This window comes from Sceloporus occidentalis, unplaced genomic scaffold (assembly GCF_023333645.1).
Source record: "Sceloporus occidentalis isolate IW3139 unplaced genomic scaffold, rSceOcc1.0.p SCAF_86, whole genome shotgun sequence".
Taxonomy (NCBI): Eukaryota; Metazoa; Chordata; class Lepidosauria; order Squamata; family Phrynosomatidae; genus Sceloporus; species Sceloporus occidentalis.
Window position 1 is genome coordinate 3,317,553 of NW_028317066.1, and position 121,896 is coordinate 3,439,448.

General features: G+C 44.9%; 4 protein-coding genes and 1 long non-coding RNA gene across 5 annotated transcripts in view; 2 read left to right on the forward strand and 3 right to left on the reverse strand.

Moving 5' to 3' along the window:
- LOC149285022 (uncharacterized) overlaps positions 1–5,153 on the forward strand; it is a 5,394-nt gene extending 241 nt beyond the window's left edge. The window contains exon 2 of the mRNA XM_089495943.1: positions 3,917–5,153. Coding sequence (XP_089352069.1) covers positions 3,917–4,803 — 887 coding nt within the window. The 3' untranslated portion in view covers positions 4,804–5,153. The remainder of the gene's footprint in view (positions 1–3,916) is intronic.
- Positions 5,154–36,347: 31,194 nt separating this feature from the next.
- Positions 36,348–40,002, reverse strand: LOC149285023 (uncharacterized). Its single transcript, XM_089495928.1, has 2 exons — positions 39,954–40,002; positions 36,348–37,861 (listed from the first exon to the last, which is right to left on the reverse strand). The coding sequence occupies exons 1-2, from the start codon at positions 40,000–40,002 to the stop codon at positions 36,708–36,710; spliced, it is 1,203 nt and encodes a 400-aa protein (XP_089352054.1). The 3' UTR covers positions 36,348–36,707.
- An 11,685-nt stretch (positions 40,003–51,687) lies between these two features.
- On the reverse strand, positions 51,688–54,614 carry LOC149285024 (uncharacterized). Its single transcript, XR_016277807.1, has 3 exons — positions 54,542–54,614; positions 52,600–52,766; positions 51,688–51,777 (listed from the first exon to the last, which is right to left on the reverse strand). It is a non-coding gene; the product is annotated as an uncharacterized LOC149285024 (long non-coding RNA).
- A 4,352-nt stretch (positions 54,615–58,966) lies between these two features.
- LOC149285025 (uncharacterized) lies at positions 58,967–91,492 on the reverse strand. Its single transcript, XM_089495947.1, has 6 exons — positions 91,471–91,492; positions 90,525–90,693; positions 81,315–81,435; positions 79,842–80,666; positions 69,221–69,235; positions 58,967–60,039 (listed from the first exon to the last, which is right to left on the reverse strand). The coding sequence occupies exons 2-6, from the start codon at positions 90,597–90,599 to the stop codon at positions 59,474–59,476; spliced, it is 1,602 nt and encodes a 533-aa protein (XP_089352073.1). The 5' UTR covers positions 90,600–90,693; positions 91,471–91,492; the 3' UTR covers positions 58,967–59,473.
- Positions 91,493–110,957: 19,465 nt separating this feature from the next.
- LOC149285026 (uncharacterized) lies at positions 110,958–121,696 on the forward strand. The gene is made up of 4 exons (XM_089495929.1): positions 110,958–110,962; positions 111,280–111,341; positions 117,182–118,081; positions 121,677–121,696. The coding sequence occupies exons 1-4, from the start codon at positions 110,958–110,960 to the stop codon at positions 121,694–121,696; spliced, it is 987 nt and encodes a 328-aa protein (XP_089352055.1).
- Positions 121,697–121,896: the final 200 nt, after the last annotated feature.

Below are 121,896 nucleotides of genomic sequence, written 5' to 3' on the forward strand. Positions count from 1 at the left end.
ATCCGGTTCAATATTCTGCCATGCAGGAATAGACATTCAAAGCACCCCCAAGAGATGGCCATCCAGCCTCTGTTTAAAGACCTCCAAAGAAAGAGACTCCACCAAACTCTGAGGGAGTATATTCCACTTTTGAAGAGCTCTTACTATCAGGAAGTTCCTCCTAAGGTTTAAGTGGAATCTCTTGTCCCTGTGGCTTGCATCCATTGTTCCATGTCCATTAATTTGAAATTAATAATAATAATAACAACCATAATGTGATGCCACCATGCTCTGATGGAGTATATTCCACTGTTGAATAGCTCTTATTGTCAGGAAGTTCCTCCTAATATTTTGGTGGAACCTTTTTTCCTGTGGCTTGTGTGATTGAGTTTGGATTTATATAAATTTTGGGTACCAAGCGATCAAAAATCATGACCCCTGACTGACCCCATCACAGCCGCCATTATCCCAAAAGCGAGCTGACCACGTAGCCAGACAAGCCTAGCAGGCCATGGCTAAAGCAGAAAGGTAGATTTAAACCTTTAAAACCAGTTCTGGGAGTTGCCATTGTCGCAGGCAACCTGAATGAGGACAAAGGAAGTTTGCCTCACCTATTGATGGGATTAAGTACCCAGCCATCTACATAGTAGTCTTCTCCCAAAGAAGTGGCAGACCCTTTTGTGTATCCATTGTTTAACTTTAGTCTTAGTCAATAGATAGCCATGAAGACCTTTGTTCCGCAGGTAGCTATAGCCTGAGGATAGGTTTCGCAGTATAAATAAGACCCAGATTCCAGCCCTCCTTTGGGCTTTGTGAGCTACAGTTCCAAACCTCAACTCTGTCGAGCAATCGCTCCGGAGCTCTCTTGGGCACTGTGCCCTGCTGAAATCACTTGGGCAAGCCAAAGCCCACTGTCTCTTTCGGGCCTCTTGTTAGCTTAGCCCGCTGGAACTTAGCTCCTAGCCATCGCGGTTGCCGCTTGCTTTCTGTTCCCCGCTGCCGTGTTCACTTACCAACATCCCTCACATCTGTCACTTGGAGAAGACTCCTAAGGTAAATATTTCAACGGTGCCTCTATCCTTTCTCCTTTACCCCCAACTCTTCCCCTCCCTTGCTTTAGCATTGAATGTGCGTGTGCGTGTGTCATCCCTTTTTGGTTGTGTGGCTTTAATAAATGTTTATATTTTATTTGCAACTCATTGACATTGCAGTCTCTGTTTCTTGGGGTTGGACTATATGACCTCTGGTATACACATAGGGACCCAATCTGCTGCGTGTGTTGTTAGGACACGCCTCTTGTAAAGTTGAGCTAATTAAATTCCTCTGATTCGATCCTTCCTAACACTTGCATCCATTGTTCTGTGTCCTTTGCTTTAGAGCAGCAGAAAGCAAGCTTGCTGCATACTCAGTATCTCTTCAAATACTTGAACAGGGCTGTCATATCCACTCTTAACCTTCTCTTCTCCAAGCTAAACATACCCAGCTCCCTAAGTCATTCCTCAGAGAGCATGGTTTCCAGACCATTCACCATTTTGGTTTCCTTCCTCTGGACATGCTCCAGTTTCTCAACATCTGTTTGAACTGTGGTGCCCAGAACTGGACACAGGATTATTGCAAATGAGCCCTGACCAAAACAGAATAGAGTGGAACTATTACTTCCCTTGATCTTGACACTATACTCCTATTGATACAGCCTAGGATCACATTGGCCTTTTTAGCTGCTGCATCACACTGTTGACACATGTTCAACTTGTGCTCTACTACCATTCCTAGTTCCCTTTCACACATAATTTAATTGTCATAACAACTTCCTGTGGAATCTTGGAATTTCTAGTTTTAGTGAGGCACTATTGTTCTCCACTTTGTAAGGATTCTCAGTATCCAATCCTAAACTGACAATTCTGGAATGTTGTGGGAAGGAGCCATGGAGATTAATGCTTTTTGCCCCTAAATGGTCATCAGCCCATTCCTGAGCAAGTTTCCTGGCTTTTGTGGCCCCTCTTCCAGCCTTTTGGGGCTCTGGAGAGGCTTCATGGGAAAAAGGCCTCCCTTGGCCCTGCAATGGATCAGAGAGGGCCCAACAGTGGCAAAATGGCCTCCACAAAGGGATGCTGTGTGATATTGAGGGGCAAAACATTATTCCATATTTTTAGGGAACACAATTTGGGGTTTTCCCTGAGATCCCCTGGGGTCCAATGTGACCACCCCACTTCCGAACAGTAGTCCATCTCTGTCTTAGAGATGCCTTAAGGTTGTTTTAAGGCTCATCCCTCACACTTGACCCTCACTAACATCAGAAACCAGGTCCCAGACTCCTTGTTCTGCCTTTCCTAATGCATTAGTTGTATATTGATTGTCTTGCCTTTCTCAAGAAATGAGCCTCAAAGTGTCCCTTTTGTGCATCACACTCTGTGGATGTGTGTCTGTGATAGAGAGATGGAGGCAATGTGAAAAACAGAAAGGCAGGGAAGAGATGCTGAAGATGAAATGGTAAAGCAGTGCAGATGGGCAATAGGGAAGGTTGGAGAGTGAAAGGAGAAAAGGAAGGGGATCAGGCCTCTGGGATCCAGGAGGGGAAGGCAGGAGCAAAGCCAGGATCGCCTAGCTTGAAAAACACACAAAGCATCACAAGAAGTAATTTGTATTGTAGCAATAAGGGTAAACATCAATCCATAAAATGAAATCCTAAACCTGGCAGGTAAAAATTGTCCCAAATAACTTTGAGAAATATAGACTTAAAATAGTGGCTTGGAACAGATGTAGAAACACCCATGAAATATCTTGAAATAATTATGACCAAGAGTCAGGTTATTACATTTTTATACAACTTCCATTTTGGAATTAATAGGATTGTATACGGTGTTTGCTGCACTATATCCATTTGACTGTTCTGTTTTATATGAATCATTTTAGAAGTTTGACGTTAATGAGTGGGTTGCCACTATAAACACTATAAACACGCCATGTGCAGCTTGTATTCTGCTTGAAATGTTATATAACTCAGCTTGGGAGATACTCGATTAGGATACAACTTTCTAAGCAACCGTGCCAATTTCATGGGTGTTTCTACATCTGTTCCAAAAAAAAATCTGCTACAAATAATTGCAGATGCACAATATCTGGCAACTTTAACAGTTACCTGCTCCTAATACAGTGGTACCTCGGGATACGAAATACCCAGGTTACGAAATTTTCAGGATACGAAAAAAACCCATAGGAAATTATTGTTCCGGGTTGCGAAAGTTTTTTCGGGTTACGAAAAAACTTTTGGTGCTTTTCTGCGCGATTTCACACGGAATCGCGGCTTTTCCCCATTAGCGCCTATGGGAATTCGGCTTGCGAAAGCCTTTCGGGTTACGAAATTGACAGCGGAACGAATTAATTTCGTAACCCGAGGCACCACTGTAATACAATTATTTGCAAGCTCTCCTCTCCGACTTCCATCAACTTCACCATCCCTTGTACACACAACTCTAATCCACACCAATCCACATGCGAGCTGTATACTGTATTGGTTGTGAGTCATCTCCTGGTGCCACACAGCATGAAGGGACCTCTGCAGTTAGCTTCCATCATGCCTTGGTCTCTGACTCAGGACTTTATGGCAGTCTCACAGGATATGATGCCACTTGCCAATCAAACTATTTCTCCATATGTTTAATAGAATATTTTTGCAACATTCCTTTTTCTCACTATCTTCTTCCAGTGATTCCCTTAAGTCCCCCTCCAATCTCTTCTTTGTTAACTCCTATAAATAAGGATACAATTGTTCCATGGATTTAGGGGCATAAGTAGTACAGTCATCCTTGGGTTACTAACAGAAACTCTCTTAATTTAATCTCTAATAAGGAGGGGTTAATGAGGGCTAAATCATGGGTAACACCCTCCTCCCTTAACGCTGATTTTCAGTCTTATCTGTCACTGTGCTTCTTTACAGAAAAATATTTGGGTCATGAGAGAATCCACACAGGAAAGAAGTCACATAAATGCCAGCATTGTGGGAGACATTTTGCTTACAAGTCAATCCTTGTCATGCATCGAAGGGTCCATACAGGAGAGAAGCCATACAAATGCCAGCATTGTGGGAAATGTTTTTCTCAGAAGTCAGACCTAGTGAAACATCAGAGAGTCCACACAGGAGAGAAGCCACACAAATGCCAGCATTGTGGGAAATGTTTTTATATGAAGTCAGTCCTAGTGAGACATCAGAGAGTCCACACTGGAGAGAAGCCATACAAATGCCAGGATTGTGGCAAATGTTTTTCTCAGAAGTCAATCCTCGTGACACATCAGAGAGTCCACACAAGAGAGAAGCCATACAAATGCCAGCATTGTGAGAAATGTTTTACTTCAAAGTCACACCAAGTGAGACATCAAAGAATCCACACAGGAGAGAAGCCATACAAATGCCAGCATTGTGGGAAATGTTTTTCTATGAAGTCAGTCCTAGTGACACATCAGAGAGTCCACACAGGAGAGAAGCCATACAAATGCCAGCATTGTGGGAAATGTTTTTCTATGAAGTCACACCTAGTGAGACATCAAAGAGTCCACACTGGAGAGAAGCCATACAAATGCCAGCATTGTGGCAAATGTTTTTCTCAGAAGTCAGTCCTAGTGACACATCAGAGAGTCCACACAGGAGAGAGGCCATACAAATGCCAGCATTGTGAGAAATGTTTTACTTCGAAGTCAGTCCTAGTGACACATCAGAGAGTCCACACAAGAGAGAAGCCATACAAATGCCAGCATTGTGAGAAATGTTTTACTTCAAAGTCACACCAAGTGAGACATCAAAGAATCCACACTGGAGAGAAGCCATAAAAATGCCAGCAGTGAACTAACATTATTTTTGTCAATAAGGAATACAAAAAATATATTTGCAATCCTGCTGTGCTAAGAAAAGGCCTTTCTGATTTTGTTTTTCTGTCCATATGTCTGTTTATGTTTTAAAATTGTATTTTGTTAGATTTAGGTTTTAATTGCTAATAGGATAGATAATTGTTTCGGGTTGTAACTTTGGCTGGGGATTGTGGTTCGTGGTATAAGTTAGCTAAATGGGGGGCTGGGATTTGTTGCAGTTGGTTAGAATAGTTTTGGGAATGATAGCGTTTGGAATTTGTGGGATGTTGGCTGAAGAAAGTGGAGGCTGATATTAACAGGAAGGTGGCTAGTTTCTGGGAATGGCAAAGGGGGGCTTGTTACCTGTGGGAATTGAAGGTGGGGGCTAGGTTTTAAGAGGGTGGAGTTTTAGGTTTGGGGGTTTTAATGTATTGTTTGGATTGGAGTGGGCAGTTCTGACGTAAAGGCTGAATTTCTGACTATGTGTTCTCAATAAAATTCTTTGTTGTTTCAACAGACTGGACTCATTGGTGTACAGAAGTTCTGCATTTGCCCAAAATTTACCCTTTCTTCTCTCCTCAGCCATCATCTCCATTCCCAGCTATAAGAACAGCAGAGGCAAACACACATACATTTATATATATATGTATATATTTGTGTTTGTGTGTGTGTGTATTATATCTACATACATACAGTATAGATAGACTTTATTTCCAATGCAGAGCCTTTCTTTCTTGCCTTTCCTGGCCTCCATTGTGGCCTCTTCGAAGTGTCCTCAAAATAAGGAAGGAAGGGGAGGTCGCTGAACCCCCGCCACACTCCTTCCCTTCCCTCAAAGGCCGCCAGTGGAATAAACAGCAGGAGCAGTAAAGCCCTGGTGATCCCTGCGCATGATCAGAAGGGGTCTTTGGATGTATGTGCGCATGCACAGTCTCAGCCCTAAAGCCATTGCTGCCCTCTCACTCTGTTCTGAGGGAAGGAAGGATGGAAATGGGGGGAAACCGTTGTTCGTTCAGAGGAATGGCTGGAATGTCTTCTGGGGGGGGGGCTTGGGGATTATAAGAAGAAGGAATCCCCTCTTCTCCCCCCAACCAAAACGCAGGGGGCCTGCCAGGTCTCCTCTCCCTCTTTCCTTCCCTGCCCCCTCCTCGGGGGATTCCTTGGGGCCCTGGTACTTATCATGAGAAGAGAGGACAGGGGGGACCATTAGAGAGAGGCATGACCATGGAGGGGGGTCCAAAGATAAAAAGGGCTTTGAGGAGCCCCCTCCATCCTGGAAAGTGGAGCAGAGGAGAGTCCCTCCCTTCTGATGCCTCATTTGGAGAAGATTTTTGTGCCAAATAAAGAGCACCACACAGCATAGGCTTCAATAGCATTGGAAACAATATTATTTGGGGGGGGGGGTTCTCTGGGGTCTTGGGGGGAGGAGGGGGGAATCTGGGACCTGACTCAGGCACTCCCCCCCCCAGAACCCATTATTAGAGCCTTCCACAGCTCACTGTGATGCTTTAAATGACCATTTTGCAAATAAAATCTCTCAGATAAGAGCCAACTTGGATGCTGACATTATTGCTGATGCTATAGGTGAGGTGTCCAGTGACTCTGTGAATGGGATCATCCTGGATGAATTTAAATCTGTGAGTACTGAAGACATGGACAAGCTCCTTGGAAGTGTGAAGAAGACAACTTGCCCTCTCAACCCTTGCCCTTCATGGCTAGTCATCCAAGGAGGAGATGCACTTAGGACTCACCTGAGATATATCATAGATGCATCTCTGAGGGAGGGCTATTTTCCATCTTCCATAAATGAAGCGGTGGTACAGCCGCTTCTGAAAAAGCCCTCCCTAAATCCCTTGGACATGAACAAATACAGACCGGTCTCCCATCTTCCATTTCTAAACAAGGTGATTGAGAAAGCTGTTGCTCTTCAACTCCACGTGGTCTTGGATGAAACAGATTATCTAGACCCATTTCAAATTGGCTTCAGGATGGGATACGGAGTCGAGACTGTTATGGTCGCCTTAGTAGATTATCTCCACTTGAGTATGGACAGGGGAAGTGCAACCCTGGTGGTGCTTTTGGATCTCTCAGGGTCCTTCGATACCATCAACCATGGCATCTTTCTTGAACGTCTGAAGGAATTGGGGACGAGGAGGCAATGCATTGCAGTGGTTCTGGTCCTATCTCTTGGGCAAATTCTAGATGGAGATTCTTGGGGATAGTTGGTCCTCTAAGAGGGAGCTTAAATCTGATGTTCCTTAGGACACCATCCTCTCCCCAATGCTGTTTAACATAAACATGAAGCTGCTGGGAGAGATCATCTGGAGACATGGCATTGGATGTTATCAGTATGCTGAGGAATCCCAGATATATCTCTCCATGTCCCGGACTTCAGCGTCAACTAAGAAAGGCATCTCCCCTCTGAATGAATGTCTTGAAGAATTAATGGGCTGGATGAGAAAAAAACGGAATGAAGCTGAATCCAGATAAGACAGAGCTGCGTAATGTTGGAGATCCTAATCCAGGTATGGAGGTTTGACACGTGTGATCCACTTGTATAAGGGGTCACACTTTCCTAAAAGGACTATGTTAGTAGTTTGGGGGATGCTCCTGGATCCATCACTCCAGATGTCAGCTCAGATACATGTGACGGCGAGGAGTGCCTATTATCTCCTTCAGTTGATATGCTAACTGCACCCAGTCCTGGAAGCTGAAGACCTAAACACTATACAGTGGTGCCTCGGGTTACGAAATTAATTCGTTCCGCTGTCAATTTCGTAACCCGAAAGGCTTTCGCAAGCCGAATTCCCATAGGCGCTAATGGGGAAAAGCCGCGATTCCGTGTGAAATCGTGCCGAAAAGCACCAAAAGTTTTTTCGTAACCCGAAAAAACTTTCGTAACCCGGAACAATGTTTTCCAATGGGATTTTTTCGTATCCCGAAAATTTCGTAACCTGGGTATTTCGTATCCCGAGGTACCACTGTAGTTCTGATCTTAATTTTATTTCATTATACACTGGTGCCTCGGGATACGAAATGATTGGGTTACGAAATTTCCGGGATACGAAAAAGTTGGATTGGCAAAAACTGTTGCGGGTTACGAAATATTTTTCGGGTTACGAAATTCATTTCGGCGCGAAATTCAGTGCTAACGGAAAGCCTTCTCTTAGCTAAGGGGGCTGGGTTAGGGGTTAGCTTTGGCGCGAATTTTGAATTTCGTTAGCAGTATTGATTGGCTTGAGAAATCAAGCTGATCATCTGGATTGGCTAACGAAATTGGGGGGGGGGGGTGGCCTGGCTTCAGAAACAAAAGCCGGCTTCCATTGATCTGCCCCCTTTGTCTGGCCTTGTGGACTGGTGAGGAAGAGTTGCTTCTGAACTCTAACTCGTGGTTCCAGTGGAGGTTTGGACTTTTTCTGGCTTTCTGCCTTTGGACTTGTTCTGGCTTTGTACTGTACGTGTACAGTGCCAGGTGTACACTTCGGATCAAGACCTGCCATCAGGAATTTCTGTACGTACAGGTAGGTGTATGGATTTCTACCTTCTTCTTGTGGGGTGAGACAGTGTGACCATGCTTTTGCTGTGGGGTGGTGGGGTGGTTTGGTCATGGCTGTGATGATTTGAGAGTGTGGGATGTGAGTTTTGCATGTTTGGCCTTGATTTGATGTGGGCCAGAGAGTGTGACCATGGGGTTGCATTTTTAGATTTGGGGTTTCTGGCCTTTGAGTTTGGGTTCTGGGGTGGTTTGGTCATGGCTGTGATGATTTGAGAGTGTGGGATGTGAGTTTTGCATGTTTGGCCTTGATTTGATGTGGGCCAGAGAGTGTGACCATGGGGTTGCATTTTTAGATTTGGGGTTTCTGGCCTTTGAGTTTGGGTTCTGGGGTGGTTTGGTCATGGCTGTGATGATTTGAGAGTGTGGGATGTGAGTTTTGCATGTTTGGCCTTGATTTGATGTGGGCCAGAGAGTGTGACCATGGGGTTGCATTTTTAGATTTGGGGTTTCTGGCCTTTGAGTTTGGGTTCTGGGGTGGTTTGGTCATGGCTGTGATGATTTGAGAGTGTGGGCATCGATTTTTGCAAGTTTGGCCTTGGTCCCATGTAGGCCAGAGAGTGTGACCATGGGGGTGGGGGTGGTTTCCAATTGTGGCTTTTGCTCAGTGTCTGTGCCTTTTGTCCTTTTTAGGCTTGAGCTATGGCTCCCAAGAAAGCCACAGATAAAAGCAGCGGTGACAAAAAGAAGAGGGCTCCCTTGTCCTTGGAGGACAAGAGGGAAATCATCGCCAAGCATGAGAGGGGCGTGCGCTTGGTGGACATTGCCAAGGAGTATGGAAGAAACCCTTCGACAATTGGCACTGTCCTCAAGCAGAAGGAGGCCATCAGAGCCGTTGTGGCTCCTGCGAAAGGCGTGACTACGATTGCCAAGCAGAGGACACCAAAGCACGAGGAGATGGAGCGCCTGCTGCTCCTCTGGATTAAAGAAAAGGAGCGAGCCGGGGACACTGTGACCACCTCGGTCATCTGTGAGAAGGCCACCACCATTTTTGAAGACCTGGCCAGCAAGGAGGCAGGCGAAGGAACTTCTTCCCAGGAGGAGCCAGCCACCCCGGAATTCAAAGCCTCACGTGGCTGGTTTGAAAGGTTCAAAAGGAGGACCGGGATCCACTCTGTCGTCCGTCACGGCGAGGCGTCCAGCGCAGACCACCAGGCTGCCGAAGCATTTGTCATCAAGTTCAAGGCCATGATGGAGGAGGAAGGCTACGTCCCGCAGCAAGTGTTCAATTGCGACGAGACGGGCCTCTTCTGGAAGAAGATGCCTCGCCGCACCTACATCACCCAGGAGGAGAGGAGATTGCCAGGCCACAAGCCTATGAAGGACCGCTTCACACTTGCGTTGTGTGCGAATGCCAGCGGGGACTGTAAGATCAAGCCCCTGTTGCTGTACCACTCTGAAAATCCAAGGGCCTTCAAGGCACACAACATTCAGAAGGACAGGTTGCCAGTGATGTGGCGTTCCAATGGCCGCGCATGGGTCACACGCCTCCTTTTCATGGAATGGATCAACAGTGTCTTCGCCCCGACTGTGAAGCGGTACCTGGAGGAAGAGGATTTGCCCTTGAAGTGCCTCCTCCTCTTGGACAATGCTCCTGCGCACCCGCCTGGCCTGGAAATGGACATCCTTGCTGAGTTCTCCTTCATCAAGGTCCAGTTTCTGCCGCCCAACACGACCTCCCTCTTGCAACCCATGGACCAGCAGGTGATTGCCAACTTCAAGAAGATCTACACCAAGCACCTGTTCAAGCGGTGTTTTGATGTAACGGAGAGCACACAGCTGACCCTGCGAGAGTTCTGGAAGCAGCATTTTGATATCGTCGTGTGCTTGAAGATGGTGGACTTGGCCTGGCAGGAGATCACCAGGCGCAACCTGATTGCTGCGTGGAGGAAGCTGTGGCCTGATGCTTCTTCCTTGGAAGGGTCACAGACCGAGGGTGCTGAGCCAGGTGAAGAAGAAGAGGTGACTGAGATTGTCTCCATCGCAAGGTCCCTGGGACTCGACGTGGACAACGAGGACGTGGAGGAACTCATCGAGGAGCACAGCGAGGACCTGACAACAGAGGACCTGAAGGCCTTGGCGGCCATGCAACACTCGGCCGTGGATGAAGACGTGCTCCATTTTGACAGGGGCCAGGAGGAGGAGGCTGCGGGGGCATCTTTGCCAACGGCAGAAATTAAAGACATTTTGCGGCAATTCCACAATGTGTCTTCTTATGTTGAGAAGCATCACCCTGAGAAGGTGCTCACCAGCCATGCCATTGCACATTATAATAATGTCTGCCTTAGCCATTTTAGGAACTTGCTTAAGGCCCGGCAAAAGCAGACATCCTTGGACCAGTTCTTCACAAAAGAGGGAGAACCGTCATCCAAGAAGGGCAAAGGTGCTCGGGACCCTTAAAAAAAACACCAAATTTTAAAAAAAAATTGTTGTTAAAATGGTTAACTTTGTTAAATTGGTTGAATTGGTTAAATTGTTTGAATTGGTTAAATTGGTTGAATTGGTTGTCTGGGTTTAAATTTGGGTGTTTTGGCTGCCCCCCCCCCTCCTCCTCCTCCTGCCTCACTCTGAGATGCCAGGACCAGCAAAGGTAAGAAAAAAACTTTTTTTCTTTATCCTTTAGAATGGACCTGCCAGTCATTGTTAAGCTCTTTAGTGCGTCAGGCAACTTTGTATTACATTGTATTGTAGGGTACTTAGCTTAATAGGCCTCTATTGTGACTTTGTTTTGACTTGCAGGTTCAGTCTGAGGTCATAGAACGCATTAGTTATTTTCAATGGAAAAAGTGTTTCGGGTTACGAAATTTTCGGCTTACGAAAGGAATGGCGGAACGAATTAATTTCGGAACCCGAGGCACCAGTGTATTTATCAATTATTTCTATTAACTGATTTTCTGAATATATCTGCTCACCTTTTTCCTCAAATAATTTTTCAAAATATGTAGTGAAAGTATTTTTAATTTTCCCTTGTTCCGTTATGATTGTGTTATTTTGTTTAATTTTAGTTATCATTTTCTTTTCTCTCTCATTCTTTAATCTATTAGCCATCCGTCAGCTTATTTTATTAGCATTCTCAAATTGATTTTGCTTTGATCTTCTTAAATTTATAGCTATTTCCTCTGTCATTTTTTTCTCTAATTGTTCTTTCAATAGTTTTATTTCATTCATTATTTTTATCCACTTTTGTTTGTTGTAGTTTTTGTTCTCTGATTTTAAATTCATTCCTAATTTTTTCCTCTTTCTGCTTTTCTCATTTTTTATTTCCATTGTTCTTTGTATAAATAGTCCCCTTACAAATGCCTTACTAGTATCCCATACAACCTTCATTTTTACCTCCTTTCCACTGTTTCCTTTAAAAACCATCTTTAACTCTCTCTTTACCTTATTTACAAATTCTTCGTCATCCTCTTTCATTCTCCATCCTATATTTTTGTCCCAATTTATATTTAATTCCAGCTCTATCATATTATGATCCTACATCTTCCTTGGCCAAATTTCCATTTATTTTTTTTCACTTTAGTAACCAGTTGCTTCGTCACGAAAAACATATCCAACCTTGAGAAGGATTTATGTGCATCTGAATAGAAGGTATACCCTCCTTTGTTCCCATTACAATGTGACCAAACATCTAACAAATTAAATTCCTCTTTTAAAACAAAAACCCTCTTGGTAATTTTCCTTGTGTTTTCTTAATTACTTTTTTCTGGGATTTCCTGTCCCAAATTGGATTTAGAACTCCATTGAAATCTCCTGTCAAGATTAATTTGTCATTATCAACTTCTCTCTTAACCTCCGCCAAATTTCTATAAAAGGTTTCCTTCTTCTCTAATGGCCCATAAACATTAATCAGTACAGATTTAACATTATCTATCAAAATCTCCACACACAAGAATCTACCGTCTTTATCTTTCTTCTTTATATATCCATCTTTTATTTTTGTTTCCTGTAAACACAATAAATCAAAATTATTCTTCCCTAGATACTGCATTACATGCCTTCTCTTTCTCTCTTGGCTTATTCCTTTTACATTCCACAAAACTATTTTAAGCCCCATTTTCCTTTTAGAGAGGTTCTTATGTCTTTTATGTAGACTTTCCTATCTCTCCTGAGTAACCCTCTTCTGAGCTTTTGTTTCCCAAATTGTCAGTATTTACCTCCTTAATCCCTAGATTATCTCTCCTTCCTTGCCCTTTTCTCTGGGTCTTTTCTTCTCTTTGTCTATTTACACTTTCTCCTTCCTTCTTGTCCCTTTCTTTATTTCTTTCTTCTTGCTCTCTGTTATCTCTGCTTAATCTCTCATAAAAGGCTTTTGCTTGTTCTATTGTACTTATCCTATATCTCCTCTGATGGTAATGAAAGATCACTCCTTCTATCATATCCCATCTGTACAGTATCTCATTCTTACTGCAAAAGAATATTGTTAGGAATTTATATTCCTGTCTCTTTCTAATTATTTGCAATGGTAAATCCTTATAAATTTCCACTATTCTATCTTCCACAATCAATTTTTTCTCATAATTTCGTTGCAATATTTGCTCTCTCATCCTTGATCTTGTAAAACATACCGTAATGTCTCTGTCCAATTTCCTTTCCTTTGCTATCTTTGAGCTAAGTCTAAATATCTTATCAATCTGTGCCTCCATCAAATCCTCCTCAATATCCACATATTTTGCCAGCATAGGTATAATTTTGTCATATATTTGTCTTGTTCTTTACTTTCCCTAATTTTAATTGCCCTTTCCCTATATCTGACCTGCTGCAGAAGATTACTCTGTTGTTCCCTTAATTGAGCCTTTTCCAATTCTTCTGTTTTTTTTCCAGACTTTCCGTTCTTTCTAATACTTCCTCCACCTCCACTTTCACTCCTGATATCTCTTTAGCTAAGTTGTCTATTTCCCCCCCTAATCCATCTAGAGGAAAGGAGATTAAATGATGGTCAGAAAGTGGAAAGTCAGGTGCCAGGTAGTCAGAAATGGCGCAGTTTGCAGCAAGAACCAGGTCAAGACAGTGACCAAGAGAATGAGTTGAAGAGTTGGAGTGTGGTTGGAGGCCAAAAGAAGCCAGGAGAGAGTTAAAGCGAGATGTTGTCGGGTTATTGGAATCATCAATGTGGATATTAAAGTCACCTAGGATCAAAGTGGGGACTGAATCTGAAAGAAAGAATGTCAGCCATGATTCAAAGTCTGAGAGGAACTGGGTGGCAGAACCAGGAGGGCGATAGATAACTGCAACACGGAGCTGTAGAGGAGAAAAGAGTCTAATAGGATGAAACTCAAACGAAGAGGAATGATAGCTGGTGGGGAAGATAGAACTTGAAACTGGCAGGAGTTAGATAGCAAGATACCAACCCCTCCTCCTCGACCCTCAGGGCGGCTGGAGTGGGTGAAGGAGAGACCACCAAAAGAAAGGGCAGCGGAGGTTGTAGTATCATGGGCTGGGAGTCAGGTTTCTGTGAGAGCGAGGAGGTTAAAGGATTTAGAGAGAAAAAGGTCATGAATTGCTGTTGCTTTAGGGGCAGCAGAGCGGCAGTTCCAGAGGGAACAGAGGAAGGGAAGCAGGGAGACAGGGAGAGGCCGAATGGGGATCAGGTTAGGAGAAATGTGGGGAGCCATGGGAAAGATAGGATTCACTGCCCAGTGATTGACGGGGAAAGGTGTGACACAACAGCAAGGATGACCCTAGCAAAAACAGCAAGGATGACCCTAGCAAAAACAGCAAGGATGACCCTAGCAAAAACAGCAAGGATGACCCTAGCAAAAGAATGGAGACAAAGGAAAGTTCTTGAGGTAGAGGAAGGCTGTTAGGACTATTTGATGCATTGGAAGCAGATAAACTCACAAGGATCTTACAGAAACAAAACAAAACTAAAATGTATAGATTGATAGAAGACTGGGATAAAGTGCTGGACTATATCAAAAAAGAAAGGAAGACTGAAGGGCATAAAACGGATAAAGAGAAAACAAAGACGCAGCAAAGAACATACACTTTGGAAGTCTTTTAGTTTGTTTGTTGTGGAATCTGAGGTTGGATGTATGGTGAGTTTGGATGTCATTTAGTATGTTTTACAAGTTTTGTCGCTTGTGAATATTTGTATTTGTCAAGTCTTTTAATTGTATCTGTGTTATTATTGTTGGTCCCATAGGTTTTTTTCCCCTTTTACCAATAAAGTTTATAAAAGTACAGAATCCTGAAATCTAGAAAGCATATCCAGGAGAAGGTTTTTTTGGCCACACTGCAAACAACAACCTCCAAAACCCACAAAACAGTGATACCTTTCTCCTGTTTGATGTTTAATGCTTTTTTCCCAATGAAGAAGCCAGTTGAGCTTCAAAAGCTTGTTTTATCTATTTTGTGCATTTTGGCTGGCCACTAAAGGTATCCCTGTTTTGTGGATTGTGGGTGTGATTGTGGTTTGCTGTATGGCCCAGCCAGCATGACAACCTCTGGATATGATCCCTAGAGTAGGAATCCCTCTTTGTCTCATGGCTGTTTGGGGCTTTTCTCCCTCCCTCCTCTCTGCCCCATAAAAGTCAAGGGGGGACTCGACTCACCTTTTGAAGGTCTCTTCCAAGGGGCTAGGATTCAGAGACATAGGTTCAATTTGCATTACAGAAATAGTGCACTTCAACACTGTTATAACTACCATGGGTCAATTCTATGGAAATCTGGGATCTGTAGGTTTGTGAGCCAATCTCAGTGAGCTCTGGTGTGAAAACAGACTACAAATCCCAGAATCCCATAGCACTGAGAAATGGCAGTTAAAGCGATGTTGAACTGCATGAATTCTGCAGTGCAGATTCAACCATAAGCCATGTTATTCAGGAATATCAGTATCCTAAGGGATCTTGTAGCACCTTTGAGACTGAGTGAAAAAAGTTGTAGCATATGCTTTTGTAGACTTGCGTCTGGAGTTTTGTGGATGAGAGTCATGGCAACCCTAGTAGCCAGAACCTTCTTTTGTCCTCCATTTTGGGACAGGAGAGAGGGAGGCCGAATGGAGAGCTCCCTGGGAAAGAAGCTGTGTCTCTCCAGGCTGAGAGGCCAGAGACCTAGGAGCAGGGCCTCTGCGGTTGGGGAAGAGTCGCTGTCTGAAGCATTGGACCTTCTGGGACCTTCCTTTTGTGCCCATGGAATACAACTGCTTGTTCCCACCAAGAACCCAAAATAGTCCTCTCCGAAATCCCTTTCTGGGAGCATTGGTGAACTGCCCTGGGCCCTACTACGTTGCAAGAAATAAAAATACACATTTGAAATGATGCAAAACAGCTCATGCTTAAGTAATACATGCCTTAAAAGTGACACCGGATTCTCCCCATCCCACCTGGGCTTCCCTTTCAGGTTAAAATGTGGTGGGCAAAGCATGACCCACGGCTCCATGCATCAGGCACTTCTCTGTAACCCAGAGCGGTCAAAAATGTCTGGGGTCTTTTTGTGATCTTGGGGTGTGAGGGGCATATGTTTTGTGGGACCCCTGGGTCAATATAACGCCATAAGATGAGGTGTCCTCCGCTCGCTTCCCAGAAGCATGGCGAAAACGTCACTCATGTTGATGTTGATGCTTATTTTAACCAATTCTATTTTATATTATTGTCTATTGTTTTATACATATTTTGTAGATTGGCAGGTTTTATTTTTATTGACTTGATCATTTGTATGTACAGCACTGTGTACATTTACAGCGCTATAGAAATAAACGATGATAATAATAATAATAATAGTAATAGTAATAATAAGTCACACTCTCTCAGCCTCAGAGGATGGCCATGGGAAACCCACTCTGAAGGAAGCTGCCAAGAAAACCCCTTCAGAGACTCCCATAAGGTCACCATAAGACCTGGAAACAACTGGAAGGCAGACACCAAGAACAACATTGGGAAATAGGTGCAAGTCTTGCCTTGGGAAAGTGTAATGACTGGGCTCCAGTCAATGGAGGTCTTCTTCAGGCAGAAAAGGGAGGTTTATGCAAATGCAGAATGACATCACTGCTATGGAAGGCTCTCTTGACCAATCAGAGAGCAAGATGAAGGTTCTTCTGGAAGCTTCCGTGAGAAGGAGGTATAAGGCCTGAGAGACCAAGAGACAGTTGGGGGAATTGTGTCGGTTGGAGATCCAGAGAGAGAGAGTTAAAGAGCGGATCTTGGAAGTTAGTCTCAGAATTGGACGCTTGGGTTTATTTATTTCTTTAATAGCTTTTATGAATTGAACATTATATACTTACAAATATTGTAACTGCAAGACCCTTAATACCTTGTATGGCTTATATTTCAGTTATATTTTGTTATTTATTATAATCATCTCCTTAGAGTATCTACTACTCAGGCAGACCCAGCCATTTTGTGTTCCGGAGGCCATTTTGTGCTGCTTGTGACTGTGGGGAATATTGTTCCAGAACCTTCTCTGAGTCTCAGTTGAACAGAGGCTTCTCTGTCTCTCCTGAGGCTCCAGAGTCAGAAGGAGGCCAGGCTCCTTGGGCCAAAAGGAAGGAAGTGTGTCTCTTTGTGTGTGTTTTGTGTCTCTTTTCTGAGAGGGTTTTCTTATTACACAGCTCTGCTGTTTCTGGGGAAGAAAGGTTTTAAAAGGGATCAGAAATGGAGATGATAGTTTTAATACAAGCCTTATTATTATTCTTCACAAACATTGGGCTTTGGCTTCTAACAGGAGGCTAGTCCCCCCAAAAAGGCCAAAAGTGGCTCCTTTGGGAGGTTTTAAAAGCCTCCCCAGTTTCCTTATTGAGAAATTTTCAGGGGAGAAGGAAGGTGCCAGACCAGAATAACTCATATGACCAAGACAAACATGCAAACAAACAACAACAAGAATAAGGATTAGTCAGAAAAACAACCTGCTTATATTTTTAAAAATCAAAACCATTTTTAAAAGGATAAAAATTCGACTTGGGTACTTTTATCCTTTTACAACTGACTTAGGCTTTATCTGCACTAGATAAATAATCCAATTCGAAACCACTTTGACTCTCCTGGTTCCATCCTGTGGAATCCTGGGATTTGTAGTTTCTTGTGGCATGAGAGCTCTCTGGCAGGGAAGGCTATGTGTCCCAAAGGTAAAATCCCAGAATTCCATAGCACTGAGCGGTTAAAGCGGTGTCAAAGTGCCTTATTTCTATAGTGCGGATGCAGCCTTCTTGGGAAAGGGGCTGATGATGGGGAAAAGAGGATGAATGCAGAAGGAAAGGAGGACAGACAGATGGAGGGCCATCTGCCGCTGGACTGGCCTCCCTGAGCGGTCAAGACTGGAGCTGGGTTGTGGACGATGGGCCCTCTTAATATCAATATTAATATCTCTCACTACTGATGGTAATTAAGGAGGGGATCAGATTCCTCCTTTCAATAGCATCAGGAAAATGTTTAGGTGTTGTTAAGGTTTGAAAATTCTGTTTGGGAACTTTTTGTGTTCTCACAGCCATCGGGTGCCATCATGAAAACATTTCTTTAGGATCAGAAATCCTGTTTGGGGTCCCTTCTGACTTTGGGGCCTTTTCATCCTCCATTTGGGTTCACTGAAGGTCTCAAACTGCCAACTGCCAAGCGCTGAGGCAGAGGCAGCCATTTTGTGTTCTGGCAGCCATTTTGTGCTGCTTGTGACTGTGGGGAATATTGTTCCGGAACCTTCTCTGAGGCCTCAGTTGAACAGAGGCATCTCTTTCTCTCCTGAGGCTCCAGAGTCAGAAGGAGGCCAGGCTCCTTGGGCCAAAAGGAAGGAAGTGTGTCCCTTTGTGCCTCTGGCCCTCCATTTCGGGAGAAAGGAAGGAAGGAAGGAAGGAAGGAAGGAAGGAAGTAAGGGATCTGTGGGGGTCTGAGGAAGAGGAGGCAGGGGACTCAGGGCCAGTGGGGAGGCTGGGCTTTGGGGGCTGGGAGAGAGGTGGGAAAAAGACCCTCCCTTTGGGCCCTAGCTGGGGAGGGTCCACCGGTCCTTGCCTCCCCCTTTGGGAAAGGAGACCCCCTCAGCCCCCTGGACTCACTCCTGCCACTCATTCCTAGAATGGCTGGGACTCAGAGGAGTTTCCTAGGCATTGTCACCTTCTGCCCTCCATGGCCATTGGCACTGACCTTTCCCCATTGCCTTCCCTCCCTCAGCCCTTGGACCTTCTCCTCCTTCGCACTCAGAGCAACCCTTCTCTACGGCTGAGGAGACGGCCTCTGACCCAGGGAAGCTCCAGCCATAAAGGAAAGCAGAAGAGCCCTTTCTGGGGCTGCAGGAATCAGGGTCTTTGTACTGAAGGTAGGCCTTTATTCCTGGAGCTGAAAGAGGACCTTTGTTTAAATGCTTCAGTCCAGGATTGTATGGAAGGGTTGCAGCTGAGAGAGTGAGCCCATGCTTTGCAGGCATAAAGCCCCAAATTCAATCTCTGGCAGCATTGTCTTTCCAAAAGGTGGAAGTGAAATTTCCAGACCCCGGAGACACAGTGCGCCAGCGAGTCCGTTTTATGCGGACTGTGTGTGTATGTGGTGTTTACTAGAGTTTTGTGAGGTATTTGTTTCACTGGGTTTATATAATAAATTTACTTATGTCTTCACTTCCCAAAATGAGCATAATCCAGGATGCAATCTTCACTCATAAACTTATACATTTATAGATTTTTGTTGTATAAGTGCAACATATTCAGCAGTGTGCATATTTTTTAAAAATATACAAGGAAAAGTGAAGAAATTGTGATATTGACAATAGATCCGTTCAGAAACAATGCACACAAATGTACACGCCTCAATTTCTGTGTGGCTTTAGCAAGCAGAGGGAGGAAGTGCATACTTCATACAACTGCTACGACTGACACACACAAACACACACATTTTGTAATTGTCAATTTTTAAACCGCTCAGATCTTTTGGAAAAGGTGGTAAATACATACATTTATTATTATTATTATTATTATTATTATTAACACAGCAGTTAAACTCAGAGATTTGTCTCATTTGGAAAAATGAAATGATTATTTTCACCAGTGTCTAAATGGGGAAGGAGTGTAATGAGGGGAAGTCGTGGATCAGATCCATAAAGTAATACAGGTCTTATCCAGCCCAGGGGCCAGAATTTCTCCACCTGGGATATAAATCATATAATCATAGAGGGCAACTAAAATGGTGAAGGGTCTGGAAACCATGCCTTATGAAGAATGGCTTAGGGAGGTGGGGATGTTTAGCCTGGAGAAGAGAAAGTTAAGAGGTGATATGATAGATCTGTTTAAATTTTTGAAGGGATGTCATATAAAGGAGGGAGCAAGCTTGTTTTCTGCTGCTCCAGAGACTAGAAACCGGAACAATGGATGCAAGCTCCAGGAAAAGAGATTCCACCTCAACATTAGGAGAAACTTCCAGACAGTAAGGGCTGTTCAACATTGAAACAGACTCCTTCCTTGGAGTCTAGTCAAATCTCCTTCCTTGGTCTTCAAGCAGAGCCTGGATAGCCATCTGTTGGGGATGCTTTGATTGAGAGTTCCTGCATGGCAGAATGGGGTTGGACTGGATGGCCCTTGGTGTCTCTTCCAACTCTACGATTCTATGATTCTATGTGGCAAGAACAGGACATTCCCAAGCCAACATGGCCAGGCAATAGTGTGGAAAATGGGCAATCTCTATGTGGGCAAAGACACTCTCAAAATTGTGACTTCTCTGCATGCAGAAGGCTGCCATGGGAATTGGGGAGGAGGGCTGGATCCCATGGAAGGGGGGCAACCAGAGAAGAGAGAGATCCTTTCCTGCCCTGCCTGACTGGGGGCCTCCCTGGGGGATGGACGGCAACTGGTTTGGCCACTGGGAGAATGAGGGGCCATCAGGCCAGACCGCCTGACCCAAGAGAACTCTCTATGCTCCAGTGTTGCTCCAGGTGGAATAGGCTACAACTGGCCATTAACTGACCCAGGTATTACCATCGAGTTGTGGAAGCCATAACGCATGACCATTCCATGCCTGGTGAGAGTGTTTGGTGTAAGGTATTGGAGATGCATCCAGCTGTGTTTCTGTAGCCAGAAGCAAAACAAAGACATTTTCTTCTGAGGGTCACTGGGGACCTTTGCAGGTTTCAGCAGATGATGCCCTCATTTCACATCTAGCTATGGGGACATAACCAGAGCCTTTTCCAATTTCCCATCCCCTGATCCCCAGCTAATCTAACAAGGTATGGAGTAACTGTTGTGTAGGGGAGCTGCTGTGAGTCTATGCAAGGTCCAAAGGGCTTTGTTTTGTGCAGAGGGAGGAAGAGATGCCCACCTCTCAATTGGCCCAAAGGAGGCATATGTCACCTGCATATGTCATCAGCAGGATGCCAATCTTTGTGACTTTGAGTGCTATAGGGTTTCTTTCCAAACCAAGCCTAACCCTGGTCTCTTTTCTCAGAACTTCATCTTGGCCCCCTTGTACACTGCTTTGCGGTATCTTTTGCTGGAAGTGACCAAAGTGCAGGCCCACCAGGAACCCCCTGCCTACCTGATGGCTGACACAGAGGCCAAGCGGAGGGAGTTGAGCTCCAAGAAGAAGAGGCTGCCGAGGTGCAACAACTCTTTGGTAAATTGCCATCGTATTAGTTTCATCTGGGTCACTGCTGGCCCGGCTCATGAAAGCAAGCGGAGAACAACTGTCCCAGTTTGCCAGAGGGAATCCTGCTTAAATCTCTGTCACCTTATTTTTTCAGGGGCTTTGAAAATGACCCATTTCTCTCTCCTGCTCCCACTTTCCCTCTTCTCCTTAGTTCACTTCAGTTACTGAAAAATGTATTCCAAGTTCAAAAAACATGTGCAGCGCATCAACTCAAAAGAGGGAGAGGGGAGGAGAGAAAGGGGCAGGGTCTTGCCAGGAGTTGGAAGCAAATGCAAACTGCTGTGCCCTTCCTCGCTTGTGCAATCTTCATCATTAACAACTTTGGCCATCTTGACCCCCTTCTGGTGTTGCTTGTCCATATGTGTCTTGCTTTCCCCATCTGTGAAATGCTGAGGGATATGGAAGAATTTCTCTGAACCTAAATTGGGGATGGGCCCAGTGGCCCTCGAGCCCAGAGTACTCCCCAGAACTGTTTTTGAAATTAGGAGAGAGATGGCTAAATTCACTATAATTCCTTGGTGACTAAATGTACTTTATATGTTGGGGTAATCAGTATCCCAATGAATCAGTAATATCTCAGAAATGGTCTAAATTATATTGTTTATTATATTGTATATTATATTGAAAGGATTCGAGACAAACTGGATCTCAAAGGCTGTAGCTTTTTACTTTCTTGGAGAATTTAAAGTGTATTTCCTGGACTGATTTCTGAACGTGTTGAAATAATATTTGCGATGCACCATGTGCTTTCCTCCCCTTTTGCTTACTTACTCTCTGGATAAGGCTATTTTCTATTGCAGGTGACCTTTGCGGATGTAGCAGTATATTTCACCGAGGAGGAATGGAAACTGTTGACAAAGAAGCAGAAACTTACATACAGTTCTGTGTTGATGGAGAATTATGAGAATGTGGCCTTTGTGGGTAAGGAACCTGAATCCATTGACCTTCCTGTGAAGACCGAGGGCCCTTTCATCATTCACTATCAGAGTGCTTTGTTCCACTTTAGAATTATCGAATCAAAGCAACTTTCTGACAGTAAGGGCTGTTTGATATTGGAACACAATCCTTCCTCGGAGTGTAGTGAAGTCTCCCTCCTTGGAGGTCTTTAAACAGAGACTGGATCACCATCTTTCGGGGATGTTTTGATTGAGAGTTCCTGCATGGCAGGGGTTGGACTGAATGGCCCTTGTGGTCTCTTCCAACTCTACAATTCTATGATTCTATGATCAGTTATGAGTAATATCTATGAAGGGAAGACAGGGGGACACAAAACCTGCTTTTTCTCTAATGTTTCTTTTCCATCCTGAGCTTGCTTAGCTCCATGGCTGATTCCAGAGGCCCTTTGTTACCCAAAATGCTGGAGTTTTGGAAGGACACCCACAGATGCGATGCTTTTAGGGGAGTTTGGTACTTAGCTGAAAAGAGAGCTATAGAATGGTTAGGGGCAAGAGTGACCTCGGGATTCAGCCCAACTGTGCCAGGCCCGGAAGCACACAGAATTCCAAAGGCATTTAAAATAGGTTTTCTGGTTTATTTACGGGAAAAGCAAAATACACACACACATACACACACACACACACACACCTAAGCTTTCACATACGTGTACAAGAACTAGATAACAATTGGGAGTGGTCAAGAGATGTAAGACTTTGATAATGGTAATACTTTACCTAGGCGGATCTTGATTCCAATTGCTGAGGGTTTGAAATTGGAAGAGAAGTCAGGAGCTCCTGTAACAAATGGGGTTGGCGACTGCATTGAGGTGCTTAGCCATGTAAACCCACAGACTGTCTGTCGGTAATTGGACTGACGTCAAAGAACAGCCAGTCTGAGCAGATATTTATACTGTAATTGTTGCTTGGAGGCAGAAACTGAGTGTTCAAAACGGTTTAAATCACTTTAGAATGTTTCCTGGGGGGAAGAATTGTCTGAAACCAAATTGAATGCAATGGGTGCTTGGTGCTAATATCTCAGACAAAAAGGGTTAGCACACTGGCTCTCAGGTCTTTCTTGGCTCTGAATTCTAATCGCGTTGAAAAGTCAATATATAGCACAATCTGAGGGTGACGCTCCCAGATGCAGCTCAACAATAACATAGCAGAGTATGGAAGCAAGTATCCAGATATAGATATTGGCAATGCACTGACCACTTTCCACACTTAAAAATAAGTCACAGACACAGTTGATTTCATCGAAATCATTGGAGGTTCTCTATCATGAGTTGCAAAATAATACAAATATTTGCATGATCTCCTCTCTGACTTCCATAAACTTCACCATCTCTTGTACACACAACTCCAATCCAATCTACACCAATCCACATATGAGCTATATAGCGTATTGGTTGTGAGTCATCTCCTGGTGCCAAACAGCATGAAGGGACCTCTGCAGTTACCTTGCATCATGCCTTGGGCTCTGACTCAGGACTCTATGGCCATCTCACAGCATATGATGCCACCTGCTTCCACTGGTTCCCTCAAGGCAGTCCCCATTCTTTGCTAGCTCCTATAAGTAAAGATACGATCGTTCTATAGATTTAGGGGCATAATCAGCAGGGTCATGCTTGGGTTACTCAAAGAAACTTTCTTAATTTAATCTCTAATAAGGAGGGCTAAATCATGTGGTAACATCCCTCCTCTCTTAAGTCTGATTTTCAGTCTCATCTGTCATTGTCCTTCTTTACAGAAAAACATTTGAGTCATGAGAGAGTCCACACAGGAAAGAAGTCACATAAATGCCAGCATTGTGGGAAATATTTTGCTTACAAGTCAATCCTTGTCATGCATCGAAGAGTCCACACAGGAGAGAAGCCACAAAAATGCCTGCATTGTGGGAAATGTTTTTCGTTGAAATCAAATCTAGTGATACATCAGAGAGTCCACACAGGAGAGAAGCCATACAAATGCCAGCATTGTGAGAAATGTTTTTCTACGAAGTCATATCTAGTGAGACATCAGAGAGTCCACACAGGAGAGAAGCCATTCAAATGCCAGCATTGTGGGAAAAGTTTTTCTTGGAAGTCAGACCTAGTGACACATCAGAGAGTCCACACAGGAGAGAAGCCATACAAATGCCAGCATTGTGGGAAATGTTTTTCTCGGAAGTCAGACCTAGTGACACATCAGAGAGTCCACACAGGAGAGAAGCCATACAAATGCCAGCATTGTGGGAAAGTTTTTTCTTCGAAGTCAGACCTAGCAAAACACCACAGAATCCACACAGGAGAGAAGCCATACAAATGCCAACATTGTGGGAAAGGTTTTTCGTTGAAATTCAACCTAGTGATACATCAGAGAGTCCACACAGGAGAGAAGCCATACAAATGCCAGCATTGTGGGAAATGTTTTTCTCAGATGTCAAGCCTAGTGAAACATCAGAGAGTCCACACAGGAGAGAAGCCACACAAGTCCCAGTAATGAACCAATATTATTTTTTTCAATAAGGAATACAAAAAATATATTTGCAATCCAGTGATGCTAAGAACAGGCCCTTGTGATTTTCCCACTGATGTTTGTCTCTCCATATGTCTCTTTATGTTTTAAGGTTGTATTCTGTGAAGTTTAGGTTTTCATTACTAATAGAATAGATAATTTCTTTGGGTTGTAAATTTGGCTGGGGATTGTGGGTCGTGGTATAGGTTAGGTAGCTGGGGGGCTGGGATTTTTTGCAGCTGGCTTTTGTTAGTTTTGGGAATGATAGCTTATGCAGTGTGTGGGATGTTGGCTGAAAAAAGCTGGAGGCCGGTATTAACAGAAAGGGGAGTAGATTCTGGGAATGGCCAAGGGGGCCTTGTTACCTGTGGGGCATAGACTGTGGGAATTGGAGGTGGGGGCTAGGATTGGGTGGAGTTTTATGTTTTGGGGTTTTAATGTATTGTTTGGGTTGGAGTGGGCAGTTCTGGCTTAAAAACTGAATTTCTATGTGTTCTCAATAAAGTTCTTTGCTATTTCAACACAATGGACTTTTTGATGCACAGAAGTTCTGAATTTGCCCAAAACTGACCCTTTCTTCTCTCCTCAGTCTTCAGCTGTATTCCCAGCCATAACAACAGCAGAGACAAACACATACACACACACACACCAATAGGGACAGCTATATTTCCAAATTAGATCCTTCCTTTCCTACCTTTCCCTCCTGAGTCTAGGAGACTCCTTTGAGGAGATCGCAATGAAACCCAAGGTTTCATTGCGATCTCCTCAAAGGAAGAAAGGAGGGAAGGAAGGGGAGACCGCTTAACCCCCGGCACATACCTTCCTTTTCTGCAAAGTCTGCCAGCGGAATCAGCAGCAGCATCTAGGCCCTGGCAATCCCTGCACATGCTGAGGAGGGGCCTTTGGGGGCATCTGTGTATGCACAGCCTCAGCCCCTGAAGCCATGGCTGCCCTCACAGTCTTTGCTGAGTGAGGAAGGGAAGTGGGGAGAGCCCTTATTCATTCAGAGGAATGGCTGAAAGGTCTTCTGGGGGGGGCCTTGGGAGGTTATAAGATGGAAAGAAGCCCCTCATCTTAGCCAAAAGAAAGGCAGGGGTACTGCCAGGCCTCCTCTCCCTTTTTCCTTCCCTGCCCCCTCCTCGGGGGATACCTTGGGGCCCAGGTACTTGGGGGGTTATTATGAGAAAAGAGGGCAGGGGGGACCCTTGGAGAGAGGCATGGCCATGGAGGGGAGGGGGATACAAAGGTAAAAAGGACTTTGAGGAGCCCCCTCCCTCCTGGAAAGTGGGCCAAATGAGAGACCCTCCCTTCTGATGCCTCATTTGGGGAAGAGTTTTGTGCCAAATAGAAAGCATCACACAGAATAGGGTTCAACAGCATTGGAAACAACACTTTTGGGGGGAGGGGTCTCTGGGGGGGAGAGAAGAGCCAAAATCTAGGCCAAAGCCAAGAGGAGGGAGACAGAGGGGCCTCAAAGCTCTGGCAATCCCCTGGCAACCTGGGAACTAGGCTTAGAGGCCCACAGGATCCGATTGGGCAGCCTCCCTCACATACTTACCTTTTCCTTCACAACAACCCTGCACAGGAGGACCAAGAGAGAGACCCACAGCCCCAGAAACATCCCCCTCACGTTTTGGGAGCATAGTGAAAGGCATTAGAGCCCCTTGAAGGGATGTTATTATTATTATTATTATTTTGTTATATTCCATCTTTTCTCAAAGGAATCAAAGTGGATTACAGTAATAAAATAACATACAATTTCAGAACTACAATTAAAATTCAAAAAACCCCAACCCTTCTCCCAATTATAAGAACATTAATCAACCCTTAAAAAGCTAATAAACAGTAAGAAAATGTAAAACATCCAAAACACAATACAGTAAAAAAGTTTTTTCGAGCAAGAAATGGGTCATTTTCTGAAGGCGAGAGGGGAGGGCAGGAACGATACATCGGCGGGATACAGACGGGCAAAAAGGGGTGTATTCATGACGTCATGAAGGTAGAGCCTTCAGACGGGCCTTACCTGAATGCCGCCATGAACACGCCCCCCGCACGCCCCAAGCGGGAAGAGGCGGCATTCAAAAGGTGCTGCTTTTCTCCGCTTCTTTTCCGTTTGATGCGCAGCTGCGCAGCTCTGTCTGTAAGCTGCTGCACCTGTACATCAGAATTGCTACGCCGCTAATTTAAGTTGCCCATTTAAAAGCTCCGTGTCTGCTGCGTCGCATAATGAGTCGGGGTCCTGGAACATGCGCAGTTTGCAGTCAGGCTTTAATTGCAGCGTCAGCTGCCATGCAGGTGTGGAAGCTGCAGCACAGCTGCAGCGCATTTTAAGACTCGTAACCCTAACCCTAACCCTAACCCTAACCCTAGAGCAACATGTACGCATGCGCTGCTTGGAAAGTTTGGACTTTAAAGTGAGCCCCTACACACATTCCTGTGCCATTTTCACCTAACAATAAAAACCCCTAAAACTTTAAATATTTACATATGTACAAGGGAGGTGATGGGGGATGGCAGGGGGACAGCGGTGGCAGCGGCGACAGCTGTGGCTGTGCATTGCAGATTCAGCAGGAGCGCGGGGACCAAAGGAAAGGAGGCATCCATGATGCTGGTGACACTGGCAAAGTGCAAGCGGGCAAGGATGCCAACACCAGCTGATCACCAGCTGGCAGGAGACCACCTTTGTTCTTGGGCAGAGCGGGGGAAAAAGTTTTCAAGGGGCTTGGGCGCTTTAAATGTGCCCATAGGCTTTCTGCCGCAGCTGCTTAGCGCTGCAGCTGCGCAGCTGCGCATCCGCCAGCCGGCAAAGGAAAAAAAAAAGCTCCGTTTTTGGCCGCCCGTGAGGAAGCTGCCTCTCTCTTTGCAGCGTCCTCCGAGGCGGCGGTTTGGAAACTGCGGGTCAGAAACGGCCCCAGGTGAGGCGTCTTCACTGCCCCCCATGTGGCAGCCCCATCTCCTGAGCCACGCCCCCGGGGTGGGCGGTCTGGAGGCTCCGTATTCAGCAGAATACACCTCCAAGATGTCTTCCCCTGCCCGTTTGTATCCCGCCATCAATAATAATTTCCATAACAGTAACAATGGCAAGGATAAGTGTCATGGGGAGTCAGAAACAACTCAATAGATCTAATCCAGTCTGGAGAGGCCTGCCTGAAGGGATCTTTCCTAAAGGCTTCCAAGGTGGAACTATGAGGGACCTCATCCGGAGGTCATTCCAGAGCCTGGGAGCGGCTGATGAGAAGGACCTCTGGGTCACTGCTGAAAGTCTGGTCTTCTTGAGTTGCAGCAGGTTCTTCCCAGAGGACCTGAGTCTGTGGGTGGATTGTATGGGAGGAGGCACTCCCTCAAGTAGTCAGGACCCAAGCCAAGTAGGGCTTTAAAGGTTAAAACCAACACCTTGTATCTTGCCCGCAAACTAATGGGCAGCCAGTGGAGGGATTTAAGAACCAGTGTAATGTGGGCAGTTCTAGAAGTGCCCGTAACCAACCTGGCTGCCATATTCTGTTCCAACTGAAGTCTCTGAACTTGGCACAAGGGTAGCCTCATGCAGAGTGCGTTACAGAAGTCAAGCTGAGGTGACCAGCGCATGTACTACTGTTTCAAGGTCTCCCTGCTCCAGGAAGCAGCGCAATTGGCCTATCAGCCGAAGCTGATAACAAGTGCTCCTGACCTTTGCATCCATCTGAGCCGTCAGATGAAGTGATGAATCCAGGAGACTCCCAAACTGCGGACAGAGTCTTTCAGGGGAAGTGTGACCCATCCAGAACTGGTTGACATAACTCCATTCCCAGATTAGGGGTCCTTCTTACAGTTATAGTTGTAGTTATAGTAGTAACTGGTTATAGAAAGCACATAATGGAAAATTATAGAAGGACAGTTGGAGTGGCTTTTAGATGAAGGAGGGTGTTTGGAGAGGGGATGAGGTTGCAGCTGGACTGTTTATCAAGGAGGAGTGAAGCTGGCTTGGGAACACCGTTCTTCAAGGTGAAGCTGTCTGGGAGAAGGAAAGGGAAGTATAGGCAACCTTGGTATCTATGCAACCTCCGCTTGTGTTGCTTTAGCTTGGGAATTGGGGGCTGGCTTAGGGAGGGGTTGAGCAAGTTCCTTTGGACTTCAGACTTTGCAAAAAGGTGTTAATGGATGTTTCTGCCTGGATTCATCAATAAAGCTTCTTTTGTTTCAAATGAGTTTGATTTTTTTGAGCACAGGATTGACTCTAGATCTCACAGTTTGCAACTTCAGGCTGATGCCGCTTGCCTGAGAGATTGAGACTGTCCCATTGTGACCTCAGTCTGCTGCTCCTTACCTGAAGGATTGATACTAGCCCATTGTAACTTCAGTTTGATGCTGCTTGCCTGATAGATTGAGATGGGACTATTGTGACTTAAGGCTGGTGCTCCTTTCCTGCAGGAATAAGATGAGACTATTGTCACTCCAGACCTGGAGGATTGATGCTGGTCCTTTACGACCTCAGGCTGACGCTCATTGCCTGAGAGATTGAGCCTGGCACAGTGTGACTTCAGGACTATCTCCTTTCCTGATGGATGGAGATAGGACTATTGTGACTTCAGGCTGATGCTTCTTTCCTGAAAGGCTGGGAATGGCTCATTGTGACCTCAGGCTGATTCTTGTTGCCTTAGAGATTAAGACGGGCCCATTGTGACTTCAGGCTGGTCCTCCTTACCTGAACGAATGAGACTGGCCCATTGCGATTGTAGTGATCCCTGGGAGCAATGCCCTGTGCGTGGCTCTTACTCCCAGGGAGTCCCTTTGAACACTTCCCTTCTAGGATCTGCTAGGTCTCCCTTCACACTCCCTGCTGGGTTGAATGGGACCTCTTGAGATCCTGTAGTCTGTGCTGCCACCACCCAGTGAATCTCAATGAACTACGTTTTCCCTAAGCATACACTGGGACTTGCTAGGGAGAGAGATCTAGTTTAAGCAATCAGTAATCAGCAACCGAGCTAAAAGGCATGTGTCCGGGAGCAGAGATTGACAACAGGTACTTTTAAAGAAAGATATTTATTTTAAAGAAATAGAATAGGATATGAAGATATCATTCATGCAAAGCCTCCTTGCCTTGCAGGTACAGAAAGCATATTTACAAAGTATTCATTTCAGGCAAGCTATTTGGATAAAACATAATAAAAGCCTAGACGCGCTATCTAACACATTTTCCTAACTACTCACGCAGTGATGGGATTTGTAGTCTGTGTTGAGTTTTCAGATACAAGGAGCTGGCCCTCATGGCCTAGCTCCACTGGCATCGCTCTTGCCTGCTTCCGTGCAAGCACACCGCTGGTTTCCCCAAACAAACACAAAGATGGAGAACAAAGGAAAGCATGGTTTCCCCCCAAGAGGAGAGAGGGAGAGACAAAGAACCGCATGGCTGCAAAGGGCCTTTTAAAGATTTCCCCTAGAAAGTTCTTGAATCTCGCGGTCCTACTCTCTGATTGGTCAGTTAGACCTTGCATCAGCTATGATGTCACAGCTCATTAGCATGTGATGTCAGCTCTCATTAGCATGTACCTCCCCCTAGAATAGATTAACCCTTGTGGTTCAGGAGAAGTCCCCCAAATGACTGGAGAGCCCAGTCATTACACACCTATAAAACATCTTTACATAATTCTCCTTGTAGTTTTGACAAGCAGTAAATTTTTAGTTACTCTCCAGGAGTTTTCCCAATCCTCCAATAGTATGGGACTCCCTATATCTTGTGCCCATCTTATCATTGTATGCTTGATAGTCTCATTCTCCAGATGTAGGGAAAGGGGGAAATTTTGAGGGGGATCTCTTCTCCTGGAGTTAGCACCCATTGCTCCGTCTCCCGGTCTCCTCTGCTGGGAGGAAGGGAGAGTGTGGAATTCTGGGAGAGGCTGGCAGTTGGCTTGGAGCCTGAATAGGGTTCTAGAAGGCTGGTGGGTTTGACCTTTGGCTGGTTAGGAAAAAGGGCTCCTTCTGGATTTCCTTGGCAGGAAGGTAAGGTAGGGGCCTCAATGGGGGACCCCCAAATTTGGTTCCTATGTGAGAATGATGACTGAGGGCAAACAGCTGCCATTTTGGAGTCAATGATGGGGGCAGGAGGGTCTTCTTTAGGGAGCTAGCCTTGGGGGCTGGAAGCAAAGAAGGCCTCCTTCTCCTCCTCTTTACTCCCCAAAAAGGTAGTAAGGCTCCTAGGGCTACCAGGCCTCCTTTCCCCCCTTGGGAGTCTCCATGGGACCATGAGATTTCAGAGGGGGGATTAAAGGGAGGGTGTGTGCGTGTGTGTATGTGCGTACGTGTGAATATAAATTTGCTTCTTTTCAGGAAAAAGAAGACTAGCTCTGGTGTTGAATCTCTTTGCACAGTGAAGGCTGGAACCTGAAGGAAGAGGGCTCTGACTCTGTTTCTTTCATTGCATACAGTTGGTTCTCTTTCAACTGGACATTCTGTAGCCCACCAGATATTGAGAGACTGCAGCTCTCATCAGCCCCTTGGACAGCATAACAAATAAAAGAAGCATGCTGGGAATTGTAGAACCCTGACACCTGAATTCCCACACCTACTTTTGGAATAAGCCTTGTGCGTAATCCCAGCTAGAGGGCTTTCGTTTTTCTGTTCAAGAAAGAAGGACCACAAGAGAAGAGCCTTTTCCTGTTCCTCTCTTCTGTTCAGTTGGTTTCAGTCTAGAGCAGGCCTGCTGTAAGGGTCAAAATTTTAAAGGTTTATTTGGGCTGCAGATAGGTTTTTAATGGCTCACTTTCCAACTTTTCACTTGAGGGGCGAATGTTGACCCTTCCTCTGCCACCACCTTCCAGCTCCTTTCCAAGGTCAATTGGTTTATAAAAAATATTTATACAGGTTCAGATTGGAGATTCTCCAGAAAATCCTGGAGGCCCTTCAGCTCCATGCTTTCATGTGTCCCTGCTCTTAGTTGTAGTTTGCTTCTGCATCCCAATTATCTACACATTGCTTACCAGGATAAGTTTTTTCCATACAAGGCTCTACCATTCAGTCTGTTGTTGTTTTCTTCAGTGACACTCACTACACTGATAGGGACACACTGAAAATAGTGGGACCTTCATTTATACCCATAACTTCACAATGTCCTGATCAGATCTGATTCTCTTTCACAGGATATAATAGATGTCGAGTTGTGCTTTTCTTCCTATCCAGACATGGTTTTCCGGTAACTCAGGAAAAGAACAACCTAGTTCCATTTCAGAAGCTACAACACTTTGGTTGTCGACACGTTGCTGACCAGAGTCTACCTGACCAAAGAAAGGGTAAGATCCATGAAGAACACCCTCAAACAGGTCGGTTGTCCTCAGTTTTCAGGCCTAGTGTTGCTGGCGCACCTACAGTGCCTGATCTGCTTCAGTTAACAGTTTGGCATGAACACGATTTCATGCCAGGAGCCTAGAGTGGTTCCTCTAGCTCTATCAAAAACAGATGGCACAAATAAATCACCTGTTCTGACATTTGCAAAATAGGTTCAAACCCCTTTGAATAGTGGTTGTTGTCACCAGTCGACAGGGATTGTCTGATTTGGACCCTGCTGTAGTTCCAAATAATGGTGGATGCCAGCTTAGGGTGACAGAAATCATTTTGTTACTCCCAATAAGCAAAATAAATAAATAAATAATAGGATCAACAATCTCCTCCACAATATAAACTGGCTTGAGCTATAATCAATAGTGCTTGTTTTCAACCACAACTACTAACAGCTCAATTCTGATTCAGATTCACAAGTTAACATTAAAGATTCATGTGAACCAAAGGACTGACCCAATCCAAGTCACTGATGACAAAACCAACATTTCTAATAACTTGGTTCAAGAAATGATTCAACTTCTTTTTCTCACAATCAAAACAAGGCTTTGATAAAATTGTGGCTTGTCTTGGATGCATTTTAACATGCTATAAGAAGATTAGAGTATCTCTGTTGGGATCAGTTGTTGATCACTCCATTTACAGTGCAGCTACTTCCTCTGCACTAGCAACCATCACATCCATCTAAGATAAATGTAGGACATGACATGACCTTCATCTTCCACATTTACATGCCACCACTGTTGGGTGGCCTTGAATCAAAGAGGCTTCGTTTGGAAGACACATCTTGTGGCTCTCACATATGTGACATGCCTCCGTTCACCCATCCGTTGGTCGGGGAGCTTTGGTAAGTCCCATGTTATAGGATGCTTCCACCTCCATCGCTGGAAAAAGGACACTGGGTCTTACCTGTGAGATGTTCATTTTCAGCGATGGAGGTGGGAATATCCTCCCCACCTAGAAATGAGGAGGCTGTTTCCCTTGGCTCTGCTGCAAGGCTGGTTGATAGCTTCTATTGATTATGCTTATATTTGCATTGAATGCTCTCTGAGTTTGTTTTCTATCCTATAATATTGACTGAGGGATGGAGAGGGTTGCTCCTTCTGGTGGCATTGGCTCCTTCAAGTCTGCTTTTCCTACTTATTTCGAAGCAAGAGAGGGAATCAACCCATATTATAGGATATTCCCACCTACATCGCTAAAAATGAACATCTCACATATAAGACCCAATGTTCCTATTTTAGGTTCACTTGCAACATTCTAGATATTATACAATGTGCTTTATGCCAATATTCTTTCACATTTACACAGAACCACCAGAGATGGGAAAATGCATCCTTTCCATTTCCGCAGATCCAGCATCTATCTGAACTATTCTAAGATATTTTATGTATTTTTTTCAGGTTTCAAATACCATCGGAAAAAGTACTTTGCAATTGTTTTCCCTTAGGGCTTGGGAAGCTGTGTATGTTATCTTCCTTTCCCAAGTTAACTCCCATTCATGCATCTCAATATTATGTCCTGGATTTCTTGGCCATTGAACCATGTTTTCTTTAACCACCTCAGATTCCATATCATGTTTTAACCAGATTGTATACAATCTCCCCACAAGAGAACCTTTCCCTATAGCAAGCAGAAGAGAAGGTACTCTGGGTAACTGAAGAGAACCTCATTTTTGCTGGCTGCAGTATGTTTTTACCAGAGGTCCTTAATGTTGGGGTGGATTGTATGGGAGGTGATCCTGTAAGTAAGCTGGGCCCAAGCCATGAAGGGCTTTAAAGGTTATAAGCAAGACCTTGTACTGCCCCCGGAAATTAATGGGCAGCCAATGAAAAGACTTTAGTATAGGTTTAATATGGTCACTTCTAGATCTTCCAGTGACCACTCTGGCTGCCATATTTTGGATTAGTTGAAGTTTCCAGACTTGGTACAAGGGAAGCCCTTTGTAGATCGCATTGCAGAAGTCAAGACGTGAGCTTACCAGCAAGTGCACCAGAGTTTTTAGATCTTCAGGTTCCAGGAAAAGGCACAGCTGGCATATCATAGTAAAAGAAAGGAATAGAGGTGACGTGTAATGGAAGGTTGGAAGAAACCACGACTTTGAAAAACCGAAGCTGATAACAGGCACAACTTGCCGTCGCATGTATCTGAGCTGACATCTGGAGCAAAGGATCCAGGAGCACCTCCAAATTGCAAACATAGTCCTTTAAGGGAAGTGTGACCCCATCCAGGACTGGTTTACAAATCTCCATACCTGGGTCAGGGGCTCCAACAACAAGTACTTCTGTCTTATCTGGATAAACTTTCAATTTATTTTTCCTCATCTTTCCGATTACTGCCTCACGACATTCATTCAGAGGGAAGATGCCTTCCTTACTTGACACTCAGGTCTGGGGCATGGAGAGATATCACTGGGCTTCATCAGCGTACTTATAGCACCCCACTCCATGCATCCGGATGATCTCTCCAGGCAGTTTCATGTAGATGTTGAATAGCATTGGTGACAGGATGGTGCCCTGAGGAATGCCAGATTTAAACTCCCTTTTAGAGGAACAACTGTCCCCAAACATCTCCATCTGTAATCTCCGTGAGAGAGAGGACCAGAATCACCACAACGCATTGCCTCCGATCCTCAGTTCCCTCAGGCTTTCCATAAGGATACCATGTTCGAAGGTAGTGAAAGCCACCGAGAGATCCAAAAGCATCAACAGAGTCACATTTCACCTGTCCATACTCAAGCAAAGATCATTTACTAAAGCAACCATAACAGTTTCTACTCTGTATCCCATCCTGAAGCCAGTTTGAAATGGGTCCAGATAATCTGTTTCATCCAAGACCGCTTGGAGATGAAGAGGAACTGTCCTCTCAATCATGTTGCTTAGAAATGGAAGATGGGAGACCGGACTGTAATTGTTCATGTCCAAGGGATCTAGGGAGGGCTTTTCCATAAACAGCTGTAACAGCGCTACTTTTAAGCAAGATGGATGAGATGCATTTATGATACATCTCAAGTGAGTCCTAAGTGCATCTCCTCCTTGAATGACCAGCCATGAAGAGCAAGGGTGGAGAGGGAAGTTGTCGTCTTCACACGTCCAAGGAGCTTGTCCATGTCCTCAGTATTCAGATTCAAATTGATCCAGTATGATCTTACTCATGGACACCTCACTTATAGCCTCTGCAATAATGCTGGCATCCAATTTGGCTCTTTTCAGAGATATATTATCTGTGAAATAGTCATTGAAAGCATCATAGTGAGCTGTGGAAGGCTCTAATAATGGGCTCCGGGAGAAAGTTGCCTGAATCAGGTCCCAGATCCCCCCCACCCCACCTCAGCAGTCCCTTTATGCTTCTCTTCCCTTGGTACTTTCACTCCTTTATTCCTTCCTTCTCCTCTTTTAATGTATATCCCTTCAAGGGCGCACAAGGCCCTTTCAGTATGATCCCAGAATTGGGAGGGAGGGATTCTTTCTGGAGCTGTGGGTCTATCTGCTGGTCCTCCTCTGTAAGGTTGTTGTGAAGGGAAAGATATGTATATGGGGTGTGCCTAATCCAGATCCTGTGGGCCTTTAAGCCTAGTTCCCAGATTGCCAGGGCGGTGTCAGTCTCCCCAGAAGGGGCTTTGGGGTCCCTCCATATCCCTCCTCTTGGCTTTGGCCTAAATTTTGGCTCTTCTCTGCCTCCCCCCAGACAGAGCCCCCTCCCCCCAGGATCCCAGAGAAAACTTCCTCCCCCGAATAATGTTGTTTCCAATGCTATTGCAGCCTATGCTGTGTGATGCTCTTTATTTGGCACAAAAATCCTCTCCTCTGCCCCACTTTCCAGGAGGAAGAGGATTTCTCAAAGACCGTTTTACTTTTTGATCCCCCTCCCCTCCATAGCCATGCCTCTCTCCAAGGGTCCCCCCTGCCCTCTTTTCTCATAAAAACCCTCAAGTACCTGCGCCCAAGGAATCCCCCAAGGAGGGGGCAGGGAAGGAAAAAGGGAGAGGAGGCCTGGCAGGCCCCTTGCCTTTCTTTGGGGGGGTGGGGAAGAGATCTGGGTTTCCTTCCTTCTTACAACAATCCAACCCCTCCAGAAGACCCCCCCCAAGCCATTCCCCCATATGAACGAGGGCTTTCCTCACTTCCCTCTCTCAGAGCAGGCTGCGAGCTTCAGGGCTGAGAGTGTGCATGCACAAATGCCCCAAAGGACTCTCCTGAGCATGTGCAGGGATCGTAAGGCCCTTGTTGCTGCTGCAGGTTATTCCACTGTTGGCCTTTGGAAGAAGGGAGGGACTACGGCCTTTTTTCCTTCCTTCCGGAATGGAGCCCAAGCTGCGGAGCTGAACTCAGGAGGGAAAGGCTGGGAAGGCTCTGCTTTGTACATATACCTCTGTCTCTCTGTGTGTGTGTGTGTGTGTGTGTGTTTGCCTCTATTTTTATGATTGGGAATGGAGCTGAGGGCTGAGGAGAGAAGAAAGGGTCAACTTTGTTCAAATGCAGAACTTCTGTACATCAATGAGTCCAGTGTGTTGAAACAACAAGGAACTTTATTAAGAAAACAATCAGAAATTCAGTGTTGTTCAGAACTTCCCACCCCAAGCCAAAGAATACATTAAAGCCCCAAAACCTAAAACTCCACCCTCTTCCAAACCATGTCCCCACCTCCAATTCCCACAGTCAATGGCCCACAAGTAACAAGGCCCTCTTTGCCATTCCCAGAAACTAACTCTTTCTGTTAATATCTGCCCCCAATTGTCTTCAGCCAACATCCCACACAGTAAAAAAGCTATCATTCCTATAACTATTCTAACTACCTGCAATAAATCACACCCCTCTCTCTAGCTAACCTATTCCACAACCCATAATCCCCAGTCAAATTTATAAACTAAAGTAATGGTCTATATAAATAGCAATTAAAACCTAAACGTAACAAAATATAACTTTAAAACATAAACAGACATATGGACAGACAAACCAAACACACAACATCACAAGGGCCTGTTCTTATCACCACAGGATTAAAACTATATTCTTTGTATTGCTACTTGACAAAAATAATGTTAGTTTATTTCTGGCATTTGTATGGCATCTCTCCTGTGTGGACTCTCTGATGTCTCACTAGGTGTGACTTCCAAGAAAAACATTTCCCACAATGCTGGCATTTGTATGGCTTCTCTCCTGTGTGGACTCTCTGATGTGCCACTAGGTTTGACTTCCAGGGAAAACATTTCCCACAATGCTGGCATTTGTATGGCTTCTCTCCTGTGTGGACTCTCTGATGTCTCACTAGGTGTGACTTCCAAGAAAAACATTTCCCACAATGCTGGCATTTGTATGGCTTCTCTCCTGTGTGGACTCTCTGATGTGCCACTAGGTTTGACTTCCGGGGAAAACATTTCCCACAATGCTGGCATTTGTATGGCTTCTCTCCTGTGTGGACTCTCTGATGCGTCACTAGGTTTGACTTCCGGGGAAAACATTTCCCACAATGCTTGCATTTGTATGGCTTCTCTCCTGTGTGGACTCTCTGATGCATCACCAGGACTGACTTCCGAGAAAAACATTTCCCACAATGATGGCATTTGTATGGCTTCTCTACTGTGTGGACTCTCTGATGTGTCACTAGGCTTGACTTCCAAGAAAAACATTTCCCACAATGCTGGCATTTCTGTGGCTTCTCTCCTGTGTGGACTCTCTGATGTCTCACTAGGACTGGCTTCCAAGAAAAACATTTCCCACAATGCTGGCATTTGTATGGCTTCTCTCCTGTGTGGATTCTGTGATGTTTCACTAGGTCTGACTTCCAAGAAAAACATTTCCCACAATGCTGGCATTTGTATGGCTTCTCTCCTGTGTGGATTCTGTGATGTTCCACAATGTGTGACTTCAAAGAAAAACATTTTCCACAATGCTGGCATTTGTATGGCTTCTCTCCTGTGTGGACTCTCTGATGGATCACTAGGTTTGATTTCGAAGAAAAACATTTCCCACAATGCTGGCATTTGTATGGCTTCTCTCCTGTGTGGACTCTCTGATGTGTCACTAGGCTTGACTTCCAAGAAAAACATTTCCCACAATGCTGGCATTTCTGTGGCTTCTCTCCTGTGTGGACTCTCTGATGTCTCACTAGGACTGGCTTCCAAGAAAAACATTTCCCACAATGCTGGCATTTGTGTGGCTTCTCTCCTATGTGGATTCTCTCATGACTCAAATGTTCTTCTGTAAAGAAGGATAATGACAGATAAGACTGAAAATCAGAGTTAAGAGAGGAAGGTGTTACCCCATGATTTATCCCTCATTAACCCCTCCTTATTTGATTTTAAATTAATAAAGTTGCTGTGAATAACCCAAGCATGATCCTGCTGCTTATGCCCCTTAAATCCATGGAACAAGTATATCCTTATTCATAGGAGCTAGCAAAGAAGAGACTGGATGGGGACTGCCTTGAGGGAATCCGTGGAAGCAGATAGTCAAAGGACTGTTGAAAAAATATTCCATTAAACATGTGCAAAAATACTTTGATTGACAGGTGGCATCATATCCTGTGGACTGCCATATTGCCGAGTCACATTTTCACATTCCCTCCATCTCTCTATCACAGACAGAAACACACCCAAAGAGTGATGCATAAAAGGAACACTTTGAGGCCCATTTGTTGAGAAAGGCAGGATAATCAATATACAAATAATAGCAAATAAGTCATTGGGAAAGACGGAGCAAGTGGTCTGGGACCTGGACTCCAATTTTGGGGAGGGTCAAGTGCCAGAGCCTTAACACATCTGGACTACTGTTGGGGATTGGGGGGGTTACATTGCCACCAGGGGATCTCAACGGCACCCCCCCACACACATTGTATTCTCTTCGGAGGTGTGTGAATAATATTTTGCCCCTCAACATTAGGAGGAACTTCCTGACAGCAAAGGCTGTTTGACAGTGGAACACAATCTTTCTTCGGAGTGCAGTGGAGTCTCCCTCCTTGGAGCTCTTTAAGTAGAGGCTGGATCGCTATCTGTCAGAGATGCTTTGACTGAGAGTTCCTGCATGGCAGGAGGTTGGACCGGATGACCCTTGTGGTCTCTTCCAACTCTACGATTCTATGATTCTATCCAACAGCATCCCTTTGGAGAAGTGGTGGCCATTTTGCCACTAGTCTCCAAGCCATTGCAGGGCCAAGGGAGGCATTTTACCCAAGAAGTCTCTCCAGAGTCTCAAAAGGCTGGAAGAGGGGCCAAAAAAGCCAGTAAACCTGGTCAGGGATGGGCTGAGGAGTATTTGGAGCCAAAAAGCATTTATCTCCATGATTCCTTCCCACAAAATCCTAGAATTGACAGTTTAAATTAGGATATTTAGAATCCTTAGAAAGTGGAGAGCAATAGTGCCTCGCTAAACTACAAATTCCAAGATTTCTCAGTAAGTTGCTATGACACTTAAACTACGTGTTAAAGGTATCTAGGAGTCCTGGTAGACCACAACTTTAACCTGGGTCAACAGTGTGATGGAGCAGCTAAAAAGGCCAGCGTGATCCTAGGACAAATCAATACTAGTATAGTGTTATGGCAGGGGGCTGGACTGGATGGCCCTTCTAGTTTCTTTCAACTCTATGATTCTATGTTATAGATGAAGGGAAGTAATAGTGCAACTCTATTCTGCTTTGGTCAGGCCCTCACATGGAATGCTGTGTCCACTTCTGGTCACTACAATTCAAAAAGGATGTTGAGAAGATGGAGTGAAGCCAAAGGAGAGCAATGAAAATGGTGAAGGGTTTGGAAACCATCAAGCTGTATGAGAAGTGGTTTAGAGAGCTGAGAATGTTTAGCCTGGAGAAGAGAAGGTTAAGAGTGGATATGATAGCCCTGTTGAAATATTTGAAGAGATACTGAGGATGGAGCAAGCCTGCTTTCTGCTGCTCTAGAACAAAGGACACGGAACAATGGACGCAAACCACAGGAAAAGAGGTTCCACCTAAAGATTAGGAGGAACTTCCTGACATTAAGAATTATTCAACAGTGGAATATACTCCTTCAGAGAATGGTGGCGTCTTATTATTATTATTATTATTAATTTCTAAAGCACTCCTTCTTTGAAGGTCTTTAAAGGTCTTTGAAGATCATTAAACAAAGGCTGGGTGGCCATCTGTCGGGGATGCTTTCAATGTGTTTCCTGCATGGCAAGGGGTTGAACCAGATGATCCTTATGGTCTATTCCAGCTCTATGATTCTATAATTCTAAAGTGGAATCATAGTGCCATGATAATGTAGAATGAAAGGGCCCTCAGTCTTCATAGTAAGGGCAATGAATTCAGCTTCCTTACCCACAGAGGCCACATTCTCGTAATTCTCCATCATCACATCCTTGTACATAAGTCTCTGCTCCTTCGTCAGCAGTTTCCATTCATCCTCAGTGAAATATACTGCCACATCCGCAAAGGTCACCTGCAATAGAAAATAGCCCTCATCCAGAGAATGACTAATAAAAGGGGAGGGAGAAGCACATGATGCTTCCCAAAAATTATTGGATCACCTTAGAATTTAGTCCAGGAAATAAACTTTAATTGCTGTTAGCAAGAAAAACCTACTACCTTTGAGATCCAGTTTGTCTCAAATTCTTCCAATACAATATACAATATAATAAACAATATAATTTAGGCCATGGCTGGGATATTGATGATGGATTAGGATACTGACTATACCAAAACGTATTATATATTTAGCCTCCAAAGATTATAGTGCATTTAGCCATGTGTTGCCAAATTTCAGAGGTGAATGTCATTTTAAAAAAGCAGTTCTGGGGAGCACTGTGGGCTTGAGGGCCATGGGGCCACCCCCAATTTAGATCCAGAGACATTCTCCCATATTCCCAACATTTTACAGATGGAAAAACAAGACACATGTGGACAAGCAATGCCAGAAAGTGGTGAAGATGGTCAAAGTTGTTTATTAGGAAGATGAGACAAGCGAGGAAGGGCACCGCAGTTTGTTTTTGCCTCAGACTCCTATCAAGGGCAAGTCCCTGCCCCCTTCTTTCTTCTCCCCTCCCCACTTTTGAGTTGATGGAGTGCAAACTCCTTGGCACTCATTAAGCAGAAAATGAAGTGAGCTGAAGAAGGGGGAAATTGGGAGGAGCAGAGAGAAACCAGGACATTTGAAAAGCCCCCGAAATAATGGGTGACAGAGGATTAACCAGGACTGTCTCTGCCAAACTCGGACAGTATTTTATATGCTTCCTTTCATAAATTGGCCCAGCAGTGACCCAGATAATAATAATAATAATAAAAATAAAACTTTTATTTGTATACCGCCCTTCCATCAATCAGGGCGGTGAACAACATAATAAAACAATACATACATTGTACAAATTAAAACAACTTAAAAAACCCCGGTCAGCCATCCATCTTGCCGTTAACATAGAGAGGGAGGCCTTTTAGGACTTCAGATGAAGCTCATAGGATAGTGACTCACCAAAGAGTAGTTGTACCTCGTCAGCCTCTTTCTCTTGGGACCCAACTCCATCTGCTTGGCTTCTGTGTTGGCCATCAGGTGGACAGGGGGATCCTGGTGGCCCTGCACTTGGGTCACTTCCAGCAAGAGAGGCCCCTAAAGCCGTGTCCAAGGAGGCCGAAATGAGGTTCCTGAGAAAAATGACCAAGGTTAGGAATGGCTTGGCAAGAAATCCTACAGTACTCAAAGACACAGAGAACAGCATCCTGCTGGTGAGATACGCAGGTGACATATGCCTCCTTTGGGCCGATGCAGAGGTGGGTATCCCCTTCCTCCCTCTGCACCAAACAAACCCCCTGGACCTAGCATAGATTCACTGCAGATCCCCTACACAACAGATACTCCATGCCTTATTAGAGTGGTGAAGGACGAGGGGATGGGGAATTGGAGAGGGCCCTGGTTATGCCCCCGTAGCTAGAAGTATCATAAATAAATAAATAAATGTGCATCATAAATAAATAAGTAAATAAATCAATCATCTGCTGAAGCCTCCAGAGGTCCCCAATACTTTCTCCCAGCATAATCCCCTTTCTCAAGAAGGCTGCATCCGCACTGCAGAAATAAGGCACTTTGACACCGCTTTAACCACTCATGTGCTATGGAATCCTGGGATTTTACGTTTGGTACATTTAGCCTTATCTGCCAGAGAGCTCTGGTGCCCCAACGAACTACAAATCCCAGGATTCCACAGGATGGAGCCAGGAGAGTTAAAGTGGTTTCAAACCGGATTCTTTCTGTAATGCAGATACAGCCTAAGTCAGTTGTAAAAGGATAGAAGCACCCAAGTCGAATTTTTATCCTGTTATAAATGGTTTTGCTTTTTTAAAATGTTAGCGGTTTGTTTTTCTGTCTAATCCTTATTTTTGTTGTTCTTGTTTGTTTCTATGTCTATTTGGTAATAATATGAGATGGTCTGGTCTGCCTCCTTCCTTCTTCCCTGAAAATCTCTCAATAAGAAAACTGGGGAGACTTTTAAAACCTCCCAAAGGAGCTACTTTTGGGCTAGTTTTGGGGGCAAGCCTCCTCTTAGAAGCCAAAAGCCCAATGTTTGCAGATAGTAACAAGGCTTCTATTAAAATTATCCATCCCATTTCTAATCTCTTTTAAAACCCATGCTCCCCAGTAGAAGCAGAGCTGTGTAAGAAAACCCTCTCAGAAAAGACACACAAAGGGACACACTTCCTTTTGGCCCAAGGAGCCTGGTGTCCTTCTCCTCAGGGAGAGAAAGAGGAGCCTCTCAGTTCAACTGAAGAGGCCTCAGAGAAGGTTCCGGAACATTATTCCCCACAGTCACAAGCAGCACTAAATGGCCACCGGAACACAAAATGGCTGCAAGAACACAAAATGGCCACTAGAACACAAAATGGCTGCCTCTCCCTCAGTGCTTGTCAGTTGGCAGTTGGAGGCCTTCAGGGACCCCAAAATGGAGGATGAAAGGTCTCCAAAGTCGGAAGGGACCCCAAACATGATTTCCAAACCTTAACAACACCTAAAAATTATTCTGATCCTTCTATTGAAAGTAGAAACCTGATCCCTCTACCTCAATACAATCAATAGTGGAAGATATTAATATTTTCTCCCCATCTAGGCAGCACAGAATCAATACAAAATGAGCAGATCAATATCTATGGGACTGACAGGAGTAGATTGGATCCCCTACTACAGCCCTACTACAGAGTCCTGACCATTGAGAAACAGCCTTGAGCAACTGGGGAACTGAGAAAAGCGGTTCCAGCTGCAGGACTGTTGGAGACTGCAATTCCCAGGATGAGCTGCATCCCTTTTGGTGCATTTTATGTACAGGGGCTGACTAAAGAGGAATACATTAAAGGCTCTATTGTTGACTGTTAAAATACACACTAAATGAAGTCATGGGAATATCAATAACGTACACGAAAATTTCCAGTCAAGTTTATAAATGTTGGGATACTATGGATAAAGTTGCTCTTTCTTTGCTCCCAGGGAGGCTGCCTTGTCCTGAGTCCTGGGGGATGCCAAGGCTCCCCTAGAGCAGGAGAGTGGGGCTCCATAGGGGTTTGAGGGATGCTCTGGTGGGGGATGCTGGGAACTGCAGTCCAACAATCTCTGGGGGGCCTTGCTTTGCCTTCTCCTCCTGAGCCAAAGCAAAAGAGGAAATCTTGCTGGAGGACTTTGTGGAGAAGGAAAGGTGTTTTCAGGGGGAAGCAGAAAAGTCAGTTTACATGCAGGCTGACCAGTTGTCCTCCTTTCCCAGGACATGTCCTACATTTCAGCCTTCTGTCCAGGAGGAGGCCCAAAAGGTCATCCGTTTTTAGCCTAAGAAGCATGAATGTACATTTCTCTGAAGGTTTTTAGCTTTTATTTGGTCATGCACTCCATTTTCCTTGAAGTCTTCCACTTTGCAGTGCCTTGTCCTCCTTTGTGGGGAGGACATCTGGTCACCCGGCTTGAGGGTCTCTCCTCCAATAGAGCCATGGGGTCCAGAGGGAGGGCCAGTCGTGGGTCTCCAGGGCTGGTGTTAGGGTCTGGAGAAGGGAGGGAGAGGCTGGGAAGCCAGAACCTCAGAGTTCCTCCATGCAAAGCAGCTGCTCCAACCACTGGGCTATATTCCCTTCCCAATGGGTTCAGGGTTACAAAGCGGCTGCTGGCCTTTTGTCTTCTGAATCCTGCCTGCATTGGTCACCTCTCCTGTGGCACAGTCCCACTTCTGCCCCACCACAGTCTTACGGAGAGGGCCCAGTTCGAGGGGGAGCTGAGGATTTCTGTTCAGACATTTAGTGAGAGATAATAGCCCTTATCAGATGAGTCTGGAACTGGGGGTCTTCAGCACTGGGCGGTTCGAATTCACGTTATTTCGCACAATACCATCATACCTGGGAGCCCCTCCGAATTGGCATGATTCAAATTGGCCAATACGCATTCGCGCGAAGTGCATTCAGTGCAGAATGTTTTGTCACACCGGTGCTCAACATGAGGATTGGCCGATTCGTCTCAGCCCCCTCGCACATGCTCAGTGGTGCCCTGCATGGGTTGCGACCTTAAACGCTTCCGGGGTGAAAGGGGAGGTCACGTCATGACAGCCCGGTAAACAGCTGGAGAGCCAGCTCATGCACATTAACAATCGCGATACAACGTGCCCTCTCTACATTCCTCTCTGTTTCCTCTCTACATTCCTGCTTGGTTTTAACGTTACCATGACCTTCCCTTGCAACAAATTAGCAATGCCCGGTTGTACGTGTGTGTGTGTGAGTGTGTGAATATGTATTCTGGGGGGGGGGGGGGGAGGACCAGTTCCAGCGGCTGTCAAAGAGGCTGGATGGCCATCTAAGTAAATGGGGATGCTTTTTTCCTCCTCCTCCTCCCGGCTTGGGAGCCAGCATAAGCTGCATCCCAAGAAGGGAACAGGCGCGGGGCCGCTAGAATCGCGGCGATCGCCGCCGTTCCAGCGGCCCCCGCGCCTCTTCCCTTCTTGGGATGCAGCCTATGCTGGCTCCCAAGCCGGGAGGAGGAGGAGGAGGCTGCCGGAACCACGATTCCAGCGGCCCCCCGCGCCTCTTCCCTTCTTGGGATGCAGCTTATGCTGGCTCCCAAGCCGGGAGGAGGAGGAGGAGGCCGCTGGAACCGCCCCCCCCCCCCCCCCCGCTTCCCTGGAACCGGCAAGAGGAAAGACCCACCGGAAGTTAAAATTGGAATCTGGGGGTCTTGCGATGGAATTCAGGATTGGGTAGTCACACCATAGCCATTCGCACTGAGATCGAACAGAGCCCCAATCCAGGATATTGCCAATCCCCTTATCAGCGCACTGGCCAACACGCTCCAAAAAGAGGAGCCAGTACGCATTCAGTTCGGCATCTCGCGCATTCACGTGAGTTCGGATTGGGCCATTCGAATGCTGGTATGATGGTATTGTGCGAAATAACGTGAATTCGAACCGCCCAGTGCTGAAGACCCCCAGTTCCAGACTCATCTGATAAGGGCTAATGTTTTAAGGAAAGCTTTTCCTCTGCTTCGGTTTTGTGGGAAAATACCTAATGTATAGCATTTCCCACCTTGGCAGGAGATGGGGCCAGATCTGTGGGGTCCCTAGGGATGGTGTCACCCGGTTTGACCGCCTCCTCCTCCCATTTCACTCCATACAGACTTCTTAGTAGTGCTTTTTTCCCACTAATGTTACTTGAAAATCATAATTCCCATATTCCACTGAATGTAATGCTAATAGTTGTGAAATAAACAACTAGCAAAATTAAAATGATACCTTCAAATAACAATATCATAGGCACAACCTAAATGTATTTACAGATACATAGTGAAGATTTAGTGAAAATGTGATGTTTTTAAAGAAAAATTAAAAAGGATTTTTTCAAAAAGTTCAATTTAAAACAAATCAAGATTAAAATGTTGAAGTTTTGTTCTTCCAGGCAGCAGAGCCCAGCTCCTCCATGACCTCCTTCTTGATCAGAGGAGAGGGATGAAGGGAAGACCGTGGCCACAATTACTTGGGGGGGGGGGGTCCCTTAATGCCACGGACCAAGACCCCTCCTGGGAAGAAAGCATCCTTTGAGGACATTTGTCCTTCCTCCCATGGCCCCCTTTTCCTCCTCCTCTCTCTCCTTCCTGACCCCCCACTAGGCCTGCCCCCCACAACTGCCATTCCTCTCCTTGAAATGGGAACTGTGGGCTCTTCTTCTCTCCCTCCAAACTCCCAGCCTTTCCCTGCCCCCTCTTGCCCTTTGGAGGACAGAGTGGAGGACTGGAGTCCTTTCAGGGGGGACCTTAATCATGCAGACCCCCTGCTCCTCCCCTCAGGCCCTTTCACTAAGAGCATCCATTAAAGAGCATTAAAGAACCATAGAGTCACAGGAGAGTTGGAATAGACCACATGGCAAATGGCCATGGAGGGCAGAAGGTGACAATGCCAAGGAAACTCCTCTGAGTCCCAGCCATAGTAACTCCTGGTAGTAAATAGTCCAGGGGGCTGAGGGGGTCTCCTCTCCCAAAGTGGGGTAGTAAAGACTAGTTCCCATGGGACTGTGGGCCCCATGACCTCTTAGCAAATCTATGGAATACGCTGCCTCCAAGAGCATTGGAGGAGTCTCTGGCTGGATGGCCATCTCTTTGGAGGACTTGGAGGGCAGATTGGGGCTGAATGTTTGGCCCTTGGGGCTCCCTTCCAGCCCTAGGAGCCTATGAAGCCTACCTTACAAAATGGCCGTTGGAGCAGAAAAAGGTTGCCAAAACACAAAATGGCCACTGGAACACAAAATAGCTGCCACAACACAAAATGGCCACTGGAACACAAAAAGTTGCCAAAACACAAAATGTCTACTGGAACACAAAATGGCTACCAAAACACAAAATGGCTACTGGAACACAAAATGGCTGCCTATTCCTCAGTGCTTGGCAGTTGTCAGTTTGAGGCCTTCAGGGAGAGAGAGAGAGAGAGAGAGAGACTGAGGGGAAGAGAGGAAGGAAGTCCTGGAGGAAGGGGGTCTTGGGAGATAGAGAGCCTTCCTGAGATATTCGGGATTCGCTTCCGAACAAAGGGGTTTCTGGCTTCATAAAGGATTTGGGGAAAACTGGATCTGAAAGACAGTAGTCTTTTATCTTGCCAATGGGATTTAAAGTGTATTTCCTGGACTTGATCTCCCAGCATCCACATGGCCAGAAAGAGGAGGGATACTTCCCTGCAGTTAAGGACACTCCAATCTCTCTGAACTTAGGACTACAACTCCCATGTCTTCTTGACCAGAAACATTGGCAATATCTTTCTTTCTTTCTTTCTTTCTTTCTTTCTTTCTTTCTTTCTTTCTTTCTCCCTATCTGTCTTGTGAGGTGTGATTAAGCCCTGTTAGTGGTGTTACTCCTCTTGTTGTCGTTGTGTGCCTCCAAGTTGTTTCTGATTTATGGCAACCCTAAGAGAAGTCTTTTGCATGCTTTTAATGACAATAACAATAATAATAATAATGTTTTTATACTCCTCTATTCAGCTAAAAGGTTTTCAAAGTGTCTTACAAATTGTTAATTAGACATTTAGACATTATAGCAACCTTAAGGGAAGCCCTTTGCAGGATTTTCTTGGCAAGATTTGTCCAGAAGTGGTTTTGCAAGTGCCTCCTTCTGAGGCTGAGAGAGTGTGACTTCTTGCCTAAGGTCACTTAGTGGGTTTCTGTGGCCAAGAGGGCATTCAAACCCTGGGCTCCAGTGTCATAGTCCAGTGCTCCAGCCACTAAACCATGCTGGCTCTTTCTTGAGGCTTTGTAGCTTTTTGTGGTGTGGCTCCAAGTCATTGCTGACTTCTGGGGAGCCTCTCCTGGGGTTTTCTTGGCAAGAGTTGTTCAGAGGAGGTTTGCCATTGCCTTCCCTGAGGCTGAGAGAGTGTGACTTCTTGCCCAAGGGCACCCAGCTGGTTTCATGGAGGAGTCGGGCACTAGACCCTGGCCTCCAGAGTTGTAACCGAACACTCAAACCACTGCACCACACTGCCTCCCATTCCCATGTACAACCTGTGAAATAACTGCAGACTTTTTTCTGTTCTTCATGGGTGTCTTCAAGTCTTTTCCAACTTATGGCGACCCTGAGGCAACCTTATCATGGGGTTTCCTTGGTATGTTTCTTCAGAGAGGGGTTGCCATTGCCATCCTCTGAGGCTGAGAGAGTGTGACTTGACAAGGTTCACCTAACTCCAAAACACACTGCAGCAATAATCCAATCTGATACCGCTTTAACTGCCCTGGCTCAGTGTTCGGGAATTCTGGGAAATGTAGTTTTGTGAGACATTGAGCTTTCTCTGTCAGAGGGCTATGGTGCCTCAATAAACTCCAATTCCCAGGATTCCCTAGCACTGGGCCAGGGCAGTTAAAGCGCTCTCAAAATGGACTATTGCTGCCATGTGTTTTGGACCTTTCTTGGCCGCAAACTGTCCATAGCCTGCAATGCATCTCCTAATTCTGTTGGCAGTCCCTCCCTCCCAACACTTTCTCATTTCCCCCCAAAACCAGCACAAAGCTGGCAGATGGAAAGAGGTTTTGAAGCAGCATTGAAATCTGCACTATTTGTTTTTAAAAGACTAAATGTCCCAAAAGCTATTATCAGTTTTGTAGCTATTATTACAGAAAGACGTAGAGTGCAAACTCCTCAAGTACCTTTATTTTCTGGAGTGAGATGGGCTTTTCCAACTGACTCACTGTGATGATCTCCGGTGGTCCAAGCAGCCAAACTGCGGCCCTGTAATAATAATAGTAATAATAATAATAATAATAATAATAATAATATATTTTTACCCCTCTCTTCAGCTAAAAGGCGATTAGTGTGGCTTACAAATTGTTAGACATTTAGACATTATGGCTCTTAGCCTATCAGACCCTTAAATTCCTGAAATCACGCTGCCTCCATCCAGTGAATTATAAAAGGGTTTCCCTTAACCTCCACTGGGACCGGTTAAGGAACCTTATTTCTACTTCTTTACTGATCTTCCCAAGCATCAACCGAGCCAAAACACGTGTAAAAGGAGCGTCGAGTAGTAGATACTCCAAGGAGGTATTCATTATAAATAACAAAATATAACTGAAATATAAGTCATACAAGATATTAAGAATCTTGCAGGTACAATATTTCTAAGTATATAATATTCAGTTCACACAAGCTATTAAAATAATAAATAGACCTAAACATCCAATTCTGAGACTAACTTCCAAGATCCGCTCTTTAACTCTCTCTCTCTCGATCTCCAACCGACACAATTCCCCCAACTGTCTCTTGGTCTCTCAGGCCTTATATCTCCTTCTCACGGAAGCTTCCAGAAGGACCTTTATCTTGCTCTCTGATTGGTCAAGAGAGCCTTCCGTAGCAGTGATGTCATTCTGCATTTGCATAAACCTCCCTTTTCTGCCTGAAGAAGACCTCCATTGACTGGAGCCCAGTCATTACACTTTCCCAAGGCAAGGCTTGCACCTATTTCCCAATGTTGTTCTTGGGGTCTGCCTTCCAGTTGTTTCCAGGTCTTATGGTGACCTTATGGGAGTCTCTGAAGGGGTTTTCTTGGCAGGTTCCTTCAGAGTGGGTTTCCCATGGCCATCCTCTGAGGCTGAGAGAGTGTGACTTGCCCAAGGCTTCAGTTCTTTTGAAAGCCTTTTTGCTTTATCTTCTAGAAGGCAGCTGAAGTGTTGCTTCTTGCACTGAAGAATAAGAGGAACCTTGTGACATCCAAAAGGCTAACATTCTCTGGAGTTATGTCTGATAATAGGTATATATAGGATTGAAATACTTGTTCATTTATTAAAAGGTTTATAGTGCACCCCATATCATAGAATCTCATAGCTATGTCCCTTAATAGCAGTTAACCAAATTAAACAGTATATAAAACAAAAACATGAAACAAGCTAGACAAGGAAACTGTTACATGGATTTGTAATTGGTTGACTGGCGAAACCCAAAGAGTGCTCAACAATGGCTTCTTTTCATCCCAGAGAGAAGTGACCAGTGGGGTGTCCAGTGGGGCTCTGTCCTGGGCCCAGGGCTATTCAACATCTTTATCAATGACTTGGTTGACAGAAATAGGGGCATACTTATAAAATTTGCTGATGGCACCAAATTGGAACGGGTAGCTAAAACCCCAGAGGACAGGATCAAAATTCAAAATGACCTGAACAGACTAGAAAACTGGGCCAAAGCTAACAAAATGAAATGTGACACAGAGAAATGTAAGGTACTACATTAAGGGTGGAAAAATGAAATGCACAGATACAGGATGGGGAACACCTGGCTGAATGAAACTATGTGTGAAAGGGATCTAGGAGTGTCAGTAGATCACAAGTTGAACATGAGTCAACAGTGTGATGCAGCAGCTACCAAGGCAAATGCAATTTTAGCCTGCATCAATAGAAGTATAGTGTCTAGATGAAGGGAAGTCATAGTCCCACTCTATTCTACTCTGGTCAGGTCCCACCTGGAATACTGTGTCCAGTTCTGGGCCCCACGATTCAAAAAGGATGTTGAGAAACTGGAGTGTGTCCAAAGGAGGGCAACTAAAATAGTGAAGGGTCTGGAAACCATATCCTATGAGGAACAACTTAGGGAACTGTGGATGTTTAGCCTGGAGAAGTAAAGGTTAAGAGGCGATATGACAGCCCTGTTTAAATATTTGAAGGGATGCCATATTGTGCAGGGAGCAAGCTTGTTTTCTGCTGCTCCAGAGAACAAGAACCGGAGAAATGGATGCAAGCTGCAGGAAAAGAGATTCCAGCTCAACATTAGGAGGGACATTGGAACACACTCCTTCCTCAGAGTGTATTGGAGTCTCCTTCCTTGGAGGTTTTTAAATAGGGGCTGGATGGCCATCTCTCACTATGCTTTGATTGAGAGTTCCTCCATGGCAGGGGGGACTGGGTGGCCCCAGTGGTCTCTTCCAACTCTATGAGTCTCTAATTCTCTGATTCTGAGATTACAATGGGACAGTCTCAATGCTTAAGGTAAGGAGCAGCAACCTGAAGTCACAATAGCGCCATCTGAGTACTTCAGGCTAGGTGCATCAGCCTGAAATCAAAATGGGCAGACTCAATGCATGAGGGTAGGAGCATCAGCCTTAGGTCACAACGGGCCATTCTCAATCCTTCAGAGAAGGTGCTTCAGGCTGAAGTCACAATGGGCCAGTCTCAATCCTTCAGGTAAAGAGCACCAGCCTCAACTCATAATAGACCTATCTAAATCTTTAAGGCAAGGAGCTTGAGTCTGAGATCACAATGGGCCAATCGCAATCTCTCAGGCAACGAGCATCAGCTTGAGGTAATGGGCCGGTCTCATTCCTTCAGGTATGGAGCACCAGTCTGAAGTGACCATAGTCCCATCTCAATCCTTCAGGAAAGGAGATAAGCCTGAGATCACAATGGGACACTATCAATGCTTCAGGTAAGGAGCATCAGACTGAGGTCACAAGGAGCCAATCTCAATCTCTCAGGCAACGAGCATCAGCCTGAGGTAATGGGCCGGTCTCATTCCTTCAGGTATGGAGCACCAGTCTGAAGTGACAATAGTCCCATGTAAATCCTTCAGGAAAGGAGGATAAGCCTGAGATCACAATAGGCCAGTCTCAGTTATTCAGGTAAGATGCATGAGCCTGAAGTCACAATGGGCCAGTCTCAGTCGTTCAGGCAAGGAGCATCAGCCTGATGTAATGGCCGGTCTCATTCCTTCAGGTATGGAGCACCATTCTGAAGTGACAATAGTCCCATGTAAATCCTTCAGGAAAGGAGGATAAGCCTGAGATCACAATAGGCCAGTCTCAGTTATTCAGGTAAGATGCATGAGCCTGAAGTCACAATGGGCCAGTCTCAGTCCTTCAGGCAAGGAGCATCAGCCTGAGATCACAGTGGGACACTATCAATGCTTCAGATAAGGAGCATCAGACTGAGGTCACAATTCCAGCTATTCAACTATTCCAGCTCTATGATTCTATAATTCTAAGTGCAATCATAGTGCCATGATAATGTAGTATGAAATGCCTTCAGTCTTCATAGTAAGGGCAATGAATTCAGCTTCCTTACCCACAGAGGCCACATTCTCTTAATTCTCCATCATCACATCCTTGTACATCAGTCTCTGCTTCTTTGTCAACAGTTTCCATTCATCCTCAGTGAAATATACCGCCACATCTGCAAAGGTCACCTGCAACAGAAAATAGCCCTCATTCAGAGAATGACTAATAAAAAGGGGGGAGCACATGATGCATCCGAAAAATTATTTGATAACCTCAGAATTTAGTCCACAAAATAAACTTTAAATTCTGTTAGCAAGAAAAAAGCTACTGCCTTTGAGGTCCAGTTTGTCTCAAATTCTTTCAATATAACATTCAATATAATAAACAATATAATTTAGGCCATGGCTGGGATATTGATAATGGTTTAGGATACTGACTATCCTGACACGTATAGCCCATTTAGCCATTTGTTGCCAAATTTCAGAGGCAAATGTCATTTTAAAAAAGCAGTTCTGGGGAGCACTGTGGGCTTGAGGGCCACGGGGCCACCCCCACTTTAGATCCAGAGACATTCTCCCATATCTCCCAACATTTCACAGATGGGAAAAACTAGACACATGTGGGCAAGCAACACCAGAAAGTGGTGAAGATGGTCAAAGTTGTTTATGAGGAAGATCACGCAAGCGGGAAAGGGCACAGCAGTTTGCTTTTGCCTCAGACTCCTAGCAAAGGAAAGTCCCTGCCCCCTTCTTTCTTCTCCTCTCCCCACCTTTGAGTTGATGGGGTGCAAAATCCTTGGCACTTCTTATGCAGAAATTGAAATGAGCTGGTGAAAGGGGAAAGTAGAAGGAGGAGGGAGAAACCAGGACATTTTAAAAGCCCCTGAAATAATGGGGTGACAGAGGATTAACCAGGACTGTCTCTGCCAAACCTGGACAGTATTTTCTTTGCTTCCTTTCATAAATTGGCTCAGCAGTGACACAGATGAAGCTATTAGGATAGTGACTTACCAAAGAGCTGTTGTACCTCGGCAGCCTCCTTCTGTTGGAGCCCAACTCCCTCTGCTTGGCCTCTGTGCTGGCCATCAGGTGGGCAGGGGGTCCTGGTGGTCCTGCACTTGAGTCCCTTCCAGCACAGAGACCCCAAAGCCGTGTACAAGGAGGCCGAGATGAGGTTCCTGAAAAAAGGGACCACAGTTAGCATTGGCTTGGCAAGGACCCCTGCAACACTCAAAGACGCAGAGAACAGCATCCTGCTGGTGACATACGCAGGTGACATATGCCTCCTTTGGGCCGATGCAGAGGTGGGCATCCCCTTCCTCCCTCTGCAACAAACAAAGCTCCCTACACCTAGCATAGATTCACTGCAGCTCCCCTACACAACAAATACTCCATGCCTTCTTAGAGTGGTGGGGGATTAGGGGATGGGGAATTGGAGAGGGCCCTGGTTATGTCCGTGTAGCTAGATGTGAAATGAGTGCATCATTTGTGGAAACCTCCTCGCTTCCCTTGTGACCCTCAGAGGAAGTTGTCTTCATTTTGCTTCTGGCTAAATAAAAACAGCTGGATGCTTCTCCAATACCTCACACCCAATACTCTCACCAGGCATGAAATGGCCATGCGGGATAGCTTCCACAACTCTATGGTAGGACCTGGGTCAATGAATAGCCAGTTGTAGCCTCATTACATTGGGAGCAACACTGGAGAATAGAGGGTTCTGCTGGGTCAGGCTGTCTGGCCTAGTGGCTTCTCATTTTCCCAGTGGCCAAATCAGTTGCCCTCCATCCCACAGGGAGGCCCCCAGTCAGGCAGGGCAGGAAAGGAGCTCTCTCTTCTCTGGTTGCCCTTCTTCCATGGTATCCAGCCCTCCCCGCAGGGTTGGGGGGCACCAGAGGATTGATTTGATGGGAAGGGAACAACCAATTCCCATGGCAGCCTTCTGCATGCAGAGAAGCCACAGTTCTTAGATTGTCTCTGCCCATGTGGAGAGTGCCTATTTTCTACACTGTTGCCTGGCCATCTTGGCTTGGGAATGTCCAGTTCTAGCCACATGCAGGATTAAATCTTACCCTGTATCCTATCCTATACTTAGTGCTGATCAGAGTAGACTCACTCAATCTCTTATGAATTGACTCACCAGTCAATGATGGGTTCAGTGGGTCTACGCTAAGGTTAACCAACAGGATTCAGGTCTCCTCAGACTTTAAATTCAGATAAGTTGCAACAGAATGTAGAAAATATATATACCGAATTATGCATTGTATAAAATTCAATAAAAATTATATTTAAAAAGAATTTAAATGCAGGAATGCTAATTTTTCCATGCTGTGTCATAATCACTGATGAGAATTTGATTTCTCTTCCATGCAGAGGAGGGGAGGCAAGGACCGGTGGGACCCTCCCCAGCTAAGGCCCAAAGGGAGGGTCTCTTTCCCCAGCCTCCCCATTGGCCCTGCGTCTCTGCCTCCCCTTCCTCAGACCCCCCCACAGGCCCCTTCCTTCCTTCCTTTGCCCCCAAATGGAGGGCCAGAGGCACAAAGGGACACACTGACTTCCTTTTGGCCCAAGGAGCCTGGCCTCCTTCTCTCTCTGGAGCCTCAGGAGAGAAAGAGAGACCTCTGTTCAACTGAGGCCTCAGAGAAGGTTCTGGAACATTATTTCCCACAGTCACAAGCAGCACAAAATGGCTGCCAGAACAAAAAATGGCTGCCTCTGCCTCAGTGTTTGGCAGTTGGAAATTTGAAGCCTTCAGGGAACAGAAAATGGAGGATGAAAGGGCCCCAAAGGGCCCCAAACAGCATTTCCAAACCTTAAAAACACCTAAAAGTTTTCCTGATGTGATGATATAGGGACTCCCTGAGATTATCTTTATAAATAAGTCTTTATAAGTCTAAATGAATAAATAAATAAATAAAATTTAATAATAATAATAATAATAATAATAAGCAACAACCAAAAAGTATTCTGTCCAGGAGTTGCTTCTTTTTCTCGTTGTTCTCCTTCCTCAATGCCCACCTCCTCCTCCTCCTCCTCCTCCTCCCCAGACCCTTCACTCCTCCTGTGCAACAGGCTGCAACCCACAGCCTCAGAGCCTGCCTGCCGTCCTCCCACCCCTGGCTGTGCTGCTGCTGCTTTTTCTGAGGGCGGAGGTGGCAACTACTCTCCAGTCCTCTCTCAGAGTGTGTGACTCCAAAGGATTGGTTGCTGTGTAGCCAGCCTCCCTCTCAGAGTCAGGGCTGGAGCTGAAATGTGCCAAAGTCTCTGAATCTCCACAGAAATCAAACGGAAAGCTCTTTAAAATCCCAATTTCCTTGTGAAAGTGACGAAATTGGCAACAGTGCAAACAGCCATGAGACGAAGAGGGATTCCTACTCTAGGGATCCTATCCAGAGGTTGCCATGCTGGCCGGACCATACAGCAAACCACAATCACACCCACAATCCACAAAACAGGGATACCTTTAGTGGCCAACCAAAATGCACAAAATAGATGAAACAAGCTTTTGAAGCTCAACTGCCTTCTTCATTGGGAAAAAGGGTTAAAAATGAAATAGCAGAAAGGTATCACTGTTTTCTGGATTTTGGACGCTCTTCCTTGCAATGTGACTGAAGCACCTTCTCCTGGATATGGTTTTTAGGTTTCAGGATACTGTATTTTTTTTTAACTTTATTGCTGAAATAAAAAAAACATATAGGAGCAACAACAATAACACAAATACAGTTAAAAGATTTGACAAATACAAATATTCACAAGCAAAAAAAACCTGTAAAACATACTAAATTACATCCAAACTCACAATACATCCAACCTTAGATTCCTCAACAAACAAACAAAAAGTCTTACCAAGTTTGTGCTCTTTTGCTGTGTCTCTGTTTTCTTTTCCACCTTTCGGTCTTCTCTTGATCACTTCTTTAGTTAAACATTTTCAATTAGCTTTTTGCATTCTTTAATCCATGTTTCTAACAATATACAAGAAAAAGAAAAGCAAAACAGGAGCGAAACCAGGAACAGATAATTTAATCCCATCCGTTGTCAGAGAATTATTATTTTTTCTTTCTCCCTCTTTAACTGATCCACTTTTTTGTTTTTTGATAAAAAGAGGTGCTTTTACTAGTTTAAAATTAATATCACTTATTTAAATAACATTGATGTAACTTCCTTTAATGTTGGGATATTTCATCCACTGTATTCCCTTCAATCTTCCATTCTTTTCCAATATAGTCCATCACTTGATCCCAGTCTTCTCTCAGTCTATCCATTTTTGGTTTTTGTAAGATCCTTGTGAGTTTATCTGCTTCCAATGCATCAAATAGTCTTAACAGACATTTTTCGGCTTCAGGAACTTTAGTTTGTCTCCTTTCTTTTGCTAGTGTCATTCTTGCTGTTGATAAAAGATAAAACAATACTCTACCATACAATTTTTCCACTCCATTTTAGCAAATATACTTCAGGACAGATTTTAGGTTCACTTGCAACATTTCAGATATTATGCAATGTACTTTATGCTAAATTTCTTTCACTTTTACACAGGGCCAGCAGAGATGGGAAAATGTGCCCTTTTCATTTCCGTACATCCAGTACCTATCCAAACTATTCTTAGATATTTTATGTATTTTTTCATTTTTTGAAATACCATCGGGAAAAAAATACTTTGTAGTAGTTTTCCCTTAGGACTTGGGAAGCTGTGTATTTTATCCTCCTTTTCCAAGTGAACTCCCGTTCTTCCATCTCAATATTTTGTCCTAGATTTCTTGGCCATTGAACCATGTTTTCTTTAACCACTTCAGATTCCATCTCATGTTTTAACAGGATTTTATACAATCTCCCCACAAGTGAACCTTTCCCGATAGCAAGCACATTTCCTAGTATTTCTGTACTAATTATTTCTATGCCATTTGTTTTCATAACCAACAGAAAATCTCTCTCTTATTTGCCTGAAAACAAGCCAATTACCTCATTTACCTTCTTCTTTTATTTTTCTCATATTTTTATTTTAATCATATTGCCTTGTTTATTTGTCAAATCATTGTAATAATAATAATAATAATAATAATTTTTATTTATATCCCGCTTCTCCAAACAGATCAAAGCGGCTAATAGTAAAAACATTAGTAATATACAATAACAGTTTACCATTGTTGCGTTCAAAAGCCTCCCAATTCCTCCCATCCACAATAAAATACAATTAAATTCTGAAAAAATTATTAAAACAATTATTAAAATTAGGGCAGAGGCAGTTAGAGCAGTTGTTGAACAATTAATAGGAGATTGTAGGAATGTTAATCTGGAAAGTTATGTGTCTTGATGGCCTTTTAAAAGCAATTAAGACTGGTGATATATTGGATCTCTTCCGGAGGCTATTCCATAATTTGGAGTGGCAGAAGAGAAGGTCCTCTGGGTAAATCAAGAGAGCCTAATTTTTGCTGGCTGCAGTAAGTTTTTACTAGAGGACCTCAATGTGTGGGGCAGATTATATGGGAGAAGGAGATCCTGTAAGTAAGCCAGACCCAAGGCAGGAGGGCTTTAAAGGTTATAACCAAGACCTTGTACTGTCACCGGCAATTAATGGGCAGCCAATGAAGAGATTTGAATATAGGTGTGATACAGTCACTTCTAGATCTCCCATTGACCACTCTGGCTGCCATATTTTGGATTAGTTGAAGTTTCCAGACCTTGTGCAAGAGTAGCCCTTTGTAGATCGCATTGCAGAAATCAAGATGTGAGCTTACCAGCAAGTACACCATAGTTTTTAGGTCTTCAGGTTCCAGGAAAGGGTGCAGCTGGCGATCAACCAAAGCTGATAAAAGGCACTCTTGGCTGTCACATCTGTCTGAGCTGACATCTGGAGCAAAGAAGCAGGAGCACCCCAAGACTGCGAACATAGACCTTTAGGGGAAGTGTGACCCCATCCAGGACCGGTTGACAAACTTCCATACCTGGGTCATGGGCTCCAACAACAAATACTTCTGTCTTACCCGGATTCACTTTCAATTTGTTTTTCATCTTGCCCATTACTACCTCAAGACATTCATTCAGAGGGGAAATGTCTTCCTTAGTTGACACTCAGGTCTGGGGCATGGAGAGATATCATTGGGCATCAACAGCGTACTGATAACACCCCACTCCATGCCTCCAGATGATCTCTCCAGGCAGTTTAATGTAAATGTTGAATAGCATTTTGGTCAGGTTTGCGCCCTGAGAAACGCCAGATTTAACTTCCCTTTTAGAGGAGGGAGGTCTGTGTGTGTGTGTGGGGGGGGGGGGAATGCCTAATCCAGATCCTGTGGCCCTTTAAGCCTAGTTGCCAGGTTGTTAGGAGGGGTGTTGTTCAACTCTGAAGGGGCTTTCAGTTCCCTCCATCTCCCGCCTCTTGGCTTTGGCCTAGATTTCGGCTCTTCTCTCTCCCCCCAGATAGAACCCCTCCCCCCAGAGAAATGCCTCCCTGAATAATGTTGTTTCAAATGCAATTGAAGCCTATGCTGTGTGATGCTCTTTATTTGGCAGAGAACTCTTCCCCAAATGAGGCATCAGAAGGGAGGGTCTCTTCTCTGCCCCAATTTCCAAGAGGGAGGTTTGCTCCTTAAAGCCCTTTTTGGCTTTGGATCCCCCTCCCCTCCATGGCCATGCATCTCTCCAAGTGTCGGCCTGCCCCCTTTTCTCATTATAACCCCCCAACCCTCCCAAGTACCTGGGGGTCAAGGAATCCGTAGAGGAGTGTGCAGGGAAGGCAAGAGGGAGAGGAGGCCTGGCAGGCCCCTTGCCTTTCTTTGGAGGAAGGAGATCAGGGTTTCTTTCCTTCTTACAACACCCCAACCCACCCCCCAGAAGACCCTCCAGCCATTCCTCTGAATGAATGAGGGCTCTCACCACTTCCCTCCCTCAGAGAAGGTTGTGAGGGCAGCAGCTTCACGGACTGAGAGTGTGCATGTGCAGCTGCCCCAAAGTACCCTCCTGACCATGCGCAGGGATCAAACAAAAACAAACAGCTTCATTTATACACTGCTTCATACTGAACTAACAGTGTCTAAGCGTAAGGCCCTTGGTGCTGCTGCTGCTTATTCCACTGTTCAGCCTTTGGAAGAAGGGAAGGACTACACCCTTCCTTCCTTCCTTCCTTCCTTCCTTCCTTCCTTCCTTCCAGAATGGAGCCAAAGATGCAGAGCTGGACTCAGGAGGGAAAGGCTGGGAAGGTTCTGCTTTGTACATATAGCTCTGTCTCTCTCTGTGTGTGTGTGTGTGTGTGTGTTTGCCTCTGTTTTTATGGCTGGGAATGGAGCTGAGGGCTGAGGAAAGAAGAAAGGGTCAATTTTGTGCAAATGCAGACCTTCTGAAAACCAATGAGTCGTCTGTTGAAATAACAAAGAACTTTATTGACAACACATAGAAATTCAGCGTTTAAGACAGAACTGCCCTCCCCAAGCCAAACAATACATCAAAAGCCCAAAACCTAAAACAAAACCCTTGTTCAAACCTAGCCCCCACCTCCAATTCCCACAGTCTATGCCCCACAGGTAAAAAGGCCCCCTTTGCCATTCCCAGAAACTAGCCCTTTCTGTTAATACCTGACCCCAACGGTGTTCAGCCATCGTCCCACACATTGCAAAAGCTATCATTCCTATAACTATTGTAACCAGCTGCAACAAATCCCACCCCTCTATCTAGGCAACCTATTTCACAACCCATAATCCCCAGTTAAATTTAGAAACTAAAGCAATGATCTATACTAATAGCAATTAAAACCTAAGTTTAACAAAATATAACTTTAAAACATAAACAGAAATATGGACAGACAAACCTAACACACATAATCACAAGGGGCTTTTCTTATCACCACAGGATTAAAAATATATTCTTTGTATTCCTTATTGACAAAAATAATGTTAGTTCATTTCTGGGATTTGTGTGGCTTCCCTCCTGTGTGGACACTCTGATGTTTCACTAGGTTTGACCTCTGAGGAAAACATCTCCCACAGTGCTGGCATTTGTATGGCTTCTCTCCTGTGTGGACTCTCTGATGTATCACTAGGTGTGCCTTCCGAGAAAAACATTTCGCACAATGCTGGCATTTGTATGGTTTCTCTCCTGTGTGGATTCTCTGGTGTGTCATTAGGCTTGACTGCCGAGAAAAACATTTCCCACAATGCTGGCATTTGTATGGCTTCTCTCCTGTGTGGACTCTCAGATGTTTCACTAGGTCTGATTTTGAAGAAAAACATCTCCCACAATGCTGGCATTTGTATGGCTTCTCTCCTGTGTGGATTCTCAGATGTGACACTAGGTTTGATTTCAATGAAAAACATTTCCCACAATGCTGGCATTTGTATGGCTTCTCTCCTGTGTGGACTCTCTGATGTCTCACTAGGTGTGCCTTCCAAGAAAAACATTTCCCACAATGCTGGCATTTGTATGGCTTCTCTCTAGTGTGGACTCTCTCATGACTGACAGGTTCTTCTGTAAAGGAGGACAATGACAGACAAAACTGAATCTCAGTGTTAAGAGAGCAAAGTGTTACCCCAATATTTAGCCCCACCTTCCCCACTCCCTATTTGAGATTAAATTAATTAAGTTGGTGTGAGTGACCTGAGCATGACTCTGTTCTGGATGCCCCCAAATCCATATAATGATAGTATCCTTACTCATAGAAGCTACCAATTATTATTATTATTATTATTATTATTATTATTATTATCATTAGAGTGCTAATCCTAGCTAAGCCACGTAAATCCAGAGGTGACCCTGGGTAAGTCATATTGTCTCAGCCTCAGTCAGGGACATTCTGAACAATCCTTGCCCAAAAGAATATATAAATAAATAAATGGTAACTTTATCATTTAAAGAGGCTTTGTTTAAAGAAAGAGCCATGACAAAGCAGTAGAATAAAAGGCACCCTCCCCCATGATGGATCACTTCACACCTCAGAATGTCCCAGCTCTAATAATAATAATAATAATAATAATAATGGCCCAGCTCTTCAGCCAAAAGGCTATCAGAGCAGCTTACAAATTGCTACACATTTCCCTGCCTTCAGGCTTCCAATCTAAAGGGACAAGAGACAAAAGGAGAAGCAAATGGCAGGGGGAAAGTTCAGCAGATCCTCATTCTCCCACATTCTCTTTTGTGAGGGTCACATTCTCTCAGCCTCAGAAGCAGGACATGACCAACTCTCTCTCTCTCTGCACCTCTCCCATGGTGATGCTAAGGTCATGCAATAATAATAATAATAATTGGCAAGGAGAGTGCAGAATTTCCAGCAATGAGAGAGTGTGACTTACCCAATGTCACCCTGTGGATTTACATGGCTGAGCAGGGATCCTCCCAGTTCACCCTAGAAATTCACTGGCTGACCTTGGGCAAGTCACATCCTCTCAGCATCAGCTCCAACTCCTAGGTATTCCTTCATGGTAGGTTTTATTCATGGCAGAATTCTTGCCATCGCACCCCACTCTGCTCCTTGTAGTCTGACCCCTGTTCAACATCAGGATGGCACTGGAAGATGGGACAAACCGAGGGTTTTCTTGGCATAAAGAGGAGTTTTGCCATGGAATGCCTCTGAGGCTGAGAGAGTGTAACCCTCACAAAAGAGAAGAAGGGGCAGGGTGGGGTGCAATGACAGGAATTCTGCCATGATGGATAAAACCTAGCATTCGAAGGGATTCCAAGAGGTCATCCAACCCCCCTTCTTCTACCATGAAGGAATACCTAGGAGTTGGAGTTGAAGCTGAGAGCAAGTGACTTGCCCAAGGTCAGCCAGAGAATTTCTAGGGTGAACTGGGAGGCTAGAGTCCTGATCCCAGCTCAGCCATGTAAATCCACAAGGTGACATTGGGTAAGTTACACTCTCTCACTCATGGATATTCTGCACTCTCCTTGCCAATTATTATTATTATTATTATTATTATTATTATTGCATGACCTTGGCATCACCATGGGAGAGGTGCAGAGTTGGATCCCATGTATTCCTTCATAGCAGAAGGGGGTTGGACTGGATGGTCCTTGAGGGTCCCCTCAACTCTAGCATTTCTTGTTGGGTCTTCACAGTTTCTTTGTTGAGACTGGGCTTTTTCCCCCTTTTGTGTGTGTGCCTTCAGCTTTTTTAAAGCATAGGAATGTTCTATAAATCTCTGCCAAACTTCCTTTTGACAAGGTAATTGAGTCTGAAATGCAAAGTAATTAGCGTAATTATTCGACTTGTCTTTTATTGTCATTCAGAGAAATCTGTGAAAAATATTTCGCTAGCTGCTGAAAGGGAGAGAAGAAATCACCCTTTGAAAGGGGCATTTGTGGAACAAATATTTTTTTTAAAAATTCTCCTCAAGTTCTCAATGAACAAGAAGAAAAACATGGGTTTCTCCAATCACTACCCAAAGGTCTTACCTCAGAGCATACACAGCCATGGCTCCCAAGTTATGGAACAACTTGCCGGAGGAGATCCATCTTATCACCACCTTGAATGCTTTCAAGAAAGCACTTAAGACGGATCCCTTCCAGCAGGCTTACCCACCCGACCTCTTGTAAAGAACTTAGGGAAAAATCTCACTTCTGATCACAATTGTGCATTTTAAACGATATTTTATTTGTCCCGAATTGAGTTTTTAGCAACTTGTTATTTTACTGTGTGAAAATTGGATGCTATTGTTGTTTTGTGGCTATTTTACGGTTATAATACGGCCTCGATCCGTTGGGAGAGGTGGGAAAATACAAATAAAACTTATTATTATTATTATTATTATTAAAATCTGTGAGGTTGGTGCCTGCCTCCCAATCCCCAAGGCCCCTCTCCTGGCCGTTCCCAGAGGTCCCTTTCTCTCCGCACAGAGCTAAGCGATCCTGGCTTTGCTCCTGCCTTCCCCTCCTGGCTCCAAGGCCTAGAATCATAGCGATGGAAGAGACCACAAGAGCCATCCAGTCCAACCCCATTCTAATCAAAGCATCCCTGATAGATGGCCATCCAGCCTCTGTTTAAAGACCTCTAAGGAAGGAGACTCCACCAAAATCTCTGAGGGAGTTTGTTCCACTGTCAAACAGCCCTTACTGTCAGGAAGTTCCTTCTAATGTTTAGGTGGAACCTCTTTTCCTGTGCCTTGCATCCATTGTTCTGTGTTCTAGTCTCTGGAGCAGCAGAAAACAAGCTTGCTCCCTCCTCAATATGACATCCGTTCAAATATTTAAACAGGTCTATCATATCACCTCTTAACCTTCTTTTCTCCAGGCTAAACATCCCTAGTTCCCTAAGCCATTCCTCATAGGGCATTGCTTCCAGACCCTTCACCATTTTAGTTGCCCTCCTTTGGACACGCTCCAGTTTCTCAACATCCTTTTTAAATTGTGGTGCCTAGAAGTGGACACAGTATTCAAGGTGAGGCCTGACCAAAGCAGAATAGAGTGGCACTGTTACTTCCCTTGATCTAGACACTATACTTCTAATGATGCAGCCTAAAATTGCATTGCCTTGTTAGCTGCCGCTTCGCACTGTTGACTCATGTTCAACTTCTGGTCTACTTGGACTCCTAGATCCCTTTCACACATAGTTTCATTTAGCCAGGTGTCCTCCATCCTATATCTGTGTATTTCATTTTTCCACCCTAAGCCTGATCCCCTTCCCTTTCTCCCTCTGCTCTCCAACCTTTCCTCTTGCCCATCTGCACTGCTTCAGCATTTCACCTTCACCATCTCTTTCCTGACTTTCTGTTTTTCACATTCGCTCCTTCTCTCTATCACAGACACACACTCATTTATGTGATGCATAAAAGGGATATTTTGAAGCTCATTTGTTGAGAAAGGCAGGATAATCAATATACAAATAACTCATTGGGAAAGGCAGAGCAAGCGGGCTGGGAGCTGGACTCCAATTTTGGTGAGGATCAAGCACCAGGGAGCAGCCTTAAAACAGCCTTAAGACATCTCTAAGACAGAGATAGGCTACTGTTGGGGATTGGGGGCATAATCTCCATGCTGTTTTCCCACCAAATCCTAGAAATGGTGTGATATCTGGGTGCGGAACTAAGTTTCAGAATTAACAAGTCATTTGCTTGCACCAAAAGGTTTAAGTGAGAAACTCAGGCAGAAGCGTCCATTAACACGTCTAAGCAGTCTCTGAAGAATCGAGACCTTTTCCCTCCGTCATTAACTACCTTCACACTCCTTCCTTTTCCTCCCCCTTCAGCCCTTAACCAGCCTGGCTGCCTAGGTACCTCTTGCCTTCTTCTTCCACTGTTCATATATGCGTCTCCCCCTGGGGGCATGTCTGCCAGTTTACGATGGGGTATTAGGAATCCTTATAAAGTGGAGAGCAATAGTGCCTCACTAAACGACAAATTCAAATATTCTACAGGATGTTGCTATCACAATTAAACTACGCTTGAAAGAGATCTAGGACTCCTAGTAGACCACAAGTTGAACATGGGCCAACAGTGTGATGCGGCAGCTAAAAAGGCCAATGTCATTCTAGGCTGCATCCATACGACTACAGTTTCTAGATCAAGGGAAGTAATAGTGCCACTCTATTCAGCTTCGGTCAGGCCTCACTTGAAATAATCCTGTGTCCAGTTCTGGGCTCCACAATTCAAATAGATGTTGACAAGTTGGAACATGTCCAGAGGAGGGCAATAAAAATATGGAATAATGATTTGCCCCTCAATATCCCACAGCATCCCTTCCCCTTTGGGGAAATGGAGGCCATTTTGTCACTGTTGGGCCCTCTCTGATCCATTGCAGGGCCAAGGGAGGCCCTTTTCCCACGAAGCCTCTCCAGAGCCTCAAAAGGCTGGAAGAGGGGCCACAAAAGCCAGGAAACTTGCTCAGGAATGGGCTCAGGACCATTTAAGGGCAAAAAGCATTAATCTCCACGGCTCCTTCCCACAAAATTTCAGAATTGGCAGTTTAGGATTGGATACTGAGAATCCTTACAAAGTGGAGACAATAGTGCCTCACTAAAACTAGAAATTCCAAGATTCCGCAGGAAGTTGTCATGACAATTGAATTATGTGTGAAAGGGAACTAGGAATGGTAGTCGGGCACAAGTTGAACATGTGTCAATAGTGTGATGCAGCAGCTAAAAAGGCCAGTGTGATTCTAGGCTGTATCAATAGGAGTATAGTGTCAAGATCAAGGGAAGTAATAGTGCCACTCTATTCTGTTTTGGTCAGGGCTCACTTGCAATAATCCTGTGTCCAGTTCTGGGCACCACAATTCAAACAGATGTTAAGAAGCTGGAGGATGTCCAGAGGAGGGAAACCAAAATGATGAATGGTATGGAAACTATGCTCTCTGAGGAATGACTTAGGGAGCTGGGTATGTTTAGCTTGGAGAAGAGAAGGATAAGAGTGGACATGACAGCCCTGTTCAAATATTTGAAGAGATGTCATATACTGGATGGAGCAGGCTTGCTTTCTGCTACTCAAAAGAAAAGGACATGGAAGAATGGATGCAAGCCACAGGGACAAGAGATTCCACTTAAACTTTAGGAGGAACTTCCTGACAGCAAGAGCTCTTCAACAGTGGAAAATAATTCCTCAGAGTTTGGTGGAGTCTCTTTCTTTGGTGGTCTTTAAACAGAGGCTGGATGGCCATCTCTTGGGGGTGCTTTGAATGTCTATTCCTGCATGGCAGAAGATTGAACCGGATGGTCCTTGTGGTCTATTTCAACTCTTTGATTCTATAATTCTAAAGTGGAATCATAGTGTCTGACAGTGAATTAATAAAGGGCCCTCAGTCTTCACAGGAAGGGTAATGGATTCAGGTTCCTTACCCAAAGAGGCTACATTGTCATAATTCTCCATCATTACAGAACTGTACATAAGTTTCTGCTTTTTAGTCAACAGTTTCCATTCCTCCTCGGTGAAATATACTGCCACATCCGCAAAGGTTACCTGCAACAGAAAATAGCCGTCATCCAGAGAGTGACTAAACAAAAGAGGAGGAAAGCACATGGTGCATTGCAAATATTATTTCAACACTTTAGAATTCAGTCCAAGAAATAAACTTTAAATTCTGCAAGCAAGCAAAAAGCTACAGCCTTTGAGATCCAGTTTGTCTTGAATCCTTTGAATATAATCTACAATATGATAATATAATTTAGGCTATTTCTGGAATATTATTGATTGATTAGGATACTGACTATCCCAATATGTATAGTACATTTAGTCACCAATGAATTATAGTGAATTTAGCCATATCTCACCTAATTTCAGAGGCAAATTTCATTTTTAAAAACAGTTCTGGGGAGTACTCTGGACTTGAGGGCCACTGGGCCCGCGTTCAATTTAGATCCAGAGATATTCTTCCAAATCCCCCAGCATTTCACAGATGGGGAAAGCAAGACACATGTGGACAAGCAACACCAGAAGGGGATCAAGATGCCCAAAGTTGTTAATGATAAAGATCACACAAGTGAGGAAGGATACAGAAGTTTGCATTTGCATCCAACTCCTGACAAGGGCAAGACCCTGCCCCCTTCTCTCCTCCCCTCTCCCCTCTTTTGAGTTGATGAGGTGCAAACCCCTTTGTAGTCCTTATGCAGAAAGTGAAGTGAGCTGAAGAAGGGGGAAAGTGGGAGGAGAGAGAAACCAGGACATTTTAAAAGCCCCTGAAATAACCTGGTGACAGAGGATTAACCAGTATTTTATTTTCTTCCTTCATAAATTGGCCCAGCAGTGACACAGATGAAGCGAATAGGATAGTGACTCACCGAAGAGTTGTTGTACCTCGGCAGCCTCTTTCTGTTGGAGCCCAACTTCCTCTGCTTGGCCTCTGTGTTGGCCATCAAGTGAGCAGGGTGTCCTGGTGGTCCTGCACTTGGTCACTTACAGCAAGAGAGGCCCCAAAGCCGTGTACAAGGAAGCCGAGATGAAGTTCCTGAGAAAAAGGAACCAGGGTTAGGATTGGCTTGGCAAGAAACCTTGCAGCACTCAAAGACACAGAGAACAGCATCCTGCTGTTGACATACGCAGGTGATAGATGCCTCCTTTGGGCCGATGCAGAGGTGGGCATCCCTTTCCTCCCTGTGCACTAAACAAAGCCCCCTGGACCTAGCATAGATTCACTGCAGCTCCCCTACACAACAGATACTCCATGCCTTCTTAGTGGTGGGGGATTAGTGGATGGGGAATTGGAGAGGGCCCTAGTTATGTCCCTGTAGCTAGATGTGAAATGAGGGCATCATAAATAAATAAATAAATAAATAAATAATCTGCTGAAACCTCCAGAGTTCCCCAGTGCTTTTCCCCATCAGCCCCTTTCCCAAGAAGGCTGCATCAGCAATTTGAAACCGCTTTAACTGCTCAGTGCTATGGAATCCTGGGGTTTTACCTTTGGGACACTTAGCCTTCTGTGCCAGAGAGCTCTGATTGCACAAAGAACTACAAATCCCAGGATTCCACAGGATGAAACCAGGAGAGTTAACACACTTTAGAACTCGATTATTTCTGTAGTGCAGATACAGCCTGAGTCGGTTGTAAAAGGGTAGAAGCACTGAAGTCGAATTTTTATCCTGTTAAAAATGGTTTTGCTTTTTTAAAATATAAGCAGTTTGTTTTTCTGTCTAATCCTTATTCTTCTTGTTGTTGGTTGTTTGTATGTTTGTATTATCATTCTTGGTCATATGAGATGGTCTGGTCTGGCACCTTCCTTCTTCCCTGAAAATCTATTAATAAGAAAACTGGGGAGACTTTTAAAACCTCCCAAAGGAGCTCCTTTTGGCCTTTTTTGGGGGACTAGCCTCCTCTTAGAAGCCCAATGTTTGTGAAGAATAAGAATAAGGCTTGTATTAAAACTGTCCTCCCATTTCTGATCCCTCTTAAAACCCATGTTCCCCAGAAGGAGCAGAGATGTGTAATAAGAAAACCCTCTCAGAAAAGAGACACAAAAGACACACAAAGAGACACACTGCCTCCCTTTTGGCCCAAGGAGCCTGGCCTCCTTCTGACTCTGGAGCCTCAGGAGAGAAAGAGGAGCCTCTGTTCAACTGAGACTCAGAGAAGGTTCCGGAACATTATTCCCCACAGTCACAAGCAGCACAAAATGGCCACCAGAACACAAAATGGCCGCTTCTGCCTCAGCACTTGGCAGTTGGAGGCCTTCAGGGAACCCAAAATGGAGGATGAAAGGGCCCCAAATTCAGAATGGATCCCAAACAGGATTTCCAAATCTTAACAACACCTAAAATGCCAAAACAAAAGTACATTCGCATAGTTCCATAACACTGAGCCATGACAATTGCAGTGGTGCAATACAGGAATGCCCAGTGATGGTGGGATCAATGATGATTAAGGCGTGGTGGCAGCCTGATAATATCATCATCATCACCACCATCATCACCACCACTACTACCATTGCTACTGCATGAGAGCCACCATTAAAAGCATTAAAATCCCATTTGGGGAGTCACATCTCCCTCCTTCAGAGAGAGTGGGCCATGCCTAGAAGGACTGCTGGGCCTCTTTCCTCCCCACCTTAATGGCAGTGGCCAAAGGAAAGCAGCAGCAGCAGGAGACCCAAGCCAGGCCCAGCCAAACCTCAGGGCAGCAGTGAAGCCTAGCGGTTCCAGGCCTTGTCTCTCTGCTGCCCCTCCACTCCGCCCTCTCTCTCTCACTCCTTCCTTCCTTCCCTCCTTCCTTGTCTCTCTCTTTCTTTCCTTCCTCCTTGCCTCTGTCTTTCTGTCTCTGTCCCCTTCCCACTCTCTGCTTCTCGCTCACTCTTCTGCACACCATGCTCCCCATTTCTGATCCCTTTCAAAACCCATGATCCCCAGAAGGAGCAGAGCTGTGTAAGAAAACCCTCTCAGAAAAGAGACACACTTCCTTCCTTTTGGCCCAAGGAGCCTGGCCTCCTTCTCTCTCTGGAGCCTCAGGAGAGAAAGAGAAGCCTCTGTTCAACTGAGGCCTCAGAGAAGGTTCCGGAACATTATTCCCCACAGTCACAAGCAGCACAAAATGGCCACCTGCACCTCAGCATTTGGCAGTTGGAGGCCTCAGCACAGCAGTGAAACCTACCACTTCCAGGCCTTGTCCCTCTGCTGTACTCCACTCCCCTCGCTCTCTCCTTCCTCCTTGTCTCTGTCTCTGCCTGCCTGCCTGCCTGCCTGCCTGCCTGCCTGCCTCTCTCTCTCTCTCTCTCTCTCTCTCTCTCTCTCTCTCTCTCTCTCTGTCCCCTTCCCACTCTCTGCTCCTTGTTCTCTCTTCCGCGCGCAGAGCTAAATAGAGGCAGAAGCTCCTCCCCTTCTTCATTCTGGCCAATGAGGGCAAAGGAGCTGGAAGACCCCGCCCCCTGCCCCACCCTCACAGGCTCCTGCTGCAGTTAATATGGAACAAGGCAGGAGGGACTGAGGGACCCTGGAGCCCCAGCCACACGGACACTGGCCAAAGGCACACATCCCCAAAGCCTAAGACCTATGAGATGGCAGCCCTATGCAGGGCAGGACCCTCCTCTCTCTGGCCATGTGGATGCTGGGAGATCCAGTCCAGGGAATGCACTGTAAACCCCATTGGCAAAAGGAAAGGCTACTTCTGCCTTTCAGATCCAGTTTGCCCCAAATCCTTTATAGGGCCAGAAACCCCTTTGTTAGGAAGCGAACACTGAATATCTCAGGAAGGCCCTATATCTCCCAAGACCTCCTCCCTCCAGGACCCCCTTCCACTCTTCCCCTGAAAGCCTCAAATGTCAACTGCCAAGCGTTCAGGCAGAGGAGGCCATTTTGTGTTCTGGTGACCATTTTGTGTTCTGGCGGCCATTTTGTGTGCTGTTTGTGACTATGGAGAATGTTCCAGAACCTTCTCTGAGGCCTCAGTTGAACATGCATAAACACACACAGATACACACACAGACACACAGACACACACACAGAGACATAGAGACACACATATACACACACATTATATACACACACACATACAGACATATATACACATACATATACTGTATATATACATACATGTCACAACAAACTACAATTCCCAGGATTCCCTGGTTTGAGAAGGGAATTGCCTCCACGCTTCCAGATCACAGCCCCAGAGAATGAGTCTACAGTATATCAGTGTTGCCAATTTAAGTCCACTTCTTCAGCTGCATTTGGATTTAATAATGATAATAATAATGGCGATGATGATAGAAAGATAGATCTTGTAGCACCTTTGAGACTCACTGAAAGAAAAGTTGGCAACATGAGCTTTCCTAGACTTAAGCGTACTTCCTCAGATGCATGGGAATTGTAGTTTATTGTGGCACCAGAGCTCTCTCTCACAAAACTACAATTCCCAGGGTTCCCTAGCACTGAGCCAGGGCAGGTAAAGCGGTCTTGAACTGGATTATTTCTGCAGTGTGTCTTGGACCCAACTCAGGCTGTATCTTCATTCCAGAGACAATCCAGTTTCATACCATTTTAACTGCCGTGGCCCAGTGCTATGAAATCCTGGGAATTGTAGTTTGTTATCACGCCAGAGTTTGCTGAGAGAGAAGGTTAAATGTCTCACAAAAATAGAATTCCCAGGAACCAGGGCAGCTAAAGGGGTGTCAAACTGGATTATTTCTGCAGTATGGTTGCAGCCAAACACGTTTCTATTTGGCACAAAGCTTCCTGGACCCCCTTCATGCCAAAATAAATATCTTATTGATTGGTCCAATGGTAATTTTGAGAGTTGAAATAAGTTACAATTATTTTTATTCAATTAGGGTTATATATATTTGCAAAAGATCCGCCATAATAATAAATATATAAATAAATCCTATTATTATTATTATTATTATTATTATTAACATTACGGGAACATTCCGGGGGTTTTGACTGAATATTCAGGGTAATATGGGGGGGGGGGATTCCGTGGATTTTGGTAAAACATGCCGGGAAATGTCTTCGAGGCTTGTTGGCAACACTGGTCCTGCCCTGCAGTAAGGTCACTCCAATCCCTCTGAACCGAGGACTACAACTCCCAAGTCTTTCTTTCTTTCTTTCTTTGGCCTGTTACAGACAGCCAAAATAAAGCTGCTTCGAGTCACAGTGGAGGTATGGTATTTCAATGATGCATGCATCCTAAGAGTCCAGAAGTCACACCAAAGTCACGCTCCAGACTTTCCTTCTTCCTTCCTTCCTTTTTCCCTAGCTGCCTTGTGTCATTGGTATTACTGCTCTTGTTGTCATTGTGTGCCTCCATTGTTTCTGACTTATGGCAACCGTAAGGGAAGCCTTTGGTGGGCTTTGTCCCGAAGTGGTTTTGCAAATGCCTCCCTCTGGGGCTGAGAGAGTGTGACTTGCCTAAGGTCACTCAGTGGGTTTCCATTGCCAAGAGGGCATTTAAACCCTGGTCTGCAGGGTCATGGTCCAATGCTCTAGCCACTGAACCACTCTTTCTTGAGTCTTTGTCGTTTCTTGTAGTGTGGCTCCAAGTCATTGCCGACATCTGGTGAGCCTCTCCTGAGGTTTTCTTGGCAAGAGTTGTTCAGAGGAGTTTTGCCATTGTCTTCCGTGAGGCTGAGAGAGTGTGACTTCTTGCCCAAGGCACCCAGCTGGTTTCAGACCACTGCACCACACTGCCTTCTGTTCCCATGTACAACCTGAGAAATAACTGCAGACCTTTTTTCTGTTCTTCATGTGTGTCTTCAAGTTATTTCCAACTTATGGCAACCCAAAGGCAACCTTATCATGGGGTTTCCTTGGCAAGATTCTTCAGAGAGGGGTTTCCATTGCCATCCTCTGTGGCTGAGAGAGTGTGACCTGCCAAGGGTCACCTAAGTCCAGAACACACTGCAGCAATAATCCAGTCTGAGACCCCTTTAACTGCCCTGGCTCAGTGCTAGGGAATTCTAGGAGATGTAATTTTGTGAGACTTTGAGCCTTCTCTGTCAGAGAGCTCTGGTGCCCCAATAAACTCCATTTCCCAGGATTCCCTAGCACTGGGCCAGGGCAGTTAAAGTGCTCTCAAAATGGACTATTGCTGCCATGTGTTTTGGGCCTTTCTTGGCCGCAAACTGTCCATAGCCCCTGCAATGCATCTCCTAATTCTGTTGGCAGTCCCTCCCTCCCAACACTTTCTCATTTCCCCCCAAAACCAGCGCAAAGCTGGCAGATGGAAAGAGGTTTTAAAGCAGCATTTAAATCTGCATTATTTGTTTTTAACAGACTAAATGTCCCAAATGCTATTATGCGTTTTGTAGCTATTATTACAGAAAGACGTAGAGTATAAACTCCTCAAGTACCTTTATTTTCTGGAGTGAGATGGGCTTTTCCAACTGACTCACTGTGATGATCTCCGGTGGTCCAAGCAGCCAAACCGCATGTAAAAAGGAGTGTCGAGTAGTAGATACTCCAAGGAGATATTTACTATAAATAACAAAATATAACTGAAATGTAAGTCACACAAGGTATTAAGAATCTTGCAGGTACAATATTTCTATGTATATAATATTCAGTTCATACAAGCCATTAAAGAAACAAATAAACCTAAGCGTCCAATTCTGAGACTAACTTCCAAGATTTGCTCTTAACTCTCTCTCTCTCGCTCTCCAACCGACACAATTCCCCCAACTGTCTCTTGGTCTCTCAGGCCTTATATCTCCTTCTCACGGAAGCTTCCAGAAGAACCTTTATCTTGCTCTCTGATTGGTCAAGTGAGCCTTCCGTAGCAGTGATGCCATTCTGTTTTTGCATAAACCTCCCTTTACTGCCTGAAGAAGACCTCCATTGACTGGAGCCCAGTCATTACACAAACACTGCAAGGGTTTCTTCCTAACGATGACTAAACCACTTCTAAACTGTGTCTGAATTTAATTTTAAACCTTTTACATGCAAGATTATTGTGCAATTTACTTGTGTTGTACTTTTATTATGCTGTTCCTACAGCTGTACTGTATTTTAACATTTTGTATGCAAATGGCCTTTGCAAGGCTTAATTGATTTGTTGCTTCAACTGGCAAAGATTGCAGGGGAATCACTCTCTGCTCTGCATCCTCCATCTGGCTAGAAACAAGGAGACTAAATTACATCTTCTTCATCCTGTCTCTCCAAGGAAGTGGAAAAGAATATTCTTCTCAGTTCCCAATGATCTGGGAAGAGCCAGTTAAAAATGTCAATCATCGTTTCCACACAGGAAAATATACTGTGAATATTTGAATGACAAGCTGAAAGCAACTGTGGTTGGTACTTTATGCATTCAACTGAATGGCGTTGCTAGAGGCCCTGCCCCAGGAGCTAGGATTCAGCTCCCAAACCTCAGGTCCTGGGACAATTCAAGGAGAGCTTATGGGATCCAATGGGGAATGTTGCCTTCTCCTCCTGATGGCTTTCCTGCACTCTTTTGATAGGCTTGAAGACAACACAAGGTCAGTTCATGTAGTAATTCTGGAGGAAGAAGAGAGTACAACTGGAAATCAACCCTAGGATGGGATGGGTTGGGAAAGAAGGACTCCGGCTCTTAGATTGTTCCTGACCGCTTTTAATTTCCCAGTGAGAGTGGGTTTCTTCTTCATTGGAATCCTATTCTTGGGGGTTTACAGACAAGAGAGTCTTCTTAAAGACTAAGGGTTTTTTCCAAAATCCCTCTGCTTCTCCCTCCCAGAGAACATGGCTTCCCTTTGACATCTAGCTATGATGCTGAGTAGTACTACACAAAGATTTCCCCATCTCCCTTCTTGAAATGGTTCTGGTTCTGGAGGGAGAAAACCAACCCTTCTTTCCACAAAGTGTTGGCCAGCCTTGCTCCAAGATGCCATGACAGTCCCTGGTGTAGAGAGGCCTGTGGGGAGGATGGCATGGACCCATGGAGGGTGGATTTCCCCACTGTCTCTTGGCTACAGAGAGCCTCCGTGTCGAGAGGCAGGCGGCCCTTTCCCTCTGAATCCCAGCTGCCCAGGAGGAGAGCAACCTCAGCAGAGGAAGGCTCTCCCTTTGGAGCAATGGAAAGGCATTTCTTGGCCTGGCTCTTCCTGGCAAAAGGAGACAGGGCTCGCTGGACTTTCTCTGGACCCTTGGATTATTTGGCTGTTTGTAGGGCTAGCACAAGGTGAGCTTATGGCAGAAGGAGGAGAACCGGCTTATGATGTTCTTCAGAGGCAAGAAAGAAAGACTGGTTTGTCCTCAGAAACCCACCTTAGGATGGGAAAGGAGACAGACCAAAGAGGCCATTCTGTACTTTCCAGTCCCCAAAGGCTGGCTCTTGCATGTGGGGATGAGCTAACCACAATCCATGCTGGATTTGCAGCATAGAGAGAGGCATTTAGAAATCCAAGCCAGAGAGATCTAGTGTCTCCCATACTACACATCCCACCATTTCATAGCATGTAGGCATTAAAACTCAAAACAGAAACAGTGCTATAACAGTGTAGTGTGAAAGAACCCTTTGATTCCACTTTATCTGTTCAGACTACATCTTACGGGATCCTGGGATTTGTAGTGTAGTCGGCACTAGAACGTTCTTGCAGGAAACTCCAAGTATACCTTCCAAATGTGCAAAGCCTGCAGGATTCCCTATAATGTTGTCATATCAGTTAAAGTAGAATCCTTGTGCTGTATTCTCTGGGCATCAGACCAAAGGAACCATTTCATAGGAACTGTTGAAATCCACATTCCTGTTGGAGTACTCTGCAAACACAGCCAATAACCTCAAGAGGCTGAGAGGTCTGTCCCTTTCTCTTACTGCCAGACCCTGAAACCAATCCTGGCCAGCTCCATCAGGGCTAGCTTGGAAGAAGAGACTCCTCCCTCCATAACTGCCATCTTCAGGCCCATGACGGAGTGACCAGGCAGGCCCAGCTCCATCAAGGCTAGCCTGGAAGAAGAGACTCCTCCCTCCATAACTGCCATCTTCTGGACTGTGAGGGAGTGACCAGGCAGCCCCAGCTCCACCAGGGCTAGCCTGAAGAAGAAGAGCCCTCCCTCCAGTCCATCTGCCTTGGCCCAAGCCTCAGAGGGAGAGAAGAACCACTGGACCTCATCCCCTTTCCCACCACCATTCCCTTCTCCTTTTGTGTCGTGTCTTTTAGATTGTAAGCCTGAGGGCAGGGAACTGTCTAATTAAAAATAATAATTGTAAGCTTCTCTGATAGCCTTTAAATACCATTAAATAGATAGATAGATAGATGATAGATAGATAGATAGATAGATGATAGATAGATAGATAGATAGATAAAAGTGCCTTCAAGGTTTCATCCAAGTGGCTCTCAGCCCGTTGCAGACTGGCCCTTCCCTGAGTCTTGCTCTCATGGAGGCTCAGAGGAGAACCTGGGGGGCCTGGGCACCTCCTCTTCTTAGGAACTCTGAGCCCCAAGTTCAGATGACAAATGGTAAATCACCCACCATGAACCCACCTCTCCCCCCCCCCCTTCTGTCCTGGCACATGCCTTAGGAAACCTCTTCCATGGAAATTAGGGAGCTGCTAATCTTAGTGGAAGTGGGAACCTCTGGAATTCTCCTGTTTTTCCCAGCTGCGAAGCAAGGCATCGTTGGAAATCTCTTCCAAGGACAAGAGGTATTTCTTTGTTTTGTTGTTGTTGCTGCTGTGTGCCTTCTCCATGTTGGCAACGTATGGCAACCCTAAGGTGGACCTATCACAGGGTTTTCTTGACAAAATTTGTTCAGAGCGGGCTTGCTCTTGTCTTCCTCTGAGGCTGAGAGAGTGTGACTTGCCCAAGGTTACCCAATGAGTTTCTATGGCAAAGTGAGGACTTGAACCCAGGTCTCCCAGAGTCCATTACACCATGCTGGCACATTGCTCCTTACTATTAAATATTAAGGCATTCTACATCTATGTGCTGTTCTGGGCCACAGAGGTGACACCGGTTTCTGTCCTGGGCCCAGAGCTTTTCAACATCTTTATCAAGGACTTGGATGAAGGAACAGAGAGCCTGCTTCTCAAATTGACAGATGAGGCCAAATTAGGAGGAGTACCTAATACCCCAGAGGAGAGGATCCATATCCATAGTAACCTTAATAGATTAGAAAGCTGGGCCCAAATGAACAAAATCAATTTCAGCAGCAGGGACGTAGCCAAGGGGGGGGGGGATCTTGGGGTCCGGACCCCCCCCCTTCCATTAGAAAAATGAATGGTGTGTGCTGCTGCGCTGCCGCACCCAAGCCCCATTATAATGGTGGCACTTAGTCTGGACCCCCCCCCCCTTCCTAAAATCCTGGCTACATCCCTCTCAGCAGGGAGAAATGTAAGGTACTGCCCTTAGGGAGAAAAATGCCATGCACACATATAGGACACTGGTTTGATCAGGCCTCACCTGGCATAATCTTGGGTCCAGTTCTGGGCACTACAATTCGGAAAGGATGTTGAGAAGCTGGAGTGTGTTCAGATGAGGGCAACCAAAATGGTGAAGGGTCTTGAAACCATAAAGCCCTATGAGAAGAGACTTAGGGAGCTGGGTATGTTTAGCCTGGAGAAGAGAGACAGTTAAGAGGGGATATGAAAGCCCTGTTGAAAACCTTTGAAGGGATGTCATATTGAGGAGGGAGCAAGCTTGTTTTCTGTTCCTCCAGAGAACAACAAAATGGAGCAATGGATGCAAACTCCAGGAAAAAAGCTTCCAGCTCAAAATGAGAAAGAACTTCCTGACAGTAAATTCCCTGAAGTCACCATGTTGGGGGCAGCGAAAGTGTGGGTTGAAGGCTGCAGAAAGTGGTGGCATGTGGGGGGCTTGGAGGGGGGGCTTTTTTGAGGAGGAGGAGGATTTGGGTGAATAAAACAAAGGGTCTCCTATTCCCACCCTGATTTGCTGAGGGAGGGGGGTGTCCTGATGCACAAACATATTCCCCCACATTTGACTGCAAAGCTCCCCCATCTCTGCCTCCCTCCCAGCCCAATGCTATTCCAACACAAGAAGAGAGATGACAGGGGTTTAATGCCTTTGAAAATGTTCAAGGATTTGTCCATGGAGAAGAACATTCAGTACTGGAAACCAGTGGAAACCAGAGACGCCTTTTCAATGGGGCAAAAAGGAAAAACATACTAGTGCTCCAACAGAAAAAGAGGACGTTGCTTGTATTGATTTTATGGGAACTTGTCTTCCTTCCTTCCTTCCTTCCTTCCTGCCCCATCTTTACCTGGGATCTTCTTTCAGGGCCAAAGGAGAGCTTTTCAGAAAGAAAGAAAGAATTATTATTGTTATTATTATTATTATTTCTTATCTGCATCTCTCCATGGATGGAGGCAGGGAACAATGACAGACCAAACAATACACAATATCAGTTAAGAAGACAACTTCAGTTCAAACATCCGTCCATTGAAAAGAAAAAGGAGACACAGATGTATTAAACCATCCACCTTTTAAACTGATCAAAGTTTACAGTTTTAGAAAACTGCCAGGACAGGCCTGCTGCTGAAAGAGACCAGTTTTCAATGACATTTTAAGAATTAATTATAAATTAATGAAGAACGAAGGAAGGAAAGAGAGATCAGAAACACACACCTCCCTTTTAGGGTCTCCTTTCCTTTTTGGGGGGAGGGTGTTATTGGGGGGAAACCAAACCAAGTTGGGGAGGACTAGGTCCAAATAGGTTTATTGGTCCCCAAGTGAAGATGAAACAAGTAATGACAAGGTAATGCTATGTAATGAGAAGAAAAGGTCTATGTACAAAGAGCAATTATAATACACAAATCAGCTTCAATTTACCTAGTCTGAATAACATACTGATATCATGCAGAATAACATCTAAAAAATGATAATGTAGGAGCTAACTTCAGTTTATTACTATGAATAACCTACTAATCTAGGTAATACAGAATAATATCTACAAAAAATAATATACACAAGGGCAATTGTGAGTACAGGTACACAAAGGCTTCAGTACAATGACATACACATCGATAAGAATGGACTACAACAAAACAACAAAAGGAACAATTACAAGACACAAACTGCCTCCAATATCTCTGCTCCAGGTGACCTGCTAAAATAGATGAACTGAAACTAAATAAGTGGCATTATCCCTGTCTTTGGGAATTGATGGAGGACCTTTCAAGACAAAAGGTCTTCCTCAGCCACAATGGAGCAGACTGTCATCTGAGATACTCTAGTTCTTCCTCCTTCAAAAAATGTGCCAGGTACGTATTTTGCAGCCAGTCTTCCTGTTTTCTCCTGCAGGAAACCTGTCCTGGTTTTGGGATCTTCTGGGGAGGCCCTGGTTGCTGTCCCACGGACCTCTCAGGTGCATTTGGGGGGGAGGCAGGAGAGGGCTGCTTGGGGGCTGCTCTCAGGAGTTGGGACCCCTTCTTATTTTTGCCATTTTTATTAATCCCTCCACTTTTCAATGTAAATCCTTTGTATATATTTCCCCAGATATTGTCATTTCTTTCCTACAATACATAGTAATCTTCATTATAATATTGGCGCTTATAATATCATCTCCCCTCCGTCTATGGGACTGCAAAGGGTGGGGGCTTCCTTTCCTGGGGAGGGCATGATCTAGATCTTCCCTGTCTGTGGGGCTTGCAGAAGAAGGCTCCAGGCAGAGGGGATGGTGGCCCAATATAGGCACCCTAACGTTTTCCCAAATGAGCACATTCTCCGTCTCTCTGTCCAGAGGCAGAGCCCCCTTTCCCAAAATGGCTGCTGAGGGATTCCTATCTAGATGCCCCCTTTATGCCTTCTCTTTCCTTGGCACTTTCCTTCATTTAACCTCCATCCCTTCAAGGAAGGGATCTTTCAGGCAAAGAACTAACAATGGCTTTCATGCCCTTTCTGTATGTTCCCAGGAGGAGGACCATTGATCTCTCTGCTGGCCCTCCACTGCAGGGTTGTTGTGAAGGGTAAGTAAAGGATGTGTGTGTGTGTGTGTGTGTGGGGGGGGGGTAATCCAGATCCTGTAGGCCTCTAAGCCTAGTTGCCAGGGGGTGTCCCTCTCCCCAGAAGGGGCTTTGAGCTCCCTCCGTCTGCCAGCTCTTGGCTTTGGCCTAAATCTGGGCTCTTCTCTCCCCCACAGACAGAGTCCCCTTCCCCCAGAGAAAACCCCTTCCCCCCAGAAAACTGTTGTTTCCCATGCTATTGAAGCCTATGCTGTCTGATGCTTTTTGTCACAAAAGTCTTTTGACTGGGAGCCTCCCCTCTTCTGAACCCTATCCCAGCCCCCCAGAGATGAAGAGGGTGCCCCATTGGAAGACCAAAGAAAGGGGCTTGCCAGCCCTCATCTCCCCCCAAATGAAGAGGAAGGGAGGAGGGTCTCTCCTTTGCCCTACTTTCCAGGAGAGAGGGGCTCCTCAAAGCCCCCTTTTCATCTGAATGACCCTGCCCCCTCCCCCCATGGCCATGCCTCTCCTCAAGGGCCCCCTGCCCCCTTTTCTCATACACTTTCATACACTTTCTTCCCTTGAGGAGACTTGGAGGATGTGTTTGCCTCTGTTCTTCTTATGGCTGGGAACTGAGTTGAGGACTGAGAAGAGAAGAAAGTGTGTTTTGTGCAAATTCAGAACTTCTGTGCATCAAAGAGTCCAATGTGTTGAAACAACAAATAATTTTATTGAGAACACATAATCAGAAATCCAGCATTTAAGCCAGAATCGCCCTCCCCAAGCCAAAGAAAACATTGAAACCCCAAAACCTAAAATCCCACCCTCTTCCAAACCTAGCCCCCACCTCCACTTCCCAGAGACTATGCCCCACAGTTAACCAGGCCCCCTTTGACATTCTCAGAAACTAACTCCTTTCTCTTAATCATTCCCATAACTATTCTAGCCAGCTGTAAAACATCCCAGCCCTCCCCCCCCCATCTAGGTAAGCTATACCACAAATCATAATCCCCAGCCAAGTTTATAATCCAAAACAGTTGTCTATATTACAGTGCACCTGCGTCATATGCGGCATTCAGTATATGGTGAAAGCCACACGGGGGCACAAGTGGCAGGGCGTCTCATTCGGATGATGGAGGTGCGGGCCCATGGCGCATGGGCACCATGGCACCACCAGATGCACAAGCCCCATTCACTTGAATAGGGCTGCATGTGCGGTATTTGGCTTATCTTGGGGGGGGGGGGGGTGTTCCGGAACGGATCTCCCACCTAAGCCAAGGGCAGAATGTAAAGACAATTAAAACCTAAACTTAACAAAATGTAACTTTAAAAGATAAACAGACATATGCACAGATAAACCACAGACATACGGACAGACAAACATTACAATCCAAATCGTAACGGCCTTTTCACCACTGACTGGATTGAAAATAAATTTTCTGCAATCCTTCTTGAAAAAAATATTAGTTCAATGCTGCCATTTGTTTGGCTTCTCTCCTGTGTGGATGCTCTGATGTCTCTCTAGGTATGACTTCAGTGAAAAACCTTTCCCACAATGCTGGCATTTGTATGGCTTCTCTCCTGTGTGGACTCTCTGATGTATCACTAGGTTTGACTTCAAAGAAAAACACTTCCCACAATGCTGGCATTTGTATGGCTTCTCTCCTGTGTGGACTCTTTGATGTGTCACTAGGTGTGACTTCTGAGGAAAACCTTTCCCACAATGCTGGCATTTGTATGGCTTCTCTCCTGTGTGGACTCTCTGATGTGTCACTAGGTAAGACTTCAAAGACAAACCTTTCCCACAATGCTGGCATTTGTATGGCTTCTCTCCTGTGTGGACTCTCTGATGTTTTACTAGGTCTGACTTTGAAGAAAAACCTTTCCCACAATGCTGGCATTTGTATGGCTTCTCTCCTGTGTGGACTCTCTGATGTGTCACTAGGTTTGACTTGAAAGAAAAACATTTCCCACAATGCTGGCATTTGTATGGCTTCTCTCCTGTGTGGACTCTCTGATGTGTAAATAGGTATGACTTTGAAGAAAACCATTTCCCACAATGCTGGCATTTGCATGGCTTCTCTCCTGTGTGGACTCTCTGATGTGTAAATAGGTATGACTTTGAAGAAAAACATTTCCCACAATGCTGGCATTTGCGTGGCTTCTCTCCTGTGTGGACTCTCTGATGTGTAAATAGGTATGACTTTGAAGAAAAACATTTCCCACAATGCTGGCATTTGTATGGCTTCTCTCCTGTGTGGATTCTCTGATGTCTCACTAGGTGTGACTTTGAAGAAAAACATTTCCCACAATGCTGGCATTTATGTGACTTCTTTCTTGTGTGGACTCTCTTGTGACTAACAAATTCTTCTGTAAAAGAGGACAATGACAGACAAGACTGAATCTCAGTGTTAAGAGAGGAAAGTGTTACCCCAAGGTTTAGCCCCATGTTCACCCCTTCCTATTTGATATTAAATTAATAAAATTGGTGTGAGTGACCTGAGCATGATTCTGTTCTGGATGCCCCCAAATCCATATAATGACTGTATTGTTATAGGAGATACTAAAGGAGAGATTGAAGGGGAACTGCCATGAGGAAATCAGTAGAAGCAGATAGTCAGGCCATTGAAAAATATTCCATTAAATATATGTAAAACTATTTTAATTGAAAAGTGGCATCATTTCCTGTGAGACTGCCATAGAGTGTTGAGTCAGAGCACATGGCATGATGCAAGCTAACTGCAGAGGATGCTTCATGCTGTGTGGCACCAGGAGATGACTCACGACCAGTACAGTATAAAGCTTGCATGCGGATTGATGTGGGTTGGAGTTGGGTGTACAGTGGAATATATTCCCTTAGAGTTTGGTGGAGTCCTCTTCTTTGGAGGTCTTTAAACAGAGGCTGGATGGTGCTTGGAATGTGTATTCCTGCATAGCAGAAGTGGGTTGAACTGGATGGCCCTTGTGATCTATTCCAACTCTATGATTCTATAGTGCTATTGAATTCCGGTTCCTTACCCACAGAGGCCACGTTCTCATAATTCTCCATCATTATATGATTATACATAAGTTTCTGCTTCTTTGTCAACAGTTTCCATTCGTCCTCAGTGAAATATACAGCCACATCCGCAAAGGTCACCTGCAATAGAAAATAGCCCTCATCCAGAGAGTGACTAAGCAAAAGGGGAGGAAAGCACATGGTGCATCAGAAATACTATTTGATCACTTTAGAATTCAGTCCAGGAAATAAACTTTAAATTCTGTCAGCAAGAAAAAAGCTACTGCCTTTGAGATCCAGTTTGTCTCAAATATTTTCAATATAATATGCAATATTATAAACAATATAATTTAGGCTGCTTTATTATTTGTCGACGCGGAAAAGCTTTTGACAGCAGTAGCTGGAATTTTATGTTTGAATTATTAAAACAAATGAATATGGGAGAAGCTTTTGTTAATAATGGGAAAGAAATCTATAAAAATCAGACAGCCTGTTTAAAAATTAACGGAGAATTAACGAAAGAATTTGGTATACAAAGGGGGACAAGGCAAGGATGCCCGCTATCGCCGTTATTATTTATAACTGTATTAGAATTCTTAATGAACAAAATTAGAAATAATCCAAGGATTGAGGGAATAAAAATAAAGAAAGAGGAAGTGAAAGTTAGAGCCTACGCAGACGATTTAGTTGTAATATTGGAGGATCCGCTAAATAATATAGAAGATGTTATGGGTGATTTAAAATGGTTTGGTAAACTTACAAGATTTAAGATTAATAAAGGAAAATCAGTGATAAAATCAAAAAATATGAGCAAACAGGAAGAAGGAGTACTGAAACAAAAAACAGGATGTGATGTGGCCAATAAAGTTAAATATCTAGGAATCTGGCTGTCCAATAATAACATGAACTTATCTGACAACAACTAAAAGACAAGGTGGGAAAAGGTTAGTGAAGAAATGTGCAGATGGTCAAAGTTAAACTTACCGATCCTCGGCAGAATAGCTGCCATAAAAATGGTAATTTTACCCAAGATTTTATTTCTTTTTATTAATTTACCAATTAGCATATCAGCAAAGATTATGGAGCAATGGAACAAGGAATTTTAAAAAATTATTTAGAAAGGGGGAAAAGCCAGAATTAGATGGACACTTTAAAAGAAACAAAAGAGAGAGGAGGATGTGCCATGACAGATATAAAGCTATATAGATGGGCATGTAATACGTTCTGGTTAGAGGATTGGATTAGGCTAAATAATACACAAACATTAAATTTGGAAGGTCCAGATCTGAGATTCGGGTGGCATGCATACCTATGGTATAACAAAATTACTGTTAACAGAGACTTTCATAATAACCCGATTCGCAGAGCCTTGTTGGAGACTTGGAGGAAAATAAAAGCAATTTTCTATTTCAAAATACCTGTTTGGGTGTCAACGCAAGAGGCGTTTGCTAATAGATGGGACTCTGGGAAATATTGGCGCAGATATATAGATTTAATAAAAGGAAAACAAGAAATTACTATGAATCCAGAGAAGAAATTATCAGTGAAAAAAATGAAATAAATTGGTATAGTTATTACCAAATAAAAAGGATGTTCAATTAGGATATTAGGACAGTGTGAATTGAGATAAAATTAATGGAATTAGATGAACTGACAATGAAAACGGAAGAAAAGAAAATAGGTAAATATTATAAACTATTTAGAGAGAGCGAATTGGAAAACGAACCAATAAAACAATATATGCTCGATTGGGCAAGGGACGTGGGACATGAAATTCCATTGGAGGCATGGGAAAAAGCCTGGAAAAGGACAAATGCTTTTAACAGATCCCAAGACTTAAAATAAAATTTCCTAAAAATTAGTAATAGGTGGTATTATACTCCGGTTAGAATAAAAAAGCTCTTCAAAGGGGAAATGGATAAATGTTGGAATTGCCATAAAGAAAAGAGTACGATGATCCACATCTGGTGGAAGTGTGAAAAAGTGAGAAAGTTTTGGGATGAAATACACAAAATAATTCAACAAATATATGGTATCAAATTTAAGAAAAAAACAGAATTGTACCTGTTAAATATGACACACTTTTTGAAAAGTGAGGATGAGAAAAAACTTTGGCGGATAATGTTATATTTGATTACATTGGCAAGGACGATGATAGCCCAAAAGTGGAAATCAGAAGAAGATTTATGGATAGATGACTGGTTATTAAAAATCAGTGAGATCAAAGAGATAGGTAAACTCTCCTATATGTTAGAGGATAAGAAAGGAGATAATATAGAAAAGGATTGGAAGAAAATTACGAAATACAGTGGAACCTTGTTATACGCTGGGGTTTGGTTCCAATATCCCCCGTGTATAACAAAGTCAGTGTATGCTCAAGTCCCATTAAAAATAATGACATAGCAAAATGGTGTCCCTTATAAAAAATGGAAAATCAAGGTTTGATATTTGAAATTTATACTTTTTTTGAACATTTTCAAACTTTTTTTGAACATTTTCCATGTATAACAAATCAGTGTATAAGAAGGGCTGACTGTATTGGAAAAAGAGATAGGGTATCAATAAAGACCTGGTTTAACATTAATAAAGAATATAGTAGGAAAAGGAGGAGAGGGGCAATATAGATAGGGACCAGGGGAAAGAATATATTCAAGGAAATCAAAGTTAGAGAGGACTCTTCTTTGTTAAATATAATTTGGAGATATACATGTGGACATACATTCCCTCATTTGTCCCCCTCTTCCTGAGAAAAAATTGTTATAAGTTAATAAGGAGTAACATGGGAGAGGACATAGAAAAATATTTGTTGATTAATAGACGGAATGTATGTAATATTAGCAAGAAGCAGAAAGACTACGGTAAATATCACACAAAAGACAGCAGATTGGGAAGTGAAGAAGAAAAAGAAGAAAAGAAGATAAGAGAGTATTGTATGTTGGAAATTGTGACTGTAATTGAACTTGTTTTTAGAACTGTTTGGGAAATACGTGTTAAAAATGAAAATGAAATAATTAATAAAGATAAATTACAAAAAAATAAACAATATAATTTAGGCCATGGCTGGGATATTGATGATGGGTTAGGATACTAACCCAACACATACAGTACATTTAGCCACAAAAGAATTTGTTAGGGATGATGGGAGTTGCAGCTCTTCTCCTGGCTTTCACTCTCACCCCCTTGGTCAGCGGAAGAACAACCAGTTTGACCAGTAGCTCTGAGAATTGGCTGAAGATGTCTTCCAATCTTCTCTGGAGTCTGCTGGTTCTTGTTCAGCTCTCAAGACACCAGTCAACACAGTAGTCTTCTTGAAAAGATCTACTTTTATTCTACTATATACACTATGCACAAAACAATTCACTACTCACAAAACTCTCACTACTATACTCCTCAATACCCACACTACTATACTCCTCAATACCCACAAAAAGTATTGCCATACATTATTGTTTATATAGACATTTGTCTCTCTATTCATTATACAGTTGCCACCTCCTGGGCGTGTACATACATTATGATTGACATACCATACTTGGCTCAATCTAGACCTCACATTGCATCATACATTACTGTCCACTCAATGACTCTCAGGTGATATCAATTTGCACCTTTTCACTTTGTCATTGCCTCATATGTCCTTGGCTTTCAGGACCTTCTAATTACATTACTTGCAACACCTGTGTGACAATTCAATAACTTTTGCTGTGTCATGTTACTTTCAAATACATTCATATACATATTATATTTCTTGTGACTATATATCCCATGTGGCTTTTTCCTGACAATCCCCTCCGAAATAGAATATTGTATGTGAATTATATTGTCATTCCAATCAACTGAGACAATCTCTCGTGTTTTTCAACTGTCAAAGCCTTTGTAAAAATGTCTGCTATGTTGTGTTGTGTCTCTATGTATTTTAACTCTATTTCTCCTTTCTGGACCATTTCTCTTACGTTCTGGTATCTTACACCTACGTACTTTGTTCTGTTTTTCAGACTTTCTGTTTCTGCCATTGCTATACAGGACTGTGAATCTTCATGAATTTCTACAGGAATTTTAAAGCTTTCATTCAAATCAATCAATAATTGTTCTATCCACTGTACCTCATTTGTGACTTCATTCAAAGCTGCGAACTCAGCCTCACTAGTGCTCAATGCTACGTTTGTCTGTTTTCTACTTCTCCACACAATGGGACTTTCGCTGTATCTTATAATCATTCCAGTCACTGACTTTTTGTCCCCTGATTCCGAAGCAAATGAACTATCTACATAACAATCCAAATCAGCATTGCTTTTTCTAATTATCAACCTCTTGTCTATGGTTCCTTTCAGATACCTAATCAAATGTTTCACTGCTGTCCAATCCTCAATTCTCGGGTCGTTTACTCTTCTGGCCAAAACATGAACCGCGTACGAGATGTCTGGTCTGGTATGGCTAGAAATAAACTGTAAAGATCCAACAACACTTCTAAACAATCTTTTATCCTCAAAAGCTCTTGTAACTTCCTCTGACACAAAACTTGTAGTCATCGGAGTTTTCACAACCTTTGCACTCTGTAAACCACATTTCTCAATTAACCTTTCAATTTTCTTGCTTTGACTTAGCAAACAATGCCCTTCTTCAGTCCATTCTACATTTATCCCTAAGTAAGACTTCAACATTCCTAAATCTTTCAACACAAATTTCTTTGACAATTCATTTTTCACCAACTCAATTTCTTTCTTTGATTTGGCTGCAACGCACAAATCATCCACATAGATCAACAAAATTACATCTCCTTTTGTGTATACACAAGCATCAGCAACACTTCTCTTGTAACCTAACTTCTCCAATTCATCATTGATGCATATATTCCAAGCTCTTGCACTTTGCTTGAGACCGTACAATGCTTTCTTCAACCTGTATACATTCTGACTACCACCTACTTCAAAACCTTGAGGTTGCTCCATGAAAATTTCTTCTTCTAAATTGGCATTTAAATAAGCCGTCTCAAAATCAAAATGCTCTACAATCAGATCTCTCTTTCCTGCAACTGCTAATACCATTCTTAAACTCTCTGCTTTTGCGGTTGGAGAAAAAGTTTTGTCATAATTTTCAAACTGTTCCTGTGAAAAGCCTTTTGCTACCAACCTTGCCTTATATTTCACACTACCATCAGGCATGTCTTTCCTTTTATAAACCCACTTGCAACCAATGACTTTTTTATCCTTGGGTCTTCCTACTATTTCAAAAACATCTTTCCTTTCTAAGCAATCAAATTCACACTCCATTGCTTCACACCACTTCTCCTGTTCCTCTTTAGGAAAATTTTCTATTTCAGCAAAACTTTCTGGTTCTTCAAAAACCAAACAAGCTTTTGCATTGGTCACCACAAATCTGTCAGGAGATTTTCTAGTTCTTTGACTACGTCTAGGTACTAACTCTGTTGTTCTGCCTCTCTCTTCCTCATCTCTGTCTACACTGGAAGTTGTGGCTTTCTTACTGAATCTCTTGTCCTCTGTCATGCGTGTGGTTTTTGGTCTGGACATTTCACTATCTGAGGAGCTATCACTGCTACTCGTGGATGGTTCTTCTGGTTTTACTATAACCCCTCCATTTCCTGGAGATGCTTGGCTTTGGGTCTGAGTCTCTGCCTCACTTGAGTTGCCTAACTTCACAAACACTTCCTTATTTGCATGGAGTTTTTCCCAACCAGCATATCTTTCAAAATTGGCAGATCTCGAATGTCTCACTTCTTTTCCTCCTAAATAGAATTTGTAACTGTTTCCAGAATACCCCAAAAACATCATTCTTCTACTCTTGGGTTCACCTTTGTTTCTAAAGCATGCAGGTGTGTACACATATGCATATTGACCAAAGATTCTTAGGTATTTAAAATTAGGAATTCTACCATATAGAACTCTATAAGGAATATCACCTATTACTGAATGATAGAGTCTATTGGTTATGTGTACAGCTGTCAAAACAGCTTCACCCCAAAAATTATCACTTACACCCGCGTCAGCCATCATACAAGCAGTTAACTTTTTGATTTCTTGAATCTTTCTCTCTGCAAGCCCATCCTCACTAGGACATGCAGGATTTGTTGTGTGGTGTGTTATGCCAACCTTTTGAAACCAATAAAACAATTCATTAGATAAAAATTCCCCGCCTTTATCAGTTATAATTGTGTCTACTCTGAAATCAAATTTTCTTTCAACCATTCTTATCCAAGATTTTAAGCTTTGCCCAGCGTCTGACTTATTTTTCAGTATTCTGACAAATGTAAATCTAGTGTATCTGTCCACAATTACCAAATAATACTTGCAACCTCCTATAGATAAACAGTTTGCGTGGGCAACATCAGCATGTACAAATTCAAAAGGTCTTCGTGCAATTCTTTTTGTCTTTTTTGCTACAGGATATGACTTAATTTTCACTTGACTACAAATGGTACAATCCAAATGATTTTTACAGTTTGCCACTTTCAGATCAGGGCACATACTGATTAGGTTCTTTAAGCATTTAAAGCTTGCATGACCAAATTTTCTATGTAACTCATGTATACAATCCTTGTGTAACGGAACATTATCAACATTGTTTACATTCTCTACTTTGTAATGATCAACATTTTCCTCTAGAAAATAAAGCTTATCTTTCTTTAGCCCTATTCCGCAAAGCTCACCTTTTAACTTTATCTTGCAAAAATTCTTTTCAAAAATTACAGTGTAGTCCTGGTCTGTTAATCTACTGACTGATAATAAATTGTTTTCCAACTCTCTCACATGTAGCACATTATTAAATTCTTGTTTTAACCCCGGAATGTAAACAGATCCCATTTCTTTTACTGAACTTACTTCATTGCCATTAGCTAGAATTACTGCATTAATATTGGCAGATTTCCTATTTTCAATCAACTCAATGTCATTACACATATTACTAGTTGCACCAGAATCTATTAACCATTTAGAATCTTTTCTATGTTTCTCTTTTATCATTGTTGCACGTTCCTTCTTGTTGTAACTGCCCCTGAAAAAATGTCGGCTTGTTCTGTCTCTGTTGCTGAAAGTTCCGCGTCTGCGGTCTGTTATCTCTCTGTCTGTACTGGTCAGCAGCCAATTGTTGACAGTTTCTTTGCAAATGTCCTGCCTTTCCACAGTGGTAACAACGTCGTTTTTCTCTCACGGGAGCTGCTGCTTGGTGTTCTCTTAACTCAGGAGCCTGGTGCAGTCTAGGTGCTGATTTCTGTGAGTCTTCTTTTTCAGACAACCTTCTCTGATTTTCCTCCAAAATTCTTGCTACTATTAAGTCTCTGCTTAGTTCAGCCTCAGGCAGATTCTGAAGACTGTTAGTGATGGAGTCCCATGAACTGTCTAAAGACTCTATTAGGATGTAACATTGCTGTTCTTTGTTTATTTGGACACCTCTTAATTCTGCCTCCACAAACAGGTTTTGCATTTTCTTTAAATGTTCAACCACACACTGTCCCTTAGTCATCTTTTGTCTATAGATTCTTTTAGACCAAAGCATTTTGGCAAAAGCTGTAGTTGGAGTATGTAGCCTTTCAAGAGTCTCCCAAACTTCTTTTGCGGAGCCCTTATCTCTCACATCGTTTATCATGTCCTCCTCGAGCATCAAATACAAGCATGCTTTTGCCTTGCTATCTCTTTCTTTGGCGGCTGCACTTGCATCGGCTGTTAGCCCCGTCTCGACTGTGGCCCATAAACCTTCTTTAATCAGTAGTGACTGTGCATAAACTTTCCAGGTGGAGTAATTGTGGGAGTTTAACTTGCTAAACTTCAACACTTCCATCTTATCTTGTGCAGTGACTCAATTTGGCAAAGTCCTTCCTGAGTTTGCACAGCTGCCTCGTCTCGGGCTTTTCCAAAACACAAAACACTTCACTCACGAGCTTACCAGTGCAGCGTACACAGCTTGCTCTGATCGGTCGTCCACAAAACTTTCTTTCTCTTCCAGGAAAGTTCAGTTTCTGTGGATGCTGGGTGTTCCAGTAACTGGCTCTGGGCCCATAACCCTTGTTAGGGATGATGGGAGTTGCAGCTCTTCTCCTGGCTTTCACTCTCACCCCCTTGGTCAGCGGAAGAACAACCAGTTTGACCAGTAGCTCTGAGAATTGGCTGAAGATGTCTTCCAATCTTCTCTGGAGTCTGCTGGTTCTTGTTCAGCTCTCAAGACACCAGTCAACACAGTAGTCTTCTTGAAAAGATCTACTTTTATTCTACTATATACACTATGCACAAAACAATTCACTACTCACAAAACTCTCACTACTATACTCCTCAATACCCACACTACTATACTCCTCAATACCCACAAAAAGTATTGCCATACATTATTGTTTATATAGACATTTGTCTCTCTATTCATTATACAGTTGCCACCTCCTGGGCGTGTACATACATTATGATTGACATACCATACTTGGCTCAATCTAGACCTCACATTGCATCATACATTACTGTCCACTCAATGACTCTCAGGTGATATCAATTTGCACCTTTTCACTTTGTCATTGCCTCATATGTCCTTGGCTTTCAGGACCTTCTAATTACATTACTTGCAACACCTGTGTGACAATTCAATAACTTTTGCTGTGTCATGTTACTTTCAAATACATTCATATACATATTATATTTCTTGTGACTATATATCCCATGTGGCTTTTTCCTGACAGAATTATGGTGCATTTAGACATTTCTTGCTACATTTCAGAGGCTAACGTCATTTTTAATAACAGTTCTGGGGAGCACTGTGGGATTGAGGGCGACTGGGCCCACCCCATATTTAGATCCATAAATATTCTCCCATATCCCACAACATTTCGCAGATTGGAAAAGCAAGACACATGTGGACAAGCAACCCAGAAGGCACTGAATATGGTCAAAGTTGTTTAAGAGGAAGTTCTCACAAGCTAGGAAGGGCACAACAGTTTGTTTTTGCCTCAGCTTCCTGGGAAGGGCCATATCCTTTCTCCTTCTTTCCTCTCCTCTCCCCACTTTTGAGTTAATAGGCTGCAAACTCCATTGCACTCAGGAACTGAAGTGAGCAGAGAAGGGGGAAAGTGGGAGGAGGAGAGAGCAACCGGGACATTTTTAAAAGCCCCTGAAATAATGAGGTGACAGAGGATTAACCAGGACTGTCTCTGCCAAACTCAGACAGTATTTTATTTGTTTCCTTTCATAAATTGGCCCAGCAGTGGCACAGATGAAGCTAATAGGATAGTGACTCACCAAAGAGCTGTTGTACCTTGGCAACTTCTTTCTGTTGGAGCCCAACTCCCTCCGCTTGGCCTCTGTGTTGGCCATCAGGTGGGCAGGGGGTTCCTGGTGGCCCTGCACTTGGGTCACTTCCAGCAAGAGGGGCCCCAACGCCGTATCCAAGGAGGTCAAGATGACGTTCCTGAGAAAAGGGACCAGGGTTAGGATTGGCTTGGCAAGAAACCCTGCAGCAATAAATCAATTGCTGAAACCTCCAGAGGTCCCAAGTGCTTTTCCCTAGCATCAGCCCCTTTCCCAAGAAGGCTGCATCCGCACTATAGAAATAAGACACTTTGACACTGCTTTAACCACTTAGTGCTATGGAATCCTGGGATTTTACCTTTGGACACTTAGCCTTCTCTGCCAGAGAGCTCTCATGCCACAGCAAACTACAAATCCCGGGATTCCACAGGATGGAACTAGAAGAGTTAACACACTTTAGAACTGGATTATTGCTGCAGTGCAGATACAGCCTAAGTCTGTTGAAAAAGGGGAGAAGCACCCATGTCTTGTTTTTACCCTCCTAATAATGGTTTTACTTTTTAAAAAATGAGCAGTGTGCTTTAGTCTCTAATCCTTATTTTTGTTGTTCTTGTTTGTTTGTATGTTTGTTTCATTCTTGGTAATATGAGTTATTCTGGTCTTCCTCCTTCCTTCTTCCCTGAAAATCTCTTAATAAGGAAACTGGGGAGACTTTTAAAACCTCCCAAAGGAGCCACTTTTGGCCTTCTTTGGGGGATAATCCTCCTCTTAGAAGCCAAAGCCCCATGTTTGTGAAGAAGAAGAATAAGGCTTGTGTTAAAACTCTCCTTCCCATTTCTGATCCCTTTTAAAACCCATGTTCCCCAGAAACAGCAGAGTTGTGTAATAAGAAAACCCTCTCAGAAAAGAGACACAAAAGACACACAGAGAGACGCACTTCCTTCGTTTTGGCCCAAGGAGTCTGGCCTCCGTCTCTCTCTGGAGCCTCAGGAGAGAGGCTGTTCAACTGAGGCCTCAAAGAAGGTTCCGGAACATTATTCCCCACAGGCACAAGCAGCACACAAAATGGCCGCCAGAACGCAAAATGGCCGCCAGAACTCAAAATGGTCACTGGAACACAAAAGGCCACCAGAATACAAAATGACTGCTGGAACACAAAATGTTTGCCTCTTCCTGAGCATTTGGCAGTTGGCAGTTTGAGGCCTTCAGGGGAGAGAGAGAGACTGAGGGGAAGAGTGGAAGGAGGTCCTGGAGGGAGGGGGCCTTGGGAGATATAGAGCCTTCCTGGCATATTCAGTGTTCGCTTCCTAACAAAGGGGTTTTTGGCCTCATAAAGGATTTGGGGCAAACTGCCAATGGGATTTACAGTGTATTTCCTGGGCTGGATCTCCCAACATCCACATGGCCAGAAAGAGGAGGGAGCCCCGCCCTGCAGTAAGGCCCCTCCAATCCCTATGAACTGAGGTCTACAACTCCCACATATTCTTTCTTTCTTTCTTTCTTTCTTTCTTTCTTTCTTCCTAGCAGCCTTGTGTTAGTGGTATTACTGCTCTTTTTGTCATTGTGTGCCTCCTCCAAGTTGTTTCTGACTTATGGTGACCATAAGGAAAGCCCTTCGCAGGCTTTTCTTGGCAAGATTTGTCCAGAAGTGGTTTTGCAAGTGCCTCCCTCTGAGGCTGAGAGAGTGTGACTTGCCTAAGGTCACTCAGTGGGTTTCTGTGGCTAAGAATACATTTGAACCCTGGTCTCCAGGGTCATAGTCCAATGCTCCAGCCATTAAACCACACTGTCTCTTTCCTGAGGCTTTGTAGTTTTTTGTGGTGTGGCTCCAAGTCATTGCCGACTTCTGGCGCACCTCTCCTGGGGTTTTCTTGGCAAGAGTTGTTCAGAGGAGGTTTGCCATTGCCTTCCCTGAGGCTGAGAGAGTGTGACTTCTTGCCCAAGAGACCCAGCTGGTTTCATGGTGGACGGGGGCAATGGACCCTGGTCTCCAGAGTTGTAACTCAACACTCAAACCACTGCACCACACTGCCTCCCATTCCCATGTACAACCTGAGAAATAATTGCAGACTTTTTTCTGTTATTCATGCATGTCTTTAAGTCTATTCCAACTTATGGCAACTCTAAGGCAACCTTATCATGGGGTTTCCTTGGCAGGTTTATTCAAAGAGGGGCTGTCATTGCCATACTCTGAGGCTGAGAGAGTGTGACTTGCCAAGGGTCACCTAAGTCGAAAACACACTGCAGCAATAATCCAATCTGAGACCGCTTTAACTGCCCTGGCTCAGTGCTAGGGTATTGTGGGAGATGTAGTTTTGTGAGACATTGAGCCTTCTCTGTCAGAGAGTTCTGGGGCCACATTAAACTCCAGTTCCCAGGATTCCCTAGCACTGGGCCAGGGCAGTTAAAGCGCTCTGAAACTGGACTATTGCTGCCGTGTCTTTTGGACCTTTCTTGGCCACAAATTGTCTATAGCCTGCAATGCATCTCCTAATTCTGTTGGCAGTCCCTCCCTCCCAACACTTTCTCATTTCCCCCCAAAACCAGCACAAAGGTGGCAGATGGAAAGAGGTTTTAAAGCAACATTTAAATCTGCAGTATTTTATTAAAAAACTAAATATCCCAAATGCTATTATCAGTTTTGTAGCTATTATTACAGAAAGACTTAGAGTGCAAACTCCTGAAATCCCTTTATTTTCTGGAGTGAGATTTGCTTTTCCAACTGACTCACTGTGATGATGTCCGGTGGTCCAAGCAGCCAAACCCCGGCCCTGTAATAATAATAATAATAATAATAATAATAATAATAATAATAATAATAGTTTTATACCCCTCTCTTCAGCCAAAATGCTATCAAAGTGTCTTACAAATTGTTAATTAGACATTTAGACATTATGGCTCTTAGCCCAGCAGACCCTTAACTTCCTTAAATCCCGCTGCCTCCATCCAGTGAATTATAAAAGGGTTTCCCTTAACCTACACTGGGACCAGTTGAGGAACCTTATTTCTCCTTCTTTACTGATCTTCCCAAGCATCAACCGATCCAAGACACGTGTAAAAGGAGTGTTCAGTAGTAGATATTTACTATAAATAACAAAATATAACTGAAATATAAGTCATTCAAGATATTAAGAATCTTGCAGTTACAATATTTGTAAGTATATAATGTTCAATTCATATAAGCTATTAAAATAATAAATAGACCTAAACGTCCAATTCTGAGACTAACTTCCAGGATCCGCTCTTTAACTCTCTCTCTCAATCTCCAACCGACACAATTCCCCCAACTGTCTCTTGGTCTCTCAGGCCTTATATCTCCTTCTCACGGAAGCTTCCAGAAGGACCTTTATCTTGCTCTCTGATTGGTCAAGAGAGCCTTCCGTAGCAGTGATGTCATTCTGCATTTGCATAAACCTCCCTTTTCTGCCTGAAGAAGACCTCCATTGACTGGAGCCCAGTCACTACATTTGCCCAAGGCAAGGCTTGCACCTATTTCCAATGTTGTTCTTGGGGTCTGCCTTCCAGTTGTTTCCAGGTCTTATGATGACCTTATGGGAGTCTCTGAAGGGGTTTTCTAGGCAGGTTTCTTCAGAGTGGGTTTCCATGGCCATCCTCTGAGGCTGAGAGAGTGTGACTTGCCCAAGGCTTCAGTTCTTTTGGAAGACTCTTTGCTTTATCTTCTAGAAGGCAGCTGAGGTGTTGGTTCTTGCTCTGAAGAATGAGAGGAACCTTCTGGCATCCAAAAGGCTAACATTCTCGGGAGTTATGTCTGATAATACGTATATATAGGATTGCAATACCTGTTCATTTATCAAAAGGTTTCATATCATAGAATCTCATAGCTAAGTTCCTTAATAGCAGTTAACCAAATTAAACAGTATATAAAACAAAAACATGAAACAAGCTAGATAAGGTAACTGTTACATGGATTTGTAACTGGTTGACTGGCCGAACCCAAAGGATGCTCAGCAATGGCTCCTTTTCATCCTGGAGAGAAGTGGGGTGTCCAACTCTGTCCTGGGCCCAGTTCTATTCAACATCTTTATCAATGACTTGGACGACAGAAATGAGGGCATACTTATCAAATTTGCAGATGACACCAAATTAGGAAGAGTAGCTAATACCCCAGAGGACAGCATCAAAATTCAAAATGACCTGAACAGACAAGAAAGCTGGGCCCAAGCTAACAAAATCAAATTCGACACCGAGAAATGTAAGGTACTGCATTTAGGGCAGGAAAATGAAATACACAGATATAGGATGGGGACACCTGGATGAATGAAAATACGTGTGAAAGTGATCTAAGAATCAAGTAGACACAAGTTCAACATGAGTCAACAGTGCAATGCGGTAGCTAAAAAGGCCAATGCTATTTTAGGCTGCATCAATAGAAGTATAGTGTCTAGATCAAGGGAAGTAATAGTGCCACTCTATTCTGCCTTGGTCAGGCCCCACCTGGAATATTGTGTCCCATTCTGGGCCCCACAATTTAAAAAGGGTGTTGAGAAACTGGAGCATGTCCAAAGAAGGACGACTAAAATAGTGAAGGGTCTGGAAACCATGTCCTATAAGGAATGTCTTAGGGAACTGGGGATGTTTATCCTGGAGAAAAGAAGGTTAAGAGATGATATGATAGCCCTTTTAAATACTTGAAGGGATGTCGTATTGAGGAGTGAGCAAGCTTTTTTTCTGCTGCTCCAGAGACCAGGACCCTGAACCATGGATGCAAGATCCAGGAAAAGAGATTCTGCCTCAACATTAGGAGGATCTAACTGACAGTTTGTTGTTCGACGGTGGAACAGACTCCTTCCTCAAAGTGCAATGGAGTCTCTTTCCTTAGAGGTCTTTAAACAGACACTGGATGGTCATCTGTTGAGGATGCTTTGATTGAGAGTTCCTGCATGGCAGGGGTGGACTGGATGGCTCCAGTGGTCTCTTCCAACTTATGATTCTATGATTCTGAGATCCCAATGGGGCAGTCTCAATGCTTCAGGTAAGGAGCACCAGCCTGAAATCAAAATGGACAGACTCAATGCAAGAGGGAAGGAGCATCAGCCTTAGGTCACAATGGGCCATTCTCAATCCTTCAGGGAAGGTGCTTCAGGCTGAAGTCACAATGGGCCAGTCTCATTCCAGTCTTAATCCTTCAGGTAAGTAGCACAAGCCTTGAATCACAACAGTCCTGTCTATTAGCCAGTCTCAGTCCATAAAGCATCAGCCTGAAGTCCCAATGGGCCATAGTCAATCCTTCAGGCAAGAAGCATCAGCCTGAGATCACAATGGGACAGTATACATGCTTCAAGTAAGGAGCATCAGAATAAAGTCACAATGGGCCAGTCTCAAAATGGCCGCTGGAACACAAAATGTCTGCCAGAACACAAAATGGCTTCCTCTGCTCGGCAGTTGGCAGTTTGAGGCCTTCAGGAAACCCATAATGAAGATTGTAAGGTCCCTAAAGTCGGGAGTGACCCCAAACAGGATTTCCCAACCTTCACAATACCTAAAGGTTTTCCTGATGCTCTAATATAGAGACTCCCTGAGACAGTCAGTATTCTTAAGCAAAGGAGGGCCAGGAGAGCCCCGGAGAGGCTTATTTTGGGGTGGCTCTGGATCTCTGGTGCTGCAACAAACTACAAATCCCAGGATTCCACAGGATGAAGCCAGGAAAGTTAACGCAGTTTCGAACTGGAATATTTCTGCAGTGCAGATACAGCCTGAGTTGGTTGTAAAAGGGTTGAAGCACCCAAGTCTGGTTTTTCCTTTTTAATAATGGTTTTACTTTTCAAAAAATAAGCACTTTGTTTTTCTGTCTAATCCTTATTTTTGTTGTTGTTTGATTCATTCTTGGTAATATGAGATGGTCTGGTTTGTCAACTTCCTTCATGCATAAAAATGTCTTAATAAGAAAACTGAGGAGACTTTTAAAACCTCCCAAAGGAACCTCTTTTGGCCTTGTTTGGGGGGCAATCGTCCTCTTAGAAGCCAAAGACCAATTTTTATGAAATATAATAATAAGGCTTGTATTAAAACTATATTCCCCATTTCTGATCCCTTTTAAAACCCATGTTCCCCAGAAAGAGCAGAGCTTTGTAATAAGAAAACCCTCTCTGAAAAGATACACAAAACCCTGCATAGTGTTGCCATCTCATAGGTCTTAGGCTTTGGGAATGTGTGCCTTTGGCCAGTGTCCGTGTGGCTGGGGCTCCAGGGTCCCTCAGTGTTGCCAATCTGGTGACTTTCACACCAAAATGGGTACTTTTCAGAGCCTTTGGTGTGATTTTGGTGGTTGGTTTTAATGGTACTTTTGAGAGTTGAAATAAGTATTTGGTGAGATATTGGGGGGATTTGGTGAGTTTTGGCCAAACGTTCGGGGAATTATCTTCGAGGCTTGTTGGCGACACTGCTTGCCTTCCATATTAACTGCAGGAGGAGCCTGTGAGGGTGGGGCAGGGGGCGGGGTCTTCCAGCTCCTCTTCCCCCATTGGCCAGAATGAAGAAGGGGAGGAGCTTCTGCCTCTCTATTTAGGTCTGCGCGCGGAAGAGTGAGCGAGGAGCAGAGAAGGGGACAGAGACAGACAGACAGAGAGAGAGAGAGAGAGAGAAAAAAGGAAGGAAGGAAGGAAGGAAGGAAGGAAGGAAGGAAGGAAGGAAGGAGAGTAGAGTAGAATAGAGTAGAGTGGAGTGGCGTGGCGTGGCGTGGCGTGGCGTGGCAGCAGAGGGACAAGGCCTGGAAGCGGTAGGATTCACTGCTGTGCTGAGGGCTGGCTGGGCCTGGCTTGGGTCTACTTTGCTTTGGCCACTGCCCCCATGGAGGGGAGGAAGGAGGCCCAGCAGGCCTTCCAGGCATGGGCCACTCTCTCTGAAGGAGGGAGAGTGTGAATCGGATCCCCAAGTGGGTTTTTAATGCTTTTAATGGTGGCTCTCACACTGGAGCAATGGAAGTGGTGATGGTGATGGTGATGATGATATTATCAGGCTGCCACCACCCCTTAATCATCATCAATGCCACCTCCCTGGGCATTCCTGTTTTGCACCACTGCAATTGCCGTGGCTCAGTGTTCTGGAACTCTGGGAATGTACTTTTAGTTTGGCATTTCAGGTGTTGCCAAGGTTTGGAAATCCTGTTTGGGGTCCATTCTGACTTTGGGGCCCTTTCATCCTCCATTTTGGGTTCCCTGAAGGCCTCAAACTGCCAAACGCTGAGACAGAGGTGGCCATTTTGTGTTCCAGAGGCCATTTTGTGTGCTGTTTGTGACTGTAAGGAATAATGTTCCAGAACCTTCTCTGAGGCCTCAGTTGAACAGAGGCTTCTCTTTCTCTCCTGAGGCTCCAGAGTCAGAAGGAGGCCAGGCTCCTTGGGCCAAAAGGGAGGAAGTGTGTCCCTTTGTGTGTTTTTTGTGTCTCTTTTCTGAGAGGGTTTTCTTATTACACAGCTCTTCTCCTTCTGGGGAACATGGGTTTTAAAAGGGATCAGAAATGGGGGGATAGTTTTAATACAAGCCTTATTCTTATTCTTAACAAACTTTAAGGATTTGGCTTCTAAGAGGAGGCTAGTTCCCCAAAAAAGGCCAAAAGTAGCTCCTTTGGGAGGTTTTAAAAGTCTCCCCAGTTTCCTTATTAATAGATTTTCAGGCAAGAAAGAAGGAGACAGACCAGAATAACTCATATTACCAAGAATGAAACAAACAAACATAGAAACAAACAAGAACAACAAAAATAAGGATTAGAGACTAAAACAAACTACTTATTTTTTTAAAGGAAAACCATTATTAGGAGGGTAAAAACAAGACATAGGTGCTTCTGCCCATTTGAAACCGACTCAGGCTGTATCTGCACTGCAGAAATAATCCAGTTCTAAAGTGTGTTAACTCTCCTGGTTCCATCCTATGGGATCCTGGGATTTGTAGTTCGTTGTGGCACAAGAGCTCTCTGGCAGAGAAGGCTAAGTGTCCAAAGGTAAAATCCCAGGATTCCCTAGCACTGAGAGCGTTGTCAAAGTGCCTTATTTCTATAGTGCGGATGCAGCCTTCTTGGGAAAGGGGCTGATGCTGGGGAAAAGAGGAGGAATGCAGAAGGAAAGGAGGACGGACGGAGGCCACCTGCAGCTGGACTGGCCTCCCTGAGCGGTCAAGACCTCAGCTGAGTTGTGGACAATGGGCATTCTTAATATTGATATTAATATCTTTCACTGTTGATTGTAATGAGGGAGAGGGATAAGGTTTCTACTTCAATGGAAGCATCAGGTTAATTTTTAGGTGTTGTTAAGTTTGGAAATCCTGTTTGGGGTCCCTTCCGACTTTGGGGCCCTTTCATCCTGCATTTTGAGTTCTCTGAAGGCCTCAAACTGCCAACTGCCAAGCAGTGAGGCAGAGGTAGGGTTGCCATAGTGCCGGACCTCGAAACCGGGAAAAATGTAGGACAAAATTTTCAAATGTAGGACACACAAAAAGTGTGTCCTACATTTGAAAATTCTGTCCTACATTTTACTGCGATCGCAGCAGAGGCCAAGCGGCAAGGGAAAGCCTCCACTTAAGGAGGCTTTCCCTCCCCGCCTGGACCCCGCCACGATCGGAGGCCAGGATCGGGGCCTCGCCTCGTTCCTGGGACCCTCAGGGACCAGGAAGGAGGCGAGGAGGCCGGCGGCGATCGCCCCGATCCTCGCCTTCTTCTTGGCCCCCGCAGGGACCAGGAAGGAGGCGAGGAGGCCGGCGGCGATCGCCCCGATCCTCGCCTCCTTCTTGGCCCCCGCAGGGACCAGGAAGGAGGCGAGGAGGCCGGCGGCGATCGCCCCGATCCTCGCCTCCTTCTTGGCCCCCGCAGGGACCAGGAAGGAGGCGAGGAGGCCGGCGGCGATCGCCCCGGCCTCGCCTCCTTCTTGGCCCCCGCGGAGGCCAGGAAGGAGGCGAGGAGGCCGGCGGCGATCGCCCCGATCCTCGCCTCCTTCTTGGCCCCCGCAGGGACCAGGAAGGAGGCGAGGAGGCCGGCGGCGATCGCCCCGATCCTCGCCTCCTTCTTGGCCCCCGCAGGGACCAGGAAGGAGGCGAGGAGGCCGGCGGCGATCGCCCCGATCCTCGCCTCCTTCTTGGCCCCCGCAGGGACCAGGAAGGAGGCGAGGAGGCCGGCGGCGATCGCCCCGGCCTCGCCTCCTTCTTGGCCCCCGCGGAGGCCAGGAAGGAGGGAGGAGGCTGCAGGGAGGCGGGGAGGTTGGCGCGGCTGCGCCCAAGAGGCGCCGCCTCCCTGCAGCCTCCTCCGCCTCAGGCCTCGCTGCCCTCCTTTTCCGTCCCAGGCCTCAGAAAGGCCTTGGAGCCGCGGCGGCGGCGGAGGTGGCCGCGGTGGGCGGGGCCGTCCCGGTTTGGGCGCCAAACCGGACCGGGACCGGGATGGCACCGCCCAAACCGGGATTGTCCCGCCGGGGGGCGGGATATGGCAACCCTAGGCAGAGGGAGCCATTTTGTGTCCTGGCGGCCATTTTGTGTCCCGGTGGACTTTTTTTGCTTCTGTCAGCCATTTTGTGTTCTGGTGGACATTTTGTGCTGCTTGTGAATGTGGGAAATAATGCTATGATTGAGATTTCCTGCATGGCAGGGGTTGGACTGGATGGCCCTTGTGGTCTCTTCCAACTCTATGAATCTATGTTCCGGAACATTCTCTGAAGCCTCAGTTGAACATGTCAGGGAATGACATGGATGTGGCCACTAGGTGGAGCTGTTATGCAAGTTATATACAGCTCTAGTGGCAGTTATATGTGTCAGCATTCGAACAGTGCATCATTGGAATGTTGATGCAACTGTCAACTGTCCTTCCTAACTGTCACTGAGAGACAGAGTGAGACAGTTGGTGTGTGAGAGCAACTGCCTCTCTGTGGATGGTGTTACTGTGGCTGCATCACAGGTTGTGTTATTATTGTTGGTTGTGTAAATAGTGTGTACACTGGTACCCCGGGTTACGAAATTAATTCGTTCCGCTATTCCTTTCGTAAGCCGAAAATTTCGTAACCCGAAGCGCTTTTCCCATTGAAAATAACTAATGCGTTCCATGACCTCAGACTGAACCTGCAAGTCAAAACAAACGCACAATAGAGGCTTGTTAAGCTAAGTACCCTACAATACAATGTAATACAAAGTTGCCTGAGGCACTAAAGAGCTTAACAATGACTGGCAGGTCCATTGTAAACTTTCTAATGATCTTAACAATGACTGGCAGGTCCATTCTAAACTTTCTAATGATCTTAACAATGACTGACAGGTCCATTCTAAACTTTCTAAAGGATAAAGAAAAAAAGTTTTTTTCTCTCTTTGATGGTTCTGGCATCTCAGAGTCAGGCAGGAGAAGGAGGAGGAGGAGCTCTCAAATCATCACACCCATGACCAAAGCACCCCAAATCTAAAAAAGCAACCCCATGGTCAAACTCTCTGGCCCAAACGTGCAAAAGTCCCACACCACACTCTCAAATCATCACACCCATGAGCACAGCACCCCAGAACACAAGCCCATAGGCCAGAAACCCAAAATCTGAAAATGCCACCCCAAAGTCACACTCTCTGGCCCACATCAAAGCAAGGCCAAACTTGCAAAAGTCCCACACCACACTCTCAAATCATCACACCCATGAGCACAGCACCCCAGAACACAAGCCCATAGGCCAGAAACCCAAAATCTGAAAATGCCACCCCAAAGTCACACTCTCTGGCCCACATCAAAGCAAGGCCAAACTTGCAAAAGTCCCACACCACACTCTCAAATCATCACACCCATGACCATACCACCCCAGAACTCAAACCCATAGGCCAGAAACCCAAAATCTGAAAATGCCACCCCAAAGTCACACTCTCTGGCCCACATCAAAGCAAGGCCAAACTTGCAAAAGTCCCACACCACACTCTCAAATCATCACACCCATGACCATACCACCCCAGAACACAAGCCCATAGGCCAGAAACCCAAAATCTGAAAATGCCACCCCAAAGTCACACTCTCTGGCCCACATCAAAGCAAGGCCAAACTTGCAAAAGTCCCACACCACACTCTCAAATCATCACACCCATGACCATACCACCCCAGAACTCAAACCCATAGGCCAGAAACCCAAAATCTGAAAATGCCACCCCAAAGTCACACTCTCTGGCCCACATCAAAGCAAGGCCAAACTTGCAAAAGTCCCACACCACACTCTCAAATCATCACACCCATGACCATACCACCCCAGAACACAAGCCCATAGGCCAGAAACCCAAAATCTGAAAATGCCACCCCAAAGTCACACTCTCTGGCCCACATCAAATCAAGGCCAAACATGCAAACCTCACATCTCACACTTTGAAATCATCACACCCATGACCATGCCACCCCAGAACCCAAACTCAAAGGCTAGAAACCCCAAATCTGAACATGCCACCCCATGGTCACACTCTCTGGCCCACATCAAATCAAGGCCAAACATGCAAACCTCACATCTCACACTTTGAAATCATCACACCCATGACCATGCCACCCCAGAACCCAAACTCAAAGGCTAGAAACCCCAAATCTGAACATGCCACCCCATGGTCACACTCTCTGGCCCACATCAAATCAAGGCCAAACATGCAAACCTCACATCTCACACTTTGAAATCATCACACCCATGACCATGCCACCCCAGAACCCAAACTCAAAGGCTAGAAACCCCAAATCTGAACATGCCACCCCATGGTCACACTCTCTGGCCCACATCAAATCAAGGCCAAACATGCAAACCTCACATCTCACACTTTGAAAACATCACAGCCATGACCAAGCCACCCCAGAACCCAAACTCAAAGGCCAGAAACCCCAAATCTGAACATGCCACCCCAAGGTCACACTCTCTGGCCCACATCAAATCAAGGCCAAACACATCTCACACTTTGAAAACATCACAGCCATGACCAAGCCACCCCAGAACCCAAACTCAAAGGCCAGAAACCCCAAATCTGAACATGCCACCCCAAGGTCACACTCTCTGGCCCACATCAAATCAAGGCCAAACACATCTCACACTTTGAAAACATCACAGCCATGACCATGCCACCCCAGAACCCAAACTCAAAGGCCAGAAACCCCAAATCTGAACATGCCACCCCAAGGTCACACTCTCTGGCCCACATCAAATCAAGGCCAAACACATCTCACACTTTGAAAACATCACAGCCATGACCAAGCCACCCCAGAACCCAAACTCAAAGGCCAGAAACCCCAAATCTGAACATGCCACCCCAAGGTCACACTCTCTGGCCCACATCAAATCAAGGCCAAACACATCTCACACTTTGAAAACATCACAGCCATGACCAAGCCACCCCAGAACCCAAACTCAAAGGCCAGAAACCCCAAATCTGAACATGCCACCCCAAGGTCACACTCTCTGGCCCACATCAAATCAAGGCCAAACACATCTCACACTTTGAAAACATCACAGCCATGACCATGCCACCCCAGAACCCAAACTCAAAGGCCAGAAACCCCAAATCTGAACATGCCACCCCAAGGTCACACTCTCTGGCCCACATCAAATCAAGGCCAAACACATCTCACACTTTGAAAACATCACAGCCATGACCAAGCCACCCCAGAACCCAAACTCAAAGGCCAGAAACCCCAAATCTGAACATGCCACCCCAAGGTCACACTCTCTGGCCCACATCAAATCAAGGCCAAACACATCTCACACTTTGAAAACATCACAGCCATGACCATGCCACCCCAGAACCCAAACTCAAAGGCCAGAAACCCCAAATCTGAACATGCCACCCCAAGGTCACACTCTCTGGCCCACATCAAATCAAGGCCAAACATGCAAACCTCACATCTCACACTTTGAAAACATCACAGCCATGACCAAGCCACCCCAGAACCCAAACTCAAAGGCCAGAAACCCCAAATCTGAACATGCCACCCCAAGGTCACACTCTCTGGCCCACATCAAATCAAGGCCAAACACATCTCACACTTTGAAAACATCACAGCCATGACCATGCCACCCCAGAACCCAAACTCAAAGGCCAGAAACCCCAAATCTGAACATGCCACCCCAAGGTCACACTCTCTGGCCCACATCAAATCAAGGCCAAACACATCTCACACTTTGAAAACATCACAGCCATGACCAAGCCACCCCAGAACCCAAACTCAAAGGCCAGAAACCCCAAATCTGAACATGCCACCCCAAGGTCACACTCTCTGGCCCACATCAAATCAAGGCCAAACACATCTCACACTTTGAAAACATCACAGCCATGACCATGCCACCCCAGAACCCAAACTCAAAGGCCAGAAACCCCAAATCTGAACATGCCACCCCAAGGTCACACTCTCTGGCCCACATCAAATCAAGGCCAAACATGCAAACCTCACATCTCACACTTTGAAAACATCACAGCCATGACCAAGCCACCCCAGAACCCAAACTCAAAGGCCAGAAACCCCAAATCTGAACATGCCACCCCAAGGTCACACTCTCTGGCCCACATCAAATCAAGGCCAAACACATCTCACACTTTGAAAACATCACAGCCATGACCAAGCCACCCCAGAACCCAAACTCAAAGGCCAGAAACCCCAAATCTGAACATGCCACCCCAAGGTCACACTCTCTGGCCCACATCAAATCAAGGCCAAACACATCTCACACTTTGAAAACATCACAGCCATGACCATGCCACCCCAGAACCCAAACTCAAAGGCCAGAAACCCCAAATCTGAACATGCCACCCCAAGGTCACACTCTCTGGCCCACATCAAATCAAGGCCAAACATGCAAACCTCACATCTCACACTTTGAAAACATCACAGCCATGACCAAGCCACCCCAGAACCCAAACTCAAAGGCCAGAAACCCCAAATCTGAACATGCCACCCCAAGGTCAGGCCCATTCTAAAGGATAAAGGAAAAAAAGTGTTTTTCTTATCTTTGCTGGTCTTGGCATCAGAGTGAGGCAGGAGAAGGAGGAGGAGGAGCTCTCAAATCATCATAGCCATGACCAAAGCAACCCCAAATCTAAAAAAGCAACCCCATGGTCACACTCTCTGGCCCACATCAAATCAAGGCCAAACACATCTCACACTTTGAAAACATCACAGCCATGACCATACAGTACAAAAGTGTTTTTCTTATCTTTGCTGGTCTTGGCATCTGGTCCTGGCATCTCGGAGTGAGGCAGGAGGAGGAGGAGGAGGAGAGGGGCAGCCCAAAAAGCCAAATTTAAACCAATTCAAGCAATTTAACCACTTCAGCCAATTCAAGCAATTTAACCACTTCAGCCAATTTATCCAATTCAAGCAATTTAACCACTTCAGCCAATTTAGCCAATTCAAGCAATTTAACCAATTCAGCCAATTTAGCCAATGCCACCAATTTAACAAAGTTAACCATTTTTTTAAAAAGAATTTGGTGTTTTTTTTAAGGGTCACCTTTTTTTTAAGGGTCACCTTTTGCCTTCTTGGATGACGGTTCTCCCGCTCTAGGGAAGAACTGGTCCAAGGATGTCTGCTTTTGCCGGCCCTTAAGCAGGTTCTTAAAATGGCTAAGGCAGACATTATCAAAATGGGCAATGGCATGGCTGGTGAGCACCTGCTCAGGGTGGTGCTTCTCCACAAAGGAAGCCACATTGTGGAATTGCCTCAGAATGTCTTTAATGTCTGCCGTTGGCAAAGATGCCCCCGCAGCCTCCTCCTGCTGGCCCCTGTCGAAGTGGAGCACGTCCTCGTCCACGGCCGAGTGTTGCATCGCCGCCAAGGCCTTCAGGTCCTCTGTTGTCAGGTCCTCGTTGTGCTCCTCGAGGAGTTCCTCCACGTCCTCGTTGTCCACGTCGAGTCCCAGGGACCTCGCGATGGAGACGATCTCGTGCACCTCTTCCTCTTCACCTGGCTCAGCACCCTCGGACTGTGACCCTTCCAAGGAAGAAGCATCAGGCCACAGCTTCCTCCATGCAGCAATCAGGTTGCGCCTGGTGATCGCCTGCCAGGCCAAGTCCACCATCTTTATGCACACCACGATGTCAAAATGCTGCTTCCAGAACTCACGAAGGGTCAGCTGTGTGCTCTCGGTCACATCGAAGCAACGCTTGAAGAGGTGCTTGGTGTACAGCTTCTTGAAGTTGGCGATCACCTGCTGGTCCATGGGTTGCAAGAGGGAGGTCGTGTTGGGTGGCAGAAACTGGACCTTGATGAAGGAGAACTCCGCGAGGATGTCCTTCTCCAGGCCATGCGGGTGCGCAGGAGCATTGTCCAAGAGGAGGAGGCACTTCAGGGGCAAATCTTCTTCCTCCAGGTACCGCTTCACTGTCGGGGCGAAGACACTGTTGATCCACTCGACGAAAAGGAGGCGTGTCACCCATGCGCGGCCATTGGAGCGCCACATCACTGGCAACCTGTCCTTCTGGATGTTGTGTGCCTTGAACGCCCTGGGATTCTCGGAGTGGTACACCAACAGGGGCTTGACCTTACAGTCCCCGCTGGCATTGGCACACAACGCAAGTGTGAAGCGGTCCTTCATTGGCTTGTGGCCTGGCTGTCTCCTCTCCTCCTGGGTGATGTAGGTGCGGCGAGGCATCTTCTTCCAGAAGAGGCCCGTCTCGTCGCAGTTGAAGACTTGCTGCGGGACGTAGCCTTCCTCCTCCACCATGGCCTTGAACGCGACGACGAATGCTTCAGCGGCCTGGTGGTCTGCGCTGGACGCCTCGCCGTGACGGACGACAGAGTGGATCCCGGTCCTCCTCTTGAACCTGTCGAACCAGCCACGTGATGCTTTGAAGTCCGGGGTGGCTGGCTCCTCCTGCGAAGAAGTTCCTTCGCCTGCCTCCTTGCTGGCCAGGTCTTCGTAGATGGCGGTGGCCTTCTCGCAGATGACCGAGGTGGTCACAGTGTCCCCGACTCGCTCCTTTTCCTTGATCCAGAGGAGAAGCAGGCGCTCCATCTCCTCATGCTTCGGTGTCCTCTGCTTGGCGATGGTCGTCACGCCTTTCGCTGGAGCCACAACAGCTCTGATGGCCTCCTTCTGCTTGAGGACAGTGCCAATCGTCGATGGGTTGCGTCCATACTCCTTGGCAATGTCCACCAAGCGCACGCCCCTCTCGTGCTTGGCAATGATGTCCTTCTTGTCCTCCAAGGACAAGGGAGCCCTCTTCTTCTTCTCACCGCTTGGCTTGGGAGCCATACTGTAGCTCAAGCCTAAAAAGGACAAAAGGCACAGGCACTGAGCAAAAGCCACAATTGGAAACCACCCCCACCCCCATGGTCACACTCTCTGGCCCAAACTTGCAAAAGTCCCACCCCACACTCTCAAATCATCACAGGCATGGCCAAAGCACACAAGAACACAAGCCCATAAGGCCAAAACCCCCAAATCAGAAAATGCCACCCTATGGTGAGAGTCTCTGGCCACATGTGACCATAGCCAAAGTGTTAAAAGTCTCACACCACACTTTGAAAACAGCACAGCCATGAAGAAATCAAAGCAGCAAATGAAGCCCATCATCCACACATCAGAGCATGCCACACTAACAGCAAGAAACCCCAAAAAAAGCAACCCAGCAGCTCTAACCCATCATCCACACATCAGAGCATGCCACACTAACAGCAAAAAACCCCAAAAAAAGCAACCCAGCAGCTCTAACCCATCATCCACACATCAGAGCATGCCACCCAAACAGCAAGAAACCCCAAAAAAAGCAACCCAGCAGCTCTAACCCATCATCCACACATCAGAGCATGCCACCCAAACAGCAAGAAACCCCAAAAAAAGCAACCCAGCAGCTCTAACCCATCATCCACACATCAGAGCATGCCACACTAACAGCAAGAAACCCCAAAAAAAGCAACCCAGCAGCTCTAACCCATCATCCACACATCAGAGCATGCCACCCAAACAGCAAGAAACCCCAAAAAAAGCAACCCAGCAGCTCTAACCCATCATCCACACATCAGAGCATGCCACACTAACAGCAAAAAACCCCAAAAAAGCAACCCAGCAGCTCTAACCCATCATCCACACATCAGAGCATGCCACCCAAACAGCAAGAAACCCCAAAAAAAGCAACCCAGCAGCTCTAACCCATCATCCACACATCAGAGCATGCCACACTAACAGCAAGAAACCCCAAAAAAAGCAACCCAGCAGCTCTAACCCATCATCCACACATCAGAGCATGCCACCCAAACAGCAAGAAACCCCAAAAAAAGCAACCCAGCAGCTCTAACCCATCATCCACACATCAGAGCATGTTACCCAAACAGCAAGAAACCCCAAAAAAAGCAACCCAGCAGCTCTAACCCATCATCCACACATCAGAGCATGCCACCCAAACAGCAAGAAACCCCAAAAAAAGCAACCCAGCAGCTCTAACCCATCATCCACACATCAGAGCATGCCACCCAAACAGCAAGAAACCCCCAAAAAAGCAACCCAGCAGCTCTAACCCATCATCCACACATCAGAGCATGTTACCCAAACAGCAAGAAACCCCAAAAAAAGCAACCCAGCAGCTCTAACCCATCATCCACACATCAGAGCATGTTACCCAAACAGCAAGAAACCCCAAAAAAAGCAACCCAGCAGCTCTAACCCATCATCCACACATCAGAGCATGCCACCCAAACAGCAAGAAACCCCAAAAAAAGCAACCCAGCAGCTCTAACCCATCATCCACACATCAGAGCATGTTACCCAAACAGCAAGAAACCCCAAAAAAAGCAACCCAGCAGCTCTAACCCATCATCCACACATCAGAGCATGCCACCCAAACAGCAAGAAACCCCAAAAAAAGCAACCCAGCAGCTCTAACCCATCATCCACACATCAGAGCATGTTACCCAAACAGCAAGAAACCCCAAAAAAAGCAACCCAGCAGCTCTAACCCATCATCCACACATCAGAGCATGCCACCCAAACAGCAAGAAACCCCAAAAAAAGCAACCCAGCAGCTCTAACCCATCATCCACACATCAGAGCATGTTACCCAAACAGCAAGAAACCCCAAAAAAAGCAACCCAGCAGCTCTAACCCATCATCCACACATCAGAGCATGCCACCCAAACAGCAAGAAACCCCAAAAAAAGCAACCCAGCAGCTCTAACCCATCATCCACACATCAGAGCATGTTACCCAAACAGCAAGAAACCCCAAAAAAAGCAACCCAGCAGCTCTAACCCATCATCCACACATCAGAGCATGCCACCCAAACAGCAAGAAACCCCAAAAAAAGCAACCCAGCAGCTCTAACCCATCATCCACACATCAGAGCATGTTACCCAAACAGCAAGAAACCCCAAAAAAGCAACCCAGCAGCTCTAACCCATCATCCACACATCAGAGCATGCCACCCAAACAGCAAGAAACCCCAAAAAAAGCAACCCAGCAGCTCTAACCCATCATCCACACATCAGAGCATGTTACCCAAACAGCAAGAAACCCCAAAAAAAGCAACCCAGCAGCTCTAACCCATCATCCACACATCAGAGCATGCCACCCAAACAGCAAGAAACCCCAAAAAAAGCAACCCAGCAGCTCTAACCCATCATCCACACATCAGAGCATGTTACCCAAACAGCAAGAAACCCCAAAAAAAGCAACCCAGCAGCTCTAACCCATCATCCACACATCAGAGCATGTTACCCAAACAGCAAGAAACCCCAAAAAAAGCAACCCAGCAGCTCTAACCCATCATCCACACATCAGAGCATGTTACCCAAACAGCAAGAAACCCCAAAAAAAGCAACCCAGCAGCTCTAACCCATCATCCACACATCAGAGCATGTTACCCAAACAGCAAGAAACCCCAAAAAAAGCAACCCAGCAGCTCTAACCCATCATCCACACATCAGAGCATGCCACACTAACAGCAAAAAACCCCAAAAAAAGCAACCCAGCAGCTCTAACCCATCATCCACACATCAGAGCATGTTACCCAAACAGCAAAAAAACCCCAAAAATGCAACCCAGCAGCTCTAGCCCATCATCCACAAATCTGAACATGCCAGTAGCAAAACCCACAATCCACACTTTGAAAACACCAAAAAAATAAAAATAAAAAAAATAAAAATTAAAAAAAAATTAAAAAAATTAAAAAAAAATTAACAGCACCCCAGCACCCCAGAGCAAAAGCATGGTCACACTGTCTCAGCCCAACCCACCCCACAAGAAGAAGGTAAAAATTCATCAACCTACCGGTAGAGAAATTCCCGATGCCGGTCTTGATCCGAAGATACACCTGGCAAAGGCAGCAAAAGTCCAAAGCCAGGCAAAGTCCGAACCGCAAGTGAACCCAAGAGTCAGAGCTCAAATATCAACTCTTCCTCACACAGTCCACAGGGCCAGACAAAGGAGCCGATCAATGGAAGCCGGCTTTTATTTCGCAAGGCAAGCCACCCCCCCCAATTTCGTTAGCCAATGCAATTGATTGGCTTGATTTCTCAAGCCAATCACTGCTGCTAACGAAATTCAAAAATCGCGCCTAACCCAGCCCCCTGGGTTAGCCGTTAGCCCTTTAAATCCCTGGAAAGCCTATCGCTGCACTTTGCATTTTTTGAATTTCGCGCCGAAAAGGATTGCGTAACCCGAAGAATCTTTCGCAACCCGGGACAGCTTTTTCCAAGCCGCATTTTTCGTATCCCGAAAAATTCGTAACCCGGTCCTTTCGTATCCCGGGGTACCAGTGTATTAGAGACGGTTGTCCAATACACTGTGTATATATATATTGTAAATATTGCAAACGAAGGTTAAAGTCCTCGTGAAGAGTGAAGGCTTGTTCTGTAGTTATTTCTCAAGCCTGGAGCTCATGTCCGTTTGCAGTGGTGAAGGAATATTTCCTTCTTGACCAGAATACCTTTGCAGACATCTCCACAGATTCCTTCTCCCTGGCGTCCTGTCGATGTGGTTCAACTCTGCAGGTGGTCGTGGTGGACAAAGCACGTCTTTCCACACGCCCCAACAGAACAGAGGTTCCTCTTTCTCTCTCTGAGGCTCCAGAGCGAGAAGGAGGCCAGGTTCCTTGGGCCAAAAAGAGGGTTGTGTGTCCCTTTGTGCCTCTGACCCTCCATTTTGGGGGGAAGGAAGGGAGGGAGGGAGGGAGGGGCCTGTGAGGCTCTAAGGAAGGGGAGGCAGGGGACTCAGGGCCAGTGGGGAGGCTGGGCTTTGGGGGCTGGGAGAGAGAAGTGGGGAAAGAGACCCTCCCTTTGGGCCCTAGCTGGGGAGGGTCCCACCGGTCCTTGCGTCCCCCTTTGCGAAAGGAGGCCCCCTCAATCCCCTGGACTAACTCCTGCCACTCATTCCTAGGGCTGGGACTCAGAGGAGCTTCCTAGGCATTGTCACCTTCTGCCCTCCATGGCCACTCATTTCACATCTAGCTATGGGACATTAACAGGGTTCTCTTCAATTCCTCATCCCTTAATCCCCCATCACTCTAAGAAGGCATGGAGTATCTGTTGTGTATGAGAGCTGCAGTGAATCTGTGCTAGGTCCAGATGGTGTTATTTGGTACAGAGGGAGGAAGGGGATGCCCACCTCTGCATTGACCCAAAGGAGGCATATGTCACCTGCGTATGTCACCAGCAGGATGCTGTTCTCTGTGTCTTTGAGTGCTGCAGTGTTTCTTGCCAAGCCAATCCTAACCCTGGTCTCTTTTCTCAGGAACTTCATCTTGGACCCCTTGGACCTGGCTTTGGGGCCTCTCTTGCTGTAAGTGACCAAGTGCAGGGCCACCAGGACCCCCTGCCCACCTGATGGCTGACACAGAGGCCAAGTGGAGGGAGTTGGGCTCCAACAGAAAGAGGATGCCGAGGTACAACAGCTCTTTGGTGAGTCACTATCCTATTAGCTTCATCTGTGTCATTGCTGGGCCAGTTTATGAAAGGAAGCAGATACGATACTGTCCCAGTTTGGCAGAGAAAGTCCTGCTTAATCCTGTGTCACCCCACTACTTCAGGGGCTTTTAAAAATTTCCCGGTTGCCCTCTCCTCCTACCAATTTTCCCGTTCTCAGCTCTCTTCAGTTCCTGAGTGCAATTGAGTTTGCACCTCACCAACTCAAAAGTGGGGAGAGGAGAGGAAAGAAGGAGGCAGGATATGGCCCTTCCCAGGAGGCTGATGCAAAGGCAAACTGCTGTGCCCTTCCTAGCTTGTGTGATCTTCCTCATAAACAACTTTGGCCATCTTTACTGCCTTCTGGGTTGCTTGTCCACATGTGTCTTGCTTTTACAATCTGTGAAATATTGGGGGCTATGGGAGAACATCTCTGGATCTTAATATGGGGTGGGCCCAGTGGCCCTCAAGCCCAGAGTGCTCCCCAGAACTGTTATTAAAAATGATGTTTGCTTCTGAAATATGTCAAGAAATGTCTAAATGCACCATAATTCATTGTCGGGTAAATGTACTGTATGTGTTGGGATAGTCAGTATCCTAATCTATCATCAGTATCCCAGCCATGGTCTAAATTATATTGTGTATTAATATTAAAAAGATTCGAGACAAACTGGATCTCAAAGGCAGTAGCTTTTATTTTGCTGACAGAATTTAAAGTTTATTTCCTGGACTGAATTCTAAAGTGATCAAATACTATTTGGATGCACCGTGTGCTTTCCTCCCCTTTAGCTTAGTCACTCTCTGGATGAGGGCTATTTTCTGTTGCAGGTGACCTTTGCGGATGTGGCAGTATATTTCACTGAGGATGAATGGAAACTGTTGACGAAGAAGCAGAGACTTATGTACAATTATATAATGATGGAGAATTATCAGAATGTGGCCTCTGTGGGTAAGGAACCGGAATCCATTAGCATTATAGAATCACAGAGTTCGAATAGACAACAAGGGCCATCCAGTTCAGTCCATTTCTGCCATGCAGGAATACACATTCCAAGCACCATCCAGCCTTGGTTTAAAGACCTCCAAAGAAGAGAACTCCACCAAACTCTAAGGAAGTATATTCCACTGTCGAAGAGCTCTTACTGTCCCAAAGTTCCTCCTAATGTTTAGGTGGAACCTCTTTCTCTGTCGTTTGCATCCATTGTGGTGTCTCTTTTTCTCTGTAGCAGCAAAAAGCAAGCTTGCTCCATCCTCAATACAACCCTTTCAAACATTTAAACATGGATATCATATCCGCTGTTAATTTTCTTTTCTCCAGGGTAAACATACCCAGCTCTCTAAGCCGCTCCTCATAGGGCTTGATGGTTTCCAGATCCTTCACCATTTTGGTTGCCCTCCTCTGGGCATGTTCCAACCTGTCAACATCCTTTTTGAATTTCGGAGGCCAGAACTGGACACAGGATTATTCCAAGTAAACCCTGACCAAAGCTGAATAGAGCTTCACTATTACTTACCTTGATCTAGAAACTATACTCGTATTGATGCAACCTAGAATCACATTGGCCTTTTTAGCTGCCGCATCACACTGTTGGTCCAAGTTCAACTTGTGGTCTACTAGGAGTCCTAGATCCCTTTCAAGTATAGTTTAATTGTGATAGCAACATCCTGTAGAATATTTGAATTAGTAGTTTAGTGAGGCACTATTGCTCTCCACTTTATAAGGATTCTAAATACTGTATTGTAAACTGCCAATTGTCAGAAGCAGGTTCTGTGGTTCATCCAGAATGGTATTAGGGTTTAGGGGGGATTGTTAGTAGTTTAAATGCTAGTAGTTTTAAGTAGTTGGTAAGTATAATGGGGCCTAGAATGGCTTGGGGAAAGGAAGCAGTTGTGGAGGCTCTTAGCTGACTGGTTTGTGAGTTTTGGGTGGAAGACATTCTACAGGGGGGAGAGTCGTATGTGAACGGTGAAAGAAGAAGGCAAGAGGTACCTTGGCAGCCGGGCTGGTTAGGGGCTGAAGGGGAGGAAAAGGGAGGAGTGTGAAGGTAGTTAATGACGGAGGGAAAAGTTTTAGACACTTCAGAGACAGCTTAGACTTATTAATGGACCCTTCTGCCTGAGTTTCTCAATAAACCTTTTGGTGGAAGCAAAGGACTTTTTAATTCTGAAACTAAGTTCCGCCCCCAGATATCTCACCAATGCTAGGATTTTGTAGGAAGACAGCATGGAGATTACTAGTAATGCATTTCTCATTGAAATGGTAGCACATCTCTGAGTATGTTTCCTTTTTTGGCCCTCTTCCAGCCTTTTGAGGTTCTGCTTCACTTCCCAAAAGGGATGCAATGGGATACTGAGGCACAAAACTTTATTCCTATTTTAAGGCAATACAATGTGTGGTTGCCCCTGAGATCCCCAGGGGGCCTATGTGACGCCCCCAATCCCCAACAGTAGCCCATCCCTGTCTTAGAGATGTCTTAATACTGCTTCCTGATGCTTGATCCTCACCAAAACAGAAGTCCAGGACCCAGCCCCCTTGCTTTGCCTTTCCCAATGAGTAATTTGCATATGGATTATCCTGCCTTTCTCAACAAATGAGCCTCAAAGTGTCCCTTTTATGCATCACACTCTGTTGGTGTGTGTCTGTGATAGAGAGAAAGAGCGAATGTGAAAAACAGAAAGGCAGGAAAGAGATGGTGAAGGTGAAATACTGAAGCAGTGCAGATGGGCAAGAAGGAAGGTTGGAGAGCGGAGGGAGAAAGGGAAGGGGATCAGGCTTAAGAGGGAGATGAAATGCACAGATATAAGATGGGGGACACCTGGCTGAATGAAACTACGTGTGAAAGGGATCTAGGAGTCCAAGTAAACCACAAGTTGAACATGCGTCAACAGTGTGATGTGGCAGCTAACAAGGCCAATGCGATTTTAGGTTGCATCAATAGAAGTATAGTGTCAGGATCAAGGGAAGTAATAGTCCCATGGTATTCTGCTTTGGTCAGGCCTCACCTGGAATATTGTGTCGAGTTCTGGGCACCACAATTCAAAAAGGATGTGGAGAAACTGGAGCATGTCCAAAGGAGGGCGACTAAAATGGTGCAGGATTTGGAAACTATGAGGAACGACTTGGGTAACTAGGGATGTTTAGCCTGGAGAAGAGAAGGTTAAGAGGTTATATGATAGCCCTGTTTAAATATTTGAAGTAATGTCAAGCTTGTTTTCTGCTGCTCCAGAGACTAGAACACTGAACAACGGATGCAAACTGCAGTAAAAGAGATTCCACTTCAACATTAGAAGGAACTTCCTGACAGTAAGGTCTGTTCGACAATGGAACAAACTCCCTCTGAGATTTTGGTGGAGTCTCCTTTCTTAGAGATCTTCAAACAGAGGCTGGATGGCCATCTGTCAGGGATGCTTTGATTCCTACATGGCAGAATGTGGTTGGACTGGATAGCCCTTGCAGTCTCTTCCATCTCTATGATTCTAGGCCTCTGGGAGCCAGGAGGGGGAGGCAGGAGCAAAGCCAGGATCGCCTAGCTCTGTGCGGAGAGAAAGGGACCTCTGGGAAGGACCAGGAGAGGGGCCATGAGGATTGGGAGGCAGCCACCAACCTCACAGATTATACTGATAATAATAATAAGTTTTATTTGTATTTACCCGCCTCTCTCAATGGAGCGAGGCGGTATTACAACCGTAAAATAGCCACAAAACAACAATAGCATCCAATTTACACACAGTAAAAAAATAAAATGCTTAAAACTCAGTTTGGGACAAATAAAAACATCATTTAAAATGCACAGTTGTGATCAGAAGTGGGATTTTTCCTTAAGTTCTTTACAAGAGGTCAGCTGGGTAAGCCTGCCGGAAGGGATCCGTCTTTCTTGAAAGCATCCAAGGTGGTGTTAAGATGGATCTCCTCCGGCAAGTTGCTCCATAACTTGGGGGCTATGGCTGTGTATGCTCTGTGAGAAGTTGTTCTTAGCCTGACCTTTGGGTAATCTAATAGATTCTTCCCAGATGTTCTGAGAGTGAGGGGTGGATGGTGTAGGGAGAGGCCTTCCCTCAAGTAGCTCAGGCCCAAGCCATGTAGGGCTTTAAAGGTAATAAGCAACGCTTGGTATTGCGCCCGGAAGCTAATTGGCAGCCAATGTAGGGATACTGGTGTTATATGGTCTGACCTAGATGTTCAGGTGACCAATTTGGTGCCACGTTTTCAACTCACTGAAGCTTCCAAACTTGGTACAAAGGTAGCCCCATGTACAACACTGAATTTAGGAAATGAACTTGAAATCAGGCCCTTGTTTTCATACATATTAAGGGTTCCATTTAGCAATTATGAGCAATGTCTATGAAGAGAGGAAAGAGCAACACAAAAATTCCTTTTCCTCTCATGTTTCTTTTCCAACCTGAGCTTTCTTAGCTCTGTGGTTGATTCCAGAGGCCCTTTGTCACTCGAAATGCTGGAGTCTGGGGAGGACACCCACAAGTGCTATGCTTTTAGGGGAATTTCATACTTAGCTCCAAGGAGAGATTGAGGCAACAGTGACCTCGGGATTCATCCCAACTATACCAGGCCTGAAAGCACACAGAACTCCAGAGGCATTTAAATAGGTTTTTGTGTTTTATTTAGGGGAAAAGCAAAATACATGCACGCACACACACATATTCACATATAGGTGTTCACGCACCACATGCAAGAACTAGGTAACAAAGGTGGGAGTGGTGAATAGTGTAAGGCTTTGCTAATGGTAATACATTACCTAGATGGATCTTGATTCCAATTGCTGTGGGTCCAGAATGGGGAGAGAAGTCAGTAACTGCTATAGCAAGTGAGGCTGGTGAGTGTAGTGAGGTGTTTAGCAATGTAAACCAACGGAGTGTAAGTCTGCAACTGGACTGATGCTGAAGAACAGCCAGTTGGGGCTGATATTTATACTGAAATTGTTGCTTGGGGGCAGAAACTGAGCATTCGAAAAGGTTTAAATTGCTTTAGGATGTTTCCTGGGTAGGGAAAGAATTGTCTGAAACTGAAATAAATGCAATGGGTGCTTGGTGGAAATACTTCAGCCAAAAAGGATTATCACACTGGCTCTCAGGTCCTTCTTGGCTCTGAATTCTGGTCCCATTCAAAGCCAATGTATAGCACAGTCTGAAGGCAACACTCCCAGAGTTCAATAATAACATAGCAGAGTACAGTAGCAAATCTCTAGATATAGGCATTGGCAATGCATTAACCACTTTCCACACATAAAAATAACTCACAGCCACAGTTGATTTCCTCCAAGTCCTTGGAGGTTCTTTAGCTTGACTTGCAATAGAAAAGAAATATGTACCAGCTCTCCTCTCTGACTTCCATCAACTTCACAATCTCTTGTACACACAACTCCAACCCACATCAATCCACATGTGAGCTGTATACTGTATTGGTTGTGAATCATCTCCTGGAGCTAAACAGCATGAAGCATCCTCTGCAGTTAGCTTGCATCATGCCATGTGCTCTGACTCAAGACTCTATGGCAGCCTCACAGGAAATGATGCCACTTTTCAATCAAAGTATTTTTACATATATATATTGGAATGTTTTTCAAATGCCTGACTATCTGCTTCTACTGATTTTCTCATGACAGTTCCCCTTCAATTTCTTCTTTGGTAGCTCTGAGTAAGGATACAGTCATTATATGGATTTGGGGCATCCAGAACAGGGTCATGCTCAGGTCACTCACACCAACATTATTAATTTAATCTCAAATAGGGAGGGATGAACGTGGGGCTAAATCTTGGGGCAACACTTTCCTTTCTTAACACTGAGATTCAGTCTTGTCTGTCATTGTCCTCCTTTACAGAAGAATTTGTCAGCCACGAGAGAGTCCACACAGGAGAGAACCCAAACAAATGCCAGCATTGTGGGAAATGTTTTTCTTCAAAGGCACACCTAGTGAGACATCAGAGAGTCCACACAGGAGAGAAGCCATACAAATGCCAGCGTTGTTGGAAATGTTTTTCTTCCAAGTCATACCTATTGGCACATCAGAGAGTCCACACAGGAGAGAAGCCATACAAATGCCAGCATTGTGGGAAATGTTTTTCTTCCAAGTCATACCTATTGGCACATCAGAGAGCCCACACAGGAGAGAAGCCATACAAATGCCAGCATTGTGGGAAATGTTTTTCTTCCAAGTCATACCTATTGGCACATCAGAGAGCCCACACAGGAGAGAACCCAAACAAATGCCAGCATTGTGGGAAATGTTTTTCTTCCAAGTCATACCTATTGGCACATCAGAGAGCCCACACAGGAGAGAACCCAAACAAATGCCAGCATTGTGGGAAATGTTTTTCTTCCAAGTCATACCTATTGGCACATCAGAGAGTCCACACAGGAGAGAACCCAAACAAATGCCAGGATTGTGGGAAATGTTTTTCTTCCAAGTCATACCTATTGGCACATCAGAGAGTCCACACAGGAGAGAACCCAAACAAATGCCAGGATTGTGGGAAATGTTTTTCTTCCAAGTCATACCTATTGGCACATCAGAGAGTCCACACAGGAGAGAAGCCACACAAATGCCAGCATTGTGGGAAATGTTTTTCTCGGAAGTCACACCTATTGGCACATCAGAGAGTCCACACAGGAGAGAAGCCATACAAATGCCAGGATTGTGGGAAATGTTTTTCTTCGAAGTCATACCTATTGGATCATCAGAGAGTCCACACAGGAGAGAACCCAAACAAATGCCAGCATTGTGGGAAATGTTTTTCTTCCAAGTCATACCTATTGGCACATCAGAGAGTCCACACAGGAGAGAAGCCATACAAATGCCAGGATTGTGGGAAATGTTTTTATTCCAAGTCATACCTATTGGCACATCAGAGAGTCCACACAGGAGAGAACCCAAACAAATGCCAGGATTGTGGGAAATGTTTTTCTTCCAAGTCAAACCTCGTGACACATCATAGAGTCCACTCAGGAGAGAGGCCACACAAATGCCAGCATTGTGGGAAATGTTTTTCTTCGAAGTCACACCTAGTGAGACATCAGAGAGTCCACACAGGAGAGAAGCCACACAAATTCCAGAAATGAACTAACATTATATTTATCAAGAAGCAAAACAAAGAATATATTTTAAATCTTGTGGTGATAAGAAAAAGCCCTTGTGATTCCGTGTGTTAGGTTTGTGTGTCCATATGCCTGTTTATGTTTTTCAATTATATTTTGTTATTTTGAGGTTTTAATTGCCTTTATTATAGCTTATTGCTTTCGTTTATAAATTTGAGTGGGGATCATGGTGGTGGAATAGGTTAGTTAAACAGAGGGGTGGGATTGGCTGCAGCTGGTTAGAATAGTTATGGGAATGATAGCATGTGGAATTTGTTCGATGTTGGCTGAAGAAAGTTGGGGACAGGTATTAACAGAAAGGGCTAGTTTGTGGGAATGCAAAGGGGGCCTTGTTATCTGTGGGGCATAGACTGTGGGAATTGGAGGTGGGGGCCAGGTTTGGACGAGTGTGATGTTTTAGGTTTTGGGGTTTTAATGTTTGCTTTGGGGAGGGCAGCTCTGACTTAAACACTGAATTTCTGATTATGTGTTTGAAATAAAGTTTTTGTTGTTTCAACACACTGGACTCATTGATGTACAGAAATTCTGCATTTGCACAAAATGTACCCTTTCTTCTCTCCTCAGCCCTCAGCTCCATTCCCAGACATAAAAACAGAGGCAAACACACATATATACTCAGAGAGACAGAGCTATATGTACAAAGCAGAGCCTTCCCAGCCTTTCCCTCCTGAGTCTAGCTCCGCAGCTTGGGCTCCATTCCGGAAGGAAGGAAAAAAGGCCATAGTCCTTCCCTTCTTCCAAAGGCCGCCAGTGGAATAAGCAGCAGCAGCAGCAAAGGCCTTACGATCCCTGCGCATGCTGAGACGAGGTCTTTGGGGCATCTGAAAGGAATGAAAGTGCCAAAGGAAGAGAAGCATAAAGGGACTGCTGATGTTGGGGGGGGGGGGGATTTGGGACCTGTTTCAGGCACCTTCCTCCTGGAACCCATTATTAGAGCCTTCCACAGCTCACTATGATGCTTTAAATGACTATTTCACAGATAATGTCTCTCAGATAAGAGCCAAATTGGACGTCAGCATTATTGCGGAGGCTATAAGTGAGGTGTCCATGAGTAAGATCATACTGTATCAGTTTGAATCTGAGTACTGAAAAAGTGGACAAGCTCCTTGTAAGTGTGAAGAGGAGAACTTGCCCTCCCAACCCTTGCCCTTTTTATATCACCTGAAATATATCATAGATACATCTCTTAGTTAGGGCTATTTTCCATCATGCTTAAAAGAAGCAGTGTTACGGCCGTTTATGGAAAAGCCCTCCCTAGATCCCTTGGACATGAACAATTACTGACCGGTCTCCCGTCTTCCATTTCTAACCAACATAATTTTGAGGGCAGTTGCTCTTCATCTCCAAGCGGTCTTGGATGAAACAGATTATCTGGACCCATTTCAAACTGGCCTCAGGATGGGATACGGAGTCGAAACTGTTATGGTTGCCTTAGTAAATGATCTTTGCTTCAAGGGGGGATGTAACTTACCAAACTTTAAGCTGTATTATTATGCAGCTTGTCTCAAATGACTAGAAGAATTATTCAAATTAGAAAACAAGACTTTATTGAATATAGAAAAAGCTAACCTGAATCTTGGTATACATGCATATATGTGGTATACAAAATCAAAAGATAATAATACTTTTAACCATCATGTTATAAGAAGATCATTGCTTAAAGTATGGTATAAAATGAGACATCAGTTTTGAGTGTAATTGCAAGAGGACTATTACAATAGAACAAAGGACAAAGATACTCCATGGCTAAGATATGGAGATTTAATAAATAAAACACCAGAAGGAAAGTACAATACGAAATCTATGGAAGAACTTAATGAAAAAGGAAACATGAAGGATTGGTTTTTATACAACCAATTAAACAATCGTTTTAAGGCAGACAATAAAGCTCCTGGGTTAACGATGGATAACAATGAAATAGATAAAATTATGATGGACAAAAAAGGTAAACACATATCAAATATTATAAGTTATTAAAAGAAAGAGATCTAGAAGATGAAATTATTAAAGACAGCATGGTAAGATGGGCACATGATATAGATAAAACTATAACTATAGAGGAATGGGAAAAATCATGGAAAGGAACAAATAAATTCACTCTGTGCCAAAACTATAAAGGAAATGATATCAAAATGTTATACAGGTGGTATCTAACATCCCAAAAAACCCACTAGATATACAAAACTGGTAATACTAAGTGCTGGAAATGCGGGGAACCCGAGGGAAGCTTCTTTCATATTGGTGGACATGAATTAAAGCTAAAGGAATCTGGCAAAGGATTCATGGAACCATCCAAAACATTCTGGATATAAATATTCCCTTTGAACCAAAGTGATCTTTACTAAACATGACACACAACATAAAGTCAGTAAAATACAATATAATTGTTTTATATATGGTCTCATGTGCAAAGATCTTATTTGTTCAAGTTTGGAAATCTGCAATTAATCCTTCTATAGAAGATTGGTTGATTAAGAGCCCTCCCCCCGACCACCATCTTGAGGGGGAGAGACGAGGCCTGGCCTGGCAAGACTAAGAGCCCTCCCCCCGACCACCATCTTGAGGGGGAGAGACGAGGCCTGGCCTGGCAAGACTAAGAGCCCTCCCCCTGACCACCATCTTTAGGGGGAGAGACGAGGCCTGGCCTGGCAAGACTAAGAGCCCTCCTCCCGACCACCATCTTGAGGGGGAGAGACGAGGCCTGGCCTGGCAAGACTAAGAGCCCTCCCCCCGACCACCATCTTGAGGGGGAGAGACGAGGCCTGGCCTGGCAAGACTAAGAGCCCTCCTCCCGACCACCATCTTGAGGGGGAGAGAGGCCTTGCCATTTTTTGTATTGTATTGCAATTTTTACTGTACACCGCTATGATCATTGCGGAATAGCGGTCTATAAATAAAACATTATTATTATTATTATTATTAAGATACATGAAGCTAGAAATATGGATATAATATCTGCCTTACTAAGAGGGAAACCAAAAGAATATTTAGAAATGGAACAGAGTTGTCTTAAAACATTTGAAGAAACGGGTGATACCATTCTGTTAAATTAATAGTTACTATTTGGTCGATATTTGGTAATTTAAATACTATCATGGGAATATGTCAGTGTAATAAACATTTTTGAAAGTAAAAAGAGGAAGACCCACATCGTTGTTGTGGGGAGCGCCACACACTGAGTTGTATAGCCACATTCTGTGCTACTCCTGGCTTTGCTGCAGGTGAGCGATTGACAGTTTGAGGGTGGCGACACGCTCCAATGCTGCAATGGTCAAAGGAAGTGTTTAGACTTTGCTTGTTGTTTCTTGCTCCCTTCACCCTTAAATGTAGGGGCCATTCAGACTACATTTTACCCTGCTTCCCAAACCGGTTTAAAAGTTGGAAGTTCACACTCGCGCTGATTTTAACACAACTCCATCAGGGGCTTGCACAAGAGATCCA

What these genes read in the sequence shown, in the direction of transcription:
- LOC149285023 (XM_089495928.1), bottom strand. Translation starts at nt 40,002, where the DNA reads ATGTACAAGGATGTGATGATGGAGAATTACGAGAATGTGGCCTCTGTG. An exon ending in CGAGAATGTGGCCTCTGTGG is followed by an intron (nt 37,862 to 39,953) that starts GTAAGGAAGCTG and finishes CCTTCTTTACAG; the next exon opens with AAGAACATTTGAGTCATGAG.
- LOC149285025 (XM_089495947.1), bottom strand. Translation starts at nt 90,599, where the DNA reads ATGGCCAACACAGAGGCCAAGCGGAGGGAGTTGGGCTCCAACAGAAAG. An exon ending in CAAGGTACAACAGCTCTTTG is followed by an intron (nt 81,436 to 90,524) that starts GTGAGTCACTAT and finishes TTTCTATTGCAG; the next exon opens with GTGACCTTTGCGGATGTGGC. An exon ending in TGAGAACGTGGCCTCTGTGG is followed by an intron (nt 80,667 to 81,314) that starts GTAAGGAACCGG and finishes CCTCTTTTACAG; the next exon opens with AAGAATTTGTTAGTCACAAG.
- LOC149285026 (XM_089495929.1), top strand. An exon ending in CGAGGTACAACAGCTCTTTG is followed by an intron (nt 111,342 to 117,181) that starts GTGAGTCACTAT and finishes CCTCCTTTACAG; the next exon opens with AAGAATTTGTCAGCCACGAG. An exon ending in CCCAAACAAATGCCAGCATT is followed by an intron (nt 118,082 to 121,676) that starts GTGGGAAATGTT and finishes GCTTTGCTGCAG; the next exon opens with GTGAGCGATTGACAGTTTGA.